At 46.6% G+C, this 144,179-nt stretch overlaps 1 protein-coding gene across 1 annotated transcript; it reads right to left on the reverse strand.

Annotated features, from left to right (window-relative positions):
- Positions 1-11,563: 11,563 nt before the first annotated feature.
- MERTK (MER proto-oncogene, tyrosine kinase) lies at positions 11,564-120,239 on the reverse strand. Its single transcript, XM_079791743.1, has 19 exons — positions 120,076-120,239; positions 95,784-96,189; positions 84,725-84,825; positions 82,479-82,652; positions 64,120-64,206; positions 60,352-60,467; positions 54,169-54,352; positions 48,009-48,160; positions 37,424-37,577; positions 34,735-34,888; positions 31,582-31,667; positions 28,916-29,011; positions 27,960-28,040; positions 25,095-25,187; positions 23,931-24,049; positions 21,023-21,132; positions 19,211-19,370; positions 18,421-18,557; positions 11,564-13,788 (listed from the first exon to the last, which is right to left on the reverse strand). Exons 1-19 carry the CDS (start codon positions 120,152-120,154, stop codon positions 13,275-13,277), a joined length of 3,003 nt encoding a protein of 1,000 aa, XP_079647869.1. The 5' UTR covers positions 120,155-120,239; the 3' UTR covers positions 11,564-13,274.
- Positions 120,240-144,179: the final 23,940 nt, after the last annotated feature.

Below are 144,179 nucleotides of genomic sequence, written 5' to 3' on the forward strand. Positions count from 1 at the left end.
ATCTGTTGCTATGATGCGCACTGACCACCAGGGGGCAGACGCTCAACGCAGGAGCTATCCTCTGGTGGTCAGTGCACTCCCACAGGGGGAGTGCCACTCAGCCAGAAGCCTGGCTCATGGCTGGAGAGCACAGCAGTGGTAGTGGAAGCCTCTCCCGACTCTGAGGCAGTGCTAAGGACCGCTCAGGGGATGTCTGCCTGCCGGCCTAGGCCTATGGGGAGTGAGCCTAAGCCCGCAGGCAGACACCCCCTGAGGGGTCCCAGACTGCAAGGGTCCCAGATTGTGAGAAGGCACAGGCCAGACTGATGGACCCCTCCCTCCCCCAGTGCACGAATGTTGTGCACCGGGCCTCTAGTTTATATATAAAGGTGAAAATTGAAGAAACTTATAATTATACTAGTGGCCCGGTGCACAAAATTTGTGCACATTAAAAGGGGGACCCAGAGTCAAGTCCCCGCCCACCCACATGCACCTCAAAATCGCGTGAGACCCAGACCTGGCTGCACCCCCCATTGGGCTAGATCCAGACCCAGCCAGTCCCACCATTGTCAGGCCCCGCCAGAAAGAGGGCGTAGCCTCAGGTCCCCTGGCCCGAGGCCAGGATGGGGGGCGTGGCCTGAGGTCCCCCAGATAGGGCGGGGGCGTGCCTTGAAGTCCTCCATCAAGCGCCACCAGGTGGGGGACACAGCCTGAGGTCCCCTGTCAAGCCCCACTGGTTGGGGGGCATGGCCTGAGGTCCCCCGTCAAGGCCCCCAGGCATGGGGGCGCAGCCTGAGGTCCCCTGTCAAGCCCCACTGGGCGTGGGGCATGGCCTGAGTTCCCCCGACCCAGCACTGGGAGTGTACCTTGAGGTCCTGCGTCAAGCCCCACTGGGTGGGGAGCATGGCCTGAGGTCCCCTGTCAAGCCCAGCCAGGCAGGGGGCACAGCCTCAGGTCCCCTGGCCCAATGCTGGGGTGGGGAGTGCGGCCTGAGGTACCTTGCCTGGTGCCAAGGCAGGAGGCGCAGCCAGAGGTCCCCCAGCCTGATGCCAGGGCTGGGGGCATGGCCTGAGGTCCCCGGCAAGCCCTGCCAGGTGGGGGGCACAGGCTGAGGTCCCCTGTCAAGCCCCACAGGGGCAGGGGAGGGTGTAGCCTCAGGTCCCTGCTGATCGCTCATTAAGGCTCCTTAAGGGAACTTGGCCTCAGCTGTGGGTGCAGCCATCTTTGTGATGGAGTGATGGTCAGTTAGCATATCCCCTTTTTATTAGATAGGATAACATATAATTTTTGTGTGTGTCAAATTTTCATTGTTTACTAAGGCTCATGCAATTGTCAAATTCAAGAACACTAAGAAACAGAATTGTTTGTAGAACACTAGCCAATCTTCACCAGCAGGTGACACTAGCAGATTGAATATATTGTATATAATAGTGTTTACCCTAAATGTCTTTTTAACCCAGAGTTTACAGCTCCTAGCTGCAATTGGTGATGCTGTGCCTTATTTGCCTCTAATTTAAATAATTAAAACCTTAATGCAGTCAACAAGCATTTGTGCCTCACTCAGTGCTGGGTATTGCATATTTGTGCAGATTGCCCATAATAGACTTAGCAGGGATGTTACCTTATTAAAGAGCAATTACTTTCATTTGCAATTTAGATTTTTTTTTGCTATTCTATTATCATGTAGTTTCCAAGGCAGATTAAAACTAGTATCATTGACGTAACCAATGAAGCAGCATTTGGTATCTCCTACCTCCAAGGCACTGCCTGGATAGGGAGGGATAAGATCAATAACGCATGGGCTGTGCCATCACTACAAGGAGATGCACACCTACAGAGTCAATAATGTAAGGCAGAACGGCTAAAGCTCTGAATGTGGGTATCAAGCGTGTGTTAGGGCTAATGTGGTTATTTTGTTCAAGAATTCTTCATTTGAATCTGGCTGGAGTTTCTCAGTGGTGAGAGTGCCAGCCCATGCACCTAAGGGTCTCAGGTTTGATTCCCGGTCAAGGGCAGATACGTGGGTTGCAGGTTTGATCCCAGGCTTGGCTGGGGCTCGTACAGGAGGCAACCAGTCAATGGGTCTCTCTCACATTGATGTTTCTCTCTCTTTCTCTATCTCTCTCTCTCCTTTCCCCTCCCTCCCTCCCTTCCATTGTCTCTAAAAATCAGTGGACAAAATATACTTGGGTGAGGATTAACAAAAACAAACAAAAAACTCTTCGTTTTGTTTGAGTTCCCACAGGAGCAGACCCTGAGAAAGAGTTGAGCAGAAGTAGTTTATTTGGGAGGTGCAGTAAACACTAGTAGGGAAATGCGATGGGATGAATTGTGTCTGCCAAATTCATATGTTAAAGTCCCAACAGCCAGGACCTTAGATTGTGAGTGTATGTGGAGAAAGGGCCTTTAAGGAGGTAAATAAAATAAAAATGAAATAATATAGGTGGGCCCTACACCAATAAGAAGCGATTAGGACACAGACACATACAGAGGGACGACCATATGAGACACAGTGAGAAGACACTGTCTACGCACCCAAGGAGAGAAGCCTCAAGAGAAACCAGCCCTGCCAACACCTGGACCTCTGACACTGTTCTCGGGCTACTACCCTCCAAAACTGTGACAAAATCCATTTCTGTGGGTTAAGTCCACTGGTCTGTGGTACTTTGTAGCGATAGCCCCAGCACACATGTGACAAATGTGACAGGAGGGGGATGCAGACAATAATGGGGCATTGCCAAGTCAGCTACCACTGTGGACAAAGGGAACTAGTCGCACAGAGAAACTGATAGGAAAGGTGAGAAGCACATGACCCATAACTATCTCCCACTAGGCATGAAGGAACTGAGGTACAGTATTATATAGTCACACCTGTACGTCCTTCTGTGAGCTCTTCCCAGGAGGGCACCAACTACACTGGCAGTTCCAGCCTATGAGCAGGGCAGAGAACCTTTCCCAATGTGGTTGTGTGTGTTTTTAGTATATATTTTTTTGATTTCACAGAGGAAGGGAGAGGGAGAGAGAGATAGAAACATCAATGATGAGAGAGAATCATTGATTGACTGCCTCCTGCATGCCCCCTACAGGGAATTGAGCCCACAACCTGGGCACGTGCCCTGACTGGGAATGGAACTGTGACCTCCTAGTTCCTAGGTCAACACTCAACCACTGAGCCACACTGGCTGAGCCCTTTCCCCACTTTTGAGGAAAGCACTTAAGCAAAGAGATGCAGATAGATGTGAGAGCTAGAAGTCAGCTCAGGCACATGGAAGCGAGGAGACAGAAGTGATATGGGCCAGGCACTGACAGGGACCACTGCAGAAACTCAGCCTCAAATGTTCACACCTTAGCTTACCTGACGTCTGGGATTTGCTTCAAAATAATATGAGTGAGAGAAAAGAGTGGGGCACAGATATAACAAGATTGGCCATGAGTTGATCATTTTTTAAAGCCTGGATACATGCAGTTAAGGTATATGACTATCCTGCCTCCTTTTATGTAAGTTTGAAATTTTCCATAATAAAAAGTTTGTAAAAAGGACACATATGTAATACCTTAATCAATAAGGAAATTTAAAAAAAAGTACATTGCCGACTGCTCTAACTGGTTTGGCTCAGTGGATAGGCCATCAGCCCATGGACTGAAGGATCCTGGGTTCGATTCCAGTCAAGGGCATGTACCTGGTTGCATGTGATTGGGGCACATTCAGGAGGCAACGAGTCAATGTGTCTCTCTCACATTGATGTTTCTCTCTGTCTCTCCCCCTCTTTTCCACTCTCTCTAAAAATCAATGGAAAAATATCCTCAGATGAGGATGAACAAAAAACAAAAACAAACCCCAAACAAACAAAAAGTACATTATCAACTGCTATGAGATGGAGTAACAGGGACCAAATTTACCCTTCTGCTTAAAACAACCACACAAAAAAACAGACCAAATACATGAAACAATTTTCAAGACACTGGACATCAGGCAATGAAGAAGGACAGTTATCCCTGAGAGAAAGAAAAAAAAAAAGTTTCCAGGCCACCACACAGGATGGAGAAACCAAAGCTGAACCTGGCAGACTCCCTGAGTTTAGAAGACCCAGTTGGAAGTCCAATGTGAGAAAGGCAGCTAGTTTGCAAGACTGAATATGAGGAGAGAGGTGCACAGAGAGGGAATCCTGAGATGTACAGAAGGCCCTCCTTACATCTTCAGCAGAGAACCGTTCCGCCTCTACATGTGAATAAAGTGAATGAACTCACCCATCCAGCAATAATATAAGGCCCAGGAAAGGAGAAATGGAAATACACTATTGTAAGGTTTTTAAACTATATTTAAAATGGTTTATCACTTGAATATAGTCTGTGATGAGTTGAGCTTATTACTATAATTCTTAAAGCAACCATTAGAAGAACAAAAAAGTTATCAGTAATAAAGCAAGATAGGAGATAAAATACAATCGTAAAAAAATATTTCATTATTTTTTTTAAAAGGTAGAAAACTGGATTAGGGGAATGAATAACAGATAAGACAAATAGAAAACAAATAATTGTAAGATGATTGACTCAAAACAAACTATATCAATAATCATATTAAATGTAAATGGTCTATCCTAATTAAAAAGTATCAATGCTAAATTGATTGAGAAAAACAATACCTTACTATATGCTGCCTACAAGAAAGGTACTTTAAAGACACAAATAGGTTAAAATTGAAAGCATGAAGATGACATGTTAATAGTACAAAAAAGAAAGCTGGAGTGACTATATTAGCATCAGACAAAGTAGATTTCACAGCTGAGAATATTGTGAAGGATTTAGGGAAATTCATTTCATAATGAGAGAGGGGTCACTTCATCAAAAAGACATAATAATTCTATACATTTATGCCTCTAACAACAGAACTTAAGATGAATAAAGCACAAACTGGCAGGAAATTTAGAAAAAAATGCACAATTATAGTCAGAGATCTGAGTAGCCTTTCCTAAATAATTAACAGAAAAAGGAAATCCAAAATCTGTAAGAACATAGTGGAGTTGAACAACACTATCAACCGACTTGACCTAATTAATTGAATAGAACATTCTACCCCACAACAGCAGAATACACACTCTTTCAAGTTCACACAGAACATTTGCTAGATACATGTTCACAATGGTGAATTTACAGCAGTGCATAAATGAGTGTTTGTTATTGTAGTGGAGGAAAACTTAACTTTTTTCTTATGTTCTCTAGCTGGGACCCTGTAAATTAGATCGACAAAATAAAAGATTAACAAGAAAAACAAATAATTAACGTGTACATATGGGAGAACTCAGTGATGAGTAACTCTAAGGGTTGGTTAGAACGTGGGCTTATATAGCATCTTAACAAAGACCAATACATTTGTAGAGAGGTGACAATGACAAAAGAAAAGGGGTTATAGGCTTCCAAGGGGGACAAACTGTGGGAAGGTAAATACATGGGGGAAACTAATGGAATAAGATATATTTGTGTGGGTCCATCTTTTGTTTTTTTTTCCTCACCTGAGGATATTTTTTCCATTGATTTTTAGAGAGTGGAAGGGAGGGAGGGAGAGAGAGAAACATTGATGTGAAGGAGACACATCAATATGAGGGGGCCTGGGGGCAGGGGATTGAACCTGCAACCAGGCCCTTGACTGGGAATCAAACCCACGACCCTTTGGTCCACAGACCAACGCTCTAACCACTGAGGAAAACTAGCCAGAGCTGTGGGGGTCCATCTTGAGTCTGACTTGCCATTTTCTTTATTGTCATAAAATTTCCCCAGGAGAGAAAATGTATGGCAGTCTTTTTTTTTTCTTTCTTTTTCCCAGAAGTTTCTGCTTTGGGTCAACTAAGGGAAGCTTGGAGAAGGCTTCTTTCTACATCTATTGATCCTCATTTGCCTCCAGCTCAAAATAATCCTATGCCACAATGGCACATTTGGAGGTGGCCTACTTTAATTTCCTACATATTAACCGTACACTTTTCTACATATTTTAAATATGTCCTTATTTAAAATATTGTAAAAACTGCACATTTTATCTAATTTTTTGAAGAGTTAAGAAAAAATGAAAAATCATATGTTGATCGTTTTAGGAGTCTTTAAGTGAGCTTGCCTTTCACTATGTTCAGAAAGACACGGGATAAAGGAGTGTTATAGAAGACTGGAGAAAAACCAAGCAATGATTAGAGAAATAGAGTTACACTGCTTTATTACACCAGCAGGCTCATAGGAATATGTCTCTCAAATTCTGAGCAAAGCAACAAGGAAGGAGTTTTCTTTTTATAAAAGAGCCCTATGTATGCTTAGTAGATACCTCACAGGAAGCCTGTAGCCTTGAGTACAACACAGTTCTATTCAGTTAAAAAAAAACACCTGGCATGAGAGCATGGGAGTATCAGTCCCTTACGTTAGATGACTAGCCTACAAGGTCAGACAGCTAAGCTTATCTTCCCTATTATTCAAGTAGAAGCTAAAAAGCAAAGTTAACAAGGGACCGTCTAAAAATAGCAGAGTTAACTCACAGAACAAGGGACTATCTAAATAGAGAATTTCAAACAGCAGTTTTACAAAATAGAGGTTACTATGCTTCAGATTGACAACACAGTTTGGTTCTGCTGCTCTGGGAAGGCTCTAAATGTTGGGAAAGTTCAACTTAAAGTGTTATAGGAATAATTAGCCTTTAACCTTCTCAGGAGGATTTCAAATTTGAGGAAGAGTACTTTTTGAAAAAACCATTTTATTGAGGTGTAACTTACATACCATAAAATTCACCCATTGTAACTTAAAAGTCAATAGTTTTCTTCAGTAAACTTTACAGAGTTCTGCAACCATCACTACAATATAGTTTTAGAACACTTCCATTGCCCTTCTTTGGACATTTCACAACATGAATTACACAATAGTATGTAGTCTATAGCATCTGGCTCCTTTCACTTAGCAAAATGTATTTGAGACTCAACCATGTAGTTGTACATATCAGTAGTTCATCCCTTCTGTTGCTAATAGTGTTCCAACTATTGGCTGATATACCACACTTCGTTTATGCACTCACCAGTTGATGGACATCTGAATTGTTTCTCTTTCAAATATGTTATAAATAATGCTGCTGTGAGCATTTACATATATGTCTTTTTGTGGACATATGTTTTTATTCGTTGGGTAGTTTCCAAGAACTGGACATCCTTGGGATTACAAGTTTATTTTTAACTTTTTAAGAAACTGCCAAACTGGTTTCCAAACTAGCTCTATTTTCTTCAGTAGCTATGTATCAAGGGTCCCAGGTCTCCATATCTTCGCCAACACTTGATATTTTCTTTCACTATACCCGGTGGGCATGTGGTGGTATCTTACTATGTGGTTTAATTTGCATTTCCCAAATGGCTAATGATATTGAGCATATTGTCTTTTTTTGTCGTTGTTGTTAATCTTCACCTGAGGATATTTTTCCATTGATCTTTTAGAGAGAGTGGAAGGGAGAGTGAAAGGCAGAGAGAAACATCTATGTGAGAGAAACACATCGATTGATTGCCTCCTGCATGTGCCCCAACCAGGGCCCAGGCCAGGGAGGAGCCTGCAACCAAGGTACATGCCCTTGGCAGGAATCAAACCAGGGACTCTTTGATCCACAGGCCAATCGGCTAGGGCCATTATTGTCTTTTTATTCTCTTAACAGTATATTTAGCAGCAAAATTATAAAATTTAAAGTCCAGTTTATCTATTTATCCTTTTATGGATTGTGTTTGCCTAACTCAAGATCACAGAGATTTTCTCCTATGCCTTTTAGAAGTTTCATAGTTTTAGCTGTTACATTAAGGTCTATAATTCATCTCAAGTTAATTTCTGTGTAATTTTTTTTTTTTTTTTTGGCTGTTGGATAGCCATTGTCACAGCTGCATTTCTTTGAAAGTTTTGAAATCACATAGTTTGGGTCTTCTAGCTTTGTTCTTTTTCCAAAGTGTTTTGGTTTTTGCATTACCAATTAAGTTTAAGATCAGTTTTCAATTTCTGCAAAATAGCTGCAGGGATTTTGATTGGAATTACCTTGACATTATAGATCAATTTGGGGAGGATTATCATTTTGGCAATTTGGGGTGTTTCAATCCATAATTATGAACTATCTCTCCATTTATTTAGAGTTTCTTTAATTTTTCTCAGCAATGTTTTATAGTTTTCAGTGTATGTCTCACACTTCAGATGTTAAGTTTGTTTCTGACTATTCTATTCTTTTGGATGCTATTGTGACTAGAATTTTTTCTTAATATCATATTTTGATTGTTCATAGTACAAATGCAATGATTTTTGCATAGTGACCTTGCTAAGATCATCCATTACCTCTCTTCTCTGTGCATGGATTCCTTGGGATTTTTCTACATACGGAACCATCTCATCTGTGAATAAAGACAGTTTACTACTTTTCCAACCTGGGCACCTTTCTCTTTTTCTCTCTAATTTTACATCCTATGGGGTGGGGCCGCAGAGTCTGCCTCCAGGGAGAGCACCCAGTCTCTAGTTCTGAGGTTTGTTAGAGTCCCAGTAGCACCCGAGGCTTGGCTGATCTGCTTCACCATGGTACTAATGAACTTCAACAAAATGTGCACGCCAGGGCCATTCTGAGGCTATTCTTTAAAAGACAGTGTGCATTGGAAGCCATCTGTGCCCTGCTAGGGCTGTGACTAACCACAGCAAGGCCCAGGGAGCTGTTCTTGGCAAACCCCAACGTCCAGAACAGTCTTCTCCTCCGTGAATGTCAGTGAGTGGGTGAGTTGATTGTGTGTCCTCATGTGACTGCTGTTCTGGTTAGAATTTATAATTATGCAGTCTCTATAAGCCCATGAATCAGTTTAAAATTATTGTGTCTGTAAGAGGTACTAGGAGTTACTGTATATAACTGAAATTTCTCTTTCAGATATCTGTATGTACAGTCCATTTCAATAAAAGATTATACACAAAAATATCCTAACATAGTGGTCTTTGAGTTAGTTTCAGTAATTATTACATTTACTAGTAAATACAAATAAGTTGTCATTTAGACATGCTTTTTAAAGTTAAACAGAAGGGCTGTTTTACTTCTGTTCTTCGAGCTTTAAAAGAGAGAAAATAAGATTCACACATAGAAACAGTGTGCATTACTGAAATGCTTGTTAAAGAAAACACAACTTCCTGTTTTCCATTTGTCAGGCAAGGTTAATGAAACGTCTTTAGAGAAGTTAAGTTGCTTTCATAGCAGATTTATTTTGCGGTGGTTGTTTTCCCACTGACTCAGCACAAGTTCCAGCTGGCTTTTGCGGATGACCAGAAGTTACAAAGGTCTTGGTTTGAGTCAGGACTAGTCTGGCCAGAATCAATCTGATTTGTAAGATAAGAGACGGGGCTTCGGGCTGCTTCCTGCGCAGGGAACCTCTGCTTGGTGGAGGCAGAGGGAGAGTGTCCCCCTCCTCAGAGGGCACTGACTCCCCTAAGGCTCCCAAATCCTGTTAATAAAGCCAGCACTGCTTCCATCACCCACATCTGGGAGGGATGGGCCCTGTGACTCACAGGACTGATAGGAGGGGCATCTTTGGGCATGGATGTGTCTGGAGTCGCCATCTCTGAGCCCAACAGCCATCTGAGGTGAGCGATGGGGGCCAGTCTCCTTCCCTCTGCCAACTGTCTAGCTGCATGGATCATTGACGACAGTGAAATTCTTTTCTTTTCCAGTTAGTTTGTATTACTTTGGAGTGAGTTGGTAACATAATCAGGGAAAATATTTCTAATAGGACAATTGGAAAAGCCTCTAACAAGTCTAACAGTCTCTCAGAAAGCTTGCCTGCCCCGTCCTACACAGCTGCCAGGGGTGTGGGAGAAGGTGCTCACCGAGCACTCATGGAGATGCGGGCTCCAGGAGCGTCAAGTAACCAACCCCAGATCGCAAGGACAGCCTGAAGGACCGGTTCCCAGCAGCCTTTGCTGCTTGTGGTGTCTCTGCTCCTGGGACCCTGACCCTCACTTTTTCCTATTCAGTAAGAAAAGTCAGGAAAAGGGTGAGGGGAGGGCAGAGGAGGGAAAGGGAGGAAGGAAGAAAGGAAGGAAAGGAAAAGCAAGAGAAAAGAAAAGAACCCTCACAAGGCAGAGCTAGTCTCCATCTGCAGGTCAGGAGTATTTCTGTATTTTTCTTGCCTTCTTCAGTGGCCTCCGGCCATGCCCCAGCCCAGCTGAAGACAATGTTTTCGCTCCCCCACGGTTAGTCCATAAGAGCCCCTTACAAAAGTAGTTTGAGTTGACACAAAAGAGAACTTGAAAGGCTATTTTTAGTTCATGCTCAGAAGACACTACCAGTTTGCCAAGATTGGGGCCCCTGAAAGTTGGTTCTTTCAAAACTTTCAATTTGGGGAGGATTATCATTTTGGATAATGTGAGGACAGTCAAATGTGACGGAGAGGACAGGGGTTGCAAGGTTCTCAGTGAGATTTCAGATGTCTGAGCGATGGTGGTCCGGCTCGTTTTCCTCTTGGGAAAAGCAAGTGGGTTGTGAAGGTGCTGCTCTTCACACCCGTGTCACCCAGGCCCTGGCGCATCGCGGGGGCTGGATGAGGGCACTTCTCTGTGTGCTGATCTCTCAAGAAAAGCCAGAAGCCACGCTGGCCCACTCCTCCCCTCTCCCGTGGCAGACTCGGTCCAGCGTCCCAGCCCTCCTCAGGGCACGCAGCACACACTGAGCAAATGGCACAGGATTGGGGCGCTATGGAATCCGATGAGCTATTCATTACATACTTGTTTGCATTAGACAATTAAAAGTAGATATAAAAGAGCACAGTAAGTCCGCACTTAACATCCTCAATAGGTTCTTAGAAACTGTGGCTTGACGTGAAACGATGTACAATGAAACCATCTTTATCAGAGGCTAAGAGTTAAGTTCCTATGTCTTATTTCTGGTCACAAAAATATCACCAGACTTCTAAATAAAGATCCAAAATGCTCCTAATATTAAACATTAAAACAAATGGGAGCTCTACACACATTTAAGAGAAGAAAAACAAGATGATTTCCCAACCCGCCGATTCAGGATGGTGGTGGCTGGAGCCTCTACAGCAGCTCCAGGGTGCCAGGCGGGACCCACCCTGGACAGAACTTTCTTCCATCGCTGGCCACTCACACCCACACTCACTCACTCACACGGCGACAGTGTAGACGCGCCAGTTCACCTCACGTGCATATCTCTGGGACATGAGAGGAAACCGGGTCCCTGGAGAAAACCCACGCAGACATGGGCTCCAACTCCACACAGAGAATGACCCTGGCCCCCAAACAACTTCTTCTCGTTAATGTTATAATGAAATGACATTATTCAAGGATCTGCTGTATTTTAATAGTTTAGTTAATATGAAGTTTATATAAAACTTCCAAATAAGTTTTTCAATTTGCTCACAGATGTGAACACTGTACTTTTTTTTTCCTTGAACTAACCAGTCAGCTTCTGATCAAGACTTTAATGACGAGTTATTCACATTCTTGATAGTCACCATCAATAAGAAACTTTGTGCAAAAAGATGTAAACATTTTTATTGATTTTTAAAAATTCATTTTAAAGAGAGAGGGAGAGGGAGAGAGAGATAGAAACACCGATGAGAAACATCAACATTGATCGGCTACCTCCCGCAGGACCCATGCTGGGAATGGAGCCTGCAACCTGGGCATATGCCCCAATGGACAGGGAATCGAACCAGTGACCTCTTAGTGCATGGGTCAATGCCCAACCACTGAGCCACATGAGTTGGGCTTTATTAATTTTTTTTAAAACAACCATTCAAAAAATCCCAACAGTAGAAATTATTTTTTTTACTGACAAAATGTGATACTGGTAATTCTCTTGCAAATTCTTTTCCTGCTCTCAGAACTTTCTAGTATCGGGTATTTCACAGTAATGGGGGAGCTACTCACCCTGGAGATGGGGGCACCAGGGCTGGCAGCCAGACTAAGGGCCACACCCCTGGGCCTTGTACAGAAGCTGACCTCTCAGGCTGGTGACCTGGCTGAGGATGACAGTAGTCCTGGCCCAGCGGTGCTGCCCCGAGGGCTGAGATCAACTGACCACATCCAGCTGCTGCTCTTACTAGGAGAGTAAGGTAGCCTCTTCCTGCCTCAGTCTGCCCATCTGCGAAGTGGAGAGAATAGTACCTATCTGGTAGGGTTGTTATGAGGACTAAATGAAAGCCGTGCCTGGCACATAGTAAGTGCCATCTATCTGTTTATTAAAGTTAAAAGGTCAAGAGGCTCTGGAGCAGACCCCCAAATCATGTACTTGCTACCTGCCAGAAGCAGATTGCTTGGTTCTGAATTCTTGCTTCTCCCCTTTCTAGATGCGGGCCACCCCAGGCCACTCGGCCTTTGCAGCCCCAGTTCATGGCCCACACATGATGGCTCTGGCACCCAAGACATGATGCATAGATTCAACAGGTCAGTTCACGGAACGTGCTCAAGAAACAATGTTGTGACACAGAGGAGCCAGGATGCAAACTTGGGCTGCTGAGTGCTAGGCCTGCTCCCGGCTGCCTGCCTCCGGAAAGCCCTCCACTTGTCCCACACTCTTCTACAGCCCATCTAACTCGCTGCACTCACAGTGTGTTTTTCAACCCTTTAAATAATTTTCCGCCCTTCAACTTTGGTCTCTCCAGGATGATTCTGCTTATCTTTAGGAAACATCCAAGAATGGCCAGAGCAGGTGCATCGAGTGTCAGGCACTAAGGGGATTCCTTTGCAAAGCCATGAGGCTGCCAGCAACCCTGGTCTTTCCAAGTCTCAAGTAAGTATCACACATCCTTCCTCAATCATATTTTATTAGGAAGTTGTATCAAACAATCAGTTATAAAACTTTACATAGCAAAAGGTCTTTCTTATCAAACAGATGATTCAGAGGAGTATTGGATTCTTCATAAGACCAGAAGCAAAGTCAAGCAATTTCATTTTACGAATATTTTTACATTTAACAGGAAAATGAAAACAACAACTGTGCAAATGTTAACATCAAGGAGCAACTGCAGAGAAGAGGCTGTTAAAGCTTAAATTTTAAAATCGGCAAGATAAGTGACATAAAATAAGTCATCTTTTATTAAAATATAATATCTATGTCTCTTTCCACCATATACACATATTTTTCTATTTAAATAAATATATATTAATGCATTTTTAATGACGTACTGAACAACATTCATCTGGTGCTTTCGGGCGGTGGCAGGGAGACGGATACCAGAAACTTGGGGCGTACCTGGGTCTCTAAGGCAGAGGGGTCTGTCTGTCTCCCTGGTTTGGGAAGGTCCCGGCTCTCCTCACACGAGGACTGCTGAGTCTTCTGAGGAGTCATCTGCGAACAGAAGCTCATCTGGCGGTAGGCTCCCCACGGGCAGCGTGCTGGACTGAGACCAGGAGACCCCGCTCCTCATGTGCCTGTCCTCCAGGAAAACACCGTTCTTTCCCGCTGTTCCTGCTGCTGGGGCGGCGGGAGCCACATCTTCCCAGTTCTCACTGCCCCCATTTAGAATGTACCTTCCCTCGTGAGGTCCATTCTCATGGACTTGGGCTGTGACCACGCTGACGGCAGCGCTGGTCGCGCAGGCAGCAATGATAGAGTCGGGGTCGATGTCCATGTCCAGCTGAGCGAGTGGGGGGCCCTCTGCCAGGCCCTCGCAGCTCTCTGGAAACGGCGTGTTGATGTAAAGGACCTCGGCTTTGTCCTGCACTTCAGGCAAACTTTCCAAGAACTTTTCTAGCTGCAGCCTCAACATGGAGAAGGTGGGTCGGTCCAAGGGCTCAGCCCTCCAGCAGGAGTGCATTATTTCATACCTGCAAGTAGAGAAGGCGAGTTAACTCCTGGCACAGCACCCAGCCCTCCGTGTAGTCCACCCCTTGTTTTCACCTTGTCTTGGATTTTTAAAAAATTTAAAAAATTAATTTTACAGAGAGAGGAAGGGAGAGAAAGAAGTAGGGGAAGAGGGAGGTAGGGAGGGAGAGGGAAAAACATTGATTTGTGGTTCCACTTTATTTAGGCATTCATTGGTTGATTCTTGTATGTGCCCTGACTGGGGATTGAACTGCTATCTTGTGAACATAAATATGCAATTCCCATATTCACATGTAATCCCATCGCGTAGAACTCTGGGTAATTCTACTAGCATTCACACACGTACCGAGAGATCTCACCCACATACACGTATAACAATCAATACCTGCATTTGTTTACTTTTCAGCCCCTATCAGCAAGGCCTGAGCTCCTGGCCGGCGGGGTCTGCAGGCGCTTTGCCTGTGAGCACAGGACCCTGAGCTCCCGTTTCCCTGATGAGCGGAGCCCGATTCCCACCTGGACATCAGCTCAGCTCTCTGCCTCTCCTTGTTTTACCTTCATGACTTGGCAAACAGCTTGTGTTTCCATTTTTGAGGTTTTTATGGTATAAATCAATTTGCATGGCTTCCTGTTTTCCACAGAGCCCTGCCTGTTTGCAGCCTGAGATGAGCTTTGAGGAATTCTGCCCCTAGAAGACACTCCCCTTTTTATTAGGCCATGAAGGCCCCATTATTTACCTTCATTTATCCCACGTCTTTGGAGAAAGCGTTTGCATAACCCAGCGATTTTAATCGGTGTGCCACAAGAATATTATAAAACCTGACTACTTAGCCAGGGACACTGACTTCTTTTCTCCCACTGACAAATAAACAACTGACAACAGCCAACCCAACAACAGCCATCCAGTGTAAATGAGTAAAAATGATACCTATATTTTTTGTCAGATTGGCAAATAACACATTTTTTGGTGTGCTGTAGAATTTTAATAATTAGTTTATGTGTGCTGTGAGAGGCAAAAGGTTGAAAATCACTGATATAATCTATGTTCTTCATATTCAAATGGTAGCAATATCACTTTTTAAAAAAAATATATATTTTATTGATTTTTTACAGAGAGGAAGGGAGAGAGATAGAGAGTCAGAAACATCGATGAGAGAGAAACATCGATCAGCTGCCTCCTGCACACCCCACACTGGAGATGTGTCTGCAACCAAGGTACATGCCCTTGACCGGAATCAAACCTGGGACCTTTCGGTCCGCAGGCCGATGCTCTATCCACTGAGCCAAACCGGTTTTGACGGCAATATCACTTTTAAAGTTATTTTTCTTCAAGACTTTATAAAATATGTAACAACAGAAAAATGACTAGTAAATATATGGTAGTGTGTGTACGGTCGAGGCCCCTCCCACAAAGGGCAATTCTGCAGTGGTGGACCAAGGTCAACAAGTTCAATCTCAGAGATGGAAAGAAAAAATAAGCCCTAGCCAGTCTGGCTCAGTGGATAGAGTGTCAGCCTGCGGACTGAAGGGTCCCAGGTTTGATTCCGGTCAAAGGCACATACCTTGGTTGCAGGCTCCTCCCCAGCCTGGGCCCTGGTTAAGAGGCAACCAAACAATGTGTTTCTCTCACAGCAATATTTCCCTCTGCCTTTCCCTTTCTCTTCCACTTTCTCTAAAAGCAATGGAAAAATATCCTCGGGTGAGGATTTAAAAAAAAGAAGAAGAAAAAGAAAAAGCAAGTTTGGTAGTTGCCTTTGTAAATGGTCATTTTTTTTTCTACTGAGATTTCATAAAAGTTGTAGTCACATAAGTTGTGGGGATTCGGGGAGTGATGGATAGGGATTACTCTTTTTACAGGGGACAGAGTTTCAGTTTTGTGAGGTGAAGAGTTCTGGAGATGATGGGGTGACGGCTGTACAACATGGATGCACTTCCGTGACTGAACTGCACGCTTAAAAACAGTTAAGATGGTAAATGTTATGTTCTGTGCATTTTACCACAACTTTTCACCAAGGAGTTAAAAAGATGCAATAATACAAATTTAAAAAAATTTATAGATTTCTGAATTTATCCATATTTGTTAGTCACCTGTTTCTTCCTGGCTCTGAGGATGGCTGAGCGCCTCCCATCTGCTCAGAGAAATGACATGTGCCCTGCAGTGTGGGTAAGCGTCTGAGTGCTGACACTGGCCAACGGGAGGAGCCCCGTTGCTCTCCTGCCTGGGGCCTGAGCTGCCATAGGTGGAAGTGGAGGGACTGATCCGTATGTAGAGGAGGGTTTCTGAGAGGGAGAAGGTGGTGTGAGCTGCGGTCCTTATTCAGTTCACACTGTGATGCCACTGTGCCACCGTTTCCTCATGCCAGGCCCCGCCAGCTTGGGCTTCTCTGATTTGATGGTATTAGGGTGGGGTCGGAGGGCAGGGGACTCTGAAGGACATCAGTGGGATAAAGTTGATGGGACCCAGTGGAATAAAGAAAGAACAAGGTGGCTCCCGAGTATCAGAGGGGAATGAGGGCAGGTGCAGGAACCACAGTGGCCAGTGGTGGGAGTGCCTGAGGGCCACAGCCAGAAGGCCATAGCTCAGCTGAGGAATGTCCTACGGAGACTACGAGGATTCATGCAGAGAGGCCTCTTGGGCCAGGGGAACAGGCCTGCCACCTGGTCACTCGGAGTGGTGACACCGTGAGCAGAGGCAGCCTCAGAGGGCAGGACATAGAGTGGGCTCCGTTACTTATACCCTACATGTCTTAGAACTGACTTGAAAAAGACCCAGGGGCAAGTTAGGTAGACATGAACTCACCTCGGCTAAGGTTATGGACAGCAAATGAGATGAGAAGCTCAGAAGTGTGTTTCATTTTTAAAAGAAAACGTCCCTGATATGAAACAGAGGCCTCTTTGTTGACCAGCATCCAGATGGGACAGGGGCCCAAGAAGAAGGCCTGGTTCAAGCCTGAGGTGCAGAGCCAGCTGGGGTGGGGACCACAGGACCGCCTGATCCGCCCGACCTCCTGGCCGCACGGTGCGTGCTGACTCTGCGACTCTCACCTAAAAATGCTCGGAAACACGAGTCAGCATTCCTCATCTGGCTCTGCGTAAAACGCTGGAAAACCACAGTGTGACACAGCTCAGGCCTTGCTAAGACCCCAGGTAATCACTGCAAAGACCAACTCCTGTGGCGCAAGACGGAAGCCAAGAAAGAGCCACAAAACTCCCCATTCAACACTGTTTGGCTAAAACGGTTCCTCCTTTTCAGAAGCAAACATTTCATTCACGTGGCTCTTTCAAAAACCACCATGAAACCCCAGATCTAATTGAGTTAGAATTTCACAATGTTGTTAAAGGGCTTAACGTTTTTTCTTTCTGTTCTTAATATTGTAATTTATAACCACAACAGCCACCACGAACGACCAAACAGCCTGCGGCTCTGAACAATCAAGTTTCCTTCTGGGGATTTTCTTGCTTATGTGAATTCTCCATGCACATGTATTAACATTTGATTTTCTTCTGTTAAAAAAGATAAAAGTTTTCTCTGTTTGGCTTGGACGAGATAGGGGAGCCTGCATGCCCCCTAACCTAGCCCTCCCCTAAGTGAGGAAGCAAGGCCACAGTGGGTGTGTGTGACATAGTGGGGAGTCCCACCCACCCCCCTTCCAAGCCTTGAGCCCGTGCAGGCCCAAGGTCCTGAAATCTTGCTGAATACGGAGACAATGTCGGTAACCCCTGTTATGTGGGGAAGAGACTCGACACTAGGGAAGCAGAGGCAATGCCACAAGAAGTCAGCTGAAGAAGGTCAGCAAGGTGTTTGGGCAGTCGGTGTGTGTGATGTTACGTTACGAATCGGCACCACGATGCGACACATGCTCTGTGCCTCCTGCAGGCTGAGCGCTCCACACACTTTCCTCAACCCTCCCAATAGCTCTGAAGAATATGCGACTGGACTTTATTTGCGGCTGATAATGAGGCACACAAGTCGAGTCAGCTGTGATGGCCTCCCCTGTGGGTAAGTGGAGGCCGCACCTGGCCTCAGTGACTCAGAGGCCCGGACCTCTCCCCGTACCACCCACCCTAGAGAGGTGGGGCCTGTCCCGCGCGGGCTGCGCACGCTGAGCTGGGGCTCTCAGGCCGGGCGGAGCACCTGGTCGCCCAGTGTCTTAAGAGATGCACTTCTGGCCCACTTTGTTCCAACAACCTCAGCGTCCAGGCATGGGGCTGAGGAATCGTGCTGTTAGACTATCCCCCACACAATTCTGATGACCAGCCTGACCTCAGAGCCACAGGCTTAGGTTTCTAAATTTCCTGACTTAGGATATTACTGCGATTTGCCTGTCTGAAATACTGTACAGGAAGAGAAGGATGACGGCAGCACAAGAGGGCAGGTGACTAGGTACCTCATATGCAGTCAAGTTGACCCATTTATCTAGAATGCATTTCCCAGGGGTGCCTGCAGACCTGCAGAACATGTGCACACACCACCTCTCACACCAGGAAAGGCTTTGGCCTGGACGTGCCACCTCTGCACACGCGGCCTGGCTAAAAGCACCCCGTCTCCCTGTGGCTGTGTCCCTAGGTCTTTGCAGACCCCCTGGCCGGCCCGGCCACGCAGGGTGCCTGGTCACATCCAGCGGCTCACTCACAGTTCGTCCAGGCAGTCCTCCGGCTGCTTCAGCCTGTGGCCGTGGAGGAGATAGTCGTACATCTCATGGTTCTGGACTCCAGGGTAGGGCGTCATCCCCCGAGTTGCAATTTCCCACATGGTCACGCCAAATGCCCACTGAGAACAAAGCAACAAGAAGTAAGATCTGAGTCTTTTCAGAAAGTCTGAATGGACTTTTTCATTGGGAAAGGTCATTTCCTTAAAGCCCTGATGACTGTGCACAAAGCTGACAATTATGACTGAGACACGCTGCTCTCCCAACACGGCAGTAACGTGGTTGGAACGACACTGTGCCCATTTGCTACTAACGCTGTTACGGGAAATCTGACAAGGGCAGCCAGAGCCTCCTGCCAAACAGATGCTCGGTCCCACTGTTGTCAAGTGTTTTCTCTCCTTGTCTCTGGTTGAGGGCGTAACCACACAGCACCTTTTGTACATCATGTTCGTCCCATAGAGCCACTGAATGAACTTGTTGAATTTAATATGAATATGAAATAGCTTCGTTGTGGGCAGTAAGTCACAATAGTGTCGCAGAGGAAAATGGGAATAAATTAAGGGCCTGTGCAAAGACAGATCTTTTGAATGTCAGGAGCCTTCACCAGAATCTGGGGTTGCACCTGAATTAGGGTGCCTAGCAATAAAGAAGAGAGATGGGAGCACACTCCCGGCCCTCAGATTATCAGTGAGATGTCTGGCAACACCAGCTAAGTCACTTCGTTCAGCATGCTTCCTCTTGCAAGACTCAAGGTCCCCAGTAAAACTGTACCTACCACGTCACTTTTACTGGTGTAGACTCGGTCTGCAAGGCTCTCGATGGCGATCCACTTCACAGGCATCTTAGCAATGCGGCCTTGGCGGTAGTAATCACCGCTGTAAATCTTCTTGGAGAGGCCAAAGTCCGCGACACACACGGTCATGTCATCGCGCAACCTACAGAGAGGAGTTTGAGTCCTTAGGTCCATCACAGGCAAAGCCTTGAAGCACAGGTCTGTGTCACGTGCACAGTAAGTAGCCCAAAGAAACAGGCCCCACCTGCTTGGGGAACAACGGCCCAGCACGTGAGGGGGAGCAGCAGAGAGAGAACTTTGCACCCTGCTTGTCTGTGTGGGAATCTGACCCAGCCAGGCCCTCTGTGCACAAGGATGGAGACACCAGGAGGGAACAGTGGAGCTGCACAGGCGTAGAAGGAGCCCAGCTCAAACCCGGGGCCTCTGGTCACTCAACGAGTGTCCCAGCAGCCTTTATGCCTGACGTCTGGATGCAGCACTGGCTCTGTGGTCCAAGGGAGCCTCCCTGCAGCCTGGGGGAGGTGGGCAAGTGTATCCTACAAGAGGGGGATCCAGGACTCCCCACAGAGTTAGCCAGGTAGTACTTGAGGAGTAACTCAGAAAATTAAAGTTATACAATCACATTGATAGCTCATCCTATTAAAACAGATCCTAGACCAGTGATGGCGAACCTATGACACGCATGTCAGCACTGACACGCGTAGCCATTTCTGATGACACGCGGCCGCTGAGGCGGCCGCATGCCGAGGATGAAACATTTGCGAAATAATGTTTTTTCCTCAAAGTGACACACTACCCGAGTTATGCTCAGTTTTTTGGCGAAGTTTGACACACCAAGCTCAAAAGCTTGCCCATCACTGTCCTAGACAAAAAGGAGAAGGAAGAGAAGAAATGAGGGGTCTGGAGGTAGCATGATGACCTGTCCCTGTTTGCCTGACACCGACTTTTAAAACTGGACATGCCTTGTCCTGGGAAAGCCCTCAGTTCCGGGCAAACGGACAGCTGGTCACCTTTCTTGATAGGAAAAGCGTTAAGGACACATTGATGGGGGGAAAAACCGATTTTCATAGGTCTCCCTCTGTGGTAGAAAAATTGTTTAAATTAAAAAACAAAAACAAGACCCTTCTGGGCTTTCAAAATTGAGGTGAAAATGGGAGGGAGTTGGGGAGGGGAGCACTGGTTAGGAGGAGTGAGGGCAGGCACCACTGTCACTCCTCCAGCCAAGAAAAGTAAGTAAAAGCAACACATTTAAGGAACCTTCCCTTTTCCTGCAACAGTGAACTTAAGTCAAGGCGCATTTACTGCCTTGAAGATCTACCGCAGAAAATGGCTCTGCTGCTGCAGCATGAAGATGTGGGGAGAACGTGAACTCCAAGTTCTAGTCTGTCTTTGCTGCTCTGGTCGGCGTGTCCACGGAACAGGGCGTCTTCACAAAGCAGCATCGCGGGGATGCAGGGACAGACCTTTATGGTTTCCATGACTGTCTGCATGATCAGCTGACTTACATGTAACTGGGCCCACAGCCGGCTGATGGCAATGAACAGGGATCACAAAGGTTTTACCTCGCCCTCCTAGGGCGTGAGAGTGTGAAAATAAAAACAGAGTCACAGGAGGAAGTTCTGGAGGGACTGAAAACCCGCAGACACAAACCCAGTCATGCATCAGAGACACAGGAATTCCATCTCCAGAACTATCTCTCCTCCTACTGTGACAGTGACAGGCCACCCACTGTGTCCCCACCACAAACACCAACACCATGAAGTCCAACCGCCCAGGACGCACCCAGACCCTTACATGCAGTTTCGAGCAGCTAAGTCTCGATGAAGGAAATTCCTGTTGCTCAGATACTCCATCCCCTGGGCAATGTCCACCATGAACTTCACCAGTGTCTGCACGGGAATGTGCTGGGGAACGAAGCAAGAAGAAAGATTATTATTATTATTATTTTATTTATTTTTTTTTTTACAAGGAAATCTGCAAGTTATCTCTGTCTGGGGGAAAACAGCATTTTTATCTCTGAAATGTGTGGCCATGAGACACGGAAACAAACTTCATTTCTGTATCACTAATAGCACAAATAAGGTTTTAAAAGAGGAATGAAAAAACAAACAAACTCTAAACCTGTTTGGCAGATATCACATTTTCTTCTCCCCATGTTTGAAAGTATTGACAGTGAATAACATTTGTCTCCCATGTCATGAGATCCAATGGGATCCTCCGTGTCCTGAGTGCCAGTGGGACCAAGCACCCAGGCCACACAGAGGGAGGGTCTGGCTTTTGAGGGGGGGGGGTTTCTAATGTTTTGAGGCAAAAAGCCCACTTTAAGTAGCTGTCCAATTGTGCACCCACATCTGCTATCCCTTTGAAATCTCTTGAAAAGACAGTTTTCTTTTAGAGAGAAATTAGGATGGTCTTGGGCCCTTATCACAGGAATTTTCCTTTTTGTTTCTTGGGACGCCCTGTAATGTCAGCAGCCTAGAGTTTTCTCCACGGCGTGACAGCACGCGAGCTGCTGTGTTAGAGACCACCCGGGTTGGAGCCGATTCTGAGGTTGACGACAGAAGTAGCGCTCCCTGCAGACACTGCGCGTGAGTGAAAGCAGTCAGGGACTTCCGGGCCCCCACAAGCAGTTTCATCCACAACACCCTCTCCCCAGCACAATGGATTTGTCACGACTCATTCCGTCTGGCACGGGTTTTCCAACGTGGTGAGAACAAAGCCCTGAATTTTTAGTGCTTTATATCTCCGTGCCAAGACCCGTGTCGGCCACACATTGCAATAAAGTGCTTTAATTATGCTTTACCTTTACATAATGGACTTGTTAGAGAGGATGTAAACAGACCAGGGAGGAAAGTCCCATGCTGTGTTCTGTATATATGGGGCTTTAATTTTCTGGATGCTAATTTCCAGGAAAGGATTTGGGTATAAAAAATAGCAAGTCTGCTAACATTCTTGGAGGCATAACAGTATCAGGTACTATTCATCTGTGTTATTTTTTCCTTGAACAATGATTTAATTCTTGCAAACTGTGACCAAAGTTATTTAAAAGATAATTGTGTGGGCCTGACCAGTGTGGCTCAGTTTGTTGAGCATTGTCCCGTGCACTGAGCGGTTACCGGTTCTATTCTCAGTCAGGGCACATGCCCAGGTTTCGGATTCAATAGCCAGTCAGGGTGTATGCTGAAAGCAACTAATGGATGTTTCTCTCTCTCCCTTCCTCTCGCTCTAAAGAAAAAAAAATAAGTGAAAACTTATTTTAAAAAAAGATAATTGTGTGGTAGGACTAATAAATGAGTTCAACTAAGTTATAGGACACTAGATCGATATACAAAAATCAGCGTAGTTCCATACACTAGAAATGAACACTCTTTCTGAAAATGAAAGCAAGCAAACAATTTTATCTACAAAAGGATAAAAAATAAAATACTTGGGAATAATTTTAACAAAAGAAGTGCAAAACTTATACTCTGACAAGTACAAAATGAAAGATGCTGAAGATCTAAATAAAGGAAATGATAGCCTGTATTCATGGAGGGCAGGGTGAGGACAGACGGCACCGAGGCCCTGCTGGAGGAGCGCATTACGTAACCCAGTCCTAGTCCTGCCGCACTAGCAGAACAGAACGTGTTTATTCCCCCAAATGACTGAACAGACAGCAAAGACCTGAATGAAAGCTTGATGTTCCAGCTTCTCTATGCATTTTGTGACTTCCAGCATTACCTATGGCTGCAAAAGTATACATGGGAGTTACTTTCCAACACTGGAGATATACTTGTATTTTTGCAAATAGAAACTATTCATTAGTCAGTAAAATGCTGTGTACTGGTTTCTCTTGTTGTAAACAAGCTGATTCTAAAATTATATGGAAGGGCAACAGAACTAGAAAAGCTAAAAACAATTCTGGAAAGTAGAATAAATCTGGAGGAATCACAGTACCCGATTTTAAGGTTTACAATAAAGCTACAGCAACCAACATGATTTCCGTTTCCAAGGATAAAAAGAAAGATGGGCCTTGGCCAGTGGTGCTCAGTGATTAGAGAGTCAGCCCCACATCGAAGGGTCATGGGTTCGATTCCTGGTCAAGGACACATACCTGGGTTGTGGGTTCAATCCCTGGCCCTGGTTGGGGCATGTGTAGGAGGCAACCAATCTATGTATCTCTCTTACACAGGTATTTCTCTTTCTCTCTTCCTCTCCGTCCCTCACCCCCACCCTCAACCCCGTTCTAGTCTCTCTAAAAACCAATGGAAGAAATATCCTCGGGTGAGGGTTAACAAAACAAAACAAAAAAGAAAGATGGGTGGAGTAAGTTCACTCTCAGTGTCTCTGAAAAACAGTTCAGGGCACCTTCCCTCTGAAAACTGAGACAGGTCCTGCGCCCAGGGATTTCAGAGTGAACAAGTTAGAGAGGCAACTTCAAAAGAAAGAGGCCACTCTGACATCACAAGGGGCCCCCCCTGACTCCACTGTGAGGGGCACAAGCATGTGCTCCCAGCTCACTTCCTCCCCCCATAAACAGGAATAACAGGACCTGGGGAGGCCTGCTGGGAAGGTGGATACCCTGTTTCAACCCCCGGGGTGCACAGGGAGCTTCAAACAAAGGCTCAAGTCCTTGCGCTCCCTCCTTTATATTCCAGGTCAGACGCTGAGTTTGGCCAGGCCTTGTCAGCATCCAGAGGCAATGCAGCGGGTAATTCATTACCTTTGATCCTGTCTCCAGTCGGGAATAGAGTAAGTAGGTATGTAGGTCCCCGTATTTCATGAAGGGTAAAATCACCATGGGCTTTGGGGTGCCTTGAGAGCCCATTTCTATACAAACACCTGAAATTAAGAGCAGAGTTCCTTACAAAGAGCCCTTGTTAAGCAGTGACCGGAAAAAGCAGGCAGGAGCCTGGGCCAAATTGAAACCACGTGCGCCCAAGTGAACAGTTAAGAAAACAAACGCTCGTAACTCACACACCGAGTTCAAGAATACAGAACGCACACTGGGCCCACATCTCGGTATGTTTTTTCTTTCAGGTTAGGGCCAGTCTTTGCATGATGAGAGCGCTCAAAAATTAGTCTATAACAAGCAGAGCCCTGCAGGGACCTGGGGAGTTTTCGTTACATTGATTCCAAGTGAGGGGCAGGGACTGCATCAGAATTCAAGAAGCAAACTCGTCTCAAGTGAGAGTGAAACACTTAATCGTACGAAGACGTGCACTGAAGCCAAATGCTTCAACTACGCAAAGTATTTTGAGGTAGAATCCACATCCCTAAATTTTAACAGTTGTGCACAGGAAAAGCTGCAACCCATTTACCGTGGAATTCTAGAAGGAGAGCCTGTCACCTGACACCGCGCTGGCAGAGCTCGTGCACATTTTGGTGCGATTACAAAGCACGATTGTTCTCGGTCTGCTGAAGCCGATGGCTGCAAACGAGTAACACTCACTTCTTTGACACAATATTATATCCAAAGATTAGTTTTCACATCTCCCTTGAGTGTCAAAGACACTTTGAAAGCTCCCCAAGGAATTTGGCATGTATTAGATTGCAGGGCAGCAAAAATAAGTCGTCAGAACATTGTTATTCTCAGGCTGCTCTCCCTCTCAGAACAGGGTCACTTAAACAGCAACCCCTGGAACCTGATCTCCCCATTTGGTGTTTTTTTAGCGAATGGTGCTAAAAGCCAAATTCTGACATTAAATCATGTCCCATTTTTACCCACTTTTACCATAAGCCTCCGACAATGTGAACGATAAGGAGAAGCCTTTTGGGTGAAGAAACCCCAGGTTGTCAATCACTGTGGGTTACACCAGGTTCCCCTTTGGCACAGAGTGGGTGCGCCGAACCCCTCTGGCCACCAGGCCTGCCTTTCTCCAGGTACCTAGGAGTCGGATGACGTTGGGATGGCTGAAGTCTTTCATGCATGCGGCCTCACTGAGGAACTCCTCGATCTCTCGCTGGGAAAAGTTGTCCACTGAAAGAAGAGATGGGAAATCTCAGGCACAATTACCATGCTCCATGAAGGGGGGGCAACAGCAATTTTGTTCTCTCAAAGTAAAATCATGAAAAGACAAAACTGTGGCAACAGTAAACACATGAGTGGTTGTCGGGCTAGGCGGGGGATAAAGAAGGGGTGCACAGGCGATTTTAGGGTGGTGAAACGTCTGTAGGACATGGTGACAGTGGACACATGACATTATGCACTTGTCAAAACCCATAGAATGTACAACACAGGGTGAACCCTAATGTAACCTACAGACGTCAGTCATAAATGTATGAATATGGATTCGTTGACTGTAAACACTGCACCACACTCATGCAAGAGGTTAATGATAGGAAGCTGTGTGTGGGGAGGACACATGGGAACTCTGTACTTGCTGCCCAGTTTTTCTGTAAACCTAAAACTGCTCTAATAATTAGTTTTTAAAACTAACATCAAATGCAAACTGTTGCCATCAGTTTGGCCTTAAAGAAAGAAGGAACACGTGCCTCTCTCCATCATGGCGCCTGAGTCTGGCTGCTGAGCCCTGCCTTATGAATTAGAGACACTTCCACACCAAGTTTCTGGAATTAAAGCAACTTGAGAGAGACATTTAAAAATCTACACTATGGCTCTGGTGGGTTTGGCTTGGTGGATAGAGCGTCAGCCTGCGGACTGAAAGGTCCCAGGTTCGATTCCGGTCAAGGGCACATGTCTGGGTTTTGGGCTCGGTCCCCAGTGGGGGGCGTGCAGGAGGCAACCGATGAATGATTCTCTCTCATCACTGATGTTTCTATCTCTCTCTCTCCCTCTCTCTTCCTCTCTGAAATCAATAAAAATTTTTTAAAATAAAAAATAAAAAAATAAAAATCTACACTATGCTAAGTGACATTAGCTAGTGACAAGAGGACTCACACTGTGTGATCCTCTTGTATGAGGTATGCAGAGCAGTCTAATTCATAGACAGAAGTAAAAGGGGAGTGCTGGGGGATCAAGAGCTGTTTAACCAACCAAGTTTCAGTTTTGTAAGCCGAAAAAATTCGGGAGGTGATGGTGGTGACGGCTGCACAATAATATGAACATACTTAATGCCTCTGAATTTAAAAATGGTTTAGGATGTTCCAAGTATTTTACCACAATTAAAATCAAACCAAAACACACATAAAGCCAGGTGTGCCTCGGGGAATCTGCTTTAACAGGCACTAAGATAGAGCATTCAGCAGGAGTCTGTACATCCTACGCGTTTAGTATCTGTTAATCTTCCTATAAAAACAGATTTCAAAAAAGTAAAATTTAATTCTATAGACCTGCAAACTGTCTGCCCTTAGCCCTCACCTTCAGCCTTTGCTGCAAACAAGCAGGTGGGTGGGTGGAACAGAAGGGGTGGGATCTGCCTGTGAACTCCTCCCCCGAGGGACCAACATTGGGGCAAATGCAGAGGAGCCTGCCATTGGAGGCCAGACTAGTCTTTCAACCTTTGATAATTAGCACAGATCCAATTCCTATGAAGTTAATCTAATTAAGTTGAAAAATAGCAGAGCCAAGACTGGACGGGAAACAGGTTCCAGGCGCTGCTCCCCTGGCCAGGTCCCCTAAACCTTCGGCTCAGTTAGTGGGGACGATGGGAGCAGTCTTCCCACAGGCACACTGTGAGGTTCGAATAAAACAATGGAAGGCAGGACCAGTGCTGAGTGTGGCTCCGGGCTGGGTTCAGCGCCAGGCAGAGCTCTGCACCTGCTTCCCAGCTGTCCCGGCGTCCAGGCCCTGATGTACTGATGACGTGGGGAGTGGCGGCAGTGCCCTGGGCACACGGTGAGTATTCCATAAAGACTGGCCATTATCAGATACACGAAAGGCGAAAAGCACCAGCCCACGTGACTGGCTGGTGATGATGGTCACTTTTAGTAAATGAATTAAAACTTCAACCCCTGATTCTGGTTAAAAAGTCTCAAGACATGCTAATAATCTAACTTATGCTTTAATGCCCAGTAAACAGTTGATTTAAATTTTAGAAAATAGTATTGGAGCCGAAACCGGTTTGACTCAGTGGATAGAGCGTCAGCCTGCGGACTGAGGGGTCCCAGGTTCGATTCCGATCGAGGGCATGTACCTTGGTTGCGGGCACATCCCTAGTAGGGGGTGTGCAGGAGGCAGCTGATCGATGTTTCTCTCTCATCGATGTTTCTAGCTCTCTATCCCTCTCCCTTCCTCTCTGTAAAAAAATCAATAAAATATATTAAAAAAGAAAAAAGAAAATAGTATTGGATTTGTACAGGGGGTAAACGAGGAAGCAATACGAAGAACGTGAACGTACTAAGCACTAAGCCTCTCCCTCCAAGTGCACCGGGGAGACAGCTGCAGGCGACATGCCGCACGATCGAGTCTCCTTTATGGGTGCCCAGCTGAACACCTGAAGAATCAAAGTGAGACCGTCGTGTGGTCACATGCTGCCACCAGGCCAGCCCTGCCCAGAAATTCATGCCTTACTTGGAGTTATTAGTGAGAGAGAAGGAGAGAGGGAGGGAGGGAGAGAGAGAGAGAGGGGATGACATGTTACTGTCTTGAGTGTGAGGACTCGACGGGGCAGGTGTGAAGAGCTCATTATAGAAACGGTCCCTCTGTGACCAGGCAGCGCTCTGGATGGCCTCCTGAGCCATCGGTGACTGAGATCACGACCTCTGAACTCCAACCTGGCCTCATGGAGCACCAGACGCCGAAGCGGCTGTCCACACCTAGAATGGGTTTCGTGGGTGACAGATAACTCACGTTTCATGGTCTTCACGGCCACTTTCTCAGAAGTCCCATCTTGCTGACTAAGACTTCCTTCCATGACGGACCCAAACTCTCCTGTGAAGCAAAACAACACCTATGTGGACCTTGTGCAAAATCTCTCCTGAACACAGAGCCAGAGCCACGTTTTCACGTGGCCCGAGAGGACCCAGACACAGCAGCAGGCAGAGCTGCCAGGCCATCCACACTCGAAACCCAGGGCAGAAGCCAGGCACTACCCTCCCGCTTGTCAGCACCTAGGCTGGCTTGGACTTCGCTCAGGTTGTCACTTATTACAGGACAACGTGGGGAATGTTTTTGAAATTCATAAAGTAGAAACTCTGAACACCATCATCATTCATCCTAACATCAGAATATCAGGTTGACAGATTAAATATGTATTTTCACCTTTGTCCCTATTTAACCAGGTAGGTGCCAGAAATTATAAACTTGAGAACTAGAGGAATGAATTTAAATGATATAGGAAGCCAACCAGTGAATTACATGCTTTTCAATGGAGGAAGGGAGTTCATATTTTCAAGGCCTACTGTGTGTGCTAGACACTATAGAGCCCCATCCATATGCCCAATCTTAGTTTCAAAAATCACTATTCACTTTTTCATCCTATGTAATAGAAGGCTAATATGCAAATTGTTCCCTCGACTGGGAGTTCAACCAGGAGGCGGGGCCAGCTGGCTAACTGCCCGTGGCCCCTTCCCCAGGCTGACCCCGCCCCCAACTGACCCCCCAACCCTGATGGGGCGGGCCAGCCAGAACCCACATGTACACGAATTTGTGCACCAGGCTTCTAGTTTTAAATAATAAAATAGAACTCTTTGTATTATCATTTAGAGTCACAAAATGGTATTCTATTTAACAAATACACATTTTAAAAAATTACTGTGAACTGCTTACTTTCTTATCCCATATTTTAAAAGGATTAAACTGTTTACCTTCACCCAGAATTTTTCCAAGAATTAGAAGGTTCCTGTCAATCATAACATCTTCCAGCTTACGCTGCAGCTCCTCGCTGACTCCCAAGCTGCTTACTAGGAAGGAAGTGACAGGGGACAGATGAGATGTCAGTGTGCTTCCCTTCATTGGAATATAATTAAAATTACATATAAAGCCCCACAAAATAGTTAAATGCTTTTTCCATTTTATACCCCATGGCTCTTCTCCCCCAAATGCCAGTAATAAAATATCACACTTAATTCTACTATGATTACAGCAAATAAAATGAACCCTTAAGCAAGATGAAAATGTCTAAACATCACCACCACATTTCTCCTTCCCATGTGCAGGATCAGCAACTGGCAATCAGATTCCCACTGGGGAAGTTCACTCCTGACTCAAAGTGAGGAAGAGAAGTCAGTAGGTATTTCCTAGTGGAGTAGTTACTGTTATACCCTAAGCACAGGTCACAAAGGAGCCTGGGGCCCTTCCCTTCCTCCCTGCCAGGGAAGGAGGCGCAGAAACCCAGGAAACCCAGAGCACAAGCTGCCATGGTACCTGAGCCTCATCACAGGGACATGGACAGTGCGAAGCTCAGTACCTGGTGGAGGACTGGAGAGCAAGATCTTCTGTAACCAGGCGCAGCACTGACAGGAAGTGTTAGCAGTAAGAGCCATTAACCAGGGAGGGAGACCCATTCAACGACCACTTGGCAAATGATTCCGTTTGTGCCCCAGAAAGGCAGTGAGCAAGGCTTTGGAAGAACACAACAGCCCTGCCTGTGTTTCTCAGTGGTTGAACGTCGACCTATGAGCCAGGAGGTCACGGTTCCATTCCCTCCTGACAGAGCACATGCCCAGGTAGCAGGCTCGATCCCCAGTGTGGGGCATGCAGGAGGCAGCCGATCAATGATTCTCTCTCATCATTAATGTTTCTCTCTCCCCCTCTCCCTTCCTTTCTGAAATCAATAAAAAATATATTAAAAACAAAACAACAAAAAACCATGTGGACAATCTGGACATGTTAAGCTCTTGGTAAAAATATTTTACCCAAATGGTCCTCCAATATAGAAAAAAAAAATTGGTGTAAATTAAGAATTTTTTAAAATGTAAGAACATCTGCCCAGCTGCTGTGGCTCAATGGTTGAGTGTTGACCCATGAACCAGGAGGTCACGGTTCAATTCCCCATCAGGAGACAGGCCCGGGTTGTGAGCTCGAGGATCAAGCCCATGCAGGAGGCAGCCAATCGATGTTTCTTTCTCTCACCTCTCTCTCTCACACTCTCTCTCTCTCCCTCCCTCTCTTCTTCTCTCTCTCAAAAGTCAATAAAAAATTAAAAAAATATAATAACATCTAAAAGTCAAACTTCTAGATTAGAAAAGGAAGGAAATTGTAACATTCTATATCACACTAGTTTTTATTTCACAGCATCCTGTATACCATCATTCTTATATTTGGCTTGTTATTTTGGTGTTTTAGCAAACATCCAGAAGCTTAAATTTTAAAGTCTTTGTACATACTTTTGTTACAGGATTCAGGGCAGGAGGAATAGGGAAACTGAGACAGGAAAGTTAAAACAAGGCCCAACAGTGCCGGGCAATTTGCAGCCAGCTTGTAACTAACCAGCCATTATCCTTCCCAGCCAAGGACACAGAGCAAATGGTTAAAAACCTCCCTAAGGAGAGCACGCAGAAAGGGAGGGAAAAGGGGAAAGGAAAAAAGGGCCGTTTTACTCCCTAAGCAGTGAAGCCAGCAGTCTCAGGGCTTGGCAAGGTAAAGTTGCCAGGTGCTTCTCATGAATTCTGGGAAGGCCACAACAAAGTGAAAAAAAAGGGACCTTGAGAATAAGTCTGTACCAAAATAGTCAGCAGAGGGATTCTGAGACCTATAGACAGGGAGGTACATAACCCCTCAGACCCCCACCCAACTGCTCTTCAGATTAGCTAAGAGCCCGTCTGTGCTTCATAAGCCAGATGGATAGGTTTGCTTACTTTGTTCCTGCTTTATTCAATAAAGATGCATGCTTTAATAAATTGGCTTTTCTTTTCCTTTTCTTCGTCTTCTTCTAAATTGGCTGTTCACAACGCCAATTCATTTATATGAGAAGACAAGGATCAAGGTTGAGGATAGCCCTCTCCCACGGGCTCAGGGGGCTGTCCTGGCTGGTAACACCTCTCTGGTGTCAGTGAGAGATGACTATAACATTTTCTACACAATTTCTGGAATTATTCAAGAACACAGAACTATGTGTTTATCCCCCCTGTTCAACGAGAAGAACGCCCACTCTGATTCAGCAAAGCCCAACCCACAATTGATACCAAGGGCGTCATAAATCGTTCTGAGTTGGGGGCCAGGAAATGACAAGCTCTGAGCAGGTCAGGTGTTCTGCTGCTTCCTTTAAATCCATATTTCCTACCACTTGTCAAGGCATTTGGAGGCTGTCACCTCATCAACTTCACCCGTATTTCCAGCAAGCTGGCCGGCAAGGAGGCACAGGGTCACGTCTGACTACCTACCTGCCGCTTGCTGAATACATCTTGCAGGGTAACATCGATTCTTGGACGCCTTGGGCTTTTGTGAGAAACCTGTCAATGATTCTGTTGTTCCCTCTTTGCTCTTAACCATTTTAACTTTTGCCGAAAAAGAGAAATGGAAGTCAACTTACAGGTGAGTTCGATGGCTCGCCGACTGAAGGACTTCTTTGCTGTGTAATTGACCACCAGTTCCACATCCTCGCCTGTGAAGGCATTCCTGGTGAACGAAACAGACATCTCAGGCTATGCAGGGGTGGGGAACGCCTGGCCATACAAGGCCCATGAAATCATTTGGTCTGGCCCTGCCAAGGCATTAGGGGTGAGTGAATTAAATGTTTGACCAAATGCAGCAGGCTAATTTTCAAGTTGATAATTTTGTATGGCCCTCGAATGATGTTATAAATATCCAAATGGCCCTTGGCAAGAACAGGGTTCCCCACCATGGGCTGTAGCAACAGCAGGGGCTGACCCGACTGCCTCAGCTGTCCCTGCTCCTTTTACTCTTCAAAGTGCTTTTTAAAATCAGCTTGCCATTTATCAACAACCCTACAGGAATCACATGATGATTATATAGAATTTATGGTTAACTTGAGGAAAAAAACGATCTCTCCAACAAAACAGCCCTCTCATCCATGAGCATGGTACACACTTCCCCACTTATTTTTCTTCCACGTTATTGGTAAAGTCTACTAACTTTTTCCACAAAGTTCTTGCACATCTGTTGGGTCTATTCCTAAGAAGCTGATAGTTTTCATGCTGTTGTGAGTGGGGTCTCATTCCAGCACTTTGTCCTTCATGTATTTTAAAACCAGAATCAAAATATTTTTACAACATGTCATGTCCTAGAAAATATTTCCTCCTAAAGAAAAGCAAGAAAAGAGGGTGCCTAGGGGAGACTTCGGAAGAAGCAAAAAGGTACTGAACTTCCGAAGACTGGGAAGGGCAACACTGCTATGTGCTGTTCCTAAATGCTTGGCTAAGCCTCAGAAGGCAAAGCAGCACCCTCTGCTTCTGCGCCCACCCCTCCAGCGTCCCTCAGCTGCACGCCTAGGGGCCCCGACCAGGCCCCTGGAGCTCAGCACCGCCAGGAGCTTTGGCCATCATCTCAGAGGTTCTGTCTTTACTGAGCCTACGTTTGAGGTGGTCTAAGAAAATATGTCTATGCATCCTTCTTTTTTTAAAAAAAATATATTTTTTATTGATTTCACAAAGGAACAGAGAGGGAGAGATAGAAACATCAATGATGAGAGAGACTGATCGGCTGCTCCTGCATGCCCCACACTGGGGATCGAGCCTGCAACCCAGGGATGTGCCCTGACTGGGAATCAAACCACAACCTCCTGGTTCATGGTTGATGCTCAACCGCTGAGCCATGCCGGTCGGGCTATGTATCCTTCTATATCAATTACTGTTTCCTCAGCGATAGCGATGAATGCCCACTTGATGACACATACTGCACAGTGCCGCTAGTGCGTGAGGACACCATCATCTTTGACTCGGCACCGCTCCACTAATGACCGAGTCTGAAAGCCTCAATTCAGAATCACAGAAATTAAACTGGTAATAACCTCAGAGACTACTTAGAGAGAGAGAGAACGCCAAGGATCAAGTAAGACTTGTTCAAGTGACAGAACGAATGCCAGACCCCGGGCGTCACACCTGCAGCCTGGCGCTGCCCCTCTGTGGGCATTTACATGTGCTGCTCTTCTGGCTGAAGTGCTCTTCCCTTCGCTCATCTAATCAACACTTGCTCTTTCTTCAGTTTCTAACTCAGGTATCACCAGCTCTGCTGGGAGGCCTTTCCGGCCTTAGCACAGTCCAGTCTGCTGTTCTCTACTCTACTCATGAAGGTCCAGAGAACTTGCTGCAGTTGTCATTTTATATTAATTTGTGTGATTGCTGCCTGGTTCCCCACTGACTGTGTGTCCCATGAAGGCAGGGGCAGCGCCTGCTTTGTTCAGCACTGTACCCCAGGCTATCACAGTGCCAGCACCTAGTAGGCCTTCAATGAGCTACTCCTGCACTTTCTGCACAAGGTCTCTGCAATGAGCCCCCAGATTGTACCTAGACTCTGGGGTGTCTTTTAATCAACCCAATGCCAAGGATTTAGGTGAGATTTTGTCCGTGTCTTTAACACAATCATTCTTAGAGTTTACATACTTAAGGTATAGAGTTGCTAAGTACTGTGGGTACTTGCCCACCAGGACTGAGATGGACACAGGATGGGCAGACTAGCCTCCACAGCTGAGCTCCCCCTCCATGTCCATGGGGAGTGTCTGAGCCAGGCTGCACAGTTCCCGCCTGTCCTCATCCTGTCCCACTCCAAGCTGCCCTCCGCCCCGAGGGACAAGCTGGATTTCAGGGAAAGCCAAAGCCACTGCACAAGTATGGGGGCCCCAAACGAGCCCCAGAAACAACGCCGGCACACCCAGCCTTGTGTTCCCAGCTGCCTCCACGTGTTTTTGACATTCACCTCCTGTTTGGTTATGAAAGTCAGATTATAGAAAGTAAGAAAAAGAGCTTCTTATAAATTTGAAGGTAAAAATACAAAGGTTTTCTCTATTAGAAAAATAATTGATCACTACAGAAAATGTGTGAAATGCAGGAAAGAAAAAAACACACAGAATCACCCACAATTACAGAATTGCTAATGCTTTGGTGAAATTTCCTTCTCACAATTTTATTTGTACATACATATTCTGTTTTATTTTTGTTCATAATTAGGGTCAGTTCAAAGGCTTCTAATAAAAGTGCTCATTCAACAGCAACTGAGTTTGAGCAGCGAAGGCCTGTTGATGGTCTTGTCTGCGCAGACCCCACCGGGCTGGCTTTCCCTGCGGCTGCCTCTGAGGCACTGGCCTCAGTGAGGACGCTGCCCGCCCAGAGTGAGCACAGGCAGGGCTCCCAGTTTGCACACCGAGGAGCGGGCCGGTAGGACAGACACTGTCACTTGGCCCCAGAAACAACGCTGTAACCATCTATCTCATTGACACCACTGAACAGAACATTTCTTTATTGCGGTTAATCCTCAACCGAGGATATTTTTCCCGTTGATATTTTAGAGAAAGTGGAAGGGAAGGAGGGAGAGAGTGAGAGAGAAACATCGATGTGAGAGTGACATATCGATTAGTTGCCTCCCGAATGCACCCCAACCAAGGCTGGGGATCAAACATGTCCTTGACTGAAAATCGAACCCACAACCCTTTGGGGCATGGGCCGGCGCTGTAACTACTGAGTAACACAGGCAAGAGCCAAACAAAACATGTTTCAACTGGGACACTTACCCAAACCTCGTCTCCTGGACTCTTTTTCTGATGGCCTGAGAAACATACAAAACCAGCCCAATCAGAATAAATCCGCAGAAGCAGCCGAGGACGATGAGCACGGGGTCTGTATTGCCAGGTGTTGGAGCTGATGAGGGGGCCAGATCTACCCAACCTGGTAAAAAAAAAACCAATGGAAGCAATTCAGAACACCTCTCCGGATCCGAAACACACAGGAAACACTGGCTTGTAGTGGGGAAGAGCAGGTAATCGTAAGCTTTAGAACCAGTCCTTCGAGATTCCGTGACTCACAAACATAGGCAGTCCTGAGACTGTGTAGGGGTCTCAGGCATCAGTGGCAACCATGCCAGCAACAAAGGTATACGGAAGGGAAAATGGTCAAATTAACATTCACCTGGTACACTGTAATAACACACTGGAAACATGGAGAATTAGGCATGATTATTTCTTTGTAAACACTGATCAAGAGTGGTGTGGACGGGGCTGGCCTCCTTCCAGTGTAACTTATGACGTGGACAGAATCTACTTTCTGTGCCTGCGCGTTGTTGTGCTCCATTCTAAGTCTGGATCTGCTTCCGACAACCTATCCTTTGTGCTTTCAAGGCTGTACAGTCCATCTCAGAGTTCCTTCGTGTGAAGATCTTTGCTGGGGTACCTCCGTCTGGAACATCTCCCTCCTTTTGGGTACGATCACTTCATCCATGTGGGCAAGCTCACCTCCTCTGCATCCCTGGCTGTGGATCTAGAATCCGTGAGCTCTTTCTTCCATAATTCCACACACGTTCAACTCAAATTTCACTGCAACTCATTTTTCCTTTCTTTACTACACTTTCATCTTTGTTCGCCAACTCTCTTTCACGTATCCATTTTTGTTAAGATGTCACGTGGGTTTGTCACTTACAGAGGGGGGCAGCATGGTGATATGTCTTGGAAGTGAACTGAATAATGCAAGTACAGTGACCAGCCGCGAACAGACTCGGAGAAGTAGCACACCGGTTGTGGTCACTATGAGCCTGTTACTTCTGTGGATTTGTGCACTGAAGAGCCAGCAGTGAAGTGTGTGTTTTATGCAGGTCTCACAGTTAATATACGATGGTAACTCACATTTGAACCATATTGTTAAGGAACTGAGTTATTTCACTGAACAATGGTAACTGAAACGTATGCATATTGGAATTGTGCAAAGCAAGGACTGCCAGAATAACAAAGCTTTTTATAATTCTGACTTTTTGTTGTTAATCCTCACCTGAGGGTTTTTTTTCCATTATTCTTCAGAGTGGAAGAAAAGGAGGGAGGGAGGAAGGGAGAGAGAGAGAGAAACATTGATGCAACAGAGACACATTAACCAGCTGCCTCCCACAGGCGCCCCAACTCGGGGCAGGGAGCAAACCCGCAACCCAGGTCTGTGCCCCTGACCGGGAATCGAGCCCATGACCCTTCGGTGCTCGAGCTGGTTCTCTAACCACTGGGAAACACCGGTCAGGGCTTCAAGTCTGACTTTTTAAAAAATATATATTTAAAAAAAAAAAATATATATATATATATATATTATTGATTTTTTTACAGAGAGGAAGGGAGAGAGATAGAGTTAGAAACATCGATCAGCTGCCTCCTGCACACCTCCCACTGGGGATGCGCCCACAACCCAGGTACATGCCCTTGACCGGAATCGAACCCGGGACCTTTCAGTCCACAGGCCGACGCTCTATCCACTGAGCCAAACCAGTTAGGGCAAAGTCTGACTTTTTAACCTGTGCATTTAGAATCGGAATCTTGTTGACTCTGAATTTCTACCAGGCAGATAAGCCTGGCGTCCCCATCACCAGTCACTAATGGTCCCAGGTGCAGAGGCTGACGGGCCTGATATATGGCTCCAATTCTGGGCTGACGGACCTGATATATGGCTCCAATTCTGCTTTTAAGGGAGAGTCTATGAGAGGGTCACTGGAGGAGACCGTCGGGGACTCACCAGTCTGCTCATAAGTCCCGTTTGCTATGAGTACAAAAGCTGTGCTGGCAAGGACTTGTAAACACACAGGTCACACTGATACAGATGCCTGTGCATGGAGTTGATGACATCAGTTTAACATCAAACAACCCAGGGCCGGACACAGTCAGCACAAAGCTGGCTCCCCTCATCTACGGAAGTAAGCACAGTGTTTGGGTCACTTGGGGTACACGGTGACACCTTGCCAAAGAACACTCCAACAACACGCAGGAGCCAGAATGCAGGGCCGGGCATTTAGCTCAGGGAGCCCAGGGCCGTCTGAGGGCGGCTTCTGCAAGAAACCCTGCATGTTGTGGACTGAGCGATCATGAAGCTGCCTCACGCCTGAATGGGCAACAATGGGGCAAGCAGCACTGATTAAAACAGCAAAACCAACTATCAGTTCTAGAGAGCGAAGGGTCAGCCACACTGCCTTGTCAACATTCAGTAGGCACATCTCATTTAACTACATTCAGGAAACCAAGTCAAACCCTGAGCGGACTGATCCTCCTAGTAAGTTAGAACCATTCATAGTCACGCTAGTGGGAGGCGTCTCTGGCTGAGGTGTGATCCTATCGCATTTTCTTTACCATGGCAAATTGGTCTCTATGTTTCAGCCTTAACCCAGCTGTCCATCCCACAGCTGGCAATCTGTGTGGCCTGGATGGACTGCTCCAGCAGCTGCCGGAGCCCGGCTCTCACCGTGTGCAGGGACGAATATTTTCACGGGGTCACTGAAAGGCCCGACCCCTCCTGTAGTGACGGCGGCGATCCTCACGGTGCACGTGGCATTGTGGACCTGAACAGGAATCTGAGCATGGCTGCCATCCTGGCCGACTTCCTCAGACAGCTCTTCCTGGGGACGGACAAGGAAGTAAAGGAAATGAAACACTGAGCTGCCCAGGGCACGCTGCCTGCTCTGCCACAGTTCCTCCTGCGGGAGTCCTCCCACCACATCCCAGGGGCCATGTTTGCACAGCGTCCTTCCTCGCTCGGGCCACAGCCAATGGACCCAAAGTGCAGGGACACAGGGACACAGGGATGCAGGACGGAGGACGGGCCGGCAGCAACCACCATTGTGAGGGCACAGCACTTAGGGTGGCGCTGCAGATGCCTCTGGAAGAGAAGGGGCATGTGGCCGATGCCCCCAGATGACAAGAGCTGGATGGCCCCAGGCCCCTCTGCATCACCACAGGACGTGCCCAGGAGCCACTGCACCTGCCCCTGCTCACCTGCCAGCCTCCCCTGAGCCAGGACTAGTGGTCTTGTTCCTGGAAACTGTAAGCATTTTGTAAGCTCTCCATCTAGGAGGTTACTGACACTATTTTTTTCCCTACCAGCGTGACAAATGCACAATTTGCCCAATTCTCCAAAATGTGGTTTTACTTTTATTTATTTTTGTTTTAAAGCCACTGCCATGTCAATGAGTCGATAAGACATGAGGGGTGGAGGGGGGCAGGAATTATTTTTGGAAGAGTCACCAGGACTAAGTGTTTAGACAGCACTTTCCCCTTTGCTCCCAAACCTTGACTTTAACGACGTTCTCTGGGGCAGGAAACTTAACTGTCAGGTCTGGGCTGGCTGTTCAAATGGGAACACAGGGTTGAAGCTCCCTTGTGTCCTTATCTCTGAATTCTGGAAATCTGATTTCAGAGAGAGAGAACTGTCAGGTCACCTGGACCGCAGATGTCACGGGTCGCCAGTGAACAGAGGGGCCTGCTTTAGGGGTAACTTCATCTTCTGGTCACTCAGCCTCATGCCAGTCACTTCTAACCATCGTGCAGGGTGGAACCAGCTCAGCCCTTAAGGAGAGGACAGTCCCATCACTCGTGACCAAGGGGGGACCTGGGTCAGCGACCCAGAAACTGTTTTCTAAATCTGACAGGCAGTGACCACCGGGACCCCGAAAGGCCCTCAGACAAGCAATGAAAAGGGAAAACACAGACTGAAAACGTTTGTGTTTTCTATCCCATTGGACTCTACTGTTGCAAAAGGACTTGCCATAGGTGTTTTCATGAAGTAAACAGGTTCAAGCCTTGGACTGATGAGAGGGCACAGTCCTCTCGTGGCCACGTGCAAGTCCCAGCCTGGAGGGCAGAGCCCTCCCAGCACAATTATGCCAACAGCTATAGTTGTAAGCTTGAACCTATGGTCCGAACACGTGGCCCCACGTGCCTGAGTGACATAGGCTGCAAGTAAACAAAGTTTGATCAATAAAGACACGGCGTGTAGTCTGTGGTGCTGCTGGGTCCCCATCAGGGAAGCAGCGTCCCACCGAGTCCCAGCTTTCCTTCTCTTGTCTGTCTTTTCCAATCCTTCATCGCCCCCACTCAGGGTCACTGAACCTGGCTGAGTTGGCGCGGCACATAAGGCGCTCTGGGGCTGAGTATGCCATGGCCCTGCGGGCTCCCCACAGTAAACAAGTGAATAATTAGCAATTTTTGAGATAACAGAACATTTTATTTATGACAAACCCAATTTTTTCTAAAATTGAAATATATTTGACATGTACTATTGGGTGAATCGAAAGTGTACAACATGTTGATTTGACACATATATCTATCTAATAATAGGATAATATGCAATTGGTCAGGACGCCGTCACGTAACAACCGATCAGCAGGCTACGTCTCCACCCCCTGCGCCAGCCTGGAGACATGAGGCTCGCATCCCCAACCCAGGCAACGGGCCCTGGGACGTGAGGTTCGTGTCCCCGCCTCTGGCAACAGGAAAATAGCAATATTAAAATATTTCCTCTAATTACCCCTTTTAATGTGTACGAATTTCATACACTGGGCCACTAGTTATCATATAATTGCCATTGTAGGCATAGTTAACACCTCTAGCATGTCTCATAATTATCATTTCTTTTTAGTAGCTGGAATAATTAAGATCTAGTCTCTTGGCAAATGTGGTGATTATAATACAACTAGAGGCCCACTGCATGAAATTCATGCACGGGTATGGTCCCTAGGCCTGGCCTGTGATCAGGGCCATCTTCCCTGGCTGCCCAAGGCCAGCCCTGCCCCCTGCCACCACCCACCCCCAGATCCCCACTTGCCATTGGGTGATCAAGGCCTACCGGCTGGGAGGAAGAACCAAGAGGTCAGCTGTTCCGCCCACTCGCCGGCCCTGCCCTCGCTGCGGGTTGCCCTGTGTGTGGGGGGTGACTGGCAGGGCAGGGGCCTTGGCCTGGCACCACCCGCATCCCTCGCCACCCAGCCCCACTTCTCCATTCACCATTGGGCAATTGGAGCCTGCCGGCTGGGGAAAGGGACCAAGAGGTGGTCAGTTCACCTCATAGTGACTGGTCGAGCAGTCATTCTGGTCATTCTGCCATTAGGGTCTGTTTGCATATTAGCCTTTTATTATATAGGATATTGTTGTCTGTATTCATGTACCATGCATTAGATTTGCAGGACTTCTATTTACTACTTGGTACAAATCAGTACCAAACCCAGTTTTGATGATGGGTTAGCTGGCCATTCTCTAATTTGTGAAGGACAGAAAATCACCAAGGAGAGTAACTCCCTGGTCCAAGCCCATGGTCCTGCAGCCCTGCCCTGCGTGAGTCAGGCAGGCTTCGAGAAAAATGCATCTAACTTCAGAGTTTAGCACCTGACAGCTCTTCAACGTACAAGACCTTCTGCCTGACCAGGAACACAGGTACTTTTTGTCTACAAAGACTCAAAAACAAGACATCATATATGAGAGAAATTAGCTCAAAATAAGAGGAAATGCATAACTGAGAAAGAATTAAATCCCTAGCCCTGGCTGGTGTTGCTCAGTGGTTAGAGTGTCAGCCTGCACACTGGAGGTTCTCAGGTTCAATTCCTGGTCAAAGGCACGAACCTGGGTTGCAGGTTGGATCCCAGCCCAGTTGGGGCATGTGCCTGAGGCAACCAATAGATGTGTCTCTCTCACATGGATGTTTCTCTCTCTATCTCCTCCTCCCCCTCCTCTTCCACTCTCTCTAAGAGTCAATGGAAAAAATATCCTCTGGTGAGGATTAACAAAACAAAACAAAAATAATTAAACCCCAAGAAGGAGAGAAATCCTAACAACAGAATTATCCTTTTGGAAATCAACATAGAAGTACTTTGTGATACCTATTGGTTTAGGGCCTATTACCTACTATGAAAACCCAGAGAAATAACTTTTTAAAAACCTACCTATTTACCTATTTATTTTCCTATCACCATTTATCCCCTCTATGCCTCTTCCACCTCCACCCACCCCCCTACTCCCCACCACAGCGATCACCACACTGTTGTCCATGCTCATGAGTTCCCTCTTTTTTCGTTATTTTTTACTCAATCCCTCCACCCATCCCAACACCCCAACCCCCAGAGCTGTCAGTCTGTTCTCTATCTATGAGTCTGTCTCTGTTTTTATTTATTTGTTTGTTTATTTGTTTATTTTGTCCATTAAACTCCACATGAGTGAAATCATACGACTCTTTTCTTTCTCTGACTGGCTTATTTCACTTAGCATCATGTTCTCCAGGTCCATCCATGCTGTTGTAAAGGGTAAAATTTTCTTCAGAGGAATGCCTTTTTCATTTCCACCTCCTGTCCCTTAAATGAGAAAAGAGCTAATAATCCATGTAAAGTGCTTGGAATGGTGGCTGCCTGGAGCAAATGTCACCCAAGTGTGGCGATGGCCACCATCATAGCTGTTGTCATCATGCTGAAACCTGAAGTATGGAAGTGATGCCAGGCACGGCCTATGGTCACACATTTTGGAAATGCATAAAAATTATCCCATCCTGGGGGTGGGATTACAATAGATTTTGAAGTAAACAGATTTTTGATTAGAAAAATATATGATAAACATTTTAGTGGAGGCTGAGCAATTTTTTTCTAAGAATATTCTTAAATGGTAACCTCCAATATCGTTTTAAAATATTACTGTTTTTAAAAAGTGATGTCACTTATCCATTGTTTTGATGCCAAGTGTATAAAGAGGGGCATGACCATATCCATATCCTCCAGTATTTCAATTTTGATGTTTAAAGTGAACAGAGAAACCCATTTGAAGTCCCACACAGGCAGGAGCCACCCTGTGTGCGAGATCCCCCTCAGTCAGGTGCCGACTGCAGAAGGTTGGGGCCGTGTTCCTGGCACAAGCTGGTCTGGTCATGGGCACAGGCTGTGCAGACTGCATAGTTCTCATTAATGACCTCTCACTTCTCACCAACACACACCCGTATTCTCAAGGACTTAAAATATAGAGGGTTTTCAGGAAATGAAATCGAAAGTATAGTACAACATTGATTACAACTTTATTCGCCGATAAAACCCGTGGACCTGGCCTGTTGGGAAATGTAAGAGCATGTCTTCTAAAACAGGATGTCTTGTGTGTGTTACGTGGGCATTAGCTCATCAGCACAACCGTGGTGGGGCTTGTATTCAGTTATCAAAAGACTTTAATATGTTCTCCTCTGTGAGAAGGCATGACCCTATCTTTGTAACTCTATTTGAGAATATGGCCCTTTTTATTGCCTCAAAGAACTGGACCATTCAGTGGGGCAAGGACTAGCAGATAAAGCTTCTGTCGTGCTACAACAACAAAGGTAGTTTGTTCAAAAGGGTTCAAATTCACAGGCACCAATGCAAAACTCTCACACCTTCAAATGCGTCCTGTCCTTACTTCTTTCTGCTAAGAGACCACACTATGGAATTTAACAAGACACTATTGTATGAAGAAAACCAAGGGCATCTGGGGAAGAGCAGAGAGGCTCTGAAAAATACAGTCTTTGGAGTCAGCCAGACCTGGGTTCTGATCCCAGGGCTACCAACCCCGAGCTTTGAAAGTTACTCAACATCTCTGAGCTCCAATTTCCTCAAATGAACATTGAGAAAGGAGTATCTTCCTCAACATGTTTTTGCAAGGGCTAAGTGAGTTAGTTCCTTTATGGAAAACACTTAGCACGTGATCTGGCACAAAGGCTATTTCTTAATTCCCATACTGTATTTGTTCTTCTGTGCTGTATTTGTTCTTCTTTCCCTATATATGTAAGTCCTTCTCACATAAATGACCTTGTAGTATCTCTCAGGGCTGTCCTCTATCATTCAAGGTTCTCCTGTTCCCCAAACTGTAACATTCATTTGACACATGGTTGGTTTCTCCTCCAGGCAAAATGCACCATCCTTGATGGATCCTTGATTAAAGTGTTTGAGACCTCTATCTGGCTTAACAAGAACCACGCCTATTCCTCATATCTAAAAATGACACCAGTTCAAATGCTCTGCCCTCCTTTGACAGTGAGTGAGAGGGAGGATGGAGGGAGAAGGAGGGCACTTGCCTACACCCAGGAACGCAGCGTGTCAGGAGGCAGAGTTCTAGGCCAGCAAAGGAATCCTCCAACACAATGGGGCTTTCCTGGGGGTTTGAAGAAGTTGGTTCTCCATAATAACCTGCCATGAAACTTCCCTCTGATCTATACCTCTACCCTTCCAACCACAGCAAAACCAGCATTAGAGCCATAATCCCCCAACAGTGAGCTCTATAAGAATGACATGGATCAAACGGAGTGCCTAACATCGGGGCAATTCCTACATCAGAGTTAAACATATCTCTTCAATGCAGAACATCAGAGAGCCTTGAACTTGCCAGTAGACACTTGGGTCTTCAAAAAAGGACATAATATGTAATATTTTATCAACTGATTTACTCACTGAATTCTTTTTTCATGGAAGGTCTACTGATTCCTTATGTGAATGAGAATGAGATAAGAAACACTAGTCCACACTCATCAAAGACTGTCCCATTCACCTTCAAGCCCAGTACAAGTAGCAGCCATCTGCAGATTAGCTCATGCCAGTGTCTGTAGCAGGACACAAGCAGCGGCTGACCTTGTCCTGCATAACCAGGGAGGCCCTAGAGCCAGCACACCATTTGGAAAGCTTCAGATCACATTAAAGCACCTCCTAACCACCTCCACAAGCAACACACTCAAAAGACAGGCCCAGCAGGCACCCAAGTCCTTGTGAAGTAAGTCCTGCTCGATGGCGTGGGCCCCTGCATGGCTGATCCTCCACTGTGGTTACAGCTAGTCCTTGTAGCCAATCGGCCAGAGAGTAAATCCCTCCCATTGATGTGTCAACAGCAATTAATGCTCAACTATAATAGGAAGGTGTACAGTCCACACAGGGGGTGCACCTGGCGTGCTCAGCCTGAATAATCATGGAAGCTGTGCCACAGGACCCTACAGGACACCGACTACATAAGGCCACTCTACCAAGCCTGGGAGACACAGCAGCTTTACCTAATACATAGAAACAAACACAGGGAGGCTACCAAAATGAGGAGACAAAGAAACACCTCAAAAGAAAGAATAGAACAAAACTCTAGAAAAAAAAAACAAAACTAAACAAAACGGAGACAAGCAATTTACCAGATGCAGAGCTTAAAATACTGGTTATAAGGTTGCTCAATAAACTTAGAGGAAGAGTAGATGAATTTAGAGAGAACTTCAACAAAGAGAGAGGAACATAAATACAGAACTAGAAAACATAACGAGTCGTATATGAAGAATATGCTAATAGAAATAAAGACTACATTACAGGAGTCAGCAGAGGAGTAGATGAAGTAGAGGATCAAGTCAGAGATTTGGAAGATAAGGAAGCAGAAAACACCCTATCAGAAAAGCAAGAAAAAACTAATAATCCAAATATATGAGGGTAGTATAGGGAGCCTCTGAGACAACTTCAAGTGTGCCATTACTCATGGGGGTGCCAGAAGGAGAAGAAAGAGAGCAAGGAATTAAAAACCTACCAGTATGTGAAAAAATAATGGAAAACTTCCCTAACCTGGTGAAGGAAGTAGACATAAAAGTCCAGGAGAGATGAAGTTGTGTCTAACTCTTGCCCTTAGAAATGAAGGGTGTTTGAGAAATGGAGATGAAGGATGTATCGGTCAGGCTCCTCCCAGGGTTGGCTGATCTTATATTTTATTTGCCTCTTATTGCAGCTCATGAGCTGGAAGCTCAGCTGCATCAGAGGATTTGTCCAAAGTAAAGTGAACCACAGACCCTTCTGTTGTCACAAGACCATCACAATGCACAACGTACAGCAGGATTGCAAGTGACCTTCTCACTGGGATGACCCAGCATCTGGAAGGACGTAATGATTGGAAAGGTCACAGCCCTAACTTGGCAGGACTGTTCTCACTGCAGAGGGAATGATCTGAGCAAAGGGGAGTGTTAGTGGCAGTGAGTGCATTAGGCTCCATGCTGCGTCACCCATAGGGCTTTCAGCTCTCCTGCCCCTTCAGCTTGAGACCCCCACTAAAGAAGGAGCTATCAGCCCAACTAGCATGGCTCAGTGGTTGAGCATCGACCTACGAACTAGGAGATCATGGTTTGATTTCCAGCCGGGTACATGCTGGGGTTGCGGGCTTAACCACCAGTAGGGGGCATGCATGAGGCAGCTGATCATTGATTCTCTCTCATCATTGATGTTTATATCTCTCTCCCTCTCTTTTCCTCTCTGAAATCAACAACAACAACAACAACAACAATAATAATAAATAATAAAGAAGCTATCATCCACGCCAGAGGAGGGAAAAAAAGGACCTGCCCGTAAATGTCTGCCAATGATCACTATCTTCTGCCAACCAAGAAAGAAAAAATTCCCATTGACTCAAAACAAAATGATTGTGCCTTCATGTACTATTTTAAGAATTGAGCTTTGTGAAAAGGAGATTTTCTCTAAGATTTGATTCCCCTGTCCCAGCCAGGGTGCAAATGCAATTAATCCACAGGCACCTTGAACATGCTCTGGGACAAAAGACTAGGAAATGCGAAGTTCCTTCTCTTGTAGCTGCAACTCTAGCGCAGGGTTTGACTGGTACAAGTAACAGCCTACAGTCATTTACTATGAGACATGAGAAATCATGGACGCTAAGTCCTCTTGTTTCTGTCTCCTCTACTTCCATTACCTATTGCGTCCAACAGTCTGCTTCTTGGTAGGTAAACTGAGGCAACAAAAGAAAAAGAAAAAGTCTCAACTATCCTACTGGAAAATAGCAGTCTTGGTAAAAGTTGGATGATGTGAGATTGAAAATGACTGAAATGAGCTCAGACATCATCTGTGGGCGCAGCTGTTCCCCATCCCTCTCTCCTGCCAAGAAGCTGTTACTTTCATGTGATGCCCTGTACAAATGCCACAGGGATGCCAAAAATCTGACCCATCACCGGGTTACATCCATTGGGAATGGGAAACACAAAACAAGGAGGCTCTTCGTGATGGTGGTAAAGATAGTCCTGGTGGTGAACCCAGTGTGTCTATCCCGTCACAAAGGAGTACGAGTGACCTCAGCCCTCTCCCTCTCCCAAGTGAGGAGGGGGCCTGTCTGGGGCCTGAGCCCCACCGCCCCCCAGGCCTCATCACTCAGCTGCATCCCTCACACTTCTGACTTTGGTCAAGTATTCTCAACACAGCTGCGATCTTTATACCTCACAGTAACCAGGTCAGGATGTCCCTCTGGCTCAGCTGGAGTCACGCCTGAAAAACTCACTCCCACTGGAAGGGCACTGGCTGGAGCTTAGGGAGCAGTCACAGTTTCTCACGTAGACCCTCTGCCTTTTTTTTTTTTTTTGCTATTATGCAACGAAACTACTATCTACACCAGACAGTCCTTACTGAACTACGGAGGATCTTGCCATCTTTGTCGATAAGGCAGGAACTATTTGACCTTCTGACACCTCCATGTATCCCCCAGTTCCCAGCACAGACTAATATTAAATCAACACTCACGACAATTCTGATGGTTAATTTTATGTGCTAATGGTACCCAGATCCATGGTCAAATATAGATACGTTGTCAAATACTCAGTTGGATGTTGCTATGAAAGGTATTTTTAGATGGGGTTAGTATTTAAATCAGGAGCTTAGGGAGAGCAATCAAGGGTGCCTTCAGGGTGGAGGGTGCCCTTCTCCACCCTGGCCCTCCTTTCCCAGCCAGTGTGTCCCTCCCCAGTCACACTGCTGGGCGGTGCAGGCTCTTCTCCACGTTCTCAGTGAGCAGCAGGAGAAGCTGCTGAGTGACCTGCCAGTTGGCAGTATGCTCTGGTGGAAAGAGGCAGATCTGAAGGTTACTTTCAACAAATTCAATTTTCTTATACGTAAAAGAGTAATAGTCCTATCAGCCATCTTCGTAACATACAACTCTCAAACTGGATTCCTAAGTTCAAGGTTCTCATTGGCTCCCTTGCCATCTGCCAAAGTCTATCAGACACTTTGGCCAACGTCCAGGGCCCTGCACACATGGCCAGGACTCCTGGTCCAGCTTCCCCTCACACCACACCCCTGAAAATATTCATGTTTCAGGGCCTTGAGTGAGTCATGATCCCCCAAAGCTGTCACATTATGCCTCATCTCACGTGATCTTTCTCCATCTGGAACAACTCCATCGTCACCCGTCAAGATTATTCCAAACCCAGAACAAGTACCACCTTTACTGGCGAGGCATAAGCACTGTCCCGAGCATCCTTGCTGAGGAGGCCAAACCGCAAGGCCAACCACCCCTGATCCTGAGCCACGTAGGGCTGGTCACGTAGGCTGGTCACCCCTGGGGCTGGTCACGTAGGCAGTGAAGTCGGTTAAGGTGCCTGCAGAGAGCATCGGCTGTTTGTTCTCAATGCTCAAGAGTGCCGAGCTCTTGACCAGAGGACCCTTAGTGGCACAGCTCCATGGAGCTTGGGGACAGGGAACCCGTGCCACCAGGCTGATGCTCCAGCTCTCTGCTATGCTGTGCCAACTGCTTTGCTCTGGTTGGTTGAGAATTGTGTCTGATTTCGCTCCTACAGAGCTGTGTCAAGACAGCCTACTGCTTGCTGAGCCCTCTCCTTCAGAGTCAGGTTACCCTTTGCTATATTCTAGGTGGCTGGGTTCTTCCCTGACAGTCTTCTTCAGAAAAGTGTCCCCTGGAATTTCAAGAGGCTATAAATTGCTGGCCTGCTAAGCCCTGTATCTTCTCAACCGCCTGCTGTGGTTATCTGGGTAGTTCCCACAACTTCCTACAAGAGCCACACTCCCTGAAGGTAAGAATCAGGTGAGTTCTACACATAAGTACTCAATAAATGAATGGATGAATGAGGAAAGGCCCAAAGATGTAACTTTCAGTAACCTCCAATTTTTATGACACTCTTCATAACCCACTAAAAAGTGCCTTGTCTAACTCAGTAACACCTGGCATTCTCACAGCAAAACGAAAGCGTCTAAAACAGTTCTAAACCAGCGAATCCGAGGAGACAAGTGCGCTCTGCTAGCGCTCAGACTTACGGTAGCATCCGCACTGTGCCACACGTGAGATATCCTGTAGCCCACCAGGTCCCCATCCTGCCGCTCAATTGGAGGCTCGATCCATCTGATGTCCACTTTGTTACTAGATTCATTCAGAAACACAGTGACGTTCAAAGGTGATACCGATGGGGCTAAAAAGGACAAGGAGAGAAGGATGAAGAACCACTAAAAAAAGCATACAGATACTCATTCCCTTTTTGGTTTCTGAATGTTCGGATGTTCGAATGTTCTAGGAAAGCACTCAAATGAGACTGAGACAAAGAGCAGATTTCCACCCTCTTCTCCACGAAGGACCATTGCGATAGTACATGAGTTTAAAAAGGCAGCCCTTTCCAAACTAAAAGAATACGGAAGAGGAAGGCAGGGAAGATGGCGAGTGGCGCTCAAGGACTCTGCCAGGGGAAGCAAAGCAGACACACTTGAACGGGGTTCTCCAACAGAAGCCGGTGGGGCAGAAGGTCAACACACCGACTGGAGATCAGGTCTGGGTCCGAGAGACGTATAGGTCAGGGAACTCGGCACAGCTGCAGTGACCAATGGGCTGAACAGAACTAACCAATCAGGAAATTACTTTATGTGTCAAACACTTCATTATTGGAGGTCAGAGAGTCAGATGTTAATTACTGTGCTAGGTGTAAAATGCGGCACATAGCACTGGTCTTCATTCTCTGTTTCATAGTAAATTCTACTGAGTCATACACCTACTTTATACCAAAATGTCCGTTATCTCTCACCAGGACACAGGATAATAGAAGTTAAAGCACTTTGGAATAGAAAGTGTGTGTGTGTGTGTGTGTGTGTGTGTACAAAGTAATTTGGGCAATAGGTCAAGGTCATTACTATATTCTTTTTTTGGGAGGGAAGAGCTTGGCTCTATCTATTAAAACCGAAAATATGTTCTTTGACCAAGTATTTTATTTCCAGAAATTTAATCTACAAAAATTCTCCTGTGGGTAGTATTATATTCATTGAAACAAAATAGAAACAAAAAGGAATAAATATAATGCTAATTGTGATATATGAAATTTTGATACCTTTTCCAATGGAATCTGGTCAGCAAAAACCAATTAGGTAGAGCATGTGTATTGACATGAAAAAAAATATCTAATGGAGGTAAAGATCAAATTGCCAACAAGTATGCATCACTGATCCATTTTAGAAATTTGAAAAGTGTTTTATTTAGAGAGAAAGTATAAAGACAATTGAAATACTATAGACCAAAACTGCCTGTACTAGTACTTAGGGGAGATTTAATAATATATTTCTGATACAATCTGGAAACAAAAGGGTACTGTAATCTTCCTCGCCTCTGCTGATTCCAGGAGCAGTTAGAAGGAATTTCAGCACAGGACATGTCATACAGCTGAGCTGTGCCTAGGAAATGAATCACATACTTCCAAATCTGCTGTAGGATTTATGGATAAACATGGCCCACTCAACATACATGTCTTTATACCTGCTCCCTCCGAAGGAAGGAATTTAAAACAGTATAAACTCATAAGGTAAAGAGAAGTCAACAGAAGAGAAATCTTAACATATATTGGACAGATGAAAAAGAGACGAAGAAGATATAATGAACTCGGCAAGCTGATCCTCCCAAAGGCACCTGGAGAGAGGCTCAGAAGCTGTGGGCCCAGGTACTAAAACTGAAAGATTGATTAGGAAGAACTTAGCCCTTGACACTCCTCTAAACTATTCCCACACACCTAGCAGGAACTCCCCCCAAATCCCACAGAAGACAGGATACCTTATTCTATGAACTGAAAAGCCTCTGGATTAGGGGCACCCGTAGAATGAAGGCACCATGAGAGGCCAGACTGACAAGTGGGGAAAAATAAGTGAAAGTCTGTGCCCTGAATGAGGAAGACGCCACCTCACCTGGCTGCTAGAACATTGGCAGCCATGTTTCTATTCACGAGGCAGCAAACAGGAGACTTCTTTTCTAGAGAAAGTGAGCAGTCCCAGAGGAAAGAAAAGCAATATTGATACTTGGGAGTATGCTAACCTAAACACTTAAGGTCACTGACCAAACACCTGACAGAGATGTCTACAAACCACACCTACACTTATAGTGTCCAGTCAAATTGCTGGTTCTCTACTCTTAGAAGGAGTGGACACTGGGGGATCAGGAAAGGTCAGGGAAGCCTCCTTCATGAATGTCCAGGACCAAACAACACACAGGACAGAGAGCGCAGAAGAGATAAAGCCATTATAGGGGACTAGAGAAAACTACAACAAACAACCTGATAATTAACATGCCCAAAGATAGGTAAAGGCTGGCATACTTGAGAACTGAAAAAAAGAATTGTCAATGAAATAGAAAGCTCTATCAGCAACATAAGAAAAAATTAAATGTTTAATAGAAGAATTAGAAGAGAAATCAAGTAAACCTCCATAACTATGACTAAAAATTAAAGAAAAAAGGCCAACTTGAGGAAAGAAAATTAAGGAAGCAAAGAGGTCCAACAACTATCTAATACAATTTATGGTCAGAAAAATAGTAGAACATTTTCAAAGAAAAAAATGTATAAGAAAAAGTCTCAAGCCTGGCTAATGTGGCTCAGAGGTTGAGCTTTTACCTATGAACCAGGAGGTCACAGTTTGCTTCCCAGTCAAGGCACTAGCCCGGGTTCCAGGTTAAATCCCCAGTGGGGGTCGTGCAGGAGGCAGCCAATCAATGATTCTCTCTCATTATTGATGTTTCTCTCTCTCCCTCTGCCTTCCTTTCTGAAATCAATAAAAATATATTTTTTAAAAATCTCAAAACCAAAGCACTTGCATTTCTAGATCAAAAGAACCACTGAATGGTGGCTGACAAATAAATGATGATGGCAAACAAATTCCACATCACAGCACCACGATTAGAGAAAGTATTTTAAAAATCAAACTAAACAGTTCAAATAGAAAACTCAAGTATCAAAATTCTCCATAACGACTCATAAAGCTAAAAACAATGCAGATATACTTTTTCAAATTTGAGGAAAAGTAATTTACAACAAAAAATTCTATATTAGGAAAAATTATCAAACCAGTATGACATGAAGACATGCAAGTTCCCATAGTTTTAATATTTTACATACTCTCCCTGGAGCTAATGGATAATGTGCTCCGTGAAAATGAGGGAGTAAACCAAGAAAGACAAATGCCCAAGAGAAGGCCATGGAGTCACTAGATGCTCTGGATGGAGACAGGAAAAGAAATACATAAAATAATTAAAGATAACAGTGCCTGGGTCTCACTCAGGGCTAGGAATACTGTGTATTCTCAGCTATCAGACTGGAAAATCTAATGGTACCAGGATCACTAGCCAGAGTACACATAATCGTCTTGTATCAATAGTGGTTAGTAACTGACTGAGCACTGTTCCTGTCCTGCCTCACAAATTTTAAAAGATCCAAGAGGATCAATCTTTTCCCAATACATTAACAATGTCCCAAAACAAAGCTCAATACTTATAGGAATACAGAAATATCTAGCATCCCACAGGTTAAATAAGTTCACAATCTCAGGAATGCAATCAAAGACAACCAGCTACGCAAAGAAATTGCCAAGTCTTCTATATAGCAGTAATATAAATAAATCAAAACTGCCCCAGAAATAACACAAATATTAAAATTAGCAAGGACATTAAAACAGTGATAACTGCATTCCATATGGTCCAAAAGTTAAGTAGAAACATGAAAAATACAAATAAAATACAAAAATTATGTGAGAAATGAAATATACACTAGATAAAATTAATGGCAGCTTAGATACTGCACAAGAAAAGACCAGTAAGCCTGAAAATACAATAGAAACTATATATATATATATATATAAAAATAACCACAGAAAAGCAGGGGGGAAAACTAACAGAATATCAATGAGTTATGAGGCAACTTCAAATGATCAAATACACATGTAATTGAGTCCTCTAAGAAGAGAGGTGGGAATAAAAAAAAATATTTGAAAAAGTAATGGTTAAAATGTTTTTAAATTGGATGCAAACCAAAAACATATAGATCTAAGAAATTCAATGAACCCCAAGCACAAGTAAAAAAATTACACCAAAGCACACTGCAATTAAATTGCTCAAAGTCAAAGATGAAGGGGAAACCAGAGACAAAATACATGCAGATACATTACATACAGAGGAACAAATAAAGATTGTAGATTTCTTATCAGAAATAACTCAAGAAAGAAGACACTGACACAACATTTTTAAAGTACTGAAAGTAAAAATATGTGAACCTAAAAATATGTGAACTTCTATATCTAATAAAACTATCTTTCAGAAAGTTCTATTTGAAGGTCCAACATGATCCATGAAGGGGTATAACATCACTTGACAGTAAACGGTGGTAAGTTAAACATTAACCCTAAAGCAACCACACACACAAAAACAGAAAACAACAGTTATAACTAATAAGCAAACAAAAGAGAGAAAATAGAATAAAAATACTCAATTAACCCAAAAGAAGAAAAGGAGGGCTACAGACAGAAAAATAAAAATGTGAGATTTAAACTCAACCTTTAAACCTAGAGTTTAAAGATGTAAATGAAATTTGCTGTAAGCAAGATAATATAAATAATCACATTACATTTTAATGAGTTAAATATCCCAATTTAAATGCAGATATTTGAATAAATTAAAAAGCAAGACCAAAGTTATGCTCCCTAAAGGAAACACACTTTGAATATAAAGATTAACCTGCTAGAACTGCATATTGAAATAGATAAATCCACAAGTATAACTGCAGATATCAATGCTTCTTTCTAAATAATGGATAGAAGTAGGTACCATTTGTAAAACATGGTCAATCAACTTAAGCAAGCTGACATTTATAGAATACTAGAGGCCCGATGCACGAAGATTCGTGCAAGAATGGGCCTTCTTTCCCCTGATTGCCGGCACCGCCTTCGCTCTGGCTGGAGCTGCCTTTCCACCTTCCCATGCTGCCCAGAGGCCCGGAGTAGCTGGGGTGTTCTGCCCCACCCCCCTGGCCGCTCAGCGCCTGCATATGCAAATTAACCCACCATCTTTGTTGGATTAATTTGCATACTCACTCCTGATTGGCTGGTGGGTGTCACGAAGTTAGCGTGTTACTCTTTTATTAGTGTAGATGCCATCTAATAAAAAGCAGAATACACATTCTCTTCAAGTGCACACCAAACATTGATCAAGATAGACCATATTATGGACCATAAAACAAGTCTCAATGAATTTAAAAGGATTCAGGTGATACAAATTATGTTCTCTGTCCCCAACAGGATGAAATTAGAAATCAGCACACTGATCTCCAAAAACCCTCCAAATATTTGGAAACTAAGTTATACACCTAAATAACTAATGGATCAAAGAAGAAATCAGAAAGTATTTTGAACTCAATGAAAGTGGAACACAGCATATAAAAATTTTTCTCAAAGGTTTTTCTTCCTCATTTGAGAAAAGGAGGTATTTTACAATTTTGGCACTGGAGTTTCATTTGTGCAAGGATTAAGCCCTAACAATTTCTGATTTGGACCTGTTGCTCTGTCTGTATTAAGACTAGACCACTGGGTGTATAAGGCTGGAGTTAAGGGCACATAAGAGGTTCTGAGTGATCTAGAGCTCTAAATGGGAAAGAATGAAAATTGTGTGACTTGAGTTTAACAGAATTCACTACTTATTCATAGGAAAGGAAAAAAATCTCAGAATTCAATAGCACACAGAAAATTCTTTGAAGTTTAAAGATGTAACGAGTAAGATAACAGAGATAACAGTATCTAATCCCTAGGGCTCCTATGAGGATCGAATGAATAATGCATGTAAGGCATCTAATACGGTCCCTGGCACATAGGGTTTGGTGAACATTAGCCTTCTTCAAATTCATTAGTTTTCTTGAGTTTGCTGCTATGAGTAGTAACGCTTTATATTACTATATTTTAACTAACAATAATATATGCTATAAAGAGTGTGCTGCTATTACCTTTTTATGCAAAAGAGACTATTACATATATGTAGTTTATAAGTTTCTTTCCCATTTTCACTGGCCACCTCCATGAAATTATCCTCCAGAGACAAAGACCCAAAAAAGCAAAATTTAAACTCTAAATCAGGCCACTGGGAAGGACTTAATCACATGCCATTAGAAGTAATATTCTGAACACCAGGAATTACCTTTTTCGGTCGTGCTGGCCAGGATCCAAGGGCTCCAGGCGGACCAGCCAATCTCATTCCTGCAGGACACGCTGATGCTGTAGTTAGCCAGAGCTTGCAGCTGCTTGACTTGATACAGAGGTGGAGAAGCAGAGGTGTTAAAATCCATGACGGAGCCATTACTCAGAGGATCCACTTCCTTGACCTAAACAAAAGGTGAAGACGTGGACCCGGCATTAGTAAAGTGGCGGGAATGTCAGATGTGGGGTTCTCAGGCATCCTGTGCACGTGGCCCTCCCTCTCCACGGAGGGAAGTACCTGCTTCCTTCCGGGCCACACACCAGCATTACTGAGTGTTACTCATGCTGCTGGAGCAACAATTGAGGACCTGAGGAAAAGGCCTAAAATAAGCGTTCTCGTTGTGGTAGGTGACAGAGCAAATGATTACCAGTATATTACAATTTTTATAACACATTATAAAATAGCCCCTCCTCTCTCAGAACCACCTCAAGTCTCAATTTCTGTCAGCTGTTTCACAGAATATGCAACAAAGCCAACTGACACAGGGTGGCAAAGCCTAACATATAAGGTGTCCCAAAAAATGTACAGACAGTGAATAGTAATAAAGGCGATATTTATTAAAATATATTTCATTTTCAAAATTGAGCTATCCATTGTGTATTTACATTTTTGTGGGGACACCCTGTATTTACTATCTAGACTTTTAAAGAAAACCTTTCCAAAATCCTACTTTAGAAGATGGGATACTGGATTTTAATCTGCTTTTCTTTTCTTATATATATTTTTTATTTCAGAGAGGAAGGGAGAGGGCGAGAGAGGTAGAAACATCAATGATGAGAGAATCATAGATCAGTTGCCTCCTGCACGCTCCCCACTGGGGATCGAGCCCGCAACCCAGGGCATGTGCCCTTGACCGGAATCGAACCTGGGACCCTTTGGTCTGCAGGTCAACACTCTATCCACTGAGCCAAACCAGCTAGAGCTAATCTGCTTTTCTTTTCATCGTGCAACCTGAGGACCCTCTGCTCTTTCTTGAAGAACATTTTAGTGTTGTCCATTGTTCTTAATTTTTAAAAAAGATTTTTTATTGACTTTTAGAGAGAAAGGAAGGGAGAGAAACATCGATGTGAGAGTGAAACATCAATCAGCTGTCTCCCGCACGCCCCCTACCGGGGGAACGAGCTTGCGACTCAGGCATGTGCCCTGACCAGGAACCAAACTGGCAACCTTTCAGTGCATGGGATGACGATGCCCAACCAATTGAGCCACACTTGCCAGGGCACATTGTCCATGATCCCCCTTCTCATTACACGCCAATATAAATTTGTTCCAAAAGCATACACAGATAATTCAGACTTTATGACATTTTTTAGTGGGAGACATAGGAAAGGGTCATTTGCACCTCACCCAACAAAACTTTCTCTAAAGTTCTTTAAAACATCAGCTCTTTCTCTGAGTTCCTTCTCTTTATCCTTCATAAATCCCACTGGTCTCTCCACATCCCTCTCCAGGCGTCCTCTGTACCCACAGGTAGGAGAGGGGATTCCCAGCAAAAACCTCCCGCTTGTCCAGTAAGCACACCTCCTGTCTGTGAGTGAGGGTGTGGGAGAGTGGGTATCTTTTCACTGTACATTTTCCAAAACTTCTATGATATGGAGTACTTATAAATCAGAAAAGACAAAAAGATATTAAATTTAAAAAAGAAGTAACCAAGAGCAATTTTGGGGGGAAAATCTTAAACCATGTATCTATTCCTCATAGTAATGGGCTAGCAATCACAGGTGTGAATACACGAGGCTGTTATTACAGGATATAGGTATCGAAATGTAGGCCAAGAGGCATTCCAAATAACATTTTGGAATTTCGGATCTGCTAAATGATACTGAGCTGGTGGGGCCTCACCTCCGCTCTGACTAGGAACTGGAGACGCCACTGGGCGACAAGAAGCCCCAGTTGGCCTGAGGAGCCCCCAGAGGAAACTCAGTGAGCTACATGCTCATCTGGGTCCTGGCTGTTGGCAGAAGTCACTTTGTTTCTTCACTTGAGAGTGTGCACCTCCTTCCTGGTGACCAACCCTGGAGACCAAGGTGGAGGAAGCCTGTGGCTCTCCATCCACCATGTGGGGAGCAACGTGTGGAGCATTTCCAGGCACAAGACGTGCTTTGAGAGCCGTTCCTGGAAGAGGACGGGGTTTCTATAACAGGCCTTCTCAGTGGGTCCTGGGGGAAAAGAGGGAATGCGATGGCAAGAAGTACGTGGGACCGTTAAAAATAGACCTGGAGTATGCAGCCCAAAAATGGGTGAAGAAAGGAATTCATGTCAGGACCACAGGAAGCGAGAGGGTGTGTCCTCCTCCGCGTGGATCTGAATCTCGGCCAGAACATTCATTTGTCACCGAGTCAGAGTTTAAAACTGTAATGGACTGGGAACCTGCTACAAAACTATCCTTGGTCCCTTTAGAAATGGGAATATGTCATTTATCTGCAGAATATAAATGATAACTTCTCAAACCAACCTGACTAATCCTGTTAGGACTGCAGGAGAAAGTAAAAAACCCAGTTATGTTTGAATATCAGGTCAACTACAAATAATTATATGTATGGGTATGTCACGTGTAATTTAAATTGTAAGATTGCTTTCTCCTTATTTGCTAAATCTGGTCACCTTACCCGAGATGGGAAGGAGAGTGGGTGAAGAGAGGCAGAGCTGGCTGGTGGGGCAAAGACAGAATAACCATGCCGGTGCCACAGGACCTGAGGCAGGCGAGGCAGACTGCAACTTGGTGCTCAAAGGGTGATTGTTCACTCAGGCCATGGCCACCCAAAGCCAAGGTGCAGAGAGAAAGAGAGAGAGAGAGAGAGAGAGCAGGTGAAGTTTGTGTGTCATCACCTTCCACCTTCAGGGTGACGTGGTGTTTTCCAACCAGCCCACTCTACTTCATGTCTATCCTGAGACCCTTCTCTCAAGGCAGGCAGCGCTTCCGCAAAGTCCCCCTGAAGGCAGCCATACTTGTGTGGAAGGAGCCTCATGTCCTCTTGGACTCTACAAACAGCTCAGCAACTGGGTAACATTTTTAAGGGGCTGTCCATGCCTCAGCTATGTCCCTATATGGGGACAGTCATGGCCCTACCATCGGAAACAGGCCGTCATAGTTCCCCAAAACAAAACCCTGAAATACATGAAGCAAAAACTGAGAGAAATGATGGGAGAACTAGACAATTCAAAAATCACAGTTGAGACCTCAATTCCCCACTTTCCATAATCGATAGAACCACCAAGAAAACGACCAACAAGGAAACAGAAGAACTGAACAAAACTATACACTTACTCAACCTGACAGATGCAGAACAGCCCGCCCAGCCCCAGCCAAATACACCTCCCCCCAAGTGCACATGGAGTACATTCCACCCAGAGTAGAAGTTATGCTTGGCCATAAACAAGCCTTGATCAATTTAAAAGAATGGAAACCATACCAGTGTATCCTCCAAACACAAGGGAATAACATTAGAAATCAACAAAGAAAGAACATTTGAAAAATTCACAACCATGTGAAAGTTTAACAACACATTCCTGAGTAACCAGTAGGAAAGAAGAAACCACAAGGCAAATGACAAAAAACTTGAGAGGAGCTGAAGAACACCAGAAAAATACCAAACCTTAGGGGATGCAGCTAACACAGGGCTTAGAGGAAAATGAACAGTATATAAGCCCATAATAAAAAAAGAAGAAATTTAAAATCGTCTAACCTTCCACTGTAAGAAACAACAACAACAAAAAGAGAAAAATAAGCAAATAGAAGAAAGAAAGTAAAGATTAAGGCAGATATGAGTGAAGTAGAGAACAGAAAAACTTACAAAGGCAAAAGTTGGTTCTTCGCAGAGATACTAAAATTGACAAATCTTCAGCTAGATTGACCAATAAATAAATAAATAAATAAATAAATAAATAAATAAATAAATAAAAAGAGGGAAGACTCAAATTATTAAAAGCTGGAATGAAAAAGGGGCAATTGCTACTAGCCTCAAAGAAGAGAAAGATTATAATGTGAATATTATGAACAACTGTATACCAACAAATTAGGAAGCCCAGAGGAAATGGACAAATTCCTAGAAACACACAAACTACTAAAAGTGACTCAAGAAATAGAAAATCTGAACAGATCCATACCAAGTAAAAAGATGGAATAAGTCATCAAAAAACTTCCTACACAAAAAAAGCTCATGATGCCCTACCTGGTTTGGCTCAGTGGATAGAGCATCAGCCTGTGGACTGAAGGGTCCCAGGTTCAATTCCCGGTCAAGGGCACATGCCTCGGTTGCAGGCTTGATCCCAAGTAGGGGGCATGCATGAGGCAGCCAATCAATGATTCTCTCTCATCATTGTTGTTTCTATCTCTCTTTCCCTCTCCCTTCCTCTCTAAAATCAATATATATATATATATATATATATATAGATATAGATATAGATATAGATATAGATATAGATATAGATATAGATATAGATATATAGATATATAGATATATAGATATATAGATATATATTTTAAAAAAGCTCAGGACCAGATGTCTTCTCTGGTGACTTCCACCAAATATTTAAAGAATGAACAGCGACCCTTCACAAACTCTTCCAAGAAATAGAAAAGGAGGAACACCTCCCAACTCATTCTACAAGGCCGGTATCATCCTGATACCGAAACTAGAAGAAGCCAATACAAGAAAACTACAGCCCAGTATCTCTTGTGAATACAGACACGATTACACAGTGGTGATGGTTTCACAACTCTGTGAGGAAAAACCACTGAATTGTAACTTCAAATGGTGAATATTATGGGAGGTGAAACATATCTCCAGAAAAAGCTGTTAAAGAATAGCCCTGTGAGGATTTTGCAGACACAAGGACCTGACACTTACCAGTACTTGGGAGGTTTACAAAGCGGGGCAAGCACTTAGCAAGGCTGGGGATGGCGGGGAGGGGGGCAGGCTATTTTAAAGATAACGCATGTGTTCACTCTTCAAAGCAGGAGCAGCAGTTAGATAATAGTGGGAGGCAACAAGAGCAGGGAGACTAATTCCATTTGGTATTAAAACATCTGGTTGTTGCCCAGCTGGTGTGGCTCAGTGGTTGAGCGTCAACCTATGAACCAGGAGGTCACAGTTCGTTTCCTGGTCAGGACATATGCCCTGGTTGCAGGCTTGCAGGAGGCAGCTGATCAATGATTCTTTCTCATCACTGATGTTTCTATCTTTCTCTCCCCCTCTCCCTTCCTCTCTGAAATAAATTAAAATATTTATAAAAAAAAAAAAAACACAAACAGAAATCCATATCCAGTTGTCAACATAAAATTCTTTAGAAGTCACTTCTTTACAGTGAGTGGGTGTAAATGGCCCATCAGGTTGACATGATTTTTACTAATAAGACCAGACATTTATGAGACTAAGAACAATTCTTGACCCTACTGCATGATCAAGTACCAGGCAGATCACATTCCTGTTTTCAGCAGACAATCCACATGTGCTCACTACCTGTTCCCACACGCAATGTCTCTCCGGACACACAGAGGGCTCTGAGCACTGCTTGTGGCATAAGCTTCCCAGGCTTGACCTCGGTCCTGCCGCTCAGGGCTGAGCCTGCTGAGCTGGTGTGGGTTTCGGTGAGGGAGTATGCAAAGCCCCTGGGCCGGGGCACTTGGGAAAGAAACAGCTGGGTTACTTTCCATGTTTACAAAACTAACAGAGCAGAGTTTACCTCTTGGCATGGAATAATTGCAGGATGGCTAACCTCTCTTTTCTACCTTTGGAGGTAGTGGTTAAGATGGGTGAAGACTTGCAAAGCCTGTGAGGCCCAGATCTTCCGAGGACCACGGGCTAAGGTGCTACATTCATGGCCACCAGCCCAGGAAGAGCCAGGATGACGAGTACCTGGCTTCCTGAACTCCTGGTCACAAGCCAGTCCTACCTTAGGGATGCATTTTTGGACCTAAAAATTAATTCTCTCTGGTCTCACAGTTCCCTCTGGCTGGCCCTGGCCATGCACAGCACGGAGGCAGGCTCTGGGGCGTGCAGGTGCACAGTGAGCCAGAAGGAGGACAGGACTCTCAACGGAGGTGCTGGAGGGAGGAAAAGGGAGGGAGACCCACAGGGCACCAAGCAGGCACTTCCCTCTGAATCCTGGAGGTTTGTTTACCTGAATGTTGCAGACGCTGAACCGGGAATAGCCATCGAAGCCCGGGACCCAGGAGATCAGGACCCCGTGTGAGCTCCTGTTGTGGATGAGGACTTCAGCTGGTGGGGAGGGAAGGACTACATGAAAAAGACACACACAAACGCAATTAGACACCACAGGAGGCCAAGCGACCAAACAGACACATTAATACCATGCCAGTTGCCATTTCTTAAGATTAGGAAAATTAGCTGAAACCGGTTTGGCTCAGTGGATAGAGCGTCAGCCTGCGGACTCAAGGGTCCCAGGTTCGATTCCGGTCAAGGGCATGTACCTTGGTTGCGGGCACATCCCCAGTAGGGGGTGTGCAAGAGGCAGCTGATGGATGGTTCTCTCTCATTGATGTTTCTAACTCTCTATCACTCTCTCTTCCTCTCTGTAAAAAAATCAATAAAATATATTTTTAAAAAAAGATTAGAAAAATTAGACACAAGTTTCAAAGAGGAGCCACCCTATGCCTGAGGTGACTGTGTGAGCCTGCAGACAGGCCTTTCTGTGACGGGGTGCTCTGCCTGGCCACGGAGGGGGACCCAGGCCTGCTTCTCTGCCCACTGATGAAGGGAATGCTTTCAGCTGGGAAAGGATGTGCAGAGGCCCAGCTCCTTTACTGAGCTCACACCCACGGTCCTACTGTGTGCAGGCACCTTGCTGGGCAATAAATGGGAAGAAGAGACACAGATCTGTCCTAGCGGGGCTCTTGCTTGAGTAGGGGAGACCCATGTGAGCAGAGGCTAAGAGGGCCCAGTGTGGAGAAGAGAGGGGTACCACAGAGCATGGGGTGCACGTGTGTGTAGGGGGTAGAAATTTCCAGGTCAAGGAAGCAGGTGAGAGTCAGTTCAAGCAAAAGAACCTATTGCCTGTGGTGTGTGTGTGTGTGTGTGAGAGAGAGAGAGAGAGAGAGAGAGAGAGAGAGAGAGAGAGAGACTATAACGAGCGTGCGATGTCCTCGGTGACATGTGAGATGTGGACAGGTGTTTCAATCAGAATCTAAAAAGAATCTGAAGTTTTGTGGGGAGGGGGGGAGGGCAGTGTCTTAGTTTCTTGTACTAAATTGAATTCTTAAAGTAATAATCACACATAATAAAACAAGGTGCCTGATGATGCTGTGTGCTTACCATGTGCCCCCTGTCATGGCCTCTACCTCATTTCCTTATTATTAGAACCCTAGCAAAGGGGTCGTCTTACCGTCCCCATTACAGGTGAGGAAACTGAGGATCAGAGACGTTAAAGCCAGCCGAAGGCCACAGAGCAGGGGCACGGACACTTGAACTGGGGTCTGCCTGACCCCAGCGCTCGTGTTGCTCACAGGACACGGGAGGCTGGTTGCGGAGGCAGCGAGCAGACCAGTGTGAGCACCAGCAGGGGCTGGGCTTCTGATGGCCACTTGGCCTGCGATGTGGCCCCTGGCACAGTGGAAAGCCCTCTCTCGAAACTCAGTTCCCTCTTCTGTTACTGGGACAGTAACAGTCCTGCTCCACCGGGCGGTGGTGAGGATTAAATGAGGTGACACGGGCGGGAGAGGTGTGGGGAGGCGTGGAGATGGGGAAGCGAGGACAGGATGGGCAGGAGGGCTGGGCCACGTTAAGCACACACGGGGTGCCACGTTCAGGAGTTCCAGTTTTGCCAGCAGACATGCAGCTTGCTGAGTGGGGGGATGAGAAGCATTCCGTTCGACTCCTCTTAATAGAGCAGCTGTAGAACGGCCCTAAAAGGCCGGCCTTTCCACATCAGAATTAGGCCCAGATGCTCCAGTTAACAACAGACTAGAAGAAGGGAGGCTTGGTTTGGCATAGATTTTTATTTTATTTTTTTTTTTTTTTAATTTCTTTATTGATTAAGGTGTCACATATTTGTCCTCATCCCCCCATTCCCATCCCACACCCCTCCCCATGGATGCCCCAACCCCCTGTTGAACTTAACCATTGGTTAGGCTCTTATGCATGCACACAAGACCTTTGGTTGATCTCTCCCTTCTCCCCCCACCCTCCCCTATCCTCCCTCTGAGGCCCGATAGTCCGATCGGTGCCTCCTTGTTTCTGGTTCTGTTCTTGTTCATCAGTCCATGTTGTTCATCATTTCCCCTAGATGAGCGAAATCATGTGTCACTAGAGATGTACTTATAAGAATTGAATGTGCGACGGGCAATAATAGTTATGCTGACAGGCAAAAAATCAGTCTGTAGTGAGTTTCTTTCTGGACCAACAGTTCTTTTGAGACCCAATATCAATGTCCACCAGTTCCTTATGAGTACATGTCGGCACTGACCCCTCAGCTCTGGATGGTGGACAAATGGTGATAATGCAGGTCCGACTCCCTCTGGTTTGGTCTCGGCCGGACCCAGGGGGGGCACGGCTTCACCCGGACCCGGGACCCAGGCTCACCCGGATCCAGGGGCCCGCGGCCTCGCCCGGACCCGGGGACCAGGCTCACCCGGACCCGGGGCCCGCGGCCTCGCCCGGACCCGGGGCCCAGGCTCACCCGGATCCAGGGGCCCGCGGCCTCGCCCGGACCCGGGGCCCAGGCTCACCCGGATCCAGGGGCCCGCGGCCTCGCCCGGACCCGGGGCCCAGGCTCACCCGGATCCAGGGGCCCGCGGCCTCGCCCGGACCCGGGGCCCAGGCTCACCCGGAAGGCATAGATTTTTAAATAAATAAGAGCCAAAAGCCCGAGTTTTGGAAACATGATTTATTTATTTATTTTTTAAATCTTAGCTGAGTGTCTGTATGAAGCAAAAACTAAAGAAGTGCTTCACCTTTTATGGGTTTTTAAATTTTAAGATGCTTATACCTGATGACAATGACTTTATAAATGTAAGCCCACTCATGGATCTTTGAAATTCCAACACGTCCTTTGAAAACGGTAATGATGGCCTTTGGGCCGGAGGAAGGAAGTTCCCATCCCTCTGCGCCCACGTGCGCTGCGCTCGGGTTTTCCTGGGGTGAACTTTCCGAAAAGGCCCCTCATTAAGAACAAACACTGAAACCCAAAACTTGCCCGAGTTTCTGTGAGGGCGGGTGAGGAAGGTGATATGAAGAGGCATAAACAGACAGTATTTATGTTTTTGTTATTAGGTTTTAGGTTTTCCTTTCTGTTTTAGGTTTCAGATTTAAACGACCCTGATCCCACAGAAAAAAGGAGGAAGAGGCAGTGCACTGGATTGGAATGTCTCCACCAGCTGGGGCCTTCCATTACCTCATGCCCCAGCTTAGCGGAAGCAAAGGGACGGGAGGTGAGGAGAGAAAGACAGGAGGCTGGGCCCGGAGGACAGTGACCCTGGCCTGCCCTTCGCCCGCCTCAGGGCAGCAGCTGGAGGACTGCTTCACCCCAGCTGCCCTGGGAGGGACGGAGCCCATTCCTGGACCAAGGACCGCAGCTGTCCCAACCCAGGCTCTCTTCAAGGGCTAATGGGGACTAGTTGAGGCTGGAAGAGGGAAGTGAAGATGGGCTAAGATGGTCATGGTAAACATTTCAGCCTATTTTCTTTCCAGACCCCGCAGAGCTAAACTGGCAAATGTTTACCAAACTTATGTGCCAGGCACTGCTGTGAGCACTTTGGCTGGTGTGATGTCATTTAAGCCTCAAGACCAGGTAATGATCCCTATTTTACAGAGGGGAACACCAGCCAGAGAGGTTGGGTGACTTGTCCAAGATCACAAAGGCAGTCAGTGGGGAAGCCTGGGCCCCCCCACCCCCAACTCCCCACTCCGCCCAGGGACTGGCCCTGCTTCTCACCTTTGATATTGACCTGAATGCCCTTGGACACGGCCAGGCCCTTGTCATTGTGGGCTTCACAGCTGAAGAACGCCGTCTCAGTCAGACCTGAAGGGGAAGGAGAGCGTGAGATCAGCCCTGCGGGTGCCTGGGCATGCTGTTACTTCTTGGTTCACTGCTTCAAGTCTTAAATGCAAAGTTAATGTTTAAAATGTTCTGATGTTTTGGGGGGAAAAATAAAAACACACCTGGGATTAAGCCCTAGGTACCAGGAGCAACGAGGGGCCTGAAAGGCAGCTTCTCCATTCAGATCCTTTCATTTTTCCTGATGGCGAGGCATTAGGTCACAAAGTAGTATGCTTTCAATTTTTAGATTTCTACAAGGAGGTGCGACTTGCTGGCCCCAATATTAAGCAAAGTGGTTTCTGAGGCTCCCCAGATAGTCCCCTGTGACATAGCCACCCAGGACACTTCACAATTCCAAAAACAGCAGTGTAAAAACCAGTTTAAAACATTTCAGATGATCTGCTGTAACGAGTCCTTAGTAAAAATCAGTCAACTCGTAAGGAATTATTATACCACCGCGAGGCATTGTTACCACACAAAGATAACAGCGCTAAATAATTTTTATTTTATTTTATTTTTTATCATTTCCAAGGTGTGGCGACCTCTGATTCATTAACTTTAAGCAGAAAGAAAGAGAGGTAACCCTGGTCAAATTCCATTGTCCCATAAAGGAACATTTCTCCTTGGAGAAATGGCTGATTCTCAGGTGGGGCAAGGAACATGTCAGATGAGTCTGGGAGAAAATACACACACACACACACACACATACACACACACACACACACACACACAGGTGGGGGTGCGGCAGAGACATGGGAGCAACTGAAAGCATTGCCAATGTCCACAACTGAAACAGCCTAAGCAACAAAATTAGTGAAGTGGCATTGGATTGTAACGCAACATATAAAACAAATGTCCATGAGTTTATACGGATATAATAAATAATTAAATAAAAGGGGGAGACCAGACAACCTCCCCAGTAATGAACGTGGGTCCTCTGCCCTCAGGAGGGAGCATCACTCACCCTACGTAAGCGCGGGTTGCGCCCAGCGACTTCCTTCCAAAGAGGACAGTGTGGAAAGAAAAATAAAAGGGAAACTTTAGCGTGGAGAAACTGGCGAACACTGGCTCACCCAGATGATCAAGGTCAACACCAGCAGTAAGTCACGCTGACAGAATGCATCTTCAATATGATGTGATGCAAATGGCACTTCCCCTCTGTAGTCTTCCTCCCCAGAACCGATAACCCAAGTCTATTCATGAGAAAAAACTTCTGACAGGTCCAACTGTGGGACACTCTAAAAAAACCTGCCCTGTCCTCCTCAAAACTGTCAAGGTCATTCTGACAGCAGTGAGAAGGGAGGACGGTTGGAGGGTTAGATGGAAAAGGTCAAGTAATTAAAGCAAAGTAAAACAGAACAAAAAACAACCCTCACAGATAGACAAGAGAATGGTGATTACCAGAGGGAAGGGGGGTGAGAGGAGGTATAGAGGGTAAAGGGGGTAAACGGTGACAGCAGGAGACTTATTTGGGGTGGTGAACATACAATACAATATACAGATGATGTAGTATAGAATTGTACACCTGAAACCTATGTACTTTTATTAACCAACTAGAGGCCCGGTGCACAAATTTGTGCACCAGCGGGGGTCCCTTGGCCTGGCCTGTGGGATCAGGCTGAAACCAGCTCTCCGACGTCCTAAGGGGTCCTGGATTGTGAGAGGGTGCAGGCCAGGCTGAGGGTCCCAACCGGTGCATGATCGGGGCTGGGGAGAGACACGGGAGGTTGGCCAGCCTGGGAGGGGCTGTGAGAGGGCTTCAGGGCGTGTCTGGCCTGTCTCTCTCAGTTCCGGTTGGCCAGACCTCAGCAGCAAGCTAACATACACATCAGAACCTCGGCGCCCTGGTGGTCAGTGCACGTCATAGCAAGTGGTTGAGCGGCCTTAGCATATCATTAGCATATTGCGCTTTGATTGGTTGAATGGCCAACTGGTCGATGCACACTTAGCATATTAGGCTTTTATTATATAGGATGTCACCCCAATAAATTCAATAAAAATACATTTTAAAATAACTGTCAAAGCCATTAAAAAACAAAAACAGTTGGAGAAACTGTCACAGCCAAGAGGAGCCTAGGGAGACATGGAAACTAAATCCTGGATGAAATCCTGGAACAGCAAAGGGGTTAAGTAAAAACAAAGCAAGTGTGAACCAACTGCGGGCTTTAGTTGGTAACAGGGCATCGGTATTGGTTCATTCATTGTAACGAACGTGCCACTGAGGTAAGATGTCAGTAGGAGCGGAGAGTGGGGGTGGGAATTCTCTGTACCACTTGCACAATTTTTCTACAAATCTAAAACTATTCTAAAGAGGGAAAAGGTTATTTTTAAAGAAAATCACGGCCATAGATGCCCTCTACTTTAATCTGGAAACTTCTCTATGTCTGTCTCTGGCAGAGTCCACATCACGAATCGGAGGAAGGCAGTCAGATAAACAGAATTCCTGAAAACACACCACCATTTGCCTCTTGCCTGAATAGTTTATTTTGTTTTCTTCTATCTGTCTACTTGTGTAGGGAACGTTCCGTCTGGTAACTATAAAATTCAAAGCTTGTCATGAACAAAGAACTGAAATGTTTAAAAAACCAAAAGGGACCACGCTGCCAGGCATGAACCAAGAGACGCTCAGCCAAGAGGCGGAGACCCTGCCTGGCAGCAGATCTAGGAAGAAACGGAAATCGGATCCCTTTTGTGCTGGGGCTTCTCCTGAGCGGCTCCATGTGCAGAGAGAAATCCCTGCTGGTTCTGCTCTTTGCCGTCCAGATGGGAATCTGTCCTGTTGACTGAGATCTGCTGACCAGACACGGCCCCTGGAGGACCAGCGGACCGAGGGGCCTCAGTCCTACCACCCTGTGGTGACTGCTTCCTCTCTAAGATGTTATGTCAGAATCGAACAGACATCCCGGGGGCTTTACCTTTCCAAGATGAGGAGTATTTCCATCAGACTGGAGGAAAATCCTCCCTGGATGGCTGGGCTAGATTCTCCCGACAATTCCAGGTGCCAAGAAACTACGGTTTCCGTAGGAACCAGGCTCTTTCCCCAGCGGGCCACCTCCTCTCAAGCGAAGGACCAAACCACCAATGGCTTGTGTGGTGGTTTAGGAGATATTGATTGCCTCGGAGAGAAGTGTTTCCTTGAAACCCGTCAGCTACAGCTATAAAAGGGCACCCGAGGCGGCCCCACCTCTGGGGTCTTTGTATCTTCTGCTTGATTTCCCCCCCAAAGAATTTTGAAAAATACATGTAGCCCCTCACACATTTTGAGGTTTGCATCTTAGACTGTTCCTAATTTAAACGGCTGCAAAGGATGGAATTTCAGCCACCCTGAATAATGTCCTGACATTCTAAAGGAAAACTCCTTTAATGTCGGATGTAATTTTCCAGGGGCTGTTCACGGTGTGAGGTCGTTAGCTCTATTCGCTATTGGAATATGTGCTTGTGTATTCTTGTTACAAAAGTTTTCCGTTTTAATTCCAAATTCAGCACATATCAAGAGGCAGAACTCTTGGGTTCTCAATCATTTTTAAGACGAATTTTACAGTGACCTCTAGACCAAAGCATTGGAGAACCGAGGCCCCCACAATGACTCGAGATAAGTCTGGAGGGGGCCTTTTTCCCTTCGTAAAGTGAGGGAGCAATGAATAATAGGGAAGCAGGAGGTGCAACAGAAGAGCTGGCCCGGCTTCTGGACTTGGGGCACTTTGTCCGGCTTGGGTTTTAGGAAAGACATCCTGGGTGAGGATGAAGACACTGGCCTCTCCAAGCCACTGCCTGGGGCCGGGGCTGCCAATCACTATTACAGTTGGCCTGTGGCACTGGATTTCATGCTGATGTATCACTTTAACCTCCCAGGTCGTAAGCTCTCAAATAAGATGCCCATATATCCTCAGGCTCCATGAACTTGAAAAACTTGACTTATATTTAGATCAATCAGCTTTGGCTCAATCAAAAGACACAGGAGGTAGCTTCGCGCACGTGTGTGTGTGTGTGTGTGTGTGTGTGTGTGTGTGTGTGTGTATTTGAACAGACATCTGCAGGCTGAAACCAAGACTGTTGCCAAGACTCTTGGTAAACACTTGAGTACAAAATACAAGTCACATGGGGGAAGAGCTGGCCCTCCCTTAAATGAGGAGGGTGGTGGGTTTCACTGAGATGTTCCCCAACCGCCCTTCAGGCCGGCAGGGTTTATCCACGCAGGAAGTGAAACTGCTTATCACAGGGCATGACTTCAGGTTAAGCGGGAAGTCCATTTCCCTCTTTGTGTTTCCTTAGAGTGAACACAAAGTCAGGAAAACCATCTGTAGCAAAATCCCTGGCACCAGGCACCACCCCCTTTCAGAACCGCCCAGAAGGAGCCAAACCACTGATGACAGCAGTTCTCCACAGACGCTTAACAGATGCCAGCAGAGAGCGTGGAAGCTGGTCCCAACCAGTGAGTTTTCTCCACAACCAGGTGGGCACTGCAGGCCAGATACAGCCTTTGCTTTCTGTATTCAGTGACACTTCTTTGGGCACGAGACGCCCAGCAAGAGTCTCATTTCTCAGCCTGGGCTGGACACAGCAACGGGTGTGCGCAGGAGACACGGCCCTGTCCTCTGCCTGGACGCACAATAACCACCAGACTGGAATAGCCCTGCACGTTTTATACCCAAACCCTTGTGGCTTTCCAGGGAAAATATGCTCCAGCCCTCAGTCTCCGCCCCACCACCCACTCTCCCGACTGCCCCTGTCCTCTGAGCTCTGTCCTCTGCCCATGGGCCCCCCCTTTCTCCATTACATCTCACCCAACCCCAAGGTGGCTCATGCCCCTCTTGCTAGGTTCTCTGCTGGTTAAAAAACAAACAAACAAAAAAATAACCTCTGACACAAAGTCTGAAAGATATTTTAGGGAACTTTCAGTAACAGGATGTTCCCTGCAGGGAAGAACAGAACTGCTGAGGAAGCAACTTCTAAGCACAGTTAGGTCAATTCTTTGAGTTCTGGATGAAGCAATCCTATCCTCTCTTTTTTTTCCCCCTGGTGTCTATCTTTCTACCCAAAGAGGCAAAAATAAAAATAAATAAATAAATAAGTAAGTAAATAAATAAAATACAAGATATGCTGCATCAATGAAGGAGCTTATGCTCACTCACTCTGAACTCACTGACTGCCCAGAACTCATTCACTTAGTGTGCCAGACATTGTCCCAGGCACTGGGGGTGCGCCCACGAATAAAACAAAGGCCCTTGTCCTTACGGATCTCACGTTCTCATGGAGGGACAGGGCGAGAAATAATAACCTTATAAGTAAGTGAGATCTCAGAAGGTGATAGAAGAGGATCAGAGGGCCAGAGGTGAGTGGAGAAGTGGGTTGTGATTTTCAATACGTGGATCAGACTGGCTCCTTGAGAAATGGCCTCTGAGGAAAGTTGGGGTGAGGGAATGGGCCAAGCTTTTACAGGAGGCGAGGGAAGGGTCTAGCAGAAAAACAGGTGGGACAGGCCTTTGCTTTGTCCTCTCAGTGGGTGGGAAACCTGGAGCTCTGAGGAGAAGACATGACCTCACGTGTTTTATCAGGATCATGCAGCTGCCATATAAAGACTAGAACTTAATTAAGCATGTAGGGGTCCCCAACTCATTCCAATTTTTTTATGATCTGTAAAATGGTATTAAAAATGCCTATCACGCCTTGCTATAAGGTTCAAAGTAAATCTTTACAGAAAGCACTGTGAGAAGAATGAACTGGTTTATATAAATTCTAGTTATGTTACTGTTAGATAGGACAAGGACCTCAAGGTCAGGGCAGTTATAAATGTTATTACTAAACGTTATTCTGACTAAATGTTAAAATGTAGCACAGTATTTTGCAGACCAGCTGTAAACAGATTGAGCTTGGAGGAATGTGTGTGTGGGGGTCAGAGGCGGGGGAGGGAGGGACAGGGATGGGGGAACTTGATAAATGTAGCCAATCTACAAAGAAGAAATCAACACGCAATTGACCAAGTAACACATCTAAGCAATGGCTCAGCCTCCCTTGCGGAGAGCAGCTTTGGAAATGAAGTCCTTGTCTTTACTTGCTGCAAGTAAATAAAACTACCTAGAGTAGTACTGTTACAGGATTCCAGGGCAGGACGAATAGGGAAACTGAGACAGGAAAGTTAGAAGGAAGCCAAAGGTGTGAGGCAATTTGGAGCCAGCCTGTAACTAACCAGCCATTATCCTCCCCAGCCAAGGACACAGAGCAAATGGTTAAAAACCTCCCTAAGGAGAGAATGCAAAAAGGGAGGGGGTGAGGGGAAAAGAAAAAAAGGGCCGTTTTACCCCCTAAGCAGCGAAGCCAGCAGTCTCAAGGCTTGGCAAGATAAAGTTGCCAGGTGCTTCTTCTCATGAATTCTGGGAAGGCCACAACAAAGTAAAAAAAAAAAAAGGGGGGGGGGGGCGGACCTTGAGAATTAATCCGTATCAAAATAGTCAGCATAGTCAGCAGAGAGATTCTGAGACCTATAGACAGGGAGGTACATAACCCCTCAGACCCCCACCCAACCGCTCTTCAGATTAGCTGAGAGCCGTCTGTATTCAAAGTCAGGTTTGCTTGCTTTGCTTTTTCAATAAAGATGCATGCTTTAATAAATTGGCTTTTCACAACAGAGTCAAGGACTCTCGTATAAAATCATTTATGTGAGAAGGCAAGGATCGAGGTTGGGAACAGCCCTCTCCCACTGACTCGAGGGGATGTCCTTTCTGATAACACCTCTCTGGTGTTGGTGAGAGGTGCCTATAACAGTACCCCAAGTTTGGTCAAACCCCTTGAGTTCAGTAACATTACTGTTGTTTACAATGACTATTAATTGCTAAGTATACCCACTTAACTGAAACAAAAACTAGCTTAGCTGTTTTCTAAATGTAGATTTAAATATAAAACGAGTATTTAAAAACAGGAGGATCAGCATTAGTCCACCACTCTTCTTAGGAAGGTAGCTCACAATTGACAGTGAGTTAGGAACTACTGCATGTAACATTTATATTGGGTCACATTTGAGTCCTTCCTGTAGGCTGCTTCTGTACCAAGGACTTTTCGTTCATTATTTCACTGGATCCCCATAAATGGTCCATGAAGTAGACATATATTACCCCTACTTTATATGAAGCTGTGGAGTAGCTTGCCTAGGGACACATGGCAGTGAAGTGGCATTAGTCTCTATGTCACAGCTGGGGAACCGAACCTCTAGTCTATAATCAATATATCATGCATCAAATGCTTTTTACAGTCCTGCTATTTGGGGGTGTGGAGGATTGAATTCTGCCCCTAACAAAGTGGTTCTTTAAAAAAAGACCAAAAAAATCACACAAACCCTTTGTTTTGAAATAATTTTCAATTCATAAGAAATTACAGAAATAGTACAGAGTTCCGGTCCACCCTTCACTCAGCTTCCCCTGCTGATAAGATCTTACATAATCAAGGGACTCTGACCCAAACCAGGAAATTGACTTGGTGCAATACCATGAACTAAAATACAGGCCTGATTCAGATTCCGCCAGTTTTCGTTTTGTTTGGGGAGGGAGGAGTGTATGGCTCTATGCAATTTTATCACAGGTTGTGTACAGAGACAGGACTGTTCCATTACCAAAAAGCAGCTCATTCCTGCCACTCCTTTTAGAAACATGCTCCTCCAACTAACCCTGGCAAGAGCGTCTGTCTGCCATCACTATAACCGGGTCATTCTGAGGCTGATATAGAAATTGAATCCTACAGCGTAGAATCCTTTGAGACTGGCTTGTAGCCTCAGAATAACGTCCTGTAGACAAAGGCTTTCTTTGCCCTTGTCTCTTAAAGATAGCTCTTACATCACTAGAGAAAAAACTGGTATATTGGTATCAAAGGGACAAGGCGTGTGACCTTCCTGTTCATAAATGTGCTTGCTCAGAGCAGCCTCCACCATCAGGGCTCTTCAAGCACTTCCATAGGTCGCAGAATTCTCTTAGTCAGGGATCAGAAAGGTTTACTTGGGGGCTAATTTCAAGACAGACTGTGGGGGGAAAAAGGAGACATGTGTAATACTTTCAACAATAAATAATTAAAAAAAATAAGACAGAACTGCGTCTCCCTGCAAACACCCGGCTTTACATCAGCGTGTAATCTCCAAAGGCATCTCAGGTCTGAAAGGCCTGAACTACTGGGAGGACTCAGGTACCACACCAAAGGTCCTCAAAATAAAAACCAGGAATAAGTAAGGATAATGTTCTATGTCATTCTTGTCCAACATTACAAAATTCAGGTGCTTGGGCACAGCCCGAGTGGCTGACTGGGTCTGACTGATGGCCCAGCACAAGTCCTGTGTCAGAAGCCTGCACCATGGGCCCTTTCTCCCTCTGCGTCTACAAAATGGATGTAAAAAACACTGCTGCCCGGCACGGTGTGGCTCAGTGGGTCACGGTTGGATTCCAGGTCAGGGCACATGCCTGGGTTGTGGGCTTGTTCCAGGGTAGAAAGCGTGCAGGAGGCAACTGATCAATGATTCTCTCTCATCATTGCTGTTTCTATCTCTCTCTTCCTCTCCCTTTCTCTGATATCAATAAAAATATATTTTAAAGAAAAGCAAAAATATATTTTAATTTCACAGAACTGGCTAGAGATATATGAGAAAAGAGATAAGACTAAGTCGCAAAATTAATTATACTAATGCAAGTTACTTTACTATCACTGTGTCTCTTTGTTCCAGTGAAGGGACCTAAGACATGGGAGTGTTTGCCATTCATTGTTTGTTCAGTAATTCATTCATTCAGTCACACAGTTCTCTTATGCCAGGCACTGTGTGGGGTGATGGGGCTAAGCTAATTAATAATTAATATATGATAATCACACCGGTTCATAACACGCAGATGGTTCTGCACTATGTGGTGGGAGGTACAAGAGTTATGAAGAGGCGCTCTGACTGCAAAGACAAGGTCGGAGTGTCCAGCAAGCTTTTCAGAGAAGAAACACATACGGGTACAAAGATGTCTACATAAGCAACAGAAAAAAATTAAAACAACCTACATGTTCATCAACAAGGGGATGGTTACGTGAATTACGGTCCAAACACTCACTGTGGCAACTGTCACAAATGAGACAGGCCCTTGAGTACCAACATTCAGAAAGAGCTACGTGGCTTGGCCATGAATGTGTGTATCCCATTTGTGTATATGCACATATATGAGGATATTTTAAGAACTGGGAAGAGCCTGAGAGCAGGTAAACCGAAGGTTGACAGTAGATTCCATTGCATAGGGCGGTGAAAGTATAGAGAAAAAAGGGAGATTTTCACATTTTGCTGTATATCTATGGTTTGAATGTTTTACAGTGAATATGTGTTCACATATTATTTGTGTAATAAAAGGGCTGGAATTAATCTGCATAAGTATTATCATCCTCACTTAAAGGAAAATCACATATATATATATACACACATATACTTATAGAAAAAAATTAGGAAGGAAATACAATCAATGTTTTCATTGTAATTGTGTAATAAGCTGTAAAAATACTTCTCTGAATTTTCTACATTTTAACACAAAATAATTTAATAGTTATGCAAACTAAAGCTTTAAAAATCATCTTACTTTGAATTAATTATAGATCACAGAAAGATGTAGAGAAATATATAGGGAGCCTGGCTGGTATGCCTCAGTGGTTGAGCATCTATCCAGGAACCAAGAGGTCACCATTTTGATTCCTGGTCAGGGCACCAGCCCAGGTTGCAGGCTTGATCCCCAGTAGCGGGCATGCAATTTCTTTTTCATTGATGTTTCTATCACTCTATCCCTCTCCCTTCCTCTCTCTCTAAAAATCAATAAAAACATTAAAAAAAAAGTATACAGGGAAAATTCTGTTTCCTTCAGCCTATGTCCCCCGTATGAACAGTTCACATAACTAGAGTCTACGGCCAAAACCAGGAAATGGACCCTGGTACCAGCCACAGAGCGTATTCAGATTTCACCCATTACACCTGGGTTCCTGTTCTCACACGCACGGCTCTATGTAGATTTATCACAGGTGTAGCTTCATGCAATCACAATTACCCATAAAGGTTATTTTGAAAAGCACATTATTACGATATAAACTTCTCAGTTCCTATTTTGCACCAGTCTTCTGTACCAAAGAAGGGGTGGGGTGGGGGGGGGGGTAATAAAATTAGAGAAAGTAAATAAAGATTGCAAAGAACCTGAAACCCCAAATAGGTGGCAGTAGTGAGGATGTATCTAGCCACTTGGAAATAAATCATACCTCTGAGCTGAGACAAATTACATGTGGCCTTCGGTGTTAAGATAATATGCAGATGTTATTACAGAAACACACATCTAATTTCTGTGAAAACATAGAGAAGAAGAAAAGTTCTACATAAACAGAGATGGACAGAGTCTGACCTATTTTCAAAAGGAAAATGAGATTGATTCTGGTAAGTACCGAATCACTGAGAGATGGAAATCCACAGTAAAACTTAATATCACTTCCCCTTTGAGACCGCATGGAGGGACATGGAGAGTATTATACTAAGTAAAATAAGCCACTTAGAGAAAGACAAGTATCACATGATCTCACTCATATGTGGAATCCAATGAACAAAAAAGATCCAGAGACATAGAAGCATGGAACAGACTGTCAAATCTCAAAGGGAAGGTGGGGATAGTAGGGTGGGTGGGAAGAAATCCACCAAAGACCTAGTATGCATATATGCATAACCCATGGACACAGACAATAGGGTGGTGAAGGCCTGGTGCGGGGTACAGGGACATGCTAGAAAGGGTCAATGGAGAAAAAAGGGGGACATATGTAATACTTCAACAATAAAGTTTTTTTTTTTTTTTTTTTTTTTTTTAAAGAGGGTATTAAGTTGGTGCCTATAGGGATGCCGAAAACTATCTTATCCAGGAGTTCAGCTCACCACCAATAAGTCAGGCCTGATTTCAAAATGAATTCCAAACTGATTTCCAGTCTTTCTGTGACAGTTACTAGACTGATGTATCAAGGAATGTCTCAGAACACAAGATGGAGAAATAAATGGAGAAAATAAAAGTCAGCAGAGTTACCATGGGTTGAACAGTAGCCAAGAGAACTGGATGAATGAACTGAGGTCAACTCAGAGGCTGCCTTTATTAACAGGCCTCTGGCTTAGCTCTTGGTTAGATCAGAATCTAGATTTCCATCAGCAACAAAACGGCAGTTGGCACGAAGCAGAGAGAAAATCTGCTAATCCAATGAATGAAGGCTGGAAATGGGCTCAGTAGGCTGGGACAATGGGTTAAACTTTTATAAGGGTAAAGGATGCGATTTCAAAGACAAATAGGCAAGGAGCTGGAGAGCTTTGGCTTTGTAGCAATTTAATGAGAAAAAAGACCTGGGGATTTCAATGCGCCTCAGACTCAACATTAATCAATATACTAACCGATGGCTTGCATTACAGAAACAGTGCCCAAAACACAGGAGGTTACAGCCTCCACTGAACCTTAGGAATTGTTTTCTCAAAGTAATACCAATGTGACTAAATGCTTTCAGAAAAGAGAGGAGGGGGAGCAGTCCTAACTAGTTTTATGAGGTAAACAAACCCACATACCTAAACTGGCATTACAAAAACAACTCATAAACCAATTTCCTGAATAGGCATTTTTTACAATAAAGAATTCGACTGGCTTTCATTGCTTAGAATTTCCTGACAGGAGTGGTGACACATGCTGGGGTCCCTAGATAGCTTCAGGATGGGGGCTGGTCACCAGAATGACTGACCACTTGACCAGAGGGCTGGGAATCTCAGCCCAACCTCCAGCCTCTAAGGAGCAGAGGGAGGTCTGGAAACTTCAGTCACACGGCCAATGGTTTCACCAGTTGTGCCCATGTGACGAAACCCCAACAAAATCACTGGACCCTGAAGCTTAGGACAGTTTCCTGTTAGGTGAATACACAGAAGTGCCCGGGGGGAGACACACCTTAGTTCCATGAGGACCCTCCCGGGCCTCACCTCCTGTGCACCCTTGGTAATAAGACTGTATTGGTTAGTTTAGCACTTTCTGAGTTCTCTGGTGTGGACAAAAAAAGGCCACATGCTAACTGAACTAACTCAGGGAAGGCCTGCAAGGCGGACTTGTAATCTCAGAGACCTAAAGTAACTGCAAAGGATGGTCTGAAATTAAAACCTTTAATTAAAAAGCAGTTAATAGTTGGTAGTCATGTCCTAGGCCAGTAGCTGCCCTGACAAAGATCAACTTCAATCTTTACCGAGCCTATTGTCTTTTTGCATCTAAGATAACAACATACCTGTGGAATGTCAGGGTAACTTGTAACTTCCCTTTTTCCAGACCCCGAAGAGCACAACAAATGGTGCCAGGGCGGAGACCACAAATTCCCTCATTGTTATTGTTATCATGTTAATTGTTGACTGTTAACTATGTAAAAGAAGCACGTGTCTATCATTTTACTTTTTATCCAAATCCCAGAGGTTTCCCCTCTTTGCTTTCTCCCACCTCCCTAACCTATCACCAATGGATTTAATGCAACCCACTTACATATCCACCTTTGATGGTAATTTATAAAAATAGGTGAGAAACCACCATTGGGAGCATTATCCCAGTATCTTGAGATTTTGCTTCCCGGCAATTGTTGACAGATGGGCTCAAATAAACTCACAAAAATTGTTTACAAGTTTGAATGTTTTCATACATTAACACTGGGCTGTTCTAGCAAATTACCCAACTGGAGGTGTTCATAGGAATTTCCACATTTATAACCCATCAGCAGTAAGTGCAGCGGGCCTGGGGACACCACTGTCACCCCAAACTTGTGGCTGGCATGTAAAGTGAGGGTAGTCTTGTGGAGGACTTGACCCTGTGCCTGTGGAGAGTGCATTCACTCTACGAAGTAAGCATCAGAAGTAACAGCAGTCTATCCAGTCAGTGTTACCCCAGATTGGGGGTGAAACAGAAAAAAACAAAAATTTGAAAATCATTCACACAACTTCAAATCCACCAAAATACATCAAGACCAGGTAGAATTTATCCCAGGAATGCAAAACTGACATTTGAAAAGCAAATCAATGTAATTTACTATACTGAGAGAGTAACAAAGAAAAACCATACAAGCAGTAGATGCAGACAGAAAACAAACTTGACAAAATCTGACACCCTTCATGATAAAAATAAAATTTTTATGCCCTGGTCAGGTAGCTCAGTTGGTTAGAGCTACTTGGACTTTTGTGTGTTGAGGGTTCGATTCCCAGTCAGGGCACATACAAAATACAAGAATCAACTAATGAATGCATAAATAAGTGGAACAACAAATAGATCTCTCCCCCCACCAGTCCCTCACCTAAAATCAATCAATTAATCAATCAATTTTTTTTTTGCAGCCAACTGGTAATAGGAGGAAATTTCTTTGGCCCAAATGAAGGGCATCTACCCGCAGTTAACATCACTCAGTCATGGGGAGCAGAAATGTCCACTGCAACCACTTCCACGCAGTACATGCTGGGGAGGTCCTGGCCAGAGAAACAGGAAATAAGCCATAGAGATAAATGGGTAAGGACTGGGAAAGTAGAAGTAAAACTATGTCTATTGGCAGGTCTCTCTAGAAAATCCAAGGATTCTACAATAACAAAAACGCAGAACTAATAAGTGAATGTATCAAAGTTGTAAGTATAAGATCAACACACGAAAGTCCATTTATTTTCTATATATTAATAGCGAACAAATGGGAAATGAAATCTAATAGGCTACTTATCAGCATCAAAACCAGAAAATATTTAAAAATAAATTTTACAAATGACATTAAGATCTCTACCCCCAAAACCATAAAAAACCCAAAAACAAACAAAAACAAAACACTGAGAGAATTAAAGACCTAAATACCAGTAAATGGACAGACTGTGTTCATGAATTGAAAATCTCAATATTAGTAAAATGTCATCTTCCCCTAAATTGATCTATAAATTCAATACAATTGCAAGTAAAAATCACAGCAGAATTTTTGTAAAAAATGTCAAGCTGGCCTTTAATCAATTTGGCTTAGTGGTCTATCCAGCATCGGCTTGCAGACTGAAGGGTCCCAGGTTCAATTCTGGTCAAGGGCATGTACCTTGGTTGCAGGCACATCCCTAGTAGAGGGTGTGCAGTAGGCAACTGATGGACGTTTCTCTCTCATCAATGTTTTTAACTCTCTATCCCTCTCCCTTCCTCTCTGTAAAAAAATCAATAAAAATATTTTTTTAAAAATGTCAAGCTGATTCTAAGATGTATATGGAAATAGGAAAAAGACCCAAAGTTGCACTTCACCAAAAAGGATAAGCACAAAGGTCTTTTCTAAGTCCAGTCCAAAAGTAGACATCAGAGGAATGAAGTGCAAATGAAAACACAATAATCTACCATTTCACATCCATTAGAAGGTCTAAAAGTGAAAAGACGAACCCTATCAAGTGATGGGAGGATGTGGATGGAGCAACCAGAAAGTGGGGAATGCACCACGGTACATCCTTCGGAAAATAGAGTCCTGGTTTCTTTATTAAATATTTTTATTGATTTTAGAGAGGGAAAAAGAGATAGAAACATCAATGATGAGAGAGAATCATTGCTCAGCCGCCTCCTGCACTCCCCTACTGGGGATTGAGGCCACAACCTGGGCATGTGCCCTTGACCAGAACTGAACCTGGTACCCTTCAGTCCTCAGGCTGACGCTCTATCCACTGAGCCAAACCAACTAGGGCAGTCTTGGTTTCTTTAAAAGTTAAACATATGCCTACATACAACTCAGCCATTGCTCTCCCAGCTATTTATCCAAGGGAAATAAAAATATATGTTCCCCAAGAGACTTGCACATAAATATTCATAGCTGCTTTATTCACAATAGCCAACAGCCATAAACATCCCAAATGTTCAACAAACAAATGGATAATAACACAGTGTAGCACCTTCATACAAGAGAGCACTGTCAGCAGTAAAAAATAATGCACTACTGCCCAGCCGTAGAAGACAGAGAAAGCCGTAATACTCCTGGTGGAGTCAGGAGTTAGAAAAGTGATTCAGAGACAACACCTAGGGGCTGGCATTCACTTGCTGATCCATTCTTGCCATGAATATTAGTGACTACTACTATGGGTCAGGCACTGCCTTGGGAGAGATCCAGACCTTGTCCTTACTGAGCATATTCTCTAAGAAGACATCATAAGTAAACAGGGTCCTTATAGACTGACAAGTACTTTCTTATTGTGCAAGGAAGTCCACAATAATTCGTGATTGGGAGTCAAGAAGAAAGTGGCAAAAACCTAAAAGTGAAGAGTGACCAGGGGAGGCTTCCCTGAAGAAATGATATTTGAGTTGTGTCAGGGACCAAAGGGCAGATGGAAGAACCCTGGCAGACAAGAGACAGTGCAAAGGTCCTGAGGCAAGAAGGAGGAAATGAAAGGCAACCAGTGTGACTGGTGCTTACACAGCAGAGAAGAGAGTGGGATGGGGATGGGTTGCAGTGTTGGGTGGAGGCAAGAAGGACTCGGGGCAACCGGCTAAGACAACATGAAGTCATTGAAGGATCTCCAGCAGGCAAGTGACAGGGTCTGCCACGAGGAGGAAGGATTAGAGTGAGGACAAGGCTGAAGCAATGAGACCAGCTTGGAAGCCTCTGCAGTGGAGCTGGCAAAGGCTGGCGGTGACATGACCAGGACACTGCAGCAGGGACAATGAAAAGACAATTTTGGATGTACCTTAGAAGGAAAACTGATGCAACTTGCTGATGCATTCACGTGAAAAATGAGAAAAAGGAAGGACTGGCAAATGGTGGTATCACTTACTAAGATGAGAAATTCGGAGCGGAACAAATCTGGGGAAAGATCAAGAATTTCATTTTAAGATGCCTACATAGCCAGCAAGTGGACATGTCAAGGAGACAGTTGGCTACATGAGCTTGAAGCTCAGGAGAGAGGTCTGGGCTGGAGAAGCAAAGTCTGAGGTCCCCATCACACGGATGGTGCTAAAGCCAGGGGCCCCGCGGAAACATCTCTCAGGGCAATCTCAGTGGGTCTGGAACTGAGCACGAGGGCGCCACACTTTCAGAACTCCTACCACAGGCAGAGAAGGAGCAGTGAGGTGCGAAGATGCACCCACCACGTCCTCAGGGTCTGGAACACCCTCTGCACACAGAAGTCCCGAATGCATGAAGAAAGGAAGGATTAGGGCAGTGGTCAGCAAACTACGGCTTGCGAGTCACATGTGGCTCGAGAGCTGCGGTTTGCTGCTCTGTTGACTAATGAATGAGTTTGCTGACCACTGCATTAGGGGATGGGGGTTTCAGAACGAGTCACCCCGAGGTGTGCTTTTGGGTACGCAGATTGTTCTGAGCTAAAGGCAACTTTAGCAGTGGGCTCAAAAGAAACTTCTGCCCCACCCTTCACTACCTAGAAAACTTGACTTAGGGGCCTTGCTCATAAGAGGAGACAATCAGAGACAACCTCTTCTGACCTATCTACTAGTATATGCCAGGACAAACTTCTCTTTCCTGAACATGTGCTCTCCTTGCAATGGCCCTCTGAAGCCCCCAAGGCACCTCACCTCGCCCCTGGCTCATGATGTCTATATACCTGTGTTCCCTTTCTGTCTCGGAATCTCCTGCATGGGGACTCTGGCTCTCATGCATGCCGGTTCCCATCAATACTAATAAAAGGGTAATATGCAAATTGGTCAGGATGCCCTCACAGTAACGACCAAACAGCAGGCTGCATGGGGTGACCAGGCCGGCAGGGGGCTTAGTGAGGGACGACAAAATGACTGAACAGCAGGCTGCGTGGGGCAACCAGGCAACCAGGCCGGCGGGGGGAGGGGGTGGCAGTTGGGGGCTACCAGGCCAGCAGGGGGCAGTTGGGGGCAACCAAGCCAGTGGGGGGGCAGTTGGGGGCTACCAGGCCAGTGGGGGGGGGCAGTTGGGGGCTACCAGGCCAGCAGGGGGGGGAAGTTGGGGGTGACCAGGTCAGCAGAGGGGGAAGTTAGGGGCGATCAGGCTGGCAGGCAGAGGTGGTTAGGGGTGATCATGCTGGCAGGGGGGGCAGTTATGGGTGATCAGGCAGGCAGGCAGGTGAGTAGTTAGGAGCCAGTGGTCCCAGATTGTACAACTGCCAGTTTAGGCCCGATCCCAGGAAGAGGGTGCAGGTTGGGCTGAGGGCCCCCCCCCATGCACGAATTTCATGCACCAGGCCTCTAGTCCAATATGCAAATTGGTCAGGACACCATCACATAACGACCGATCAGCAGGCTACAATCCTACCCCCTGCACCGGCCCAGGGGTCCACAGGCACCCTGAGGTCCGCAGGCCTCTGCCACGGCCCAGTCCAGGGGTCTGCAGGCCTCCCCCGGCTCTGGCCTACCTCTTTGGGGCAATCCATCAAGGAGCCCCAGATGGGTGGGTGAAGCCTACCTCTTGGATCATGGGGCTCCTGCACTGTGACAGGCCACAGGCCAGGCTGGGGGACCTCCCTGCCCCCCCACCCCGAGTGCACAAATTTCATGCACCGGGCCATTAGTACATATGTATGTATTAAACTTGGTCATATTCTTTTGCTAACCAGCCTCATGACTATTTGATTATTAGACCAGATTACTATTGAGGACAGAGGAAAGGTTCTCCTCCCCACAGCAGGGCTCCCTGGCCAGATGTTGCTGAAGGACGACACAATGGGAGGAGCAGAGAGGAGCCCGCTGGCTTTCCCGGCACAGGAACACCAACGGTGCTGACTCTAGAACATGGTCAGAACGACTGGGACAAAGTCGGGCACTTCCATTCATATGGAAATCAAGGTGACCCCTGACCGCCAATGCAGTCACAATGCCACGATGACTCACTCTGCCCACAACCCCCATGACCCATGGCAAAGCAAAGTCTGATGTCAGCATCACACAGATGGTGCTAACGCCAGCGGCTGTCAAACCTCACTGAGTCTTCACATCAGTGGTTCCTGGGGTGCCAGACCGGCCATCCAGTGAGGCCACAGCTGCTGTGGGAGACAGGCTTCACTGCCCTGCCTGGGGCATTCGCCAGCTTCCCCCCCTGAACCACGGACACCCTCACAGTGAACTCAGCCACTTCCCACCCCTGACCTGGGGACTCTCCCCCCTGAGACTCCTGCCTGCCCCTGCCTGCCTCCTGCCCACCCCTCTGCCCGCCGCCGGCTGCCACACTGGTCTTCCTCCTCCTGGAGCATGGCAGTGCTCAGCAAACGTGTGCTCCCTCCCACTACTAGAGAGGAAGCAAAGAAATCGGCACAGACTCACCAGGGACAGTTAGCACAGACGGGGATCTTTCTGGCTGTTCACTCACGCGGCTGCTGTTCTGAAACCAGACAATGCCGACGGGCTCCGGCGGGCCCACGGCCTGACAGGTGAGGTTGAAGGCGGTGTTTCTGGTGACGTTCATGCTCTCGGGCTCCCTGGTGAAGTAAGGAAGTCCTGCCGAGGAAGAGTTAAGGGAAGGAATGTTTCAAATCCACAAGCAAAGACACAGCCTACTAGAACGTGGTCACAGGAGATTTCCTTCTACGCCATCTCAGGTCCGAAAGGCCAGTTCTTCCCTGAAAGTTGGGTGCGAAAGAGAACAGGCTGATCTCCAGTCCAGCTCCAGCTCACTGCGGCCGGCTGGCAGGTTTTCAGTCTTCCTCACCAAAGTAAACAGTAAAAACCACGCCACGCAACAGGTCTGCCTGCTTTTCAGGACAATCGACTGTGTGTGAGGCTTTGAGATGGGTGTCAGGAATTTTAAAATCTGTGCATGAGTATAGGGCTAAACGCAGTCTCAGAAAAACACTGTAGACACAGTTACAGTCACAGCCAAGTTCTCCAATTGTAGTTCCAGGATTAAGGCCGTAATAACGAAGGGCACTTCAGGAATGTCTCAGAGGAACCCAAATAGCTCACTTATTTGGGGCGTGTGTCAAAAACTTATCAGCTGAAGCTAACTGTCCTCACATATTTACACTGTGTTCTTTTGGGACTTTGAACTTACACTACTGGTCCCAACAGGAATGATGTGGGAATGGTAAAGGCAAAACTTTTTTCCTGCTTCAGAGTTTTGTAAAACTCCATTTGGACCTAACATGTCTCTGGCCTGGGCATTTTTCTGAGATCCTGACAAGTAAAAGGTCCTCTAAATATTTTTCCCAGATAAACAGCAAATGTAGGACTCTTTTCCCCCTCCCCCCAATGCGGAGGCCCCGCCTCCAACTCATGCTGACACAAACTAGCTTGTCCAGTCTGGGATGGACCCAAGAACGAAGCTATGAAAGAGACTCCTGAGGGCCTGCCTCACCCAGGCGGCCTGCAGCATTAGTGGGCATCAGGCTCCTGTTGGCAAAAGAATGGGTAGTAGAAGAGCCTTTTAGGGGAAGATGTTTCCCGTTAAAAGTCCCTAGAAAGCTAATCACCTGCTCTACAGCCTGGGGTGAGGAGGGTCAGGAGAAAGTAGGAAAGAAAGGTGTTCTGATGGTCTGCTGATGGGAACCTCAGAGAGCTAGGCGAGGATGCAGGGATCTCAGAGGGCAGCACCTGGGGGGTGGGGAGCGACCACTGGGGTGGTGACAATAAAGATGCTTCCTCCTTGAAGCCTTTCTTGCCAGGCCCTGCCACTGCCGAACCAGGCATGCACACCCGGAGACCCAGGGACCTGGGCTCACCTGGCCCGGCTCACCTGTGCATCAGCTCACACTCCCCACTGGAGTTCAAGTGCCTCCAGGGTAGAGACTGCCTTCTCCTCATCTCACGTCTCGCTTCTCAGCCCCACTGAACCCATCTCATGCCTTGTCATGTCACAGGACTGCACTGAACCAAACACCTGACCAACGCAAGGGCCCTGAAAGGAGTCCCAGACCGAGCTGCTGACCCTTCCAGGAAAACCACCCCCCTCCCTGCTCTCACCATCCAAGACTCAAGACAAGAATAGATGCTGAGTAACAAGCGAATTGTCACCTGGCCAGGGAGTGGTACCTGGTGCCAGCACTGAGAGCCGGGTAATAGAAGGCATTTACTTCCTAAAAAAAAGTCATCAACTTTTAAAATTGTAAATAACCTCAGGACAAGGAAGCCAATAATCTCTTTTGCTGAAACCGGTTTGGCTGAGTGGATAGAGCGTCGGCCTGCGGACTCAAGGGTCCCAGGTTCGATTCCGGTCAAGGGCATGTACCTTGCTTGCGGGCATATCCCCAGTGGGGGGTGTGCAGGAGGCAGCTGATCAATGTTTCTCTCTCATTGATGTTTCTAACTCTCTATCCCTCTCCCTTCCTTTCTGTAAAAAATCAATAAAATACATCTTTAAAAAAAAAATCTCTTTTATCTCAGTCCTAGTGCCTAGGATGGACCTAAATGTTAAGAAGTGAATTCATTTCATTATAACCTCGGGACAAGGAAGTTATACAATCTCAGTGCTTATGGGTCTGCAAGTTTTGCACAGAATCATAAATGGGCCTGCCAAGCTGCAGTGTTATGTGCAAAGCAGTTAATACTGGCCGCTCTGGGGCCTCTGCACTTACCTTGTACCTCGACGTAGATGGGGTCAGACACGATCTCTTCACTGTTTATGTTCGTCTTACAGGTGTACGCCCCACTGTCTGACCGCTGCACCCTCATTATGCTTCAGAGAAAACACAGGAAGATATTTATGGTGACTACCCTTTGAGCTCCTACTACAGAAACAGAACATTCTTCAACCTCCTTGTCAGATGCTTCGATATTAATCTCACATATCGACATGGCTAGGTCGCGGTGCGCAGATATTCGGTCTAACACCACTTTAGATGTTTCTGGGAAGGTATTTTTCAGATGAGATTAAATTTAAATCAGCAGACTCCGACCAAAGCAGATGACCCTCCATAATGAGGGTGGGCCTCATCCAGTCCGTTGAAGGCCTTTGAGCAAAGTCTGAGGTTGTCCAAGGAAGAGGAATTCTGCCTCCAAACTGCCTTGGGACCCAAGACTGCAAAGTCAGCACCCACAGCCACATTGGCCAATTCTTTAAAACAAGTTACTCTGTGCTGTTACTTGTCTTCACTTCTATGGTAGCCTCTATATTGGAGTGCAAATTTGTAGGGCTGTTTGGGGTGGTCACTATAACTAGGGGGCTCCATGGCCTTTAGGGGCCAGAAGAAACTGTTTCATATCCCCAATGATCTTCTGAGACCAGAACCCATTCCATTTTACATACACACATGTATTTTGTCTGGCTTGAACACCCACCTAATTTCCCAGGACTGTAATTACCATGAAAATGGGAGGCAGAGGGGAGGCTGGTGAGAGAGCAGCAATGGCCCTGTGGCCCGTCGGGAACTTTGCAGGGACTAGTCATCATTTGGAAAAGGGATCACTGACATCCAGGCTGCATCTGCAACTGCCATGTGGAGGGTGGGCGGTGGGGGGAGACAGGGTGCAAGTCTCTGCAGACCTGGTGTGGCCATGCCCCGCATAACAAGTTAACATTCCTATTCTTTTATTATAAATCACCTTTCTTTTGTTCTTCTTGTATTACATTTGGACAATCTATATATATATATATAAAGAGCCAGTGACCATAACAGCTATAACGACCAGGTCACTATGATGCCCACTGTGGCCAGTGAATCGGCCCGATCAGGGGGTGGGGCCAGCTGGCCAACCTCGCAGCCCCTCCCGACTGCTGGCCTGCCCCTGATTGGACTCTCCCACCCTGAGGAAGAGCAAGGCTGCTGGCCAAACGCCCTCTCCCTTCCCCCTGCCCTGTCAGCTCCAACCCGGATCAGCCAGCCCCACCACAATAGGCTCAAAGCCCCTCCCCCCGGGCTGGCCCTGCCCGATTGCCCCCCCACCCCAATAGGGGGCGAGGCCAGCCAGCCAATCTCCTGCAAACCCCCCCGCCCGCCCCTGCCTGGCCCCACCCCAGATCAGCGCCCCCACCCTGATCAGGGTCAGGGCTGACTGGCCAACCACCTATGGCCTCTTCCCCAGGCTGCTGGCCCTCAATCAGCACCCCCCACCCCATTTGGGGCGGGGCCAGCCAGTCCACCGCCATCAGCCCCTCCCCATGGCCGGCCCTGCCCACAATTGGCCTCCCAACCCCAATCGGGAGCAAGGTCCGCCATCCAATCACCCAAAGCCCCTTCCCCAGCCAGCCCGGCCCTGATCAGGCCCCAATCAGGGTAGGCTGGCCGGCCAACCTCCCACTGCTGGCCAGACCCCACCTAAGCACGAATTTGTGCACTGGGCCTCTAGTATGTTATAAAATCTCTGACATTAAGAGGTGGCCTTGGCTCTAAGAGACTGAGAGTCCTGCTTTCCACCTTTCCATCGTGTTTACAAACAGGAACTACTCAGCATATGTGACACCTGCACTTGGCCAGGGTAGGAAGGGTGAGGGGAGGAGGGATACTTGGACATGCTCTCAGATGCTCTCTCACAGAGGGGTCTCTATTGGCTCAAAGACACTGATCTCTCTGCTCCTCAGACACAGCAAAGAATGAATGAGGAAAAGAAAAAACCATGGAGGGGTCCGCCTGCCTAGCAGCTTGCACCCCAATACAAATTATTTATCCAAAGCAAAATAAAACCCATAACTGGTTTGGCTCAGTGGATAGAGCATTGGCTTGCAGACTGAAAGGTCCCAGGTTCAATTCCGGTCAGGGGCATGTACCTTGGTTGCAGGTACATCCCCAGTAGGAGGTGTGCAGGAAGCGGCTGATCAATGTTTCTCTCTCATTGATGTTTCTAACTCTCTATCCCTCTCCCTTCCTCTCTGTAAAAAAAAAAATATATATATATATTTAAAAAAATAAAAATTAAAAAAAATAAAACCCATCCCTGAGCCTGTCAAAGGCCGAGGCTTAAAGCTCAAAAGAGAAAGGGGGGCAGGCAAGGGCAAAGGGGGCCCCCACCGACCTAGGCAACGATTAGCAGCCACCAAGGGCAATAGCACCATCAAGGCCTTGAGGAGCCACAGTCTCTTTGGGTCAGAACACACACTGGACATTTTAAATATAACTTCTCACCCTAGTCGGTCTGGCTCAGTGGATAGAACCTTGGCCTGTGGACTGAAGGGTCCCAGGTATGATTCTGGTCAAGGGCACATATCTCAGTTGCAGGCTCCTCCCCGGCCCAGACCTGGGCCCTGGGTGGGGTGCATGCAGGAGGTAGCCAATCGATGTGTTTCTCTCACAATGATATTTCTCTCTGTGTTTCCCTCTCTCCTCCATTCTTTCTAAAAATCAGTAGAAAAATATCCTCAGGTGAGGATTAAAATAAATAAATAAATATATATATATAAAACTTCTCTCCAACAACATCATTTTGCAAATCCTACTAGCTTATGCTAAACAGAGCAACTCAATTCCATGTCAAGAGTGGTGTCAGTCAGAAGGGGGGGGGGGGGACCCAGGAGTGTGACTATCACCTGTCACCTGCATTTCCTGATGTGCCAATCTGAGTGGCAACCCACTGACTTAGGTGTACTCTCTTCCCCTTTCCCCTCACTGCTGTGTAGGAGAAAATTAAATCTGAACACATCTGATGAATGAACATTGGACCTGGGAGGACCCAGGATCAAGTAAAGACTAGATCTCTCCATGTTTGGGGGCAGAAGCTGAATGTCTCAAGGAAAGACAGAAAGAGACCTCACAGGACAAGTATCTCCAAATAAGGGGCTGATGCTCCCCCAATCATCTCCTTGGATGTCCTGGTGACAGAAAGGGGCTGAAGAAAGAGGGAGAGAAGTGTGTGTCCTGGTGAGAGAAAGGGGCTGAAGAAAGAGGGAGAGAAGTGTGTGTCCTGGTGACAGAAAGGGGCTGAAGAAAGGGAGAGAAGTGTGTGTCCGGAGTGGCGTGCTGCCCACTGTGAGTCATAATGAGTGGCTGAATGTGCTTAGTGGTTTCAGCAGCTCCTGAAACCTCTAGTCAGTCTAGTGCATTTTCAAGGGAAGCTAAGGTCACAGCTACTGCAGAGAAGTCCTTTCCAGACAGTTCACAAATTCACCTTAAAAGAGGTGTCACTGTTTTCAGGCAAAGTCTGGGATTCCACAAGTGAATGACAAGATCTGACAGGCTGAGGACACCCGTGCCTATGAAGACCTGGCTCTGGGCCTGGGACCGCAGCATTGCACCAGCAGGCTTGCCAGATGACTCAGGGAGAGTCAGCAACCAGGGAGAAAGTAACAAGCAGAGAGGGATACAGGGCAGGGCCCCAGGGAGCAGCTCAAGGCAGATGCGGAGCACACCTGTACAGAGGCACAGACAGGGAGCCCCAGAAACCATCAGGCACAAATAACATGCTAGCATCACACCCTGGCTGCAGAAGTCCAGGAGTACCTTCAGCCGACCAGTGAGGAAAATTCAGGCCAGGACTAGAGCAGGGGGACTCAAGGAACGCGATCAAAACTCTGTCTTCAGCCATTTGTGGACAAAAAAAAAAAAACAAAAACAAAAAAGGGGGGGGGGGAGGGGGCGTTGTATACGTTAGGATGGAAGAAAAGGCCTTTCTTTGCTGTAGCCTTCCACAATTAATGGGAAGCACCCGGCAATTAAACTCCAAGACTGTTAGCTCCCGATTCCAACAGCCCCTCTGTTCAAACTGAGGGACAAGATAAGCTACTTTCAAGGCTACATTCTTGCATACCCTTACTCCCTGCTGCTTTACAACCCAGGGATAATTAGTAGAAAGTTCCCTTTCCCCCTCCTCTTCAAACAAGCCTTTTTAAATTCTTCATAACTTTTGCTCTAAGAATGTTTTACAGGCTTTGGAAAAATACTGATAAGACACCTCCCTAGACAGCTGCCCGGATTGTCTCCTAAAGAACTAATAAAGTCACTCCCCGCCCCCCCCCCCCCCCCCCCCGCCATGTATGCTCAATTTCACCTAGCAACAGCAGCAGTCCGAAAATCCCCCTCCCTTCCTTGTCCAAGGCTTTAAAAGGTGGGGGGGGGGGGGGGGGGGGAGAGGGGACAGCTTCTGTTCCTTGCCCTTGCATTGATTAGCAATGTACTGGCCCTATCCCTTTGGGGGAAGTAAAATAATCTCTCTCTCTCTCTCTCTCTCTCTCTCTCTCTCTCTCTCTCTCTCTTCTCTCAGTTGTGAATTCTTTCACAGCCCACATCACCTGCCCAAACCCTAACACTATGAAAAGTACCTTACAGTCTTTTCTGATTCTAAATTCCTAACTGGCAGGCTATGGTGGGTAGTCATGCCCCAGGCATGTAACTTTTTTGGTAAAAGCTTTATTTTTGTCTTAAGAGAGCCGTGTCCATTGTTTCTGTGCATCTAGGTTATCACACCTTTGAAATAAGCTGTAACCATCCTCAAGAGAACATATAATCTTATTAACTATCCTGTAATCCAATCCCTATCTTGTTTCTCCGTACTATTTCTTCTGTTCCCTCCTTAATTTCAAATGCCTATAAAAAGCTGTAAAACTGCCTTAGCTGGTTTTGCCCAGTGGATAGAGCATCTGCCTGTGGGCTGAAAGGTCCCGGATTCGATTCCAGCCAAGGGCACATGCCCAAGTTGCGGGCTCTATCCCCAGTAGGGGGTGTGCAGAAGGCAGCCAATCAATGATTCTCTCTCATCATTGATGTTTCTATCTCTCTCTCTCTCTCCCTTCCTCTTAAAAATACATTTTAAAAAGAAAAAAGCTGTAAAACTGTTATTCTTGGGATCATTTGGGATCTTGCTCCCCAGCATATGTTGTCAGTTTGGCTGAAATAAATGCTTATAAAAATTCTCAGAGTTCCAGTCAAGATGGCAGCATAGGTAAATGCAGTACTCAAATCCTCCCACAACCACATAAAAATTACAACTAAATTGCAGAACAACCTGAAGTCTAGCTGAACAGAAGTCCTACAACTATAAAGATACAGAAGAAGCCATATTGAGACTGGTAAGAGGGGCAGAGACGTGGAACGGGCTGGTCCCCCATCCACTTGTGATGAATAAAAATCATGAGGGATACCTTGGATGTAGAGGTTCCTCCTGAGGAGCGAGGGGTCCCAGACCCACACTAGGCACCATAATCCAAGATTCCAGTAACAGGAAGAGAAATCCCCATAAGTTCTGGATGTAAAAACCAGTGGGGATTTCGGCTGTGTGAGTGGAGGACTGTTGGGAGTCCCAGATAGTCCTTTTAAAAGGACCCAACAATAGATTTACTAGGACTCACTCGCTCTGCGCTCCAGTGTTGGGGCAGCAGGGACATAGAGGGAAGAACTGAATGTCTGGCATCAGTGTGAGAGCTGAAGAGGCAGCTTTCTCCCAGACAAAAGTGCTGTCAGAGGCAACTGCTCTTTTTCTGGTTCCTCCCTGACAAAGCCAGCAGGTGGGAGCCAGATCTGAGTCTCCATCAACCTGGTCAACCCTGCTCTCCCCTACCCTGGTGATTCCCTGAGGCGCCGTCCCCCCCAACTCGGGGCCCACCTAAGCCACTTCCAGTGGTTTCCCATATAAACGGCCTCTCTTGGATCATGATTTGGACTTTCCTAAAATCTGGGTATCCTATATGTCTTGCTAAGTGGCCCCAGGCCCCAAACTAGAGGCAGGCAGCAGCAGTTTGCAGCTTGGCTTCTCCTGGACACCTCTAAGCCCAACACAAAGTAGCAGCCATCTTCAGATGGCTTTGTAGCTTTTGCCAGGTGGCCCTGGGCAGGGCACAGGCAGTGGCTGACCTTGGCCTGCAACTCCTGGGAGGCCCCAGAGCCAGTGCACCCAGTGGACAGCTTCAGGTCACACTGGATTACAACTCAGCCACCTTCACAAGTGACTTCAGGTCACACTGGATTACAACTCAGCCACCTCCACAAGGGGTGGACTTGGTGGGCACCAAAGCCCCACTGAAGTAAGTTTTGCTCTGTTGAGGTTAGCCCCTGTACAGTACAGTAGCTCTTCCGCTGTTGTCCCAGCTGGTCCTCCCAGCCAATAGGCCTGGGGGTCAATCCTTCTCAGTGGGGTGCCAACAGGAAGCAAGGCTCAACTACAACAGAAGGGTGCACAGAGCTCACATAGGGGTACGGGGGAGGGGGGCAGCTGGAGCCCCTGGCTCAGGTTACTGTGGAGGCTGGCCACTAGGGCCTACAGAACACCTGTTACATAAAACCACTCCACTAAGACCAGGAGACTTAGTAGCTCTACCTACTACATAGAAACAAACACAGAGAAGCAGCCAAAATGAGGAGACAAAGAAACAGGTCCCAAATAAAAGAACAGGAGAAATATCCAGAAAAGGAAGTAAATGAAATGAAGGCAAGGCAAATAAACTAACAAATACAGAATTCAAAATAATGGTTATAAGGATGCTCAAGGAACTTAGTGAGAACTTCAATAGCATAAGACAAACACATGTGGAAAGCATAAAAAGAACCAGTCAGAAATGAAGAAGATAAAAAATATGAATAATAAAATGGCAATAAATACATATATAACAATTACTTTAAATGAAGATGGATGAAATGCTCCAATCAAAAGACATACAGTGACTGAATGGATAAAAAAACAAGATCCTTGCATATGCTGTCTACAAGAGACTCACTTCATATCAGAAGACACACACAGGGTAAACGTATGGAAAAAGATATTCTATGAAAATGAAATCAAACAAACAACAAGTTGAGGTAGCAATACTCATACCAGACAAAATAGACTTTAAAACAAAGGCTATATAACAAGAGACAAAGAAGGAGCCTGCAATTTCACTTTTGGGTATTTATCTGAGGAAACCCAAAACACTAAATCAAAAAGTCATATGATCCTAGCTGGTGTGGCTCAGTGGATAGAGCATCAGCCTGTGGACTGAAAGGTCACCGTTTCGATTCTGGTCAAGGACACATGCCCAGGTTGTAAGCTTGATCCCCAGTGGGGGGTGTACAGAAGGCAGCTGATCAATGATTCTCTCTCATTGTTGATGTTTCTATCTCTCTCTTCTTCTCCCTTCTTCTCCCAAATCAATAAAAATATATATTTTTTAAAAAGGACATACACACCCCTATGCTCACTGCAGCATTATTTATAATAGCCAAGATAAGGAAGGAACCTAAGTGTCCATCAATAGATGAATGAGCCCTAGCCAGGTTGACTTGGTGGATAGAACATTGGCCTGCGGACCAAAGGGTCCCGGGTAGATTCTGGTGAAGGGCACATACCTTGGTTGCAGGATCCTCGCTGGCCTAGGCCCTGGTTGGGACTCACACAGGAGGCAACCAATTGATGTGTTTCTCTCACATCAATGTTTCTCTCTGACTTTCCCTTTCTCTTCTACTCTCCCTAAAAATCAGTGGAAAAATATCTTCAGGTGAGGATTGAAAAAAAATGATGAATGAATAAAGAATAAGTGGTATATATATATATATATATATATATATATATATATAAACAATGGAATATGATTCAGCCATATAAAAAAACCAAAATCTTGCCATTTGCAACAACATGGGTGGACATAGAGGGTATTGTACTGAATGAAATAAGTCAAAGGCAAATATTATATGTGGCATCTAAAAAGCAAAATAAATAAGCAAACAGAACAAGAACAGACTTATAGATAGAGAACATTTTGATGGTTGTCAGATGAGAGAGGGGTTGAGGGCTAGGTGAAAAGGTGAAGGGATTAAGAACGAATTGGTAGTTACAGAATAGTCATGGGGATGTAAAGTACAGCATAGAGAATATAGTCAATAATATTAACTCGGTATGGTGACAGGTGGGTACTAGATTTATTAGGGTGATCACTTAGTAAGTTATATAACGTCTTATCACTGGGTTTTAGACCTGAAACTAATATAATATTGTATGTAAACTGTAACTGAAAAATAAAAAAAATTATTTAAAGTAAGACAAATTCTCTACATGTTTGAATGTTTCTTAAGTCAACACATTCATGTCAGGAAGAGCTTAGCAACGGACTGAGGAGAAGGACTGTGTGCTGGCATTAATTATGAGCAAGTCCACATCCATTGTATCTATAGCATAGGACAGATTTTTCACAAATAATTCTGTGCTACTCTAGACAACCAAGGAAAGGTCCCATGCTGAAGGGAGGGTAGGGTGGGCTGAAGACAAGGAGTGGTATCCCAAGGCCCGCCCTGTCCCCAGCACAAACAGCAGGCACAGTCTCCATGCAGGCTCCACAGGAAAGGCTCTGAGTTCAGAATAGCAATCTAAGCATTCCGACAACTGAGGAACAGTTCCAGAAAAAGTGCAGATTCAAGAAAATGCCCAGTTTTGGGGATATGGGTCTTCCCTCACCAGACCCCATGGTGGGCAGCACAGAGGGAGAGAAAAGAGCCAATCAGGTGCTTCACCCGGAATATCACGACTCTGAGATCATGTGGAGACCCCAAAGCTTGAGAAGAAAGAGCAGATGGTTCATATGTGAATCAGAATAGCACTGGACTCTGCAAGAACAAATCTAGGAGTGAAAAGGCAGGAGTACATCAATGACTTTCAAGTGACAACAGGAAATTATTTTCCTTTTGAATTCTGCATCAGGCCAAACTACTTCAAGGTCAGGGTAGGGAAAACATGGCATTTTCAGAGATGCAGGTCCCAGTAGGCTAGTGGAAGATGGTCTTAATGCCAAGTGAGGGAATGAAAGCCAAGCAGGAGCCTGAGCTCCTGGGAGCAGGGGCTGGGAGTCAGAGGGGTGAGGGTCCCCACGAGGAGCACAAAAATGGCTCAACTGGACCCCAGACCAGAGCAGGAGAGGGGACGGCTCTAGGGCAGGCGTTGCCAAGCAAAAGGTCAGAGCTGATAATCTTGTCACTTTCCAAAGAAATGCCTGTCTTCCTGTAGAGTTTCGAGAAGAATGTGTGATTGACACTTAGAAAATGAAACAAACAGGCAAGGAAACAATACTAATTTCAGGAAAACAAAAATTGTAAGAAATAAACATGATTACCATCTATGACATGATTCAGCTTCAAACAGCATTTATATCGCCCCAATAATGTGAGCCATGGGTACTGATTCACTCCAGCTGTGAGTAACACTCTATCAGATTAACATACACACTGGGGCCTGGCACACACACACAACCCAAGCACCGAATGTCTCTAGAAAGTTACTCAAGGGATGGATGACTCAGATACCCATTGGCAGAGATTTGGGGGTTGGAATGGGGGAGAGAAATTTTAGAGAGTTGAAATGTTCTACGACATGAATTCCCTGCTTTAAGAAAGGTATAAAAGTCCCATGAGATTCTGGTCAAATAGAAACATATGATCCAGGCAGAACCACAGGACCCATACAGGTTGTGACCGTGGTGTCTAGACAGGAACCACCTGGGCAGACCATACGGCCAGCAGCTGCAGAGCCCGTCACAGCAGGGCAGCCTCGCCTGGGCTGGCCCCGGGGCAACATCCTAAAGGGACACACAGCGCCCCTCTGTCCCTGGGACCTGCCCAACTGGGCTGGACTGCTCAGAAATGGCTCATTCGTAGCAGCTAAGCTCTAGGGCCTCTTGAAAGAAATACATAAAGGACACATGTTGTACATTTCCACTTATATGAGGTCCCTAGAGTAGAGAAATAGAAAATGAACATAGACTAGAGGTTACCAGGGGCTGGGGAGAAGGATGGGGAGTTAGAATTTCATGGGCAAGGAGTTTCTGTTTAGAAATGATGGTGGTGATGGCTGCACCACCATGTGAATGTACTTAGTGCCAATGATGTATACACTCAAAAAGGGCTAAAATGGTCACTTTTATTTGTGTACATGTTACCATGATAATAAAAATGAAAAAAAATTTTCTTCAATAAACACAACGATGCACCAGTAGGTGTCCTGTCACAGATCAAATGGTGCAGGTGGCAAGCCATGGTCACCCGTGTGCAAAGCCTTGTATATATTGAGCTGAAGGAAGTCTTCTGATTATGAAGCAAGTCACAGAGTGTCAGAGGTCTGGGGTTAATAATAACGTCTCCAGTTGATGGTTTGATTTAAGAGATTATGTCCTTACTTTCTATATGTTTTGCTGCATTCCCATGTACAGTCCCATTTCAGGGCCGCCAGAAGCAGCAGGTGTGAGACCCCCACAGAACAGCTGTGGGCAGGGGCTTATCAAACACCAGCTGCTCAGGGCCCAAGGAACCCACAGGGATACAAACTGACCTTTACATCTTCACACACAAAAATCCACTAAGAAAGCAAAGTCCTCCAGCTTCAGTGATGGGAACCACCACAAGTCCCTCGACTGCACAGAAAACAAACCACAAAAATGTTCCCTTTGCCAGAAATCGCAGGTCACTAGGTCCGCGGGGCCTACCGGCCACAGGAGCACCAGCTCCCGTTTTGCTGAGAGCTGCCTCCCAGTCCTTGGGCCCTGAGGGCCGGTGCCCCCCTGGGATGCTTTGCCTGGGAGGGAGTACTGGGAGAGCTGTCACCCCTACACCAGACCTGAGAGCTAACTATATTCCAGTGGGGCTACGATCCATTGAAAGAGACCCACCATGCAGACTCTTGGGTATTAAACTACACCCGGAATGCACCTGTGGAGCTGCACAGGCAGAAAACAAGACTGTTTTGTATTGAGGAGGCACTTGCTTTTGAACCGTCACAGTGTAACATTTAACTAGGAAGAGGAAGAACACCTACCTGAAGGATGCGATCACTGCTGTAACTTCATCATCGGGGTAAAAGTGAGTAACTGCATGATGTGCCCCACGCAATTCCTTCCCATCCTTCCACCAAGAAATATGGGTGTCCTGGTACGTGTTAGGTATGCTGATGGAGCAATTGAACTTGACTTCATTGTGTTCAGATGGCATTATGTGGCCAACCGTGTGATTAAATGCAAGAGGCGGCAGGCGCTTGGACCTGGCCAACGTCGGGCTGGGAAGGGCTGCATTTCCTCCGCGGAGTCTTCTGGGCGGGGTTGGTGACACCCCCACCAAGGGCTGGGCCCCAGGGGAGAGAGGAAAGGAGGATGGCACAAGGTTAGCCAGGCCGATGATGGGGAAGGGCAGGCGGGGCGTGGTTTCTTCCCTCACCTCAGCGAGAGCTGCAAAACAGAAAAGTGATTTTTAGCCTTTTAAATACTGGTGTTGCCCTAGCAGGTTTGGCTCAGGGGATAGAGCGTTGGCCTGCGGAATGAAGGGTCTTGGGATCCATTCGGGTCAAGGGCACATGCCCGGGTTGTGGGTTCAATCCTCAGTTGGGGGGCATGCAGGAGGCAGCCGATCAATGACTCTCTCTCTCATCATTGATGTTTCTATCTCTCTCTCCCTCTCCCCTTCCTCTCTGAAATCCATAAAAATATATTAAAAAAACAAAATGTCAGGGTAACTTGTAACTTCCCCTTTTTTTGGACCCCTCAGGGCACAACCAAATGCCCTGGGCTCCAGGTCAGAGACCACAAATTCCTTCATTGTTATTGTTATCATGTTAATTGTTGACTATTAACTATCCTGTACCCACCTAAGTAAAAGAAGTATGTGTCTGTAGTTTTACTCTTTATACAATTCCAGAGGTTTCCCCACTTTGCTTTCTCCCACCTCTCTAGTCTATCACCAATGAATTTCATGTAACCCACCTACATCCCCTCCTTTGATTCTAATGTATAAAAATAGATGAAAAACCGCCATTCTTGGGAGCATTATCCCAATCTGTTGAGATTCTGTTTCCTGGCAATTGTTGACAGTTTGGCTCAAATAAACTCATAAAATTCTTTACAGTTTTGAATGTTTTTACGTTAACGTTACGCAATATTCTCCCCCCTGTGGGGTACGAGAAACTGTCCTCTACCCTCAAGGTTTTTCTGGCTGGACTAATAATCAAATAGACACAAGGCAAATTAATGAGACAATAATCAAATTTAACACATACATATGTATGGGAATCCCGCATACCTGAGAGAGTCAGAGACCCCACGTGTACGAGATTCAGAGACAGAAAGAGAACATGGGTATGTGAGGCCTCCTGAGCTAGGGACGAGGTGAGGTGCCTTGGGGGGTTCAAAGGGTCACTGCAGGGTGATAAGAAGAGCACATGTTTAGTAAATAGAAGTTTGTCCTGCCCTAGAGACAGGTTACAAAAGGCTATGGCTGATAACTTTTAAAAATATATATATTTTGTTGATTTTTTTACAGAGAGGAAGGGAGAGGGATAGAGAGCTAGAAACATCGATGAGAGAGAAACATCGATCAGCTGCCTCCTGCACACCCCCTACCGGGGATGTGCCACAACCAATGTACATGCCCTTGACCGGAATGGAACCTGGGACCTTTCAGTCCGAAGACCAATGCTCTATCCACTGAGCCAAACCGGTTTCAGCCGATAACTTCTTATTATGGGCAAGGCCCTAATTCAAGTTCTTCTAGGTAGTGTAGGGAGGGGCAGAAGTTTCCCTGGAGCCTAAAGGGGGCTAAAGTTGACTTTAGCAACAATCCACATACCACAGAGGCACTACTAGGAGTGCCTCCTTTTGAACCGCACACCCCATTGAAAGAGATTTTTTGTGACTCACTCCAAGTCCTTCATACCCAACTCAACAGCATGGCAGGAAGGGATGGCACCTGAGATCACTGTCTATCTGCCCAGTCACAAGAGTGTCCCACAAATCTGGCCAACAGCCTTGGGAGGCTGCTACTGGTCACAGAGACCCATCCCTGGGTGTGGAGGCGGGGATTTAAGTGTACTCATGCCACCAGCTACAGAATGACTTGGAGCTTCTAGCAAAATGCTTGCCAGCTGGAATGGATCTAGAAACATTTTCATTTAATCTGGCTCAAAAATATTTCTAAAAATATAGGCTCATAATAGTTGCACTTTTAGCCTCTGAAATGGCATTTTGGAGCATATGTTCTATGCTGGTTGCTATGTATTCAAACATGTTTACCACAATTCTGGTGAAACAGGCAGGTAGGCGACGCAGGCCTGACATTCTGTGGGTGGTGACCGGGGGTTTACCAAGGGCCCCATCCCTGCTCAAGGGCTGTGCCTCCTGTCACACTCAAGATGTCACACCCTCCTGGGCTTCTGAGTGCAGGTGTGCAGAGTAGGGTGGTCGCTGCTAGGGCTGTGCCAAATTCAGTGAATAAGAATGCACGACGCCAGACTGGACTTTGGGTGGTGGTGAACACACAATACAATATACAGATGATGTATTACAGAATTGTACACTTGAAACCTATCTAATTTCATTAACTAGTGTTACCCCATACATTCAATAAAAATTAAAAAACAAGAAAAAAATACAATTTAAAGAAAGAATGCATAGCAACAACTAAAACTTGTAATTCATATCACTAGCAAATAATTTCTAGCATAAGTATCCAGCTAATAAAGAGAAAAAAAAAGTACCCAGCTAAGCACTTATTTGGCTAATGGAGCTACTACAAGCAGGAGATGCGAGGGCAGAAGGAAGCCCCCGAGAATGTATTCTTCTGGCCTCCTCCCTGCCAAGTCCCTCAGGACTGCACACACGCCTCGACTGAAGGCCACAGCTCTGCTCACCGAGTCCTGTCCACACGCCTTTCTCCCACACCAGGTGCCCTCTCAGGGCTGCGGCACTGGGAATGCCCCAGGGTGAATGCCGGGTGGAGGAGAAGAGGTTTCACTGGAAGGAACCAAGAACACTCACTGCTGGTCCCTACATGGAGGTCTCAGTGGGGGGCAGGGCCCTCTGCATGTGTGGTGGGAGGCAATGGGGGTCAGCCTGGAGCGGTCAGCCTGACAGATGAGTGTGTGCTGCGGCTGCAGCGTCCATTTACCCCAGGGAGAGGAGGTCAGGGTGACTGGACCACCAGCAAGCCTGATGGAGTGTGGGCCTGTGCTCTCAGTAGGAGAAGGCAAGCCCAGTGCCTGGGTCCCAGCCAGCCCCCGTCTATCTCTGGTTTGAGGTGCTTTCTGCAGCAATGAATGCTCCTGCTATTTCCCTAAGCCACGTGCACTCTGTTCTCCCGGCTTCGAAGCCCTCCTGGCCCACCTCTGCCTCTTCCATTGACAAACCTATGTTTGCCAATTCACTGAGTTCCAGGGCCCTAGGGAGTGGGGGGCTTTCTCTAAATACCCATTTTTTATTTTTCTTTAAATATATGTCCCTTTTATAGAAGGCAAAAAGTAGAACGAGGAAAGCAAATGACACTTTCTTTGATTTGTTTAATTTATTTGAAAACATTTGACCTTTCTAATTATAAAGGTAACACAGTGTGTTGTGAAGAATTCAAATATAGGGTATCTCCCCCCCCCACCCCCCACAAATGTATACACAACAGACTAATGGACTGCAGCTAGCCTGACGCAGTCCTGGATCTGCTACAACATGGAATGGGAACTTTGGACCCTGGCTGTGCTTCTAGCTTTACTGAAACCCCACCTACACTTCTTCTAGGGCTGGACTCAGAGAAATGAGACTTTGGAAACCCAAGGATCTAATTCCATGGAAATAAATCACTCATTCTGTGCGACTCTCAGAAAATTCTTTCTCTCCAGATATCGTAAGGACTCTGCCCCCATCCCCCAGTGGGGAAAACGACACCCCGCTTTGTCCAGTAACAGTGGCAGGAGGATTGGAGCAGTGGTTGGCCAGCAGCTCTGCAGTTAGGGCCCCCAGCCCCTCACACTGAGACATGTCCTCAGGGGAAGAGCTTCAGCCTGTTCCCCTGCCAGGGTCACAGTCCCTCGTGGATGGAGATGATGGATGGCAGGACCCCAGCGCACTGTGCAGGTGCCGGCCGGCGTGGGAGCGAGTGTCTGGATCACCAGGGAGGTGTGTGTTAGACAAAGCACAGAGAACGGCAACACTGGAGCAGGGTAACTGCCGGCCAGAAGTGAGAGGAAAAAAATGTACTTCCAGCCTCCGGCCAAAGAATCCGGGCTCTGAGGAACCTGTCTAGGGCTGGCCTCCACACCCTCTCCTGGCATGAGTTCCCTCAGTTCCCCTGAAGACTCGGATCTCAGCCCAAGGAAGGTGCAGGAAGCGGCAGCTGCTGAAGGCATGGGGCCCGGAGTAGCAGGTGCCATGGCTGCGCCACGAGGACTCCTGGCCCTGGAGCCTGGGAAGATGGACAGTGCCCTCGGGTGTCCGATGCCCTCAGGCCGCTTTCCAGTCCTGAGAACTGAGTTGTGGGAGGAGGGCGGGACTGAAGCGCCCGCCTAAGGGGTCTCTGCCCTGCTCTTTCTCAGACAGCAAGGTAGGCAGAGGCAGGAGCCCAACTCTCTGAAGCTCAGCCCTAACATCAGTGGGGGAGACCAGGGAGAGGGATGCTGAGGGGCGCTGCAGGAGTGAGGGGTGTCTTTGAACTCCCAGGGGTTCTCTGCTTCACCGGTGGAGCATATGAGCATAGAGCAGGATGGCAGATGGGGGGATGGGCGCTGCCCCGTGCCCCAAGCTTCCTGCCTGCCAGGCTTTGCTGTCCAGCAGCCTGCAGTGAAGTAGAGAGGCCCCTTCTGGGGTGGATCAGTGTTTACAGAAAGGCTTGTGGCCTCTGGAATCCCATTTCTGTCTACACCCCAGCCCTAGGAGAGAGACAGTGCCTGGATCGGTGTCTGCCAGTTGCATCTTGTCCCTAGGGCCATTCCCCTGTCCCAGTTTAAGGACTCCTCCCCCAATCCCTCTGGCTGAAGCCAAACCCAGAACAAACTTTCTACTCGGTGTTGTTTCATTTTATGCAAAAGCCAAGAATTCTCCCCTGATAAAGAACAGCGACATTAATGTATGAGAGAAAACTTTCTAAAAACCTTCAACCCGAGATCACGTGACCTGAGGTGCCCAAGTGGTAGCTGGAGAGTTTAAGCTCAGCCACCTGGAGTGAGCTGGCCTGACAGGGGCCTCAGGGTAAAGGAGTGTGGGTTGCCTGTGCCTGAGTGGGCACCGCTACCTGTGGTGGCAGGGCTGCCAGTGAGGACCCAGTGGGATGCCTGCAGAGTGAAGACAGGGACAAAGCACGGTCCTGGCATCAGATTTCCCCCAGGAACCCAGCAGGCTCCGGGCTGCCAGATAAAAGAAAACACAGTATGCCCCAGTATGCTGGCATTTCAGATCCGTTATGACGGGGTGGGATGATATACTCAGTCAAATAAATCTAACTTAGTATCAGTTTGCAAAAATAGCCCTAGGGGTTCACTGTTGGCCCTCACAGGTTAGGGCAAGAGTGGGTCTGGGGGGCACCCAGGAACCACAGCACACCCATGAGGCCATCCCACCACTCTCTGAGTCCTCACCTGGAACCTGTGAAGTGCTGGGACCTCTGAGCCAACCCACTTGCCACATTGGCTTAAAAAAAAAGAGCAGAGTCCCACCTGGTCCCCTCACCAGGCCTCCTGCACACATGTCAGCAGTGGGAGCCCCAAGGGCCTCCAAGGGCTTTAGGAAGCCCCTCATCCTCCCCTTCAGCCTGAACCCCACTTTTTGGTGTGGGCATCTGACATTTTCGCGATAGAAGTGCTTTGCAAAGAAAGCTCCCCAAGCAGGCTGCAGTCCCCAGTCCTTTCTGCAACTCGAAGAGAGTTCCAGAACCTGACTGACACCCCACCGGGACCTCCAAGCTCTCAAACCAGCAGAACACCAGCATCTCCAGCGGAGGTTTTTAAAGCTCTGATCCTGGGCTTCACGCACAGCTGGAGTTCAGTGGCCAGCGGTGCAGCTGGCATCAGGCTTTTAGGAAATCTCTTCTAGTGATTCTATCATGCCGCCAGGACCAGCTCCCCTGCTCTAGGGAATAAATCAATCACCTTGGCTTGGGCATGCCTGAGGTCCGGCCGGAGAATCCCCATGCAGAACCAGGTTTGAACGCACACGGCTTAGGAGTGTGGGGAGTATAAGAACTTGGGTCAGCTGGGCAAGGAGCAGCCTCAGGTCAGCCCCACGGAGGCCAGAGGACCTTGTGCAAGTCACCTGTCCATCTGAGACTACGCCTCCTCATTATAAGGTCAGACAGGTGTCACCTACGTATGTTTCAGAGGTGAGAGCAGAAGTGTGCACATAGAACACTGTGCACGATGCTTGCTGTGCACAGACATGCAATAAATGGCAGTGACTATTTCAGAACGTGAAACACCCGATCGGTCTTATTTCAAAGGTGCCACTAGTCATGCATGGACTATCAATGCTGAACACATGGAACCGATTATGCCTTAGGCTATTCAGTCTTCAGTGAAACAGGAGTATGTGTTTACTTAAGCAAGGGCTTCCTTCTCCTTCCCCCCTGGCAGCACACCAAGCGTCAGAGAAAGGCTCTGACGGAACACTTTCTGGCCCGGGTCCTGAAGCAGCTTCCCCGTGGGAGTCTGCGGCTGGTTCTCCCCGAGGGCCAGGCATGGCCTTCCCAAGTCCCAGGAGCGACTCTCAGACTCTGAGTTTATTTCCTTCACAAACCACACCCAACACGTATCCCCTGGCTCACAAACACTTGAATTCCTAGTAATAAAAAGTCATTCTTTTAAAGAAATAGTATTTCCTTTTAAAATGTGACCATCTTGGGAAGACCAAACACCTTAGCAAGAATAGTCTGTCTTTCCTAAGTGACAGAAGGCAAAGAATTGCCTCTAAAAACAGATGAATTTTTTCCTATCCCTCCCACAAAAACACCAGACATCTATCTATACCAGTGATGGCGAACCTATGACACGTGGGTCAGCACTGACACGCGTAGCCATTTCTGATGACACGCGGCCGCATGCCGAGGATGAAACATTTGCTGCTCCTGAGGATGAAACATTTGTGAAATAATGTTTTTTCCTCAAAGTGACACACTACCCGAGTTATGCTCAGTTTTTTGGCGAAAGTTTGACACACCAAGCTCAAAAGGTTGCCCATCACTGATCTATACAATAGAGGAATATGCAAATTAGCTGGGATGCGGTAATATCACGACCGAACAGCAGGGACCTGAGGCTGCATGGTGCCTGGCTGGGGTGAGGGACCTCAGGCCGCGCCCCCCCACCCCATGGGGCTTGACAGGGGACCTGAGGCTGCGCCCCCCCCCCCCACCCCATGGGGCTTGACAGGGGACCTGAGGCTGCGCCCCCCCCCCCCCCGCCTGGAGGGGCTTGATGGGGGTGGGGCCAGCCTGGTCTGGGTCTCACCCAATAAGGGTGGGGCTGGCAGGGTCTGGGTCTCCTGCGCTTTCAAAGTGCGTGCGGGTGGTGGGCGGGGACTTGACTCTAGGTCCTGCAGCATGCCCTAGACTCTGACAGGAGGGAGATTTTCATAAACATTTTACTAATTTTCTTTCATCTCTGACACTTCTATTATAGAGAAAAGGCAAATAGCAATACTAAAATATTTCCTCTAATTAATTCCCTTTTAATGTGGACAAATTTTGTGCACCAGGCCACTAGTTTTATATAAAACAACATTCTTTTCAAAACCCTGAAAATTGGAGAGGAGGAAGACTGGCGAAGGACCTCGGAACCCAAGAACACCATAAAGATGAATTCCCTGAGTTTTCCTTTCGGGAAATGCTAATAGGCAGTGACCAAAAAACAAACATACAAACAAACCCAAGCAAGTCTGTTATCTCCAAGGGCCAGGAAAGGGGTAGCTCAACAAGACAGAAGACTTTCAGATCATAAACGGCTCTCCTCTTGGCCCACAATCTATGGCTCCATCCCGCTGAGGCCAGCAAAGGTCAAGTGGGGAGCCTGGACTTCACCCTCACCAGGCTGTGAAGGGGTGACAGCAGTTCCACTGGGTGGTATCAGAGAGGGCCAAGTGGAGAGCTGGGGCTTTCATCCCCACTGGCTGGTGTTAGTCAAGATCAAGTAGGGAGCTTGAACTTCCACACCCACCTGGCATGAGGCATCCTACCTTCTTGTCCTCCCTGGGGTGGTTATCAGAGGAGGCCTAGTCGAAGTCAGGGCTTTCCCCACTGCCCAGCGAGGGCATCCCTTCCCCTCCTCTGATGTCAGGGGAGGTCGGGTAGGGAACAGTCAGAAAGTAACGAGGCTCTCCTACACCTCCCAGCCAGGGAGGCAACAGTGGAGGCCTTGCAAGCAGCCAGAACTCCCACCCCATCTGTGACCAGCAGAGACGAGGATGCTCCCACATTCAGATGTCAATGGAGGCTGAGCTGGGACCTATTCTGCCTCCACCAGGCAGTAAGAGGCAGCATAACCTCCTTCCCTACCAGAGAAGGTCAGAGGAAACCAGATAAAATAAAAGACTTAAATAAGAGCCAAAGTCTTATAATACCCAAAATTTCTAGGTTTTAATAAAAAATTTTGTCTCAATGAACTATCAACACCAAGACAAAAGAGAGTTAGCTGAAAAAAGCTTTTTTGTTGTTGTTAATCCTCATCCAAGAATATTTTTCCCATTGATTTTTAGAGAGCGTGGAAGGAAGGGAGGGAGTGGGGAGGAGAGAGAGAGAGAGAGAGAGAGAGAGAGAGAGAGAGAGAGAGAGAGGAAGCCATTAACTGGGGTCGGGGGTCAAACCCGTAACCCAGATACTCGCCCTTGACTGGAAATCGAACCTACAACTCTTTGTTGGGCAGGCCAACACTCTTAACTACTGACCTACATCAGCCAGGGCTGAAAAAGTTTTTAAAGGAATTATAAAAATACTCCAACAAGCAATTATGAACATGAAATAGAGGGGCGGGGGGGGGGGGAATCTCAGCAAAGAAATAGAAGACATAAAAAGAACCAAATGGAAATTTTTGGAATGGAAAAATACAACAGTCAAAATAAAAAACAACTCAATGGGTGGGCTCAAAGCAGAATGGAGGGACAGAGGAAAGAGCAGTGAACTGAAAGAGAAAACATCAGAAAGTATCCGTTCTAAACAGCAGAAAGAAAAGAGACTGAAAAATAATGAACAGTGTCTGGGAGCAGTAGGACTATTATTAAAGACCTAACATTTGTATCATCTGAGTCCCTGAAGGAGAAGAGGGAGGGCAAGGCTAAAAAAGTACCTGAAGAAATGTTGGCTGAAAACTTTCCAAATCTGCTAAAAGATACACATCTACAGAATCAAACATCTGAGTGAACCCAAAGTAAGACAAACTCCAAAAATATCAATGCCAAGATACATCATAGCCAAACTGTTAACTACTAAATTCAAAAAAAGAAAAAAAGAAAGAAAAAAGGGGAAAAAAAAGGTATTTGAAAGCACATGGAGATGGAAAACTATGAGAATTTGTCATCAGAAGACTTAGGCTAAAGGAACTTCTCTAAAAAGAAAGGAAATAATGAAAGAAAGAAACTTGAGTCATTAGAAGGAAGGAAAAAAAACATAAAAATCAATAAAAAATATTGGTCAAGCCCTGGCCAGTGTGGCTTAGTTGGCTGGGAATTGAACCCGCAAATGTTAGGTGCACAGGGACTTGATTCCCAGTTAGGGCATATAAGCAGGTTGCAGGTTGGATCCCCAGTCAGGGCCCATTGATGAGTACGCCGAGACAACCAATCAACTAGTCTCATATCGATTTCTCTCCCTCGCTCTTTCTTTCTCTCTCGCCCTTCCCCCCCCTCCTTCTCCCTCTCTTCATCTCCCTTCCTCCCTCTCTCTCTCTCTCTCTCATCAATGACAAGCATATCCTTGGGTTAGGATTTAATAAATAATCATAAAAATAAATAAAATAAAATAAAATAAAATAAAAGGAGGTAGGGATTCTATATTTCATTTAAACTGCTAAAACATCAATACCTAATATTATAGGTAAATGATCAAGATATGCTTATTAAAAGACAGAGATTGGCAGACTAGAGTAAAAAATATGACCCAATTATCTGCTATTTATAAGCAATTCATTCCAAATATAATTATACTAGAGGCCTGGTGCACGAATTGGTGCATGGGTGGGGTCCGGCCAGCCCACCCCAATCAGGGCTGATTGGGCCGGGTCAGCCAGAGGGAGGGTCCGTGGGCTGTTGGCAGGCCAGCTGTGTCCCCTGGTTGAACAACTGGTCGAACTCCCGGTCAAGGGGACAATTTGTATATTAGCCTTTTGTTATATAAGATAGGCAAGTTGAACACAAAAGCATAGAAAAAGATATCATGTAACCATTCATGAAAGAAAGCAGGATGGTTATATTAATATCAGATAAAGCAGTTTCAAAGTAAAGAAAATTATCAGAGATAAAAAGCCATGTTACATAATGATAAAACAGTCACTCTACCAATAAGAAATAGCAGTTAAATGAATACAGCCAGCCCTCTGTATCTGAGGGTATCGTATCCATGGATTCAACCAACTGTGGACTAAAAACATTCAGGGAGCAAAAAAAGGTCCCTTGCTGCTGACACGTACTATGTAGTTAGACCTATGATGGTTGCATCAGTACTGAACACGTACAGACTATTTTTCTCATTATCCCCTAAATAATACAGTACAAGGAGTATTTGCATTGTGTTAGGTATTGCACGTAATACAGAGATGATTTAAGGTATATGGGATACCTGGCTGGTGTTGCTCAATGTTTGGAGCATTGGCTGCCCACCAAAGAGTCTTGATTCGATTCCAGGTCAAGAGCATGTACCTGGGTTGCAGGTTCACTTCCCACCCCATCAGGGTGTGTGCAGCCTATCGATGTTTCTCTCTCTCTCTCCCTTCCTCCTCACCTCCCTTCTATTCTCTCTAAAAAGAAGTGGAAAAAATATCCTCAGGTAAAGATTAAAAAGTAAAAATAAATAAAGTATAAGGGATGATGTGTGGAGATTATATGCAAATGCTACATCACTTAATATAAAGGACTTGAGCGTCCATGCATTTCAGCATACTAAGGGAGGGGGCAGTCCTAAAACCAATCCCCCATGGATACTATGGGATGACTATATGTGCCAGAGTAAAGAGATGCAAAACATGTGAAGCTGAAACTGATAGGATTGAACAGAGAAATAAAAAAAAAAAAATCAACGATTATAGTTGGAGACATCCAACATCTCTCTCTCAACAACTGATCAAAGACTGGGCAGAAAATAAGCAAGGACACTAATGCTAGTCCACACCCTCAGCTGATATCATCCTCAATGGTGAACACCTCAACGCTTTTCTTCGATGGCCAGGAGCAAGACAAGGATGTCCACTCTCACCACTCTTACTCAACCTAGTACTGGAAGTCCTAGCCAGAGCAATCAGGCAAGAGAAAGAAATAAAAGGCATCCACACTGGGAATGAAGAAATAAAAGTGTCACTTTTTGCAGATGACATAATTCTTTATATAGAAAACCTTAAAAACACCACCCCCAAAAAACTATTCGAAACTATAAATACAGTAAAGTTGTAGTTCATAAAATCAATTTAAAAAAATCCACTCCATTCCTATATACTAACATAAAATTTCAGAAAGTGAAAAAAAATCCTTTTGCAATTACAACAAAAAGAATAAAATATCTAGGAATAAACTTAAAAGATGTGAAGGACCTATACACTGGTTATTAAAAGAGATTGAAAAAGACAAAACAAGCTCTGCTGGTGTGGCTCAGTGGTTAAGCTTCGACCTATGAATCAGGAGGTCACGGTTCAATTCCCGGTCAGGGCATATGCCCAGGTTGTGGGTTTAATCCCCAATGTGGGGCGTGCAGGAGGCAGCCTAAAAATGAGTCTCTCTCATCATCGATGTTTCTATCTCTCTCTCCCTCTCCCTCTCCCTTACTCTCTGAAAGCAATGAAAAAATTGTTTAAAAAAAGACACAATAAAATGGAAAACTATTCTGTGTTCATGGATTAAAAGAATCCATATAATTAAAATGGCCATATTACCCAAGCAATATACAGATTTAATGCAATCCCCATCAAAATCCAAATGACATTTTTTAAATCCTCAGCTGATTGATTTTAGAAGAGAAGAAAGGAGAGGGAGGGAGGGAGGGAAAGAGAGAGACATTGATGTGTGAACGAAAAATATCCCTCAGTTGCCTCCAATATACTCCCTGACCTGGGTTTGAACCTGAAACCTAGGTATGTATCCTGACTGGGAATCAATTGGGCAACCTTTTTTGGTGCATGGGACGACAGTCAAACCAACTGAGCCACCGGCTAGAGCCCAAATGACATTTTTTAAAAAAATATATATTTTATTGATTTTTTTTACAGAGAGGAAGGGAGAGGGATAGAGAGCCAGAAACATCGATGAGAGAGAAACATCAATCAGCTGCCTCCTGCACACCCCCTACTGGGGATGTGCCCGCAACCAAGGTACATGCCCTTGACCGGAATCGAACCTGGGACCTTTCAGTCCGCAGGCTGACGCTCTATCCACTGAGCCAAACCGGTTTTGGCCATTTTTTAAAAATCATCAGATTTGTATGAAACAATGCAACACCCTGAATAGCCAAAGCACACCTGAGAAAAAAGAACAAACCCGGAGGAATCAAATTCCCTAACTTCAAACTATAATACAAAGCAGTGATAATCAAACAGCATTATATTGGCTGAAAAAAAACAGACACCCAGGCCAATAAAACAGAATTGAGAGCCCAGATATAAATCCACATGTTTATGGGCAAATAATGTTTTACAAAGGAGCCAAACACATATGATGGAGAAATGGAAGCCTCTTCAATAAATGGTACTGGGAAAACTGGAGAGCCACATGCAAAAAAATGAAACTAGACTACAGTTTGTCTCCATACACAAAAATTAACTCAAAGTGGATCAAAGACCTAAATATAAGAACTGAAACAATAAATTACATAGAAGAATACATAGGTACTAAACATATGGACCTTGGTCTTAGACAAGATTTGATGAACCTTGGTCTTAGACAAGATTTTATGACCTCAAAGGCAAGGGAAGATAAAGCAAGCAAAAATAAATGAATGGGACTATATCAAACTAAAAAACTTCTGCACAGCAAGAGAATCTGCCAACAAAACAAAATGGAAACCAACTGAATGGGAGAAGATATTTGAAGCTATTCCTAAAAAAACCCACAAACTACCAGAATTCCCCTACATGCTCTACTACTGAGCCATGCTGGCCAGGCGGGACTCACCTAATATGAAATAGATAATTTGAATACCCAGGAACTATTAAGGAAATTGAATTCATAATTTGAAGAACTCCACAAAACAGTTTCACTGGCAGGCAGAGGCAGTTAGGGGCGATCAGGAAGGCAGGCAGAGTTGTTAGGGGTGATCAGGCAGGCAGGCAGGTGAGTGATTAGGAACCAGCAGTCCTGGATTGCGAGAGGGAGGTCCAACTGCCAGTTTATGCCCCATCCTACAGGGGTTGGACCTAAACTGGCAGTCGGACATCTGCGAAGGGGTCCCAGATTGGAGAGGGTGCAGGTTGGGCCGAGAGACACCCCCTCCCCCGTGCATGAATTTCATGCTCTGGGCCTCTAGTAAATTTAATAAAAAGAAAAAAGCTAGCCTACATTTATGGAACATTCAATCCAACAACAGCAGAATACACATTTTTTTCTAAACACCAATGGGATATAAACCAAGATAAACTACATCCTGGAACATAAAGCAAATCTCAACAAATTTAAAATAATTAAAATCATACAGTTTATGTTCTCTGACCACAATGGAAATAATCAGATATTAAAAACAGTGATAACTGGAAATTCTCCAAATCCCTGCAAACTAAACTTCTAAATAATCTAAGGCTCAAATAGGAAGTGTCAAGAAAAATAAAAAAGTATACTGAACTGGGTGAAAATGAGGATACAATATATCTAAATTTGTGGGACACAGTTAACACAGTGCTAAGAGAAAAATTTGTTCAGTAATCTGAGCTCAGAACATGCAAAACAAACCCCAAGTAAGCATAAAAAATAAAAAAAATATATAAGAAATAAAAATTTATAGAGAAACTCATTGAAATAAAGAGCTGGTTGTTTGAAAAGATCAACAAAATTCTAGCAAGACTGACAAAGAAAAAATAGAAGACACAAATTATTAATGGTGGGAGTGAAATAGGGAATATCATTAAAAACTCTGTAGACATCAAAAGGAAAATAAATACTATGAACAACTCTATATACCAACTTGACAACAAAGAAGAAATAAACTAATTCCTAAAAAAACCCACAAACTACCAGAATTCACCTACATGCTCAACTACTGAGCCATGCTGGCCAGGAGGGACTCACCTAATATGAAATAGATAATTTGAATACCCAGGAACTATTAAGGAAATTGAATTCATAATTTGAAGAACTCCACAAAACAGTTTCACTGGAGAATTATACCAAAAGAAGAATTAACACAAATTCCACATAATCTCTTCCAGAAACTAGAAGAGGAGAGGGCATTTCCCAATCTATTTTTATAAAGCTACTTTGACCTGATACCAAAACTACACACAGTACAGTACAGATTAACAGGCTCCATGATTATAGATGCAAAAAATCCTTACCGAAACATCGGAAAATAGAATTTGGCAATATATAAAAAGAACCATATACCAGGATGGGTGCTGGGTGATAAGCCTGGGAGGGCCAGGAGGTGATGCCAATTTGGCCTCGGCATGCTTCACAAACCACCCTGAGGAGTATACCAGACCTGTTAGAATATTCTTGGGAAGAAATACCTGGAAGAAAGCCTTTTCTCCGCTGTGAATAACAAATTTGGCAACATACCAGGTATATTGAAGCTTAAAGTGTAAATAACCTACCACTCAGTATTTTTGCCCCTAACAACTTTCTCGGTCCACAGTGAGACACACAAGTAAATTCATGGCTATCTTGACTCAAGTAGTGGTATTGACACTCATATTTGTCATACTCATCAAGTTTTATATTTAAAATTTGTGCATTTTATTATAGCAAAATTAAACCTCTGTGAAGAAAGGATTAAAAAAGAAGACTGTTCATGGCAATACAAAAATTTAGAAAAATCGAAATGTCCAATAAGAGAGTGAGTAAACTATGGTATCTACACTAATAAAAGAGAAAGATGCAAATTGACCATACCGCTGTGATGCCCACCAGCCAATCAGGAGTGAGTATGCAAATTAACCCAACAATGATGGAGGGTTTATTTGCATACACTGGTGCAGAGCGAAGACTGAAGATGACTGAAGATTGAAGACTGAAGAGGCTTGGATTCTCTGCTGCAGCCGGAGTGGAGAAGCTGAGAAGCCCAGCCTTGCTGTGGCTGGAGCGAAGGCCTGGGTCCTGGGTGCTGGAGCAAACCGGTGCCAGCAGCCAGGGGAAGGAAGGCCTATTGCACGAATCTTCGTGCAATGGGCCTCTAGTAGTCACATAATTGCCTATGAAGATAAATCAACTAGGGCAACACTTTTCTGCCCAGATGAATCTAGCAAACTTAATACAGAGTGGAAAAGCAAGCTGAACAAAGCACACTATTACTGTAAAATTGTATAACCTGGGCATGGTAGCAGCTGCTAGTAGCCCCCTGAATGCACACACCCCTTTTCCTACAAATGGGACCTGATCTCACTCGGGACGGCAGCTTGTTTAGCTAACAACTTGATTTGCCCTCTTTCTTGCAGTTTGGAGGGCCAGGGAAATCTAAGCACAGGTCTGCAGCGTGGGGCTTCCTGTAAAGTTATCACCTTCTCGTGTTCTAAAAAGAACAGACTCGGTATGAAAAGGTTTGTCTTTTGTCCTTCCTGCTTCCTTCTACTTGGAATGCAAATGCAATGCCAGGAGAGGCAGCAGCCATTCTGAGGCAGTGAGCTCTAACGCCACACACTACAGATGGCAGAATAAAGAGCCAGGGAAGAGCCAGTCCCTAGCCACTTCCTGCAGCCTCGGTCCCAACCCCAGCCTGGCTGCCCTCAGACTGCTTGTCAAATGAGAGAAATACCTCTCTTTTGGTTTACTGAAGTGAGGATTTCTGTTACATGCAGCCAAGTGGAAACCCTAACCGATGTGGTGCAAAACAACTGCTAAGAGTGTTGCCAGTACAACTCTGTGTGGTCAAAGGATAAAGAGATGCCTGGGAATGAAACACTAATGTGGGGAAGTGGTTTTCTCTGGGGGAGGGGAGACAGGGTGTGAGAATGGAAAGGGGAGAAGGGGGATGTCACTGCTAACTGGTTTCTTATGCTGGTGGTGAGTACAGAGGTGACTTGCATTATCTTCCATATCCTCTAACGTATTCTAAATATTTTATAACAAGACTTGAATATAAAGGAAAAGAGTAGGTGAGAAAGACGAAATATAATGATAAAAAGAGAAAGCGAGGCTTTTATGTTTACTGGTTGGCCACCAGGTAACCATGGTGGGATCCCTCCCTGAGTGGCTCACATGAGAGACCTCAACCTTCCTGCCACCTGTCGGCCCAAAAATCATGAGGGCGCTTGGTTTGAGGAACCGTCCTGCCCTGCCGATGTCACTCTGGTCTAGGACTTGCCACCTTCCTTAGATAAATGTAACTCCCTTACTCCTACCCTCAGTGCCAGGTTCTGACGAAAAAAGGGGTAGAGGCTCCCCGCCCCTCAAGAATGAGATGCAACTGGATCTGTGGAGGGTAACGAGATGTGCACCCCAAACCCTGAGTCCACAGCTGACTTTCTCCTTATCCTCCCAGCTAACATCAAAACTGGGATGAGAATGTACATCTCTGTACTCCCAAACTCGTTATTTTTCTTAAAGGAATGCTTCCGATTTAATGCTAATCCTATTAAGCTTCCTTTTGTTTTATTTGCTCCAAACCTTTTTATTGATTTTTTTTTACTTATTAGAGATCAGCCTGCACTCTTCTCGTGAATGGACTGACACTTAACCACTGAGCAACACCGGCCAGTTTTTTAACAATTGAACTTAGAGAGAGGAAGGGAGAGGAATTGATTGGTATGTGCCCTCACTGGGGATAGAACCCACAACCTAGGTATGTGCCCTGACCAGGAATCAAACCCACCACCTTGGGGTGCACACTTGACACTCCAACCAACTGAGCCACTAGCCAGGGCTGCTCGAAAGACTTTTAAAGAACATTGTTTTCATCCACAAATGTGCAAATCACGTGACAGAGCTGTAAAAGGGCTTACAGGCTGGTTCCCCTTCCTGTATGGGGGCAGCCAGCCAGGGGCAAGTGGAAACCCGCCTACAGATGCAGCCGAACTGGGTGCCATGAATATGGATCAGCTGGCCGTGCGTGCAGTCAGCGGTCAGCCCTGGACAGAAAACAGCATTCAGTGAGTCTGGGTCCCTGTTCTAATATGCTCCTCCAAGACAGCCTGTTCTGACATGTAAAAAGAATCATTTTCCAAAACCATAAAGAGGCCAGTCTACTAGCAGCTTTAACAAGCCTGAAGGCTTAAAACGGCAAAACAATCCCTTCTCCCCCAAAACAAGGCTTCCCCTGTGTCTCACCAGAGGCCAGGCCGCAGCTAAGGCAAAGTCTAAGGTGTTTACCATTCCCAAATGTGGAGGTACCTGAACACCCCTCCCCCCAAAAAACGTATCTGTCCCATTTGCCTGATTGTCAGTGCCAACCTGAGACCTCAGTCCTGAGGATGGGTCCCTCCCAGGGGAGCCAGCACAGGCACCACCTGGGACCTTACCTTACTGGGGCCTTAGGTGGCTCAGCAGACGATAGGCAAGCACCTTTGAAAGGACCGACTAAGAAATACCCAAAAGACACCACTAATAACTGAGGACAAGAGCATAAAACCGCCCACGCACTGGGATATGAACTGGGCTTTCTCCAGAAGTCTCTCAAATATTCTTAGCTTTTGGTGTAACCATTTTCTTATAAGACCTTGTCCGAAAATAAAGTCAACATCTGTTTCTCTCTCTCCCTCCTTCATTTCCCCTTTTTCCTTCCCCATCCCTGTCACCCCAAGGCTCATGGAAAATCCGTTTTACCATTAAGTAAAGAAAGAGGCACTGATGGTGGATGAAATGGGCAAAAGGATGAAATAAAATGCTTTAGACTGATTGTAGGTTTCCCAGTGAAACGTTGAAGACATGATTACCCTTTTTTTTTTAATCTCTTTAAAACCTGGCACCTGCGCCGGGGCCACTGCATCCTGCTGTGAAAAGAGGCCCAGAGAGTGGGAATGACACAGTTACCAAGGAGGCTGTCCAGCTGCCCGGACTCACCAAAGCGGGAAGACCTGGGCCTTGGCTGCGGTCAAGACTCTTCCACCGTTCAACAGCCACCGTTCAACAGCCACAGTTCAGAAGAAGCCAACTCAGGCCTCCTCCAAGGGAGGAAGTGGAGGGTGGCAGGTCCCCTCAGTACTCGGGCCCAAGATCCTATGGGATTCCCAACCATTGCCTGCTGGACACAGGGGGGCCTGAACAAGGAAAGGATAAAGGCAGCAGGTTCCCTTCCTGCCAGGGGTCAGCAGATGTCCAGAGTGCGAGAGGCAGGGTCAGGGCTTCCCCAGGTACACCTGGAAGCCTGCTCACACCTGCCACCAACAGGAAGTATCCGGTCAGGAGAGCTTGTGGGCACACAACACACCAGGCACACACACACCAGGCAGGTACCCAGAGGCTGATGTAAGAAACAAAGCCACATTTTCCATCCACTGCAGCCAGAAGACTTCACTTGAAAAACCTGGTTTGGGCTGGTTAAAAAAAAGAATTATCTAGATGTTTACAGTCAAAAACCACACCCATGTTGGCAGAGTTGTGTGGGAGAGTAGAGCAGGAATTGGCCTTCATTTTTAACCTTGCAGAGAAGCACATGACAGGAAGCTATTCCTGGACGGAGTTAAGTCTGAATCCAGCAAGTGAAGGTAAGGGGGCGGCAGGGCAGGAGCGGTCAGGGCAGGCCAAGGGTGGGTCCCGCACCGGAACTACCGGGAAACCAAATCCTGAACAGCACAGCCAGGACTCAGAAGTCAGGACCCACACCCCACAGCCCAGCCCCACAGGGAACAGGGGGCGGTGCCCTCAGTTCTGCCCTCATAGTTCAAGGTGCAATTTAGGATACATTTCAATGAGAAAAGAACCTTCCCCCCACTCCACCAACACTGGCTGTCCAGGGAAAACAATTACCCCAAAATTTGAGCTCAGAATAATGGAAGAAGCCATTGGTAATAACGGTTAATATTTTTGGAGAACTTATTACATGCCATTAGCTCATTCCATCCTCCTCACAATTCCATGAAAAATTAAGAGTCCCCCTAACCAGAGAGAAAACAGGCTTCCAGGCAGGACTGACAGGTTTGCTGGCTACTCAGATCCTGAGCCAAGACCTTGTTAAGCACTTCATTCCAGGCCAAAGCCTTTTTTCCGTTTTTATAACCATTAACCTCCTGCTGAGATGCATATTAGCACAGCCTTGTGCTCTGGGTTAAGATGGAATGGGCCAAAGTTAAGGCACTTAAGGCCCCACCTGAGCACTGAGCAACCTGCTCCTGGGGAGGTGCTGTTAAATCTGTGTTTTCAACATTAAAACAGCAGCTTGTGACTTTTTCCCCAGTTGGAATAGTTGTGAGAATATAAAGTAGGCTAACATTGCTATATTAGTGATAATAGAATCCAAAAATCTATCTTCTTTAGATGGCCTAACATTTCTAGTAATGAAATTGCTTCGATATCACAGTGAAATTAACGGCGATTTTTTTCCATCAACCAAGACCCTCCCACACCCAAAAGGGCACAGGAGCTGCAACAACTGTGTTTCTGGAAAGTTAGTGATAGATCCTCCCTTCCCCCAACTGATGGACGGAGTATGAGGTAAACTCCACCTGCAGCCGGACATTCCTGAACACCTTATATGGACTGTACATTGAACCACCAATCAGCACCTGCCATATACCCTAAGCCCCCAATTCCTAAGTCCCTAGGTGCCTAATCATGTGCCTTACATGAAACCACCAATCAGCGTGTGCTGAGTGCCCTAAGCCCCGTCCCCTCCTTCCTCCCCTTAAAAGGCACTCTCACCCCGGCAAGCTCTCTCTCTCTCTCTCTCTCTCTCTCTTTCCCCTCTGGAAGGCGGCTGGCAGGGTGATCGCCAATAAAGCCTGTGTCCTGGTATCCCATGGTCTCCGGCCCTCTGTTTCATCTTTCAGTTAGGAGGGAGAGAGATAGGGAGGAGCACGTGTGAGCCACGGAGGCCTGGCCCTGGACATTACCCACAGTCATCCACTGAGCACCTGCGATGGACTAGGCGTCTACCATCCACCATCAGGTGGTGAGCAGTGTCATTAGGAAATTAAAAATGGAGAGAGAGAGAGAGAGAGAGAGAGAGAGAGAGAGAGAGAGAGAGAGAGAAGAAGGAGGAGGAGGAGGAGGAGGAGGAGGAGGAGGAGGAGGAGGAGGAGGAGGAGGAGAGGAAGAAGGGAGAGAGAGAGAGGTGCGACTGGCTGGGGAGGAGGGAGTGAGGGAAGGCCTCTTCAGCACAACCTCTGAGCTGAAACCTAAACCAGAAGGAGCCAGCAAGCAGAGATCACGGGAAAGATTCGGCCAGAGGGCAGGCATGTCCACTGCAGAAGCCCTAGGAAGGAGACACTGGGACCGAAGCATCCTGAACAGGAGGGAGTAACTGAACAAGAGTCCACAGGAGTGAGAGTCCTTGCAAACCCTGGGAAGGAGTGAAAAGCCCCCTGAGAATTCTAAACAAGGGCCAACACAGCCAGACTCATCTTCAAATCTCATTCTGGCTATTATATGGGAAGTGGCTGCTACTCTTTGCAGGTGACGAGGGACCTGTTTACACCAAGGCCCTGGCTCAGCTTGTCCAGCTGGCAGCAGGTTCCCTATTCACAGGCATGGAAAGAGTCAACCTGTTCAGAACCAACTGCGGCTACTAACTCACTGGCCTTGCTCCTAGGATTATCTGGAAATTATTTCTAAAAATATGACGGAAGCTCAGCTGGTGTGGCTCAGTGGTTGAGCGTCAACCTATGAACCAGGAGGTCACGGTTCGATTCCTGGTCAGGGCACATGCCGGGTTGGGGGCTCGATTCCCAGTGTGGGGCGTGCAGGAGGCAACCGATCAATGATTCTCTCTCATCATTGATGTTTCTATCGCTCTCTCCCTCTCCCTTCCTCTCTGAAATCAATAAAAATATTATAAATAAATAAATAAATAAATAAATAAAAATACGATAGAAAAACATAGTTATTGTTAATATAAAAAATGTGTTCCATTCAGCACTTTAAGAAAGTGGCTCAGGCCCTGACCAGTGTGGCTCAATTGGTTGTGGTGTTGTCTCGTACACCAAAAAGTGGCGGGTTCGATTCCCATTCAGGGCATATTTCCAGGTTTCATGTTCAATCCCCTGGTCAGGGCATGTGAGGGAGGCAACTGATTGATGTTTCTGTTTCACTGGCTCTCTCAAAATCAATTTTTAAAAAGTGGATCAGAATAATTTTCTATAAATTATTTATTTGTGACATATGCACTGCTTACTTCCAAAAAACATTTGAAGCTGTTGTTATGCAGACCAAAAGCAATAGGACAAATTAAAATTCTCCCTGGGAAAATCTTGACTATATAATGTATGTCACAGCATCAGTGTGGAAGGTTAACACTACAATTTAAGAGGTTTTAAAGCCCAATTTGTTCTAAAGGTTGGGTTTAGCTGCATACACAGCCTTGTCATGGGCCAGGTCCCGGATACGCCCTCACTGTTACCCACTTTTATTTCTCCTCTATCCTCTCCCAGGACCCAAGAGCCCTGGTTTGGGTGGTTTTGCTGCTCACTAGTGCCCTTACTAGAGACTCTCAGGCAGGAAGGACTGAAATGCCCCTGGGTCAGTAGTTTCACTTCTGTCTCTCTGTAGCTGGGAGGGATGGTATTTGTCTGTATGGGGGTGGGAGGATTCCTGGATTAAAGTGATGGGTAGGTGTTCATTACCCATTCTTCTACAGCAGGCGTCCTCAAACTACGGCCCATGGGCCACATGCGGGTGTTTTTGCCGTTTTGTTTTTTTATTTCAAAATAAGATATGTGCAGTGTGCATAGGAATTTGTTCATAGTTTTGTTTTTTTTTAACTATAGTCCGGCCCTCCAACAGTCTGAGGCACAGTGAACTGGCCCCCTGTTTAAAAAGTTTGAGGACCCCTGTTCTACAGTGTAGAACCTATACCTACACACACAGTCCACCGGTCTCCTGTCTCGGTACACAAACCACTTGGATCCACAACGCGCAATATGAAAATCTTAAAACTAGACTGAGACTCTAATTTCCATTTTTAATCTCTTTGCACAGCACTCTAACTTCTGCTCGAATTCTGCCAGTGAGAATCCCACCCTTTAAGCTTTTCACAGGTAAGCTCCCAACACTATCAGACATCTCCCAGGTAAATTCAAGAAAAGCAAAGGGTAGAACAAGAAAAATTGGAGACATTTTTCATTCTTCCTACTCGGTTGATTTTTTTTTTTTTTTAAGATTCCTTTTTAAAAATATATATATTGAGGAAGAGAGAGGGAGAGAAACATCAATGATGAAAGAGAATCCTTGATTGGCTGCCTCTAGCAAGTCCCCCTCACCCCTTACTGGGGATCCAGCCTGCAACCCAAGCATGTGCCCTGACCAGGAATACCCTGGTTCATAGGTGACGCTAAACCCATGCCAGTCGGCCACTACTGGATGGATTTTAGCAGTCCTTGCATGTTTATCTGACTAAAGCTGATTGTCAACTACAAACATTTTTTATTACAGCTTTTTTAAAATTTAGAAAAAGAAAAACACTATTTTTTAATATCTGACACCAAAACTATTTTTCACATACTTTTCACCATATTCATTACCTCCAAGACTATTTATGGCCAGCCCTCACTAGCAGAAAAATATAACAGATTGGCGGATTATGAAAAATGAGTCTGGCAGAAATGCTGAGGAATTTTTGAGGGTTTGGGGGTAGAGAACAGGCATGTTTTAGTTCTTTGATGTTTGTTTCAAATTGCCCCAAATTATAAAGTGCTTCTATGTAATTGAATGTGCAAAAGGAGGCACTGCTTAAGAATTTTTCATTTGACCACCTGAGCTTTCACACACACAAAAAAAAACCTCAAAAGGAAAAGTTTTAAGTAAATTGCTTAACTGTAACTCGGTATTCTTAAAAAAACAGCAACACACCTTTTACTCTAATAGGTGAAAACTTCTCAGCCGTATTCATGGTAAAACAAACAAATACCACCGAACAAACAAACCTACAGGCTGGATGAAAACAGTTTAGCCAAGGAAAAATGCCTGGGATGTGTTTATTTAGCATACCCTTCTTCCTCACCCCCCACCCCCCTCCCAATTTCTATGCCTTTTTGTAGGGCCTGGTTAAGTTTCTCCCTGGTTCCAGGAGTGGATCAGCAACCAGCCTTCTAACCTGCTTACCCCTCACCCGTGGACCAGCTATGTATGGGTGCAGAACAGGCCCCGCAGACCGGCCAGTGCTCATCCGGCCAGCGTCCACACTGGAATACCTGTGCACACACCTGGCAGAGCTGGGAGAAACCTACTCGCTGTCCAAGCACTGGCGCCCCTCTTCCACGCACAGGGGTAGGGAATGCTCCCCTTTCTCCTGGCCCCGCACCGCCACGGGGTGTCGTGCAGAGGGGTGCTAGTATTGCCCATGAGGGCCCAGTGGGAGCAGCCTGAGTGCCAACCATCCCAGGTCCCGCCTTAGTCCACGCGCCCCAACAGCGACCCCAACTCCGCAGCCCGCGCGTTAGTGGGCACGAGTCCCTCGGGATGTGGGTGTGCGGTCACCAGAGCTCCTGCCAGAGCGGGTCCAGCGCGGTCCTCTGGGCGGAAAACTTGGGGAACTCACAGCACAGAGCATGACCTCCTCCCGGAGGAAAGGGGTACCCCCCGCCAGTTCCACTGGACGTGTCTACACGGCTCATCCAGGCGCCCTGACTCTGGGCTAGTGCGAGACCTGCTCTCTGCTCCGCGTACCAGCCCTTAGTGGGGGGGCTGGGGGAGTGGGTGTTTGCAAACCTGCCCAGCAGGGGTCGCACCCCTACCCGGCCCCGGACCTCCCGCCGCCCCTCGCCCCCTCCGGAACTCCAAACATCGACCTCCTCCCCAACCCTCGCGTTCCCCAGCTTCACCTGCCCCCTCCCCCAGTCCCCGGACCCGCGTCCCCTCTCCCAGACCCCGGTCCCGTGCATTCACCCCTTCTCGGAAGCCCAGGGACGAAGAGCCAAGACAGCAGCAGCAGCGGCGGCAGCAGCAGCAGCGGGGCCCGCCCCATTCCCGGGCCGCGGGTCTGGAAATTCTTTTCAACCCGCGGGCGGCGCAGCCAGCGGAGCAACACAGTCCGGCGCCCGGCAGCGGGCGCCCGGAATGGAGCTGGGAGGCGCGGGACTCTGGAAGGGGAGGTCCCAGAGCCGAGAGGAAGGGAGGGAGAACGAGTGGGGCGGGAAAGGAGGCACTTCGCGGGGAGGAGCGGCCAAGGCGGGGCGGACAGAGGGACCAGTTTCCCTGGGGCCCCGGCCAAAGGTGCAGGGCCGCCGGGCTTGAGGACACAGCATCCCTCCAGGAAGGCGGAGCGGGATGCTCCTGGAGGGATGAGCATCAAGGAAAGGCACAGAGCAGGAGTGCAAAGAGGCAGGTCCTGACTTCACGTTATGTAGCTTCCTGCAGGCTGGTTTGACTCTGATGCAAAAGTACCCTCATTGCAAACTCTGTATTGTCCACTGCACTTATAGAGCCTGGCCCATAGGAAGCACTCAATATATACCTGTTAAAGGAGCCAGTGAATGAATTCTTCTTATTCCCAGCTACAAACTTGATGAGATCCCAATCAAATTCCAAGGAAACCTGGTCAAATGATTTAAAATTCATACATACTAAAATTTAGAATATGTGTATTTTTAAAAAATATATTTTACTAGAGGCCCAGTGCAAGAAATTCGTGCATGGGGGTGTGTGTCCCTCAGCCCAGCCTGCATCCTCTCCAATCTGGGACCCCTCGAGGGAGGGCAGTCAGACATCCCTCTCACAATCCAGGACTGCTGGCTCCCAACTGCTCGCCTGTCTGCCTTCCTGATTGCCCCTAACCGCCTCTGCCTGCCAGACTGATCACCCCCTAACCACTCCCCTGCCAGCCTGATGCCTGAAAGGTGCGCAGACAGATGCTCTATCCACTGAACCAAACCAGTTAGGGCATGTATCTGGGATTTATTTATCTTCTATAATTGAAACTTTGTAGCCTTGAGCAGAGCCAAGCCTCCTGCTTGCTCCACGGCCTCAGCCATTTTTGTTGGGATTTATTTATCTTCTATAATTGAAACTTTGTAGCCTTAAGTGGAGGCCAATGCAGGCCAGGGCTTCGGAAACTTGGCTTCTTCATTGCCAGGGGCAACTCAAGCCTCCTGCTCTCTCCGTGGCCACAGCCATCTTGTTTGGGTTAATTTGCATACTTGCTCCTGATTGGCTGGTGGGCGTGGCTTGTGGGTTTATCAGAGGTACGGTCAATTTCCATATTACTCTTTTATTAGATAGGATTGAGTTTTTACAGAGAGGAAGGGAGAGGGATAGAGAGTTAGAAACATCGATCAGCTGCCTCCTGCACACTCCCTACTGGGTATGTGCCCGCAACCAAGGTACATGCCCCTGACTGGAATTGAACCTGGGACCCTTGGGTCCGCAGGCCGTCACTCTATCCACTGAGCCAAACCAGTTAGGGCTATGTGTATTTTTTGAAACCAATTTTATTTGCAAAAAAATTACTCAAAAATAATTGTATAGCACTGGCCAGCACCTGGCTCAGTTGGTTCCGTGTCCTCTGGGTACCAAGGGTTGCTGGTTTGATTACCTGTCAGAGCACTTGCCTAGGATATAAGATCCATGGGGGACAGGGAAGGCATGCAGGAGGCAGCAGATGGACGATTCCCTCCCACATCTGTTTCTCACTCTCTCTCTCCCTCTCCTTTCCTTTCTCCCTAAAAATCAATTTTTAAAATCTTTTTTTTTTTAATGAATAGGTGTTCAGAGATACTTACTATGAACATACTAGAAGATACTATTTTTTTCAGAAATTTTTTGTGTGTATTGTTGTTGCTGTTAATCCTCACCCAATGATATTTTTTCCATTGATTTTTAGAGAGACTGGAAAGGAAGGGGTTAAGGGGAGGGGAGGGGTAAGGAGGGGAGGGAGGGAGAGAGAGAGATCCATATGAAAGAGACACAGTGATTGCTGTGCACGCCTGCATGCACCCCTACGGGCCAGGATCTAACCTGCAACCCAGGTACATGCCCTTGACTGGGAATTGAACCTGAGACCCTCTAGTGCTCAGGTTGATGCTCTAACCTATAAATATTTCTCTCTTTTCCGTGTCAGTTCAGCTAGAGAGCGGTCCAGTTTCTGATTAGGGGCGACAGGGGATTGAGAAAATGAAAGAGACAGACACAAATACAGTAGGGAAAGCTGGGACTCGGTGGGACCACTGTCCTCTGATGGAAAGACAGGGACCCAGAGCCAATAAATACAGTGAGTTTATTTTATACAGCAAAACCCAGGAAGTTTTACTAAAGGTCAAGACAAAGAAGATTATGTGCAATCATGGGTGGGCCCGAGTCTTATTCATTCCTGGTGCTTGGCTGGATTTAGATAACGAAACCCACCCCCTGGTGCCTGGGCTGAAGGTCGGGCTGAAGGTCAGGCTGACGACACTCCTGCTTCTGGCAAGGTGTGTTTCCAGGACTTGGCTCTGTCAACACCATTGGATTCATCTGACAATAATTAAAGAAACGCTCATGTGCCTTCCCAGGCACTCTCTACACTAATCACTTAGCAACAATGGCCTAGCAGACATTTTTAATATTAGAAATAGAATATATTGTCAAACAAATATAACATACTTTCAGATGGTGGATATGTATATTTATATATGTTTAGAATATCTGAAAAGATGTATAAAGGTATGTATAATTATTTTCAATTTAGTATGTGCATGATTTTTACTTATCTTAACCTTTCCCTTTTCTATCTGTAACTGAATTATTTTTAAAATGAATAAACCTATTTTTATTTGGAAAAAGAAAAATAATATATAGTCCAATTTCTTTATTGTAAAGATGAAGAAATTACTCTTAAGATATACATTGTGAGTATATTTAAGCATTGATAATGGGGATAAACAAGTTTGTTCAGATTATCTACCTGGAAAGACAAGCAAGTTAGTTTTTACGTAAAAGTTGGGTAATATTTCCTGAACCAAATAGTACTTGTAGAAAAAAAATCCCATGCATGGCCATCAAATTGTATTGTGTCAAGACACTTGATTCAGAGGCAGATCCACTTGACTAATTGGACAGATGTACCAGAAGATTAATGCAGCAAGACACAGCCACACAAATATCTCTTTTGCTCCCTCCTTCATCACACACTGTGAATTGCCTTGCTCTCTACTATTTTATCTTTATGCATATTTCCACTGTATTCAATCTCATCTGTCCATTTTTCTAGCTTCTTGCTACTCCCTTCCCTCATTTTGCGTTTCTCTTCTCTTTAAAATCTCATTCTAACATAGATTAAGAAAAACATCTATTTTAATGTGCTATGAAAAGTCACAACTTCCTACATTGTTTCAGTTGTTAAAGTTTTTCATTGTATTAAATGTTTTACTACATGCAAGTTCCTTTTACCTTATTTTCAAATTTTACTTTTCCTTCGTTTAGTCTTCTACCTTCCATTTCTTACCTTTCTTTAACTTTTTCTCTAGTTCTTCCCTTTCTCCTCCCTTGTTACCTTCCCCCAAGACCTCACTGTGTGGCCCTGGGTGTGCTGTGTAATTTCCAGGCCTGTAAGTAGTAAGTCTTCAACACACACAAGTTTCCCAATGGCTTTTGCTCAAAAAGCATCTTCCAATCATAATAAGAAACACAAGGGCTGGTCCAGCCACAACAGTTGTTACTGATAGGCTGAGAACAGCAAGACGCATTAGGTAAGTAACTCGATCAAACTTGGTGAAAATCACTACACAGAAATATCCTGCCACTGGTGCCCCATTGACTCCCATTGCTGTGCTGGTATTTTTATTTATTTTAATAGTTTATTGATGTTTTAGAAAGAGAGGAAGGGAGATGAGCAATTGGGGATTGAGCAACAATACAAGCATGTATTGAACCAGTCACCCCTCAGTTCATGCAATGATACCTAACTAGCTGAGGGCACACCAGCCAGAGGTGGGCTGGTATTTTTAGAAACCTACTGTGGGCATCTCAAATTTTACAGCTACCAGCCTCTATCAAGTGCTTTTCACCCTTCCTCCTGTTTGAAATATTCTTCCTTCCTATGGAGTGTATCTCAGAGGACTTGCCTCTGGTTCAGTTCCATCATTACTATGTCCCAGGTTCTTATCATCCAAACAAGCATTGCGGAGGTGGAAATGTATACATGCCCAGCAAAATGTATGGTGCTAAAGGTGCTGTTCTTAAAAACAATAGTATTGCCTAATTTTAAGAAACTTTTTACTGAGAGCTAAGAGTTCCCATAAGACAGAGGTTGCATCCAAATCTACTTTCCATGAGGTCAAAGTCCATGAAAATGCAAGGGGCAGTAAATGAGGTCATTTTCAGAATCATTTCCACTTCTGCTGTCAATCCTTCAATGACTTCCTTTGCTGTCAGATTCAAGTTCAAATCCTGAAAATGAGTTCTTTGACTCTTACGCACTCTAGTGGGTAAGACGATGTATCTCACAATTACTGTGCTTATTTTCCATTTGCATACCACCTTCACAAAATGTCCAAGTCTACTGGCCATTTCTTATGTGTGTTGTTTGTCAGAATTCAGTACATGGGATGCATACAAGCCTTTCACAGGCACATGCAGTGAGGGTATTTTTTTTTTAACCTATGCACTGTCTCCTGTTTTATGCAATGATCTTTACTCTGTTCTTAGCTCTCATTGCAATGTGAACATACTAAAAGAATGACGGTTGTTCAAGAGGGAAAACAAATCAGTGACATATATTAGGGGGTTCATAAAAAGTGGTTTATACTTAAAAATGAAGTGTATCAAAGGTAAAACTTCAGAGGATGGCAGCATCATGGTGGCATAAGACATACCTTAGTTTGGTCCCTTTAATCCCCAACAACCATTCACTGAGAAGAAGAACAATTCGGCATCCATGCAGGGACACCAAGCAGCTCATGGGAGCTGTAGGATCCAGCTTATTCCCAGGGTAACAGGCAGGCAGACCTGGGCCCAGGCCTCTCCGTGGACCTTGCAATGCCTCTGATCCAGCTCCAGCCCCGCTCAGCCCTGGCCCGGAGCCCCTGGAAACAGTCTTAGACAAGCACCCATCACCTAGAGAGGCTTCCTGGGCGTCCAGGTTTCTAGGCGGAGAGTGTCAGCACACCGTTCTAGCAATAAAAACAACAATAATAACAAGAAGAAGAGTTTTGCTTTCCCAGCTGTGCAGGACTCCACCCTGAGGTCTGACTGTGAGCAGCATGACTGGGTCAAGAAGAGGCTGGGAGAGCAGCCTGGGAGGCCCAGGGGAGGGTCTAAAAAGGATGCTGTTCCTACTAGCTGCATCACTGGACACGTTGACATGAACCCCTGATGGCACACGGCACCCCAAGTGCCCCGCAAGCCTCGCCCAAACATCCACCTGTGGCCAGCGCCTTCTCTGTCCTCCTGCGGGCCTGCAGCAAGCCTGAGCTCAGGCAGAGGGCTAGGTGCTCAGGAGGAAAGCTGTCCCTAGTATGCAGGCCAAGGAGCATCCACCCATGTGAGCTTTAGCACCACCTTTGGGAAAGCAAACCTAAATTGAAGAGCCCAAACTATAAAATCCTTAAAAAGAAAATAAAGGGTACATATCGTGCATTATCTTAGATTGGCAAAATCTTAAATAGAACCTCCAAATCACAAGTAAAATAGACCTCATACATGAGGCTGACTTTTGTGCATCAAAGGAACCAGCAGGAGCAAACAGACAACTCCCCGGAATGGGAGGAGATATTAACAAAGCCTATATCAGGGCAGGGTCTAATGCTTCATAGAGATAAGGAATTCCTGCAACTTGTGATGGTGAGAGTTGTGTGTCAAATTGTCTGGGCTATGGTACCCAGTTATTTGACCAAACACATCCGCAATCAGTTGACTTTAGAGGTCATTACCCTTGGAAACGGTGGTGGGTCTGTCTCTCAGCTGAAATGCTTAAGAGTAAAAATTAAGGTTTCTTGGCAAATTAGAAATTCTGCCTCATATGACAGTATGAAATTTTGCAGAGTTTCTACTCTGCTGGATCTGCCGTACACACTTCACACATGTCAGCCCATAACAACAAGAATACTTTCAGGCCCCTCTCTGGCTAGACAGCTCTGCTTTGGTCTGCTTCCCTCTGAGCTGCACTGGTCTGCTCTGTCCGCTCTTCTTAGACATCATCTGTGTTTCAGCTCCAGTCCAAGAAGCAGACTTCTGTCAAAGGGGAAGCTGCACTCCCCCAGCCAGAGGGGAGGTGGTGCAAATAGACAGAAGTCCAGCCCCCGAGACTTTTGCAAAGGAGGGGACCAAATCCTGCTGCCCCTCCCATGCACAAAGAGGCCTTGGGGAGAATTGTGAGAAAGGTGGGGGTGCTTTCCCCTCCCTCCTGGTTTTCAGGGCTCACCAGGAAGAGTCCCAACTGCTCCTCCTTCTAGAGCAGAGGAAGCGGCCCTGTCTCTTGAGGACCCAGAAGTTGCCCTGCTGGTGATGAACAGGTTGCACTGCCCACCTGGACACTCACTGACACCGATCTTCTTGACCTTGAGTGTTCTTTTGTCTACCTAGGAGGGGGGACACAGAAGGCGGGATGGGACGTAATTGCAAGACAGAGTGGCATTTGTGAGCTCCCAAAAGCCACACCTCAGGTGTCCCGCCCAGTGTCAGGAACCCTAGGAATTGCTACACAGCAAGGTCTGGGGAAGACCAGGGAGCCAAGGACACAGGTTCTCTAGACTGACCAACAGGAAGGTCCAAACCTGTCCTCACCCAACTCCTGCCCAGACTCACCTCTCCTCGCTGAGCTGCTCGAGGGCCCAGACCAGGCCCCAAATTGCTCCTCAGGCTCTATTTCATATTTCCTGGCAGCCTTCTGCAGAAGCACTATCTCCTCCATTACTTTCTGCTCATGGGCCCAGAGGGAAGGAGAAGATGCAGACACTGCCTGTGGTGTGGGGAGGGGTTAAGGGCCTGATCCTGGGTTATGCACACATGGGCACCCTCCTTCCCCTTGATTCCTTGCAGGCCCTTCCTGTGCTCAAAGATGGGCATCGACAGCCCTTCTTCCAGGAAATTATCCTTGATGCCACCCCCTACTCCTAGACACCAACTGGAGGGTTCTCCCACTTCTGTTATCAAACTCTCCCAATAAGTGGAAGATGCAGCGGATGGAGGCCAGGAGTGTGCTGGCCAGGGCATCTCTGATAGTCACTACCCTCTCCTACCCCTCAGGAGGTGCCACAGCTACTCACCTTCTTCTTTTTTTCTAGGTTGATCTGATTCCCCTGGAAGGCAGACACCCAGTCCATCAGAAAGAGCCTCCTGGCCAGGAATAGCCCCCATGCCCACCTTCTCATGGTGGACAACAACCAGGTTCCAGGAGGGGTTGGGAAACAGGGAAAGACAGGATTTGGATCTAGGCCAGGCTCTGGGCTGCAGAGGAAGGGGACAGATCACTTTGATGGGCATGTTGCACCAGATCCCAGGGGGGGCTCTGCTGAGAACTGAGGGTTCTATATGAGGACTCTGTGACTTCAAAGGTAAATCTTGGTCACCCCACTTCCAGATAATCTTCCATCCTAGTGTCCAACATTTACAAGGTCAATGAGAAATTTGCCAGGGAAGGGAACACAGTGGGTAAAGAAGGTGAGGGTGGGATGAGCCCCAGCTCTCAGGTGACACACAAACCCTCCCTGGGAAACCTTCCACCCTCAGCTTTTTGCCCCCCCCCCCCCGGGGTTCCCAGGTGGAACAGCCCAGAACCCTTACGGAGTCCCCTCAATTGTGCATTCCCTCACTTTCCAAGACTCCTCATAATCACCCGCAGGACCTCCTCTGGACAACTCAAGGTCAGTGGTCCAGGGCCAACCCCAACCTCATATCCATCCTTTACCCACCTCTACCAAGCTCTCCCTTTGGTCACTTCTAAGGGAGGGATTCAAGTTCCATGGAAACAGGAGGCGTGGCTGGAGGAGGAAGGCCTCCCTCTCTAGACTTGGAGGCCTCCAGCTGGCAACACAGAGACCCTTCTCCTCTGACCCTGGAGTGTTCCCCAGACAGGCTCATTGCCCTTCTTCTGTAGCCTCTATTAGGACCCTCGGGTATTCAGCATCAGAGTGACACACGTGCAAGTTGGCTTCAGCCAGGGTGGAGGGCGGGGTCATTGAGGCCATGCTCACCTCACCCCATTACTCCCAACACACTTGACCTCATACACTGGACATCTGACCCAAGTCAGCTGGTACCAGTGCCACCCGGACTTCAGCATGCTCTGGTTGTGGACGGCTCACATCTGCAAGGCTCACTCGGTGTGTGTGACCTTGGGCCTGGGCCTGGCCTCCCTGACCCATTCTCACCTTGGAAAGTGGGTGACCTCCGCCTAGCTCACATGTTCTCCTGAGGACTCAGTGTCATTCTGTCATCATTGTTCTCACCCTCAGCTCTTTAGGTGGGACAGGGCAGGGAGCTCTGCACAGTCCTTTCCTGCCCTGAACTCGTGACCACCCTGTGAGGCCTGTAGCATGGAATGGTCACGCCTCCATGTCACTCGCCAGGAGATGGAGGCCAACAGAGGGACAGTTATGTTCATAGACTGTTCCGGCACTGCTGACTGTGATCATCCACAGACCCCCAATTCCCTCTCTCATCTCTGATGATTTTAGTAAATGCATCACTGGTACCTCCTTCACTCTTACTTCGTCATAACTCTTAGTTCACTACCATATAATGACCTTCCAACACAACACATTCTAAGCCCTTAGACATCTTGTCTGCCATTCAGTGTGGGAGCAGCATGATGGAAATAAAAGAGCCAAGTTCTTGCGGTGTGCTGGGGGCTGGGGTGGTGCTTATGGGAGAGTCAACTCAAATGCCCGTAATCTCCAGGGAAGCACAAGAAGCAATTGTAGTTTTTTGAGCAACACAGATGATGCTTGGGAGAGACCCATTCAGTGTGTGGTTCCAGGAACTGGGCAGACAGGAGGATGGCTCCATTGCAAGTCACGTGGCCCATTTAGAATTGGGAATTAAACACAGTGTGCACTGCCCTTATATAGTTAAGGGCCAGGCACACAGGAATAACTGCTGCTTATGCTTTGTTACAGGAAGATGACACACTGGAGCAACAGCAGTAAAGAAAGAATAGGCACCACAATGAAAGGTTAATTCATGGTAAGGGGTCCGGACAGGCTAGGGGCTGGGTGCTTTGTCCTCTCTTCTGTGAAGAATGAGGCTGGATACACATTCTCCCTCAGATCAGGAGTTACCTAGAGCACTTTGGAACCAAAGCCCAAACTGGGGGTTCAGTTGGGATGTTTCCACTTTGTTGGTCATCTATGCATATGCCCAAAGCAGCCTCAACTATCACCCCGATCCCACAAACCTTCACATCATCCTACACACAACATTACCTCTTCACCATTTGTCTCTATCTCTGCTTTACCTTTTGAGCAGAGCACGCAGCACATCCTGACTTCACGGTATGCATGTGCTGGCTGGTTTGACTCTGTCATACAAACATGCCATCAGGACATGCTCTTTGCTTGAGCACTGTGCTTCTAGTGCCTGGCCCACTGTAGTTGCTCAACACATACCCGATAAAGGGGCCAGTGAATGAATTCCTCTTAACCCAATCTACTGATCTGAAAAGTCCCCAATCAATTTTCCAAGGGAATTTGATGAAATGGTTCTAAATGCATACTTACTAAAATATAAAATGTGCTTTTTTGAAACAAATTTTATTTGCATGAAATGATTCAAAATGAATTGAATAAATGTTCAGAGGTACCTATACAACAAAGATCAACAGAGAGTTATTCATAAAGTAGAGAAGAAAATAATTTTAAGTCCATTAACTACGACCAAATTGTATAATTTATGATGAAGCAGGAGAAAAGATACCAGAAGATATCATTTTTCAGACAGAATTTTAATATTGCTAAATACTTTACTAAACATAAACATAACAAAAATTATTTATAACTATGGTTAAGGGTATATTTACAGGTATTGTGACTATATATGAAAGGGTAAATTTAAAAATATAGTTCCCATTTAGTGTATGAAACTGCTATAACGTTCAGAATAATTTCCACATCTGCAGGAAACCAATGAATTTCTTCGATCAGTTTTTCCCCTGGCCACCTAGGACTATGGCTCCAGCTGGCAGGACCGGATGTAACTGCAGGACAGAGTGGCACCTGTGAGTTCCGAGGCCTCCGGTGTCCCTCTCCCAGTGTCAGGAGCCCCAGGAATTGCTACACAGCAAGGTCTGTGCGGGGATCAGGGAGCCATGGACAAAGGTTCTCTGGACTGACCAGCAGAAAGCGTCCACTCCTACCCTTGCCCAACTCCTGCCAGGCCTCACCTCTCATTTTCATTGAGCCGCTCCAGGGCCCAGAACCAGGCCCGGAATTGCTGCTGAGGTTGGATTTCGTATTTTTGGGCAGCCCCCTGCAACACCACTATCTCCTGCAGTATTTTGTCCACCTGGGGCCAGAGGGAAGGAGAGGATGCAGATGCTGCCTCAGTGGGAGTGCAGAGTGGAGCCGGGGCACAGCTCTTGGTCTTTGAACACAGGGGAACCCTCCTTCCACCTAACTCCACCCAGGCCCTTCCTGTGCTCAGAGATGGGCATCAACAGCCCTTCCTCTAGGCGGTTATCCTTGACTAGAGGCCCAGTGCATGAAATTCGTGCACGGAGGGGGGTTGTCCCTCAGCCCAGCCTGTACCCTCTCCAATATGGGACCCCTTGAGGGATGTCCGACTGCCCTCTCACAATCCAGGACTGCTGGCTCCCAACTGCTTTCCTGCCTGCCTTCCTGATTGCCCCTAACCACTTCTGCCTGTCAGCCTGATCACCCCCTAAACCACTCTGCTGCCAGCCTGTTTGCCCCCAACTTCCCTCCTCTGCTGGCCTGGTCACCCCTAACTGCCCTCTCCTGCAGGGTTGATCACCTCCAACTGCCCTCCCTTGCAAGCTTGGTCCCTCTCAACTGCCCTCCCTTGCAGGCCTGGTGCCTCCCAACTGCCCTCTCCTGCTGGCCATCTTGTGGTGGCCATCTTGTGTCCACATGGGGGCAGGATCTTTGACCACATGGGGGCAGCTATATTGTGTGTTGGAGTGATGGTCCATCTGCATATTACTCTTTTATTAGATAGGATAGAGGCCTGGTACAGGGGTGGGGGCCAGCTGGTTTGCCCTGAAGGGCGTCCCGGATCAGGTGGGGGTTCCCTTGGGGTGTGGGGCAGCCTGAGCGAGGGGCCTGTGGTGGTTTGCAGGCCGGCCACCCCCCCTGGCGACCCAAGCGGAGGCCCTGGTATCTGGAATTTATTTTCCTTCTACAATTAAAACTTTGTAGCCTGGAGTGGAGCCAAGCCTGGGGCTCCCTCCGAGGCCGGCCGGCAGCCATTTGTGTGGGGGTTATAATTGAAACTTTGTTGCCTTAAGCGGGTGGGCCTGGCCAGGGTGTGCGAAAAGTTTTGCTTCCCCTGTTGCCGGCGGCAACCCTGGCCTGCTCTCTCAAGCTCCATTCTGCCGCCATTTGTTTGAATTTGTTTACCTTCTATAATTGAAACTTTGTAGCTTGAGTGGAGGCTTAGGCCTAGCTAGGGCAGGCGGAAAGCTTGGCTTCCTCTGTTACCTAGGAAACCTTGCTCTCTGTGGCTGTAGCCATCTTGGTTTGGGTTAATTTGCATACTCGCTCTGATTGGATGATGGGCGTGGCTTGTGGGTGTGGCTTGTGGATGTGTTGGAGGTATGGTCAATTTGCATACTTGTCTATTATTAGAGAGGATGCCACTCGCGTGCCCTCAGCCATCAAATGGAGGGTTCTCCCACTTCCGTTATCAAAATCTCCCAATAAATGGAAGATGCAGGGGGTGAAGCCCCTACGTGTGCTGGCCAGGGTGTCTCTGATTCTCATTCTCCTCCCCTGCATCTCAGGAGGTTCCCAGAGGCTCAGGTTTTCTTTTTTCGTTTCTTTTTTCTATGTTGATCTGATTCCCCCTAAAAGGCAGACATCTAAGGTCCATCAGAAAGAAACACCTGGCTCGGACTAGCCCCTTGTGCCCACCTTTTTCATGTTACACTACCATCAGCACCTAGGAGGGGGTGGGAAACACTAAAAAACAGAACTTGGATCAAGGCCAGGTTCTGGGCTCCAAAGGAGGGTGTAACAGATGGCTATGATGGGCCTGTCTCTCCAGCTCCAAGGGGAGGCTGTGCTGAGAACTCAGGGCTCAATATGGGTCTCTCTGTCTCCCAAGGTCAATCCTGGTCACCCCAGGTCAGGCCCCAGTTAATCCACCTCCAGATCATCCTTTATCCTCGCGTCTATCTTACGCAGAAGGGAACACACTAGGCAAACAGGGATCAGCCCCTGCTCTCAGGTGCCCCACAGACCCTCTCCTGAAAGCCTCCCACTCTCAGCCACCTGACCACCCCAGGGTTCTCATGTGGAGCAGCCCAGGTGACTTAGGGCCTCCACTAAATTGCCTCCTCCTTCACTCTCCAGGAACCCCTCTTGTCCACGCCCATGTCCATCCTACACTCAGCTCCCTTAGGCCCTCCTCTTGGTCACGCCTAAGGGAGGGTTTTAGGTGCTGTGGGCACAGGAGATGGGGCTGGAGGAAGAAAGCCTCCCTCTCTTGACTTGGAGGCCTCCAGTGGGGAGCACAGAACACCCATTGCTCTGACTGCAGAGCGTCCCCCAGACAGGCTCACTCACTTTCTTGTGCAGCCCCTTGCTGGATCCTCAGAGGTAGAGCATCATAGTGGCAGTCCTGGAGGACTGCTGCTGCCAGGGTGGAGGGCAGGGTCATTGAGCTCATGCTCACCTCACCCCTCTTCCCCACCACCCCTGACATCACACCCTGGACATCTGACCCAAGTCAGCTGGTACCAGTGCACTCCAACTCCAGCATGCTCTGATTCTGGATGCCTCCCAGCTACAATGCTCACTCGGTGTGTTTGACCTTGGGCCTGGGCCTGACCTCCCTGACCCATTCCCTCCTCTGAAAGTGGGTGACCTCTACCTAGCTCACAGATTCTCCTGAGGACTCAGTGTCATTCCTGCCATCATTGTTCTCGCCCTCAGCCCTCCAGGTAGGACAGGGCAGGGAGCTCTGCACAGATCTTTCCTGCCCTGAACTCATGACCACCCTGTGAGGCCTGCAGCAGCGGATGGTCACCCCTGCATGTTAATCACGAGAATGACTGGCATCGAGTGCTCTAGGGGAACAGTAGGAAGTCACAGAGAGAAAACCCCTCTGTCTCTGGTCGAGCCAGTGGGACCTAAGACAAATCAGCTCTTTTGTTCCATCTGCGCATGGACCAAACAGATCCCTCTTTCTGGTAATCGAGACCGAACATTTCCAGAGAATCTTTAAGTGACAAACTACCAAAGCCACAGTCTGTGCAGTGCCCCAATCCTCTTGCCCTCCTCTCTGCAGACCTCCAGGCTCACTCTACCTTGATGAACTGTTCCCTGCTCAGTGAGTTGTCTTTCTTGCACAGTTTTTTAACTGTAACTGAGCGCCTCCTGAAGGGATGGAAAGAAGGAAAGACATGTTTTGGAAAAATGGGTGAGAAGGGTTAACAAAATATTCCTTTTGATAATCTCATGTTTCATATTGTCTTGGTGAGGGTATCACTGGGTTCCTCTGAGCAGGAAGGTCTCCGTGGGACTGGGGTAGGGCTCTCATGTTGGTCTCTGGTCCCCCTTCCCATATCGAAGGAGAAGTTCTGTTTTGACCAGTTTGGGTTTCAATTGGGCATAGGGTTCTGGTGCTGAAACACGAAAATCTCCCATTTGGCTCAATGCAGTCTCTGATATTGAAGGAAACTGACTCCTGAAGCAGAGTTAGTGGCCTGAGGGTCCAGAGAGCTTTACTGACCCGGCCCAGAAGACCGGTCTTTGTCCCCAGGATTGGCTGCCTCCCAGCAGGTGAGGGGACATTGGGAGACATATGGGAGACACATTAGCAGGCTTTCTGTGATGGGAGAGGCCTACGCACCTGCAAACTTTCCCCCACGTCTCCTGCAGACGATCGATGGAAACGCTCTGCAGAGCGGCCAGGATGGCGTGCAGGGAGGAAAAATTCCTTAGGCTCCTGCACTCCTGGGGAAGGGGAGACATGTGCTGTGAGGTGGGAGCTGCAGCTGCAGCTTCAGGCACCCTTGATTGGCATCTACACTTGAGAGGACAGATGCTCAGGGTGGGCAAGTTTAGCACCCAAAGACCAACTCCCAGAACGAGGAGGATCCCAAGTCAACCCAAGGAAGGAGCCAGGAAGGAAGTGAGACTCCCACCACGGGGACCGGGGCGGGGGGGGGGGGGGGTCAAGGTCTGAGTGACTCTGGCAGAGAGGACCTGGAGGCTGTGCTGGGGCTGTGATCTCAGTCCTCAGTCCTGTGAGCTGTCTGAGCAGCAGTGACATTTTTCAAGGATCTGCACAGGGATGCTGCTGGGCTTCCCCTAACATACCTTGGCCACCTTGATCCAGTGCTCCACCACTTTGGCTCTGTCCTGGGCCATCATGCTTGGGTCCCCAAGGCAGGTGGTGATCACACAGGTAGCCACATTCTTGAATTGTGTGACAGTGGCACGGACAGTGGATAACAGGTGCTCATTGCTAGGCTTGGCCCTGTGGGACCAGACAGAGCCCAGACACTGGTGGGACATCACCTTCTTGAACAACTCCTGGGAAGAAAGGGGGGTGTCACCCAGCCCTGCCACACCCCAGAACAGGGTCCCCGGTCCCTCAAAGAGACACTGGTCAAGACTGAAGCTCAGGAAGCTGAGGATTTGCCTGAGCCTTTGAGTCCATGGGATTCATTGTCTGTCCACCCAGGGCACCCAGCACTGGATGACCCAGGGCCCAAGACTGGTGGGGAAGGGACAGGAGCATCTGCCTCCAGCCCATCCTCAGTGACTCCAAGCTCCAGGAAGTGGCTTATGTCTGCTCACCCCAAGAGGGCATCTTCCAGCATCTGACACCCCTCTGGACCAAATCCCCATTCAGTGCACATTCCCCTGTGACAGCTACAACCACAGAAGTTTGTCTCGCTTAGTGTTAAACACACATCAGGGGCCTAATAAGTGCTGAGGCCGCTGAGCCTATGGGCTCATGGATGGGCGGCCCATGAATCTGGCTGCACACAGTGAGCTCCCCTCCCACAAACCAGGCCAGGGCCCACCCAGCTTTCTGTCTCCTCTCCTTCATTTAATTTGCACAGGTACTCTGTGCAGCACGGCCTGGGGTGTCCACCACCACAGCCTTCAGGTGGACAGCAAAGCTTGGGGGTTGAGAAAGTTGTCCAGGACCCATGGGTGGTAAAGAGGTTGAGCTGCGATTTGCATCAAGATCATAGGAGTTGGGATCAGGGAAAGGCAGGTTGTGGCGGCCAAGGGCAGAGGGAAATCCTGTCCCTCCCACCCTGAGAGACCAAGACTCACCGCATCCATTGCTGTCAGTTGCTTGGCCACCAGTCCCGGAGGGAAGGTGAGGATGGGAAGCTTCTCCTCCTTAGGGGTCACAGCCCTGGGGTAGTCAGTTGTTGGGGATGGAGCTGGCTCTGTTGTTGGCATTCGGATCAGAGCTGGTGCTCCAGATGGCTCCAGCACTATCACACCCGGACCAGGCTCTAGCCCAGGAGCAGGCCCTTCCTCAGGCTCTGCGGTGTGCTTGAGCTCTTTAAGTGGTTCTAGAGCAGGTTAAAGAGACAGGTACTTGCACGTGCCTCACTTTCCCGTGCATTTCCACACACAGGAAAGATGTGACTGCCTTTAAGGGAAGGCTGGCCCATGAAACACCCCACCCCCTGCCCCACTCACCCAATACTCTTCCCAGACTACAATCCCCTCACCTTCCCACTGTGCCTCTGTAGGCTCTAGTTGCTCCAGCTCCACCCAAAGACTTCTTATGAGGCCCACCGGGTGTTTGACAGGGAGGCTGTGCAGCACCAAGGCCTGCTTTAGAATGAACCAGGGGAACATGAGGGGCTGGCCAAAATGTTGTATCAGGTCCGGCCAGGTTCCCATCACAGAAGCGGTGGCCCTGGGGAGAGGCAGGTGGGGAATAAAGTCAGAGACCTGGTCTTTCCTTCCACTCTGCCCTCCCATGACACCCTTATTTAGGACTGAGCCTCTGTGCAGGCCCCTCCCCATCCAGAGGAGAGTCCCATGCCAACCCTGGCCACCTGTGTGGCTGTCATGGTTGGAGCATTTGTGGAATCTAGCAGGTTTAACACAGAGTCTGTGTGAGACTCTTCTTCCCACTGGCAGCTCTCCTGAAGGTCCTGTACGCTGTCCACCCCAGCCCTCCATACCGCTGGGCATCTGGGCTGAGGACTGAGATAGACTTGTGAGCAGCCTGCTCACCACCATCCTGTTCTGAGCCTGCCCGTGGGGGTCAGGGGAGATGGATGTGGAGAGGGGCAGGCAGAGCAGGATGGGTTTGTGGTGGGGATGGGACTTTGAGGGTCAACTCAGCCCAGCCACCCCTCTGGGTCAACAAGGACCCCATCCACTGTCCTCTTTGATTCATGTCTTCTTGCGGAGGAGCCCCCAGAGCTCAGCCCTCCCTTGGGAATCAGAAGATGTGTAAGATTGGGGGTCTTCCAGGCCCTGCCCTGTCTAAGCACCCCCTCTACTAACACAGGAGACCCTCCTTCTGCACCCAGAGACCACTCACTTTGCTAATTGCTCCTGCGGTATGTCACCTCGATCATTATGCAGAGGTATCCCTCCAGAGGTAGAAAACACCTTGATGGCATCCGATCTGATGGATGGTGGACAGGACCTGTGAATGATGAACAGTGTGACTGTCTGACTTGGTGACTAGAACAGAGGCCAGAGATTGTGTCTGCTTCATTCCTTGAGTCAGGCTAAGTGTCTCCAAAAGTGGCTGCCCTGTAATAGGAGCTTAGCGCAATTGTTAATGAAATGAGCTCCAACCAGGACCATCTGAGCCATCTGAGTGGGCCTGGGACCCTTCTATCCCCTGCTATCTCCCATGTGGCTACACCAAGGACCAGGACAAGGTCAGCCGGTGAAATCTCAAACTGCTTGACAGGTTTTTTTTCTCACTGCTTTTCCAAACTCAGATGCCACAGGCCGCTGATGGGGGTTCAGGGCACTTTCCATGGGACAGAGAGACATAAGTGGCATGAACAACCACAGCTGGTCCAGCAGCCCTTTCTGCAGAGCCAGGCAGCAGGTAAGCCCTGCCATGGCTTGTCCCCACAGCAGTGCCTACAAGAGCCCTATGATGTTGATCCTGTACCACCCCACTTTCCAGAGGAGCATTCTGAGGCTCGGACTGATGTGATGACATTGTCAAGACACACAGATAGCAGTAGGCAGAGTCCCCACTGCACTGCAGAGGGGACCTTCGCTCACCTAGTTAACAGCTCTTCCAGGAACCACTGGGCCCTGGACAAGGCCGGGTGGATGGGCATCAGGGTGCAGATGTGGGGGATGTTTCCAGCCGGGAAAGCTGGGACCAGGGACCCCACCACCTTCTCCAAGGTGCCTTTCTGGAGGGCCCGCACCCTGCAGACCTCACGAAGTCTCAGAGTTAACACAGCGGCACACTGTGTTTGACAAGGAGGGACATCCAGTCAGTGGCATCACCAAGAATCCCAGGAAGATGGAGGTCTGGAGCTCACACAGGAGTCCCAGACCCTCAGGAATGTGTGCAAGAGAAGGCACAGGAGTGTCCAGGCTGAATGAGGTTCTAGGTTTTCAATGTTCCACTCAAGTTCGCGAGTGGGGGATGTTTGTACAATTTTTACCTTCTGGGCAGGTTTGCTTGCTGGTTTGGTTTAGCTTAGGAACAAGAAAACTCCTTGTATTAATAGTTAGTATGATGATCATTGTCCCCATGAGGCCTCAAGAACTATCCCCGTTTTAGACATGAGAACTAGAGCTTAGGTATGTCACATACCTTCTCAAGGTGATGCAGCTGCGTGACATTTTCTCTCACCTACCTGAGACTTATCCTGATGCCTGATCCACAGAACTTGTGTGGTATTAATATTTGTATTTTAGGGGTGCACAGATTGAGAGCAGTGTTGTTTGTGCCTCAGTTTCCCCATTAGACATTCAGCAATAACAACAACCTATGCTCTCTGAGTTTATGGAGAGTGTTAAAAGTTAACTTTTGAAAAATGGAGGGAACCATTGGCATATCACAAGGGGGGTGTCTCCACATTCTATATCCATTTAAACACCTTCTTCCATTGTCTGTAAGCACCTGAGGGTGGGAACTAGCACCTGACCAACAGTAGGAAGCACTCCATAACAGGAGGAGGAGTAGAATGAGTGCCACTATGAAAGGCCTTGACAATGTCCCCTCCTGCCTTGGTCTCACATCACACAAGTGAAGTGTTTCGTTAGGCCAGTGGTCGGCAACCTCGTTATTCAACAGAGCCAAATATTAACAGTACTACGAGTGAAATTTCTTTTGAGAAACAAATTTTTTAAACTTAAAGTATATAGGTAGGTATATTGTTATTAACTTAATGAGAGTACTCTTAAGCTGGCCTTTGCTAAAAACTCATGGGGCCAAAGAGCCGCATGTGGCTCACGAGCTGCAGTTTGCGGACCACTGGGTTAGACCATAGGTCTGTCAGTGTCTGTTCATGGTTTGAGGCCAGAACTTCGCAGGGTCCTGGGGACTTCTGTAGAAAGATGGAACCTCCTGAGTGGGGGTGGGGATGGCTGTCAGGCTCAGCCAAGCCTTGTCCATGGAAAAGGCAGGAGCACTGCGCTGAGCACAGAACCTGCCCCTGCCCTGGACCTGGAAGCCAAAAGGGGAGCAGACACTGCCCAGGAGGCTCAGGTGGAACAGGCAGAGGCCAGAAGGACACTCTCGGGTTCCATTTCACTGGCTGCTCATGACCCATGGAAGGCCCTGGGCTGAGATATTTCAATGGCTCCTTTGGATGCTAGAAATTTAACTTTTGTATAAAATTAGACATGTGTCCAGTATTGAAACCAGCTGAGTGACAGCTGCAGAGCTGTCTGTGGGGCCAGGATGAGGATCTCACTCCCAGGAGCAGCTGGAGGTGTGTTCCTGGTTCCCAGACCTGGATGGGTATGTGGTGCTGGGAACCTGCAGCTCTGCTGTGCAACCTCAGCCTCCAAGGAAGGAGCCTCCAGGGCCAGTGGGCAGGGAGCTGCCAGCCCTCCCCTCCCCTCCCCCACCTAACACCAGCTGCACCCACAGTATTAGCCTCCGAAGGGGGGTATTCTGACACCTGCTGGGACCAATCACAGGCATCTTGAGGGCAGCGTGCTTGGGAAATGACCCCATCACAGGAGGCCAAATATGGACGATCCCACTTTCATGACATTCCTGTTTCCTCATATTCACAGACAAGGGAAGTGGATGGGTGGCTGCCAGAGGATGGGAGGGAGAGGGTAGGGGGCATAGTGGTACCGTTTTGCAAGATGAAAATGTTGTGGAAGTGGGGGTGGGAATGGTTGCCCAGCAGTGAGAATATATTTCAGTCCAGTGAATTCTAGACATAAGAATGACTCAGATGGCTAGTTTTGTGTGACATGCATTTCACCTCAATTCATTTCATTGCAACTGATGGCCTGGGGCTGCCCAGAAGCTGAGTCACACTGACACCATCTGGAAGGACATGTCCTGGACATCCCTGGGGGCTGGAGCCTGGGCAGCAGGTTCTCACCCATGGCAGCCAAGGGCACGGGAAGATCCCTGTGATGGCTTCAGGGCCCTGGACTGGGCTCCATGAGCCTGGGTCTGCACCTGTGCACAGGCCAGAGGGTGGATGCCCATGAAGGGCCTGGTGAGGGGTGGCTAGTTTGGGTGTTTGAGTGGGAGCTGGAGGAAAAGCAAACCCCACACCCACAGCTGCAGGACTCCTGCCCCAAGAATCACAGATGCAGCCCCTGCTCTCAGGAGAACTCGCCTCCTCCCTGGTAGTTCCATGGATGGTGACCCTGGAATCCTAACTGAGGCCTTTGGGGAAAAGACCAGTAAGTGCTTCCTGTCCTGGGAGCCTGCTCCACTTGCTGACCTACAGGGACTTGGGTCAGGGAATGCTCAGGCTGTGGGACAGAGACATACCCAGTCAGACCATTGAAAGGACAATTTCAGCGGCCACTTCTCTCAAGTTTCTAAGTCCACGGGCACCTGGTGCCCACACCCTCCTCACACATACACTGTCACTCAACCCCAAATGGTGGCTCCTGGAAAGAGACCCTAACACCCACTCCGCTTATCCTGATCCCACCCAGCTCCGTCCAGGAACACATGTGAAGACAGCAGGAGAGTGCATGTCCACCATGGTGGCACCGACACATAGACGGGTCTCTCACACAGACTGCAGAGCCCATTCTCCGGCAGTTGCTGGCCCTCTGCTCTGTGCGCTGTGCAGCAGCAACTGACTGTTCTGGGCTTGCTCCTGAAGCTCCCTGTGGCCTCTCAGAGCTGAGGATGCCTGCAGCCACAGCCACAAGCAACCCACCCTCAGTCCCACACCTGCAGGAAAACGAATTTTACCCACAACCTGGGTGAGATTGGAAGCATCTCCTTTGCTCCCAGACACTCAGGGGAGACCACAGTCTCAGCCAAAACCCTGGTCTCATGAGCCCCGAATCAAAAGGACCACTTATGCCATGCCCTGCTCCTGACTACAGAAGCTGTCAGACATTGACGAATGTGAGGTGTCACTAGCCCAATGGTGATATTGCTCCACAGCAGGAAATGATTATGCTATATCCTTTATGAAATTAGGTCCCGTCCAGCTTGTGGTATCAGCAGAGGTGGAGGTAGGGAGAGGTTAGAAACTATCATAATCCTCATTTTAAATTAGGGGAAACAGGGTCTTAGAGACCGAGTTATTCAGACACAGGGGGCTTAGAGCCCTGAATTTTCTGCAAATCTGGGATCTTTATCATCCTCTTCCTCACTGCCCAACTGTATTTCTCTGTGAATTTCCAATTCATATCCTAGACTTAGATTTCTGTGTGTGTGCTAATTTTAGAATTTAGATCATCCTGGCAATTTTTGCACACTCTTTTGATATCAAAGATAATGTTAGGTTTGCTGGAGTGATTGAGTTGATACCCTTCCCCTTGGAACTGGCTTTTCAGGTCATTTCACTATGGACATTCCCTTTGTTGAGACAACACTTCCCTTGTGGTGACCACATTCCATTATCTCCCTCCAGGTATGCATAAAGAAGTCTCTGCCCTGGGAAAAGCACACCAAAAGTCCTTTAAAAGCCACTGACTCCAGTCACTAGGTGCTGGAGCCATCCAGGCTCAGCCACCTGGGGTGTGGACGATTGAGTACATTTGTAATCCCTCACAACTCTGGCCTTGTGCATTCCTACTTCGGTGACCTAACATGTAGTAATCTTCTATTATGTGCACACTGCAAATATTTGCTGCTAGTGTACCTGTCGGTCTTCAGTTTTAAGTTTGCTAACAGTGGCTGTGTCAGGGTCTAGCTGCTCTGAGTCTGCATATTTCAAATCCCACTCAACTACCCCAAGTGTCAGGGCAGGTTCCTTCTCAAACCCCGCTCGCTGTACTAAGTGTTGGGAGCACTCACTGCTCCATCCTGCCTGCTGGGTGTAGTGTAGGAGTACAGGTCCAGCTCCTGCCCTATGTCGCCTGCTGTTAGATCCAAGCCCCTCTGCCAGGGGCTGGACCTCCTTGGTCGCTGGGTGGTAGATGGGGAAGCCATGAGAAGTTGTGGGTGCATACGAATGAATCTTTACTATGGGAGCCATCAGGCAAAGCAGGTCTTCACACTAGTTGCATATAGGTAGGTACACCGACTAGTTAACAAATACATTTTCCCACAAAGCAGTAGCAGCATCTGTACCTACAGCCTCACCTACTAGCCCCACGCTGCCTCTAGAGCTATTGCATCACTTAGCAGCAGTACCTGAGCTCTCTCTAGCCTCTAGCTACTCATTAATATGTATGATCTATTTAGGCAAAAGAGGCTTCCTTCTATGTATTGACCTTGCTGTACACATACATAGACCTTGGACACTCTGATGAAGATTCCTATGCTCAGAGTGGCCTTGGCCATCTGGCGTACTGTAGATAGGGCCTTTCACACTCTAATTACCCTTGAGAATCTGGTGACTCTAGCATGGTTCCCACAGGCTGCCACACCTATGTCACTGTCCCACCTACAGAGGAAAGGCGGACTCACAGAGGACCCAGGACCAGGACTCAACTTTTCCTCCCTTTGGAGGTGACTGGGCTGGATCAGCACTTTTAATTAATCCCATAGCAAATCCCTGAAGAACATTCTCAGCAGACAGTGGTACAACATCTCTCCAACATCTCTCCAACATCTCTTCAGTGCAGGTGGTGAGGCTATGTGGTTGAGCTTTGACAAATGAACCAGGAGGTCATAGTTGGATTCTGGGTCAGGGTACATGATTGATCCCCAGAAGTGGGGAGTATAGGAGGTGGTCTATCAATGGTCCTCTCTCATCATTGATGTTTCTCTCTCTCTCCTCTCTGAAAAAAAATCCCTTTCTATGTCACTGGACTCCCTAGCATGAGACTGTACATGCTGCTTTCACACATTCACTAAAGGAACGGAAAATCAACAATAATTAACAATCTAAGCCCTCTCCCCACCAGTTATTGGAATGACAACAGAACATGCATTCTAGATTCTAAAAACTGAATTTCTACAAAGTTACCCACTTGGAAGGAATATAGAGCCAACTTACTTTGCTGGATTAGGAATTCCACCGCCTTCAAAAGGTTTCAGAAAACAAGCACAGCTTAATTCACATCTTCCATGGGCTGACTAGGATATAAAAACCTAGATGAAGCAGTCTGAAGCAGTTCAGTCTTTAAGCACATACCAGGTCCTTTTAAAGGAACAATGTTCATGTTCACTGTAAACTAAAGCACTCCTCACAAGAAATAAACGGAGGCACAGCAGAATCCCTGTGTATTTGCAGAGCTCACTGTGATGCACAAACCCCATCCAGCTAAATTGCTCCTGAAAATCCTTGCACCTGACTGATGAGGTTTATAAATATAGATAAGTGTATACTTATATATACAGTGAGCATATCTGAAGGGCTACATATAAAGGTATGTATAATGATTTCCAACTTAGTTTGTGAATGATCCCTTATTTTAAACTTTTCTCTTTCCACCTATAACTGTGAAATATTGTGCAATAAAAAAGTCTACTTTTGCCGAAACCGGTTTGGCTCGGTGGATAGAGCGTTGGTCTGCGGACTGAAAGGTCCCAGGTTCGATTCCAGTCAAGGGCCTGTACCTTGGTTGCGGGCACATCCCCGGTAGGGGGTGTGCAGGAGGCAGCTGGTTGATGTTTCTCTCTCATCGATGTTTCTAGCTTTCTATCCCTCTCCCTTCCTCTCTGTAAAAAATCAATAAAATATATTATTAAAAAAGGTCTACTTTTATTTTGAAAAATAAATAATTATATCTAGACCAATTGCGTTATTGTAAAGGTGAAGAAATTGGTCTCAAGATGTAAATTATGGTGTATTTGAGTATTAAACGTGGGGAGAAAAAAGTGTGTCCAGTATAACCCACCTGGAAAGAGGAGCAGGAGTGATTTTGCCTAAAAATGGGTAGTTGTTTTATTTTTTTCTGAACCAAATTGTACTTGTAAAAATAAATCCCAGGCCTACAATCAAATTGCATTGTGTCAAAACACTGGATTCAGAAGCAAATATACTCAACTAATTGTATCACAGTTCATTAATGCAATAAAATTCAGACACACATATATGTCAGATTTGTTCCCTTCTTCATCCTCACACATGTTTTCTTGTTTCTCCACAGGTGTATCCTGCTTTATTCCTTGCTCAGCAGAGTCTTAGGACACTCACTTGCCTGGCTCTCTGCTGACGATTTTATATTTATTTCCATTCCCACTCTATTCCACGTCATCGTGTCCATTCTCTAAGCTTCTTGCTATGCTGTTTTCTGTAGGTTTTTCTCCTCTTTTAAATCACGTACTAACATATTTGAAGAAAAAGTTTTATTTTAATGTTATGGAAAAAGTCACAA

This window comes from Cnephaeus nilssonii, assembly GCF_951640355.1.
Source record: "Cnephaeus nilssonii genome assembly, chromosome: 15".
NCBI classification, from domain to species: Eukaryota; Metazoa; Chordata; class Mammalia; order Chiroptera; family Vespertilionidae; genus Cnephaeus; species Cnephaeus nilssonii.

What these genes read in the sequence shown, in the direction of transcription:
- MERTK (XM_079791743.1), bottom strand. Translation starts at nt 120,154, where the DNA reads ATGGGGCGGGCCCCGCTGCTGCTGCTGCCGCCGCTGCTGCTGCTGTCT. An exon ending in GGCACAGTGCGGATGCTACC is followed by an intron (nt 37,578 to 48,008) that starts GTAAGTCTGAGC and finishes GTCCGTCCCCAG; the next exon opens with GAAGAGCTGTCTGAGGAAGT. An exon ending in AATATTCGTCCCTGCACACG is followed by an intron (nt 34,889 to 37,423) that starts GTGAGAGCCGGG and finishes TTTTTTTACCAG; the next exon opens with GTTGGGTAGATCTGGCCCCC.